Raw genomic sequence first — 142395 nt, 5'->3', positions numbered from 1 at the left:
CAGTGGGTTGAGTATGTGTGACAATAGATGTGAATATTGAGTGTGAGCAGTGTGTAAAAATGGTGTAAGGGTGAGCAGAGTGCATGACAATGGGTGTGAGTATTGTACATGGTTGTGAGTGTTGCACATGACAGTGGGCATGAGTATTGTACATGAAACGGGTATGAATATTGTACATGACATGGGTGTGAGTGTTATACATGACAGTGGATGTGACTATATGTGAGCAATGTGTGGCTCTGGGTATGAAGTGTATGGGAGTGAGTAGTATGTGACAACGAATTGAATGTGTGTGACAATAGGTGTGAATGTTGAGTGTACAATGAATGTGAGGGTGAGTGTGTAAATTTATGAGTGTAAGTGTGTGTTTTGAGAACAAGGTGGAGGCACGGGATCTGTGGGGAGGAACCCTGACTGGCTCCCCAATGTTGGTGACTTGGGGGCCACCACCAACATCCTGGTTCCCCTTCCAGCCCTCCTGTTACCGGCTCAGGGCCATGTCTGCCAGCCAGAGCCAGGCGTAGTGAGGCACCTGAGGAATGAGGAGCCTGGTCTCTTTAGGAGTCACTTTTGAGGGAAGAACACAGTGATGGAAGCTCAGGCATGAGAACCTTGTGCCCACAGGCCTTTTTATGAATGTTTCTACCCCAGCCTTCCAGCAGGTGGCAGCTTGCAGCATGGGTCTGGCTGATGTTACAGTTCTCCTCCCACCTCTCCCCCCACAAATAGGTTTTCCTACCTCCCCACCCCCAGCTTTTCATTCCAAACCAGGATGTTCATTCTTGTAGGTGCCACATGTTCACGGGAACCTGCCTGTGCTGGGGCCTGTGCACAACAGTGAGCAGAGCAGATCAGGGTACCCACTGGAGCTGTTGCCCATGGGAGGGAACGGATACATGCCTGAGGGGAGTGCCTGACCCTGAACATTGCCTCATACCACACCCCGCACATGCGTATCAGCACACAGCGTATCAGACCGCAAACTCTCTGGCCCAACCCCCTCTGGGAGGTACTGTCCTGCACCTGTTGGCCCCCAAATGCCCTGGGAGGGTCCCGCCTCCTCCATCTCCGTGTGTTTCGGAGGCAGGCAGCCCATGCTAGTGGACTTGAGTGGCATGAGATGCCTTGCAAAGACCTGGGGCACCTCCAGCAGGCACCTCACCTGGTTTATTGGAGACTGCAGTGGGTTGAATTGTGTCCCTCCAAAGAGGTGTGTTGAAGTCCTAATCCCCCTGTTACCTGTGGGTGTGGCCTCAATTGGAAATAAGGTCTTCACAAATGCCCAGTTAAGATGAAGTCATGCTGGATTGGATGTGCCCTAAATCCAATGTCCACTGTGACAGCCACACACAGAGGAGAAGACATGACGCACGAGGCAGAGACTGGAGGGATGCAGCCACAGCCCAAGGACACAAGATAGGGGGCCAGCCAAAACCAGTTTGGCTCAGTGGATAGAGCATTGGCCTGTGGACTGAAAGGTCCCAGGTTTTATTCCGGTCAAGGGCATGTACCTTAGTTCTGGGCACATCCCCATTAGGGGGTGTACAGGAGGCAGCTGATCGATGTTTCTCTCTCATCTCCCTTCCTCTCTGTAAAAAAATCAATAAAATATATTAAAAAACAAAAATCAAACAAAAAGAAAATGTTAGGGGGCCAGCACCGGAGGCTGGAGGGATCCTCCCTTAGAACCTTCAGAGCGAGTCAGGCCCCACCCACATCTTTTAAAAAAATATATATTTTATTGATTTTTGTACAGAGAGGAAGGGAGAGAGATAGAGAGTTAGAAACATCGATGAGAGAGAGTCATCGATCAGCTGCCTCCTGCACACCCCCTACTGGGGATGTGCCCGTAAGCAAGGTATTAATACATGCCCTTGACTGGAATCGAACCCGGGACCCTTCAGTCCCCAAGCCTCCTCTATCCATTGAGCCAAACCGGTTTCGGCCCCATCTACATCTTGATCTCAGACTTCTGGCCTGCAGAAAGTGAGAGAACAGATTTCTAAGGGGTTCTTCAATTAATTAATTTTAAGTTTTATTTTTTAACTGAATCTATTGGGATGACATTGTTTAATAAAGTTGTAAGATTTCTGTTGTTTTAAGCCATGAGATTTGTGGTCCTTTGTTAGGTAGCCCCAGGGAGGCAAGAGTTGGAGGGAGGCAGGCCTGGCCTGGCCCCTGGCTGTCTTTTTCTCTAAGATGGTGGGGGAGCATGCCGTTTCTACCCAGCCTCTGGGCCTGCTCAGCTGCTGCACACAGACCTCTCCTTATGCACGTGTCCCCGTGTGTCCCTCCCTGGCTCTTCTGTGCTCTGAGGACATCCCCGAGGTCGTGCTGCCGAGGAGTGGTGAACAATCCTGCCTCTGCCCCTCACAGCATGAAAGTGGATGTTCCCTCTGCACCTCAGTTTTCCCATCTGTGAAAGGGGCCAGTAAGGATGGCACCAGCCATGGCCTGTGCAGCGCACGTGTAGAAGGTGCTCAGTAATTGCACAGAAACGTCCCAAACAATGGCTATTTGCAAAGAGACTACCAACTCCTTGATTTCCTCTTGGAAGCAACTTAGCCGCAGAGCAGGGAGCCAGGGTGGATCCTGTGTGGAGGACCCGAGCCTGGGTGAGCCTTTGGCTCCGGGCTGGGGACTCACTCACATGGGGAGGGTTTACAGGAGCGCTGAGCGGGAGAGTCCACCTACGTGTACATCACGTGCAAGAGGCTCTCAGAGCTCCAGTGCAGTTTGCAAGTTAAAACCGGGTATTTGAGCGCTGGGAACAGATGAACAGATGCTGTGAGGTTCCCAGAGGAACATGAGCACTTCGAAGGCATCGACTCCAACTGGAAGTTTCTGAAGTTGGGTGCAATGCAGGACTCTGTGGTTTTCTGGCAACACATGGCAGCCTCGGCTTCAGAGACTGACGTGTTCAGTGCCCCCCGCGGTGACATTCATTCATGCTGCCCAGCATAAGGACTGATAGTGAACCATTTGCCAACAGTAAGTTTAGGCAGGAGTGAGCAGAGGGCCTGGGGCTCCCACAAGGTGGGGGGGGGGGGGGCACCAACAGGAGGCCCCATGACCCAGATTTTTGGGGGGGCACCTGGGCCTGTCTGGTCCAGCCCCCTGAACCATTGCCTACACCTGGAAGAATTGGCTTTCATTTGTAGGGCTGGGCAGTGGGAACCACAGTCTGACAGAAGGCTGAGGTCAGGTTTTTTGTTTTGTTTTGTTTTGTTTTGTTTTGTTTTGTTTTTAATATCTTTTATTGATTGTAGAAAGAGAGGAAGAGAGAGAAACATTGATGAGAGGGAAACATCAACATTGATTAGCTGCTTCATGCACACCCCCTGCTAGGGATTAAGCCTGCAACTCAAGCATGTGCCCTGACTAGGAATCAAATCGGTAACCTTTTGGTTCATGGTTTGATACTCAATCACTGAGCCACACCTGCTGAGCTTGAAGTCAGATTTTTGTTGTTACTTTTTAGGATAGATATTTCCGTGGGACTCAAATGGGGGTGCTGTAGCCTGGTGTCAGTGGACACACAGACTTTAGAAATAAGGCATTTATTCTTGTTAGGCTCTGCACTCACATAGATTTTCACTTTGGGGGATTGACTGTTTTAAATGAACCATAAAACACGTGCCTGAACATCCCTATACCCGTTTCTGTAGCAATCAATAAAGCGAGGCAGCCCGAGAACATTCTGAGACACAGAAGGTGCTTTGGAAATAAAGATGTTGCTTTTTGTGTCATTTACCATAAAAAATGTTGGAAATAACTGACATGTCCAAGACTAGGGGACAAGGTAAGCAACGCTTTCTCCAGATGGAACAGGGGATCATCAGAAAGTGAGTAGAAACGTGGACTTGTGTCTGACCTATGGTCCAGCCAACTCACATCCGGGACTCATCTCAAAGGCACACACAGGGAGAGTACACTGGGCTGTTACAATCACCGTGGAAAAGCTCGGAAACCGCCTCACATCACCCCACAGAGACTTGGGCTGCTGACCTTGAACAGAATGGAGTTCGCTTTTGCATCAGAAACAGATGGGCAAGTTCAAGGAATTTAGTGACCGGGACAATTTATAAAGATGGGGTGAAGTTAAAGGAGATTAACAAAGGAAGGGGAAGAAGTTCAGGCCTGTAAGGGGAGACCTTAGCACCCGAGGCCTCTGGGTGGGAATGCAACCCCAGCCCACCCATGGGAGCAGTGGTGGGGAAGGGGGAGATGGGGGAGGGGGGGCTGACGTGGAGGAGTCTGTAGGACAGCTGGATGATGTCAGAAGGTGGCCATAGCATTTAGAACCGTGCCCATGTATATCCAAAATCCTGAGTGCAATATATTTTAGTGCCATTGCTCTTCTAATCTCACTGGAGGTATAAGACTATAAAATGGCCCAGCTGGTGTGGCTCAGGAGTTGTGCACCGACCTATGATCCAGGAGGTCACGGTTTGATTCCTAGTGAGGGTTGCTGACTCCATCCTCAGTGTGGGGTGTGCAGGAGGCAGCTGGTCAATGATTCTCTCTCATCATTGGTGTTTCTATCTCTTTCTCTCCCTCTCCCTTCCTCTCTGCAATCAATAAAAATATTGTTTAAAATCATTGTATGAATATATGTATATATGTGAATGTATGTATAATGAAAAAATGTATACAACAGCAAGCACATATGAAGGTATAATAAGTTTGAAAATAAGTAAACAAGTGAATGTGCATAGAGATTTTTTTTTAAAAATCACACTCTGTTTGCAAGAGCATGAGGGGTTAGCAGCGGCCGCTCCAGGGGGTTGGGGTTAAGGGAGATACTCTGGCTCCTCGTTAGACTTTTATTTTCTGAATATTTTGCAATGAATATGTATTGCTCTTAAATGAGAAAAATATCTATTTTGCAACACATGCATAAATAAATGTTGCAAGGAAAAGCAGTGCTTGCCAGGATTATGAAATAGTGTGGATGGACACTTCCTGACACGCTGTGAGGCGCATGAGAAGCCAGGCTGCCCACATGTGCGCTCTGGGGCCTGACACGTGCAGACAGAGCGGCCCTGCCTCGGACAGTGATGGTGATGGGCCCTTGGCATGAGGGCAGCGTGGGAGGGCTGCCTCTGCCCTTCCTCTGGGCAGAATCTCCTTTAAGATCCTTGCACAAAAGTGAAGCCAATGAGCTTTTAGAAGAGGACCCGGACACAGTACCAAGAAGGGGAGCTGGCCTCTATTTCCACAAGAGGAAGGGTCAGGTCAGGTCCAGAGGGTTCTGTGAGGCAGGACAGAGTCCAGTCTCCCAGTTCGAAGACTGGGGACACGAGACCCAGGGTGGGGCTGACACGCCTTCCGCACTCAATGCACTCAGTTGTCACATTTGCACCCTGCAAGAGCTCTTAAGACTAAATACTCCTATAACCCACATCCTATCCAAACAGAGAGGTTGTGCAGTTCACCAAAGGCCACACAGCCTGGAGCAGGCTTTGAATCCCAGAGCCTGACTCCTGAGGCCACATGCAGGGCTGTTTGCTGTCTCCCTCCCTGGTCACTTAACCTCCTCCCGGCCCAGGGTACAGTCCTCGTAGCTGAGCGCCACTGCTCTGCCTTGTCCGGGCTGTTCCCTAGCCTGGAGCACCCTCACTTTCTGCTCTGCCGGGGAGAAGTGGCTGGGCTCCAGCGGGCGGCATCCCTTCCCACGCACCGAGACTTGCCACAGCTTTAGGCCATGCCTCCCCGCCCCCTTCCACCTCCCGGCCGCAGCAGGGTATCATTTCCGCTTCCTGGCTGGTCAGCGTTTTCTCATGCTGCCAAGACTTTTAGGAACACAGCTGGGATGGCTGGTGACCAGAGGGGCCTGGCCCTGAGTGGCCTTCCTGGCTGCTGGACCCCAGGGAGATGGAGAGCACAGGAAAGCCTCTCTTGTCTCCAGCTGCTGAGAGAGAGCCCAGCTGCCGGTTCAAGGTCTGAGTGACCCTGACAGGCCTGTCCCTGGCTCAGGGCTGGCCTGGTTTCCCTTCCAGGAGGAGCAGAAAGCAGAACCTTAATCTGTGGGCACAGGCCGAGTCTGGGGGTGGGGGTGGGGGGTGCGGAGGCCATTGCCAGGACACTGGCACCATCAACTGGGCTCAAGAGGTTAAAAAGTTCCCACTGCCTGAGGAGGACAGGATGGACCATGATCCCTGCCAGCCCCTCAGCCAAGTTGGATGCCTGTGGGAGCATGGTGAGTCCGCGTGGGGTTTATGGAGGTACGTCAGGGGTCGGTGAAGTTAGATGGGGAAAAGATTACAGCCTTGTTTTTACCAACTTTTTAAAAAAATTCATCACCCAAGGATATGCCTATTGATATTCTCTCTCTCTCCCCCTCGCTCCCTCTTTCTCCCTCTCTCTCTTTTTAAATATTCTTATTGGTTTCAGAAAGGAAGGGAGAGAGAGATAGAAACATTAATATTGAGAGAGAATCATTGATTGGCTGCCTCCTACACAGCCCCCCACTGGGGATCGAATCTGCAATCCAGGCATCAAACCATGACCTCCTACTTCATAGGCTGACGCTCAACCACTGAACCACACTGGCTGGGCATGCCTATTGATTTTAGAGAGAGGGAAAGGAAGAGAGAGAGAGAGAGAGAGAGAGAGAGAGAGAGAGAGAGAGAGAGAGAGAGAGAGAGGTGAGACAGAACATCGATTGATTACTTTCTGTAGCTGCCCTGACCGTGGATTGAACCTGCAGCCTTTTGATGCAACCAACTGAGCCACACTGGCCAGAACTTCACCAGCTTTTAATTGATGCATTCAGGCCCCAGATTCAGTGGGATTAATGTTGCCAGACATAGAAACCTTAGAAGGGTCATGCCAGATTCAGAGTAAGTAACACTATGCGAACCTCCAGCCTTCCAGGCAGGTGCTGTGATCATCCCCTTTACTGATGAGGAAACCAAGGGTGGGCAGGACAGCATCATTGCTCAGGGTGCCACAGCTCATGAATAGCAGGTCTGGGATTTGAACCCGGGTCCACCTGACCCCAGCGCACACACACTGGTCCAGTGCACTAGAACGCATCAACCCACCAGTGCCCGCGGCCTCCTGCCCGTCATCGCCAACGGGAGAGACCGCAGTATTAGAGCTTGTTATTTAAGGAGCTTGTGAAGCAACATCACTAGATCTTTATCTACAAGGGTATTTAAAAAAAAATTTTATGTAACTTCTTTGTTATACCCTGAACACCTTATTGGTGCATTGAAAACATTATTCTGAGAAGGGATCCATAAGCTTCACAAGAAGGCCAAAAGGGTTCGTCCGTTACATAAAAAGGCCTGGGAACCCTCGCTTTAGCGCATGCCCAGAATAATAGCAATGAGGAGGAGGAAAATAAAGTGTGGCTCTCTAGTTCACTGCTCTATGTCAGTATCTAAATGAGCTCCCAATCAGGGGCAGTGCCAACAGGTGCCATAGGGAAGGGCACCTACTCACCAGCCCCTGCTCTGTAGGTATAATCAAGGCAACCTACAGACAAACGCCCCTGGGTCCCTCCTCCTGCTGAGATGGGTTCCAGGCCGCCTCTCCTATAGAGCCCTGAGCAGCCAGGGGCCTCCATGCTGTCCCAAGGAAGGGATGAGCTCTACAGGGTGTGCAGAACACGACTCTGGATCAGACCAACCCAAGTTCAAATCCTGGTCCTCACAATTTACTAGCTGGGTGACATTCAGCATTTCCACAACCTTTTGAAAGATTGCTTCACCTGTAAATGGGTTTAATCACAGAATTTTAATAAAAATGTTCTATATGGACTTGCTTAATCACATATTTGGGCATCCATTCAGCCACCTATCCATACATCTGCATCCATTCATCTATCCACCCATTCATCAGCCATCCATCTGTCTATCCATCCATCCATCCATCCATCCATCCACTTACCTACCTGGACACCCCTCTTATTCTTTGATATATTTCAGAGTATCTACATCTTTGCCTAATACTTCAACATGCATATTGTTAAGATTTTAATATTCCAGAATTTTATTTTTACTTCTGGAAATGCAGATGGCTGAGTCCTGCTCCCTCCTTGCCTCTCCCCACTCTCACCCTGCAGACTGAGAGATCCCTGGCCAAAAGCCAACAGGGCCCTCTGAATTCCCTGCAGACCCCTGGAGGACCCTCCTCTGGGGAGAACCTGAGGACAGGAGCTGGTGTCTTACTGTAGCTCACCAGTGCTCCTTTCTCTCAAAGCCCCTACTATGCTCTGAGTATCGCTTGTTGCTTTGTTGGCATATGCATACCTTCTTCCCCTGGATGCCCTGCTCGTTCCGGCTGGTGCTGAGCTGGGACCAGCTGCTCTCAGAGGTGATGAGCTTCTGTCATGGGATACAGTGAAGAGGAGACCGAAGAAGCTCTGAAGGGGGCCGGAGGATGTCATAAAGAGGGTTCAAACCCAGAACAGGGGTTGAGCTACATCAGCGTTTCTCAGCAGCAGCAGCACTATTGATGTTCTGGGCTAGACAACTCTGCTGGGGGCCACCCCGGACACTCTGCACTGCGGATGCAGTATCCCTGGTCTCTGTCCACTGGATGCCGATAGCACCCACTCTCAACCAAAACGGCAACCAAAACTGACTCCATCACTGCAGATGCCCCCCCCCCCCCAACCCCCGGGAACGGGAGTGGGGGTGGAGTTGGAGTGGGGGGGAAGGACTCTCCCCCAGTAGAGAACTCCTGAACTAAAGGAAGTGAAAGGTCAGGTTTTTTTATTTTATTTTTTAATCCTCACCCAAGGAGTAAGGATATTTTTCCCATTGGTTTTTAGAAAGAGTGGAAGGGAGGGGGGAAGAGGAGAAAGAGAGAGAAAGAGAGGAGAGAGAAACATCGATATGACAGACACATCGATTCGCTGTTTCCAACACTCACCCGAAGAGGGGAGGGGGAAGGTGTGGGGATCGAACCTGAGACCCTCCAGTGCACAGGCCCGATGCTCTAACCACAGAGAAACACTGACCAGGGCGTCCCTTCTACCTTGAAATTCCATGATTTAGCCTGCTCTCGGGATTTCCCCAGCCCCATTCTCTTTGCTCATAGTGCTGCATCCTTCCTGTTGCTATGGAAACTGGGAATTTTCTTGCCTCTTCTGTCTCCTTGCTCACCTCATTTATGCCTCTTTTAAGCCAGCAGAGCTCATATGGCCAGCCCAGGGGACACCACTCAGACAGCCTCAGTTTCCTCTTCTGTCAGAGGAGAGCGACAGCAGTCTGACCTCGGAGACGGAGGAGGATGGAGTGAGAAGGTGCAGGGAAAAGCGCCAGCACACTGAGGCAGGCAAGACGCACAGCTGCTCTTACAACTGGGGTTTAAGTCTGCGGGAAGAGGGGCAACAAAGGAGAGTAGCCAGGCCTGGCTGGTCCGGCAGGTGGGCAGAGGGGCGGTTACAACAGTCCAGGTGGGGCCTGGACCCAGTGGTGGAGGCCAGAGCGGAGGCTAAGCAGGAGGAAGGCAAACAGGGAGAGCAGGTTGTACTGAAGCAGGCAAGAGCCAGGAATGAGGTCAGGGGAAGAGCCAGGCTTCCCTGAAGGAGGAGCCAGGCCTCCTCTCAGCAGGGCCCAGTGTGGAGAGGGTTAAGTACAGGGCAGGCTGGGCCTGGGGATGGGGCCAGGCTATTGACTCAAGGAAGGAAAGCAGAAAAGCTGACCTTCTTACTGTCTCACAGCCTGGTTTTCACGGGGCTATCTCTGTGCTCTCATCATAGTCTGAACCATCTGGCCATGCAGCACCATTAGACATTGCCAAAGCGCGTGCCTGGAAGGATTGCAACAGCCTGGTGTCCCTCGGTGGGGGACGCATCACATGCCTTCAGGTATAAACACACACAATGAAGGATGCACAGCCCCTGTAACCACGTGTTCTCCCGGGAGGAAGCTACGCTCTATTGCAGAGTGAATACGTGCAGGACTGTATGTTCTGTGCTATCATTTGGCTGGAAAAGAAAACAACCTATGATCCAATGTGCTTATATGTGCACCCAGCTTTTCTGAAAGACCCCATGAAACCGGTCACGTGGCCTGCCTCTAGGGAAGCTGGGAGCTGGAACAGGGCTGAGAGGAAGATCCTCCCTGAATCCCGGAGCCAGTTGGAAACTGCGCATGGCTGCAGGGAACGAGCCTGACTGGCACAGTGGAATAGGAGCGGTTCCCGTGGCGCCAGGGGCAGGCCATCCGGGCTGGGCAGCAGCTCCACTCTGGCTACAGTGACCGCATCCAGCTGCCATCCTCAGGGCCACATGATGGCAGCTGTCCCACCAACATCTGTGTCCTCCAGGTGGGGAGGAGGTCTGTAAAACAGATACCAGCGTTTCAAAAGCCCCATCTCCAATGTGCACACACCATTGGTTGCAGAGAAAGCTGGGGCGTGTGGGTTTTCAGCCGGGACCTTGGCTCCCTGGTAAGAAAGAAGACGAGAGACATGGAGACAGGTCTGGTACTCTGTGTGCTTCTGAATGTCACACTAGGTAACTCAGTTACCTCTCAGGAACCAGCTGACCTCGCCAACATTTGTCCCATCCACCACTCTGCGGCTGGAGCCTGTTACACGGCCGGTCTGAGCTCCGAGCCCCCTGTGGGGCAGCATGTGGAAGGGAGAAGGCTCAGGGCAGCATGGACTCCTCGCTTCCTATTGGGGGAGGATGGGGACATGCCAGGTGACAGGTGAGATGACAGACGGTGTCTGGGGCGGGGGCAGTCTGTAAGGTAATGAGGTAGCTCATTATCAGAAAATGTTTTGTAGTGGCCAAGAGTCCAGCCCCAGCCCAGCTCCCTCGGCCCAGGGACATGAGTTTGGGGCATGCTGCTGCCTGTTAGAGAAGGCACAGCCCTGTCTTCATGCAAAGGTTTCTTTGACGGCCCTCTGTGATGAGCCAGGGCTCTCAAACCTGCCACCTGGAGATGAATGTGATTCAAATGCAGATCCTAGGCTCCTCTGCCCAGAGAGGAAGCTTCGGTGGATAAGAGGGGCCCAGCGACCTGGCTCCCAGGTGATTCTGACACAGTCAAGTTCTTGGCTAGACTACAGAGCCTTTTCCAGATGTGATTTGTTGAGCATCTGTGATTTGAGGGGCACAATTTTCTTTCTAGACATTAGGTTTTGTGTAATCCTCACGGGGGTCACCACTGATGACATAAAACTGTCGTTAGCCCATTTCAAAGACAAAGAAATGGAAGCTGAGGATGTGAAGTCCTTGGTCAAGATCACACAGCTGTCTGGGAAGAGCCTCCATCCTGGCAGACAGCCTTGCTCTTGAGAGCAAAGTCTCGCACCCACATTGTCCTGTGTAGTCACACAGTGCATTGCCACTTTAACCGATGGGGAAACTGAGGCTTAGGGCCTGTATCATCACTCTGAGTTCCAGCTCTACTAGGCAGTAGGTACCTGTATTTGTCAGAGAAACAGAACCAATGGGATGTTTATTTACAAGTGTATAGATGCCTGTCTATCTATCTATTATCTATCTATCTATCTATCTATCTATCTATCATCTATCAATCCATTGAGCCAGAGAGAAAAAGAGCAAGGTTAATTCTAAGGGGTTGGCTCAGAAAATAATGGAAGCTGGCATTTCAAAATCTGCAAGGTGGGCCCGCAGAGGCTGGAGACCCAGGAAGGGCCAATGCTGCAGCTCCAATCGGAAGGCCATCCACTAGCAGAACTCCCTCTGGCTTGGAGGAGGTCAGTCACTTATTCTATTTAGGCTTCAACTGATGAATGAGGTCCACCCAGATTATGGCAGGCAATCTACTTTATTCAAAGGCTATGGTTTACGTGTTATTTTCATTCCCAAACATCCTCACAGCAACATCCAGAATAATGTTTAATTAGATATCTGGGTATCAGGGCTCAGCCAAGTTGACATCTAAAATCAATCATCATGTCGGTTGGCCAGTTAGCTCAGTTGGTTAGAGCGTGGTGCTAATAAAATCAACCATCACAGTGCCCAGTCATTGTTTGTTGAATGAATAAATGAACTCTCTTTGGGCTAGGCATTTCCCCTTGGCAATCATGACTGTATTAGGAAAGATTTCTTATCAATGGGCATTAACCTGGACATAAAAAAAATCTACTGTGGCTCAGGCTGCATGCCCTGATGACTGTTTCTGTCTATGGACTCAGCCCTGGCCCCATATGTCTTTTGCCAGAGGGAGGTGAGTCTAGACTGGGGCCTGTTCGTCACCTGTCTGCTGCTTCCCCCAATTAGACATGTACAGCCCTGCAGGGCGAACTGGCTAGGATAATGGTGGCATCTCCAAGAGGCTGCCAGCTTTGTCCATAATTGGAAACATTAACCACCTTCCTGGAGGTTATAGAGCTTTGTGTTTCCAGACCTTGACCTTGAGGTGCCCGCCGTCTTCCTTCTTTGGTTATGTAACCTGCCACCTGGGAGAGGCTTCCAAATGTTTGTGGTACTCAACTGACTTTGCCATTTCAGGAGGATATTCAGAATCTAGGCTGCCTGTTAGCGGGAGGTGTTACGAAGGTGGCTCTGGAGTCCTGCTTTCTGGGTTCACATCCCCCCTCTGCTGTTGGAAACGTGATAACTTAGCCTCCCTGAATCTCGGTGTCCTTGGCTGTCAAATGGAGAAAACAGTAGGACCTTTTTCTTGGGTTGTTGTGAGAATCAAATGGGATGATGCATGAAGTGTCTGATAAAGCCTGGCATGTAGAAGGATGTCCCTGAACCGAAGTTCTGTCTTTGTCATCATCGCTGTGGCATCATCTATAGACACCCAGCTAATCCGAGGGCAGCATGCTGTGGCAGAAGGCCCAGACTCCCTTCTCATTCTTGCCTTGGGATTCACTAAAAAGGCTCAGGGAGGGGAAGTGGGGGTCTGCCCCAGTCACACATTGCCCATCTTCTCACACGCTTGCTCTCCAGTGTGAGAACTCAGAGACCTCAGAGGCAGGTCTCCTGCATAGAGCGGGAGAGGCAGCTGGCCACTTGCCTGTGAGTGTGGCCTGTGCCAGCACTGCTCAGGCCCCATTCTGTCCTCTCTGACTAGCCAGGAAGCTGAGCCTCCTGGGCATCTGATTCCTCATCTGTGAAATGGGGGTGCTGGGAGTAATGCCTCCCAAGGATAGTTTTCAAAAAGAAATGAGGTACTGTTTTAAAAAAGGCTCATCCTAGACATAGTAAGTACTCAAAAATATACTCTTAGGTGTGATTTACAGGGATCATTTTTATTAGAGATCTCAGTTCTTTGTATATTGAGCCATCACCTTGATAATTTTATTAACTATTTAAAAATACAAGACTCACCATTTAACTATGTTAAAGTGTACAATTCAGTGGTATTTGCTACATTGGAGAGTTTCAGTCATAATCACTATCTAATTGTAGAGCTTTTAATCACCCCAAAAAGAAGCAACATACCCATTATCAGTCACCACCATTTCCCCTCCTTCAGCCCCCAGTAGTCATGAACCTGCTTTCCTTCCCTGTGGATTTGCCTGTTCTGGATATCTCTCTATATAAAAGCCTAAGCGACTGAATGACCTGTCCATCAGTTGACTGGTCGATCAGTTGACGGTTGCTATGACGCACACTAACCACCACTGGGCAGATGCTCAATGCAGGAGCTGCCCCCTGGTGGTCAGTGTGTTTCCACAGTGGGAGTGCCGCTCAGCTGACAGACTCGTCCTGGCGGCCCATCAGCCCAGAGGCAGCCACTCACTCCCTTAGTAGTCCTCAGGTCCAATCTCCAGAGAATGGGCCAGGCACCAATAAACCAGTGTTACCGGCATGATCCCAACAGCATCTCTGGCCTCCTGGAAGTTGGCCTTAGGCACCGCTTCCCCTTTCTAGATGCTCTGCAAGGAAGAAAGGATATAAAAGCACTGCCATGTGGCTCCTGACAACCAGTGCAAACATCAGTGGAACAGATCCAGAACCTGGGCTGGCAAGGGCATCCCACCACCTGCCCAGAGGGTCGATTGCATCTTGCAATCCCCCCTATCCCGGCCTTGGGACCCCACCTGTGCATGAATTCATGCACCGGGCTTCTAGTTTCATATAAGCATAATCAGACAATATGTGGCCTCTGTATCTGGCTTCTTTCATTGAATATAATGTTTGCAAGGTTCATCAACATTGCAGCATAAATTAGTACTTTATGGCCAAGTAATATTCCATTGTGTGGACATACCACATTTTTTTATCCAGTCATCTATCAGCAGTTGGGTTGTTTTCATTCATTCCCTTTTTTTAATTTTTTAATTTTTTAATTTTTTTAATTGATTTTTTACAGAAAAGAAGAGAGAGGGATAGAGAGCCAGAAGCATCGATGAGAGAGAATCATCGATCAGCTGCCTCCTGCACACCCCCCACTGGGGATGTGCCTGCAACCAAGGTACGTGCCCTTGACAGGAGTTGAACCTGGGACCCTTCAATCCGCAGGCCGACGCTCTATCCACTGAGCCAAACCGGTTTTGGCCATTCCCTTTTTAAACCTATTTTTATTAGTAGACTTTCATTGAAACATAAATACAAGCAAAAAGCATGCAAATCCTAAGTTTACTGTTGGTTGAATTCTCAGAGTGAACTCACTCACATAACAGGACCAAGATAAAGAAACAGAACATCAACAGCCCAGTCCCCTTTCCTGTCTCTCATCCATAAACCCCCCAAGCATGACCATGGATATGATCTTCAACATGGAAGATTGGTTTCTGAGATTTGTACAGATGAAATTAGATAGCATGTGCTTCCTTAGTTCATAGCTTTGTTTATGTGATTCATCCATGTTATTGTAGTTTAGCTCCTTCGTGTTCATGGCATTCCATTGTGTGAAGAGAACACATTTATTTACTGTTGCTGGCCACATGCGTTGCTCCCAGGTTAGGGCTATCACCATTTGTGCAGCTATGAACATTCTGGCACGTGTCTTTTGGTGAGCAAATGCACTCATTCTGCTGAGCACATGCCTGAGAAAGAAACTGGAATCATTGGGTATATGAGTTCAGCTTTAGTAAATGTTGCCAGTTCTACAAAGTTCTAAAATTAAAGGTTCTCAAAATGTCTGAAAATACCAGTTGCACCATATCCTTGACTTCTATTAACTTTTGTTTCCTTTAAAGTTTTATTGAGATACTACAGGCCTGGTGCATGAAAATTCTTGCACTGAAGGTGGGGTCCCTCAGCCCAGCCTGCCTCCTCTCGCAGTCCAGGAGCAGTCAGGGGCGGAGATCAGGGGAAGGCGATGCCCCATCATGCCTCTGCTGCTGACACTGCTGGCAGCACAAGTCTCAGCCTGTTCTGGTTACATGAGCCTTGGGTGGCCCTGGGTGGCTGGGCAGCCACCATCCAAGGCTTGCCTGTGCCTTGGGCCAGCCCTGGATGGCTGGGGGGGTGAGGGGACTGGGGAACTCTAGAGGCAGGTGCCCAATCTTGCTATGTGCCCGCTCCGCTGCCCCAGCAGGGCTGAGAAAACTGTGTACCGCCATCTTGTGGCTGTGGGTGCTGCCATCTTTGAAGGTGGGGAAGTCAATTAGCATATTCCCTCTTTATTAAATAGGTTAATTCACAGACCATACAATGCAGCCACTGAAAGTATATAGTTCAATGGTGCTTACTATATCTGCAGAGCTGTGCAACCATCACCACAGTCAGTTTTAGAACATTTCCATCACCCTAACAAGAAACCCTGCACTCCCTAGGTGTCACCCCACCCCCATATTCTCTAGGCAACCACTAATATACTTTCTTTCTCCATGAATTTGGACATTTCATATCAATGGGATCATATACTATTTGGTCTTTTGTAACTGGCTTTTTCACTCAGAATAAAATTTTCAGGATTCCCCCATGTTGTAGCAGGTATCAGTCCTTCTCTCCTATTTATGGCTGGTGACTATTCCGTTGTATGATAGATCACATTTTGTTTATCCATTCATCAGTGGATGGTCACTTGGGTTGTTTCCACCTTTTGGCTATCAGGAATGAACTATTATGTACATTCTTGTGCAAATGTTTGCATGTTTTCATTTTTCTTGGGTATACATCTGGGAGTGGACTGCTAGGTCATATGGTAATTCCATGTTTAACTGTTTGGGAAACTGCCATAGTTGTTTCTCACCATTTTACATCCCCAGCAGCAGTCATCTCTGACCAAAACACATGCCGCTGCACTAAATGGTACTGGCCAGGGGCAAGCCGCATAGAACTCTGCATCTTCTCCCAGGGGAGGAAGCTGGAGGGATAAGGTAGGCACCTTGGCCCTTCACCCTGAGCTGCCATGCTTCTCCGGTGGCAGGACTCTCCTAGGAAGGATAATGGGTGCAATGATGAGGGGCCGGAACTTGGTTAAATTTCATCATTTCTAGGGAATTTCACAGAGGCCTGGCCAGAAATCCTGTCCAGCTTCTGGATCATGACCTGCTTAAGCCCAGCCTCTGTTGGATGGGGAGGTGCCCTTCCAAGTGGAGAAACTCCCCGGACCGAGGGAGGGGCTCCTGGCCGCAGAGAAAGGCAGAGGCTCCTGGGCTGATGCCGCTTGAACCAATGCAGAGAGGGATGCAGACAGGTACTGGCCAGCAGGATGCCAGAGCTTCTGTGCAACACACTGGGCGTCCAGGGCAGTCCCCACGGACATGTCAATGGGTGCCATCCTCTGCCTGTGCTTGTTTCTTACTGTAATGAGGCCTGGGGTCCATCAGAACCCAGGGTCTTGGACTCCACCCCTGACTCCCAAGCGAACTTGGGCAAGTCCCCACCCATCCCTGGTCTCAGTTTACCTATCCCCAGGACATGGAGTCAACTGGAAGCTGCATGGTGGACAACAATCCTCTGAGTCTGCGAGCGAGGGGGGCTGTGGCTCCCCCAGAGGAGGACACAGGGAATGTGTTTATAGTCCTGAGCTCAGGAATGCCTGGGAGGCACAGCCCTGGCCTAGGTGCCTGTCCACAGGGGACTGCCCAGCATCCACGGAGCTGGTGGGCCCCCCAGTGGCAGGGGGGAGGAGGGACAGCTTCCCCAGACAGTTCCATTGCCATAGCACAGGGATCCGCTCGGAGGGATGTGGCTCTCTTCTTTCTTCATTCGCTCAACTTTTAGCTCAGCAACCTACACTCGGTGGACAGCTAACAGACAGTAGTTGAAGGAATAAATGTATTCAGTCCATGAAGAATATTGAAGCCTTGTGGCTGGTGACCTGGGCGAGTGGGGCAAGGGTGGAAGCCCTCTTGGTCTTGCTTGGCCTCCAGAGTCCCCTGGAGAGGTGAGAATTGCGTCTCTCCTTGAGGAGGAGGGAATGCCAGGGTAGAGGGGCAGAGGCCTGGACCCAGGACTGGCTGCTTTCAGTGCCCTCTCGGTGCTCCACACTGCCCTGTCCCTTAGTCCTTACCTGCACAAGTCAGAGGGGGGGGGGGGTTGGCAACACCGGTGTGTTGTGGGAAACCTGGGGGAGGGTCTGTTCCACCCCGAGGAATGTGGGGAAAGGTGCCGCGGAGCAGGTCACCTCTGGGCCAGACTCCACAGATGGCCATGGGGCCCCAGGAGCAGGAAGGGGAACTGTGGGTGAGTAATTAAGTGAAGGTCTCCATCTTGTGGGACCCTGTGAGGATGCCGGGCACATAGCAAGAGCTCAGTTTTAAAAAGCCAGTTGCCCTGTGCCCATTGCGGGCCCACTAACTTCGCAGATGGAATGCGAATGAGGGGTCAGGTCTGTGGTAATATGATGGTGAGGACGATGATGCCACCCACCGCTGGAGCCCACACACGTCCTCCCAGCTCAGGTGCTAATCTGTGTAGCTTCTGACACAGGGGGTTGAGAATAATCATTTGAAACCCAAACCCACTGACCTCTTCTACCTTCTGAGGGTGGTGGGCGGCTGCATGGGTGTCCTCTGGCTGCTGTAACAAGTGACCACAGACTCAGCGGCTTCTACAGCACATTTATTCTCTGACAGCTCTGGAGGTCAGAAGTCCAACACAGGCCTCAAGAGGCTAAAATCAGGTGTCATGGGCTGATGACTCCTGGAAGCTCCAGACAGGACCTGTTTCCTCCTCTTTTCTGGCTTCTCAAGGTGCCACAGTCCTTGTTCGTGGCCTCACATCACATCATCTCGCCCTGCTTCCTGTGCCTTCCTCTCTTGTGGTCAATCTCCCTCTGCCTCCCTTTTATAAGGCTCACCCAGATGACCTAGGATCCACTCCCATCTCAAGATCCTTACTCACGCCTGCACCTCCATTGCTGAGTCAGGTCACAGGCCTGCAGAGTCCAGGGATCAGGTTGGACGCCTTGCAGGGCTGCCGGGGTGTTTCTGCATCTACTAGGGTCCAGGAATCTGGAGAAGGGCTGAGACGCAGATTAATAAAGAGGCTAGAGAAGAAATATGAATTTGGAAGGCATTTTGGGGGAGCCAGAGGAGGCTTAGTTCTAGTAATTAAGTTCTCTGAATCTCTGGATTCCTAGCTAGAGGCCAGTGCATGAAATTCAGGCCAGCCTGCACCCTCTTCAATCTGGGACCCCTTGGGGGATATCTTATTGCCAGTTTGGGCCTGAACCTGTGAATCAGGCCTGAACTGGCAGTTGGACATCCCTCTCATAATCCAGGACAACTGGCTCCTAACTGCTCACCTGCCTGCCAGCCTGATCACCCCTAACTGCCCCCCCTGCCAGCCTAGTCACACCCAACTTCCCCCCCTTGCCAGTGTGTTTGCCCCCAACTGCCCTGCCTGCCAGCCTGATCACCCCTCACTGCCCCCCCTGCCAGCCTACTTGCTCCCAACTGCCCCCTGCTGGCCTTGTCACCCCCAACTGCCAGCCTGGTCACCCCTAACTTCCCCCCCTTGCCAGCGTGTTTGCCCCCAATTGCCCTGCCTGCCAGCCTGGTCACCCTTCACTCCCCCCCTCCCCCCCGCCAGCCTAGTTGCTCCCAACTGCCCTCCTGCTGGCTTGGTTGCCTCCAACTGCCCCCACACTCCCAGCCTGATCACCCCCAACCACCCTCCCTTCCTGGCTTGATTGCCCCTTACTGGCTCTGCCTCTACCCCACCACCATGGCTTTGTCTGGAAGGACTTCCAAAAGGTCTCCCGGTCTAATTAGCATATTACCCTTTTATTAGTATAGATTTTTCCCTAGAGCACATGTGTCAAACACAAGGCCCGCCGGCCAAATCCGTCCCGCCAGGCCTTGCAATGTGGCCCGCAATGCGCTGTCATCACTGCACTCCGCTGCGTTTCCATCACAATGACAGTTTATGACTGTTCAGTAAACCATTCGGCCCGTGATTTAGGCTGGATTTTAGATTTTGGCCCCTTCTCTGATTGAGTTCGACACCCCTACCCTAGAGCAAAGAAGATACACATATTAAAGGTAAGGTTGGGTAAACAGTAAGATTATCAGGTTGGGGGAACTGCCTTCAGCTGTCTGGCAGCAGGTAAATAACATGCAGATTCTCAGCCCTGGTGAAGCCCCAAGTTCCATCAACCTTTTGATGAACTTTTTGCATTTATGACGTGCTGGAATTAGCCTCCAGCACAGCCATTACTCAGCCCACCACAGTGACATAATGAGCCCAGGTGGAAACACGTCTCTATACTACTCCCTGCCGCTTACAAAGACTGGAGGTGGCCAGAGAAGGATCTAGAAACACAGATCACGGCCTTTTCTTCCTGCCATGCAGGGTGGGACCCAGCTCAGGGGACCTGTCCCTGTGATGTTCAGTGAGCCAGACATGACTCTACGGTAAGAACCGGAGAGCAGGAGCCCTCCCTGGCACCCAGTTTACTACCCCTCTTCCTCTAACTCAGTGTTTCCCAAACTTTTGACATATGTGTACCCCTTCTATAATTTTCGTAACGCTGAGTACCCTTCATGCTCATGAGAACGTAGAATTAGGCGCAGCTAAGCACAGTGCAGTGCATATCCCCACCAAACTCTGGTGCAATGTGTACCCCCACCAAACTCTTCCCGTACCCCTGGGGGTACGTGTACCACACTTTGGGAAACACTGCTCTAACTCATTTGACCCCTAAGGAGCCTCCTGTGCAGAAGGAGCCACCTGACAGTGGGACAATAATTCGCCTTTCAGCACCAACCCAGGTCGTTCAGAATGATTTCATAGCCATGGATGTCCACACACCGCTAGCCCTTCAGACTGTGTGTGCATCCTCACGTCAAGGGGCAGCACCCATCATGCTGTGAGGCCTTTACGTGAGGACACCCACGTGACAAGTGAGCACCCAATGGTGGCCGTGCCCCTGGCAGCGTGGAGCCTGGGTGGTGGGTCAGGCTTCCTGGCCTCTGAGATAAAGGCAGTTTCCGGAGCAATAGCTATTCTTTTATGTTTACAAAAGGACCACAAGCTACTCGCTGAGAGTCCTGTTCAGCCAAGGGGACAGGACTGCTGACACCAGCAGTGGTGGTGGGCAGAGCAGCCTCCACAGAAGGAAGATGGATGAGGCCGGGTGAGGACAGCCGGAGAAGCCTGGATCCAGGCCACTTCTCAGGCTGAGACCCACCGTGTGGGCCATGATGGGACAGAAACAACACTGCCTTCTTACTGCCACATTAATTGCTCAGTTCAACCTTCACACGATTTAAACTCTGAAATCTCTCTCTCTGGAGTTTTGCTTCCTGATCCATGGAACCATGGGAGTCCTCACAGTGGCCTCCAAAGCCTCCGACCTCTGTCCTTCCTGCCTCCCATTGCTAATAGTAACCACCACACGGAGCCCTGGGGACAGCTGTCCAGGTCCACCACCGTTTGGCTCCAGAGCCCTGCCTTGTTTCTGGTTAGAGTCAGCCCTAGTGTGTGGCCTGGCCCCCCTCCTGGTTGCCACCTGCTGTCTCCCCACCACCACCCCCACCCAGGAAAAAGCCTCACAGAAGCCAGGCCTGCCTGGTTCTCTGCAGCTCCTCGGCACCTATAGCTGGAAGGTCCCAGCTGGGTCATTGCTGTTGTCTCCATCCACTCCCACTTCCAGGCTGCCGCCATGACCAGGAAAAGGAAAAGGAAAAAAAAAAAAAAAAAAAAAAAAAAAAGAGCCCCTTGGTTGATGACCTAGTCAGCATTCCTAAACCCTGGTGGATTGCCCAAGGTTATGGGCACTTTCTCCCTAGAGACAAAGTTGGAAGTGTCTGAAAGGAGGTAGTGTATCTCAGTGGTCTGGGGTGCTGCCCCCTCTTGGAGGGTGCCAAGCACAGATTCTGATTATGACACTCAACCAGCATCCTATATACACGTGTTTTAGGACATCCTGTGGTATATTCAAGCAGGCAGAAACCCTTTTATAAGTGTGCGTGTCTAGGACCAAACTCCATTTTACAGACAGGAAGTATGGTTTTGTATGTATTTACTCTGCACTGTTGCTATGCATGCAACTATTTTTTAAAATAAATATTTATTCAAAATGTCTTAGGGTTTGCAAACTGGAAACGCAACTAGGCAATACCCAGGGTGTTCTGAAGAAGAAAGCAAAGCTGAGGGTTCTTACAGCTCAAAGTACATCCGTGAGCAGAATCAGACCTGCATTCTTAGCCTCTGGATTGGTCTAGATGCAGGTGGTCTGGATAATAGATGGAAGTGGTCTGGATAATAGATGCAGGTGGTCTGGATAATAGATGGAGGTGGTCTGGATACATGAACATTCTTCCCTAAGTCCTTCAGGGGGTAATCAGAAGTTTATCTGAAGTTTGATGTATGTGTATGCCATGCAGGCATTGAGGCAGAAATTCATGTAAATCAATATTTTCTGCCGAAACCGGTTTGGCTCAGTGGATAGAGCGTTGGCCTGCAGACTCAAGGGTCTTGGGTTTGATTCCTATCAAGGGCATGTACCTTGGTTGCAGGTACATCCCCAGTTGGGGGTGTGCAGGAGGCAGCTGGTCGATGATTCTCTCTCATCGATGTTTCTGACTCTCTATCCCTCTCTCTTCCTCTCTGTAGAAAATCAATAAAATATATTAAATTAAAAAAAAAGATTTTCTGCCAATGGGCCTTTCAGTCCCCAGGTAGGGTGTGAGCCTATTGGCTAAGACTCCTAACTGTTCTGTAGTGTGAGCAAAATTCAGAGACTACCCACCAACCAAGACCAGGCATGCAACTATTTTGTGAATGGTGGGGACATTGTGTTTGTTCAGAACTTTGTCAAGAGGTTTCCACCACTTGAAAAGTTACGTGACCGGTAGGTGGGTCCCACACTCCACACCTGGGTCAGGTGCCATCTTTGTTGTCGTGTTCATGTGAACCTGTGCACGCACACAAGCAGCTGATAGGTCCCTTCTCTCTTCCCGGGGAAGGGGGGACACAGATGAGCATCACCACATTGAAAAACGTGTTATTTTATGTTCCTACTAGAGGCGCGGTGCACGAATTTGTGCATGGGTGGGGTCCCTCAGCCTGGCCTGTGCCTTCTCACAATCCAGGACCCCTAGGTGAGGGATGTTGCACTGCTGAAGCTGTAGGTGGCCAGGGAGGAGCCCCAGCCAGGGCCGGGCACAGCTCTGCTGCTGCTCATCCCAGCCCCACTGCATCTGCTGCTGCCACCACCCAGTAGCACTACCACGGAGACAGGAGAGGATCCTGCCCCCCGCAGCTGCACTCGCCACTCACCAGCTGTGAGCTGGGCTTCTGGCTGAATGGTGCTCCCGCTGTGGGAGCACATGACCACCAGGGGGCAGCTCCTGCATGGAGCGTCTGCCCCCTGGTGGTCAGTGTGAGTCATAGTAACTGTTGACTGGTTGTTTGGGCATTCCCATCATTCTGGTTGTTCAATCATAATGGTTGCTTAGGATTTTATATCTATAGATTAATTCCGTACCTTTTAGATCTGCTGCAAACTGCAGCTGGACATTAAATGGCGTTGAGGAAATTGTTGGGTTTCTATGCATTTCATTTCAGGATGACAATGGGGGTGTGAAGTTATTTGCTAGGAAGGGGACACTAGTCTGTGGGATTATGCGCTATGGCCTGAGTGGACACACCTAGTAGTAGTTTCTGGGAACCCTAATTAGAGTATGCCGGATGATCAAGGCCAATTTTTCATATGCATGTGTGCAGGCGAGAACATAGCGGAATTAGCAGGTGAAAGGCCCCTTTTGCTCTTTGCAATTGCGAGGGCAATGACTCGGTAGTAGCAATATATGCACAGCACAAGCACACCTTTATGTAACCTGATTATGTTAATGTGGCGTGAACGTCACTAATTGGCATAGGCCTCTTCTGTGTGAGCAGATATATAAATTTCCACTGGCCAGCCGGTTGTGGGTTGCTCTGTGTGGCTGCTTTGGGCAACTGCTTTTGTGGGGCTACTTCGTGTGATGGCTCCTATAGTAGCAATGGCTACTTGATCTACAATAAAATCTCTCCTGTATGTACCTACGATTTCTCATGTCTTCATCTAATGCCTGGCATCCGAGGAGCTGTGCACCCAACACAGTCCCAGTGCTCTTTCCCCTCTAGCTCTGCCCCTTGCTCTTTTTGAAAAGAAGAAGAAAACTTTATTGAGGTGTAATTGACATACAAAAACCTGCACATATTTAATGTACATAATTTGAGTTTGGATGTATGCACACACCCGTGAAACCATCAGCCCCATCTACATATGCATACTAGTATAAAACTCTAATATGCAAATAGACTGAATGGCGTAACAACCAAACAACAGGTTGCTATGACGTGTGCTGGCCAACAGGGGGCACGCACGGAACATGGCAGGCATCGGCAGCAGGTGGCTGAGTGTGGGACATGGCAGGCACTGGCCACGAAGGAATGGTGGAGCAGGTGAGTGGGGGTGCCAGACCAAGGTGGGGTGCCAGTCGCTGTCATCAGAGCGAGTCTCTAGTAGATACTGAAAATTCTTTGCTCCCATGCACTGTGGTCCTGCCTGGCACTTTCACCTACTGCCAGTGCCAGCCCTGCTCAAACCTGCTGCCGGCACCCGGTGCCAACCCTGATCACTCAGCACCATCAGTGGGTGCGAGCACAGCCGGCACCATCAGTATGTGGGAGCGGTGGTGGTGGGAGCAGGGCTACCAGTAGACTGGGGACCAAGGGCCACGGTGGAAGGGGCCGGGCAGGATGGGCCAAGTCCTGCCCCTGTGCCCACCACAGCCTCAGCCAGAGTTTCTTTCCAGGTGCATGAATTCATGCACTGGGCCCCTTGTTAAATAATAAAAAGTAGCCATCACATCCAAACATTTCTTCTTGCACATTTCTTGTTGCTTTTTGGTGTTTTTTTGTTTGTTTGTTTGTTTGTTTTGGTGGTAAAAACACTTAACATGAGACCCTACCCTCTAAACAAAATTTAAAGTGCACAATACAGTACTGTTAACTATAGGCACTAAACCATATAGCAGATTTCTAAACTTATGATCCAAGGCTTTTTAAGAAAAACTGTTGTTAACCTTTTATTACTATTTCAAACACACGGAAAGTAGAGAAAAGAGCATAAGTAACCCTATGTAGCTGTCACTGCCTTCAACTCAACATTTTGCCATTTTGCCAATCTTGTTTCAACTGCTTTCCACTCTTCTTTTTACCCCCAAATTTTAAAGCAAATTCCAGATGTTGTGTCATTTGCATGTGCGTATTTTAGTATGCTCTCTGACTGATAAAGAGCAAAAGAAAGTGCCCATCACGCCAGAGAGATACCTAACACAAATATTCCCTTAATATCGTCACTACCTGAGCCATATTCAAATTTATCCAGTGACATTTTTGTGTAATTTCTTAAAATCAGGATCCAAATATGGTTCACACAGTGCATTTGTTGTCTGTAAGTTCTGTCTGGATGCTCTCCCTTCCCCCAACCTCCCTGCACCCCATCCCAGATGAAGTGACATTTTTTCTTGGTTTCCTAAGAGAAGTCTTTCTTTTCTTTTTCTTTTTCTTTCCCTTTTTTTTCTGTAATTTTTAAATGGGTGATATTGACTAATAAAATTATATAGGATCCAAGTGTACAATAAGCCTTTTCTTTTTCTCCCTATCTCCCACCTATCCCTTCATGGCCACCTGCTGCATGTGTGCTAAGACCTGGGGACATAGTGGTCAAAAATCCCTTGTCCCTGCCAGCATGACAGCATAATCGAGAGGGAGAGACAAGCCTTAAAAAAAAGAAAAGAGCCACTGGAAGTTACCAGCAAAGGAGGGAGCTTTCCTTCTTTCCTGTCTGCCTCCTCCTACCTGCTCTCAATTCAACTCCCTCCTGCCCCAGCGGGCCCTGGTTTGTTAATTACCTCTTTGTCTCCCGCGCCTTCTTCTCCAAGCTCAGAGGGACATCAGTCTCCCAGCTAAAGAAGAAACCAGCCTTCTTCCTGGCGGGGCTGCCTGCTTTCATAACTGAAGGTCCTCATCCATTCCTGTGACAGCCGCTGGGCTGAGCCCCTCACACACATCAGCCCAGTTATTTTCACAGTGTTCCCCCAAAACAGGGACTACTAAGTCCCTTTCACTAACAAGGACTGGCTCAGAGAAGTCTGTAACTTGTTCTAAAGTCGCCCTAGAGTCACAGCTGTTGACCTCCAGGGCAGAACCTGTACCCAAGTACTGTCTCGTGCACAAGCTCTTGGCCAAGGGATCTTTTTATACCTATGGCTGAGGTGGCTGAATCCAGGTGGACACTTCTGTCTCTCTTGAGTTTAGATGAATTGAACCAGCAGTTGGCAAATTACAGCCTGCAGACCAAATGCAGCCACTGCCCGTTTTTGTAATTAAAGCTTTATTGGAATGCAGCCATGCCCACATTTACATATTGCTCTGGCTGCTTTGGCTGTACAATCACAGAGTCCAGTAGTTTTAACAGAGTCCACATATCCGGCAAGACCAAAAATATTTACTATCTGGTCCTTTACAGAAAAAGTTGGCCAAACTCTGAGACTTATGTTTGACAGGAAGAAGGAAGGAAGGAAGGAAGGGAGGGAGGGAGGGAGGGAGGGAGGGAGGGAGGGAGGGAGGGAGGGAGGAAGTCCAAGCAGTAGGATGTCCCCTCTCCCAGGGTGGCCGCCACCCTGGCTTCTCACACCGCAGGTTAGCGTGGCCTGTTTGAGCTCCACAGAATAATGACACGCCCGGGAGGGTCTGGCTTCTTGCCTGTGAGGGTCATCTTTGCTGTGTGTGGATCAAGTTGGTTTATTTCCTCGTAGTGGAATTGGGAGGTTTTTAACTCTTTTTTTAATGCTTATTTATAGTTTCTTGAATTCTACAATAAGTATATATTACATAATGCAATGCAGTTTTAAAAATCAAAGGCGGAGGGGAAAGTGCAAGCTGATTTCAAGAATTCAAACAACAACCACAAAATCGGCGTTGTCCTGGGGCTTCTGGCTCAGGAAAAGCTTCAAAACATATAATTTCTGGCCAAGGCCAGCCTGTCTGTCGGCCAAAGGGGAGGAGCAGGGGCAGCTGTCGCCGCAGGCTATGTCCTCCTCCTCCGCTCCCAGATCCGACCCCGCAGGCAGGCAGGCAGGCGGTTGAGGCCTGAGGCTGGAAGGCACAGCCTCGCTCCTCTGCTCAGGCTAAATGTATGCACTGGAGGCACTGCCTCTGCTTTTTGGTCTCTCCCGGCCTTTTTCTTTTCCACTAAAGCTTGCAGGGAGGAGAAAAAAGAAACCCGCCCTCTGGGAGGATGAAAGTTCAAAAGGGAGGTGCCCTGGGTGCTGTGGGCAGAGGCTGCTTCAGAGCAACGAAGCTGGCCCTGGGGGCTGCCCCAGGAAGGACACAGCTGTGCGGACTGGATTGCAAACAGCCAGCTCTTCAATCTGAAGGCATGGAGGGTCCCCCAGGCTCCAGGCAGGTCTGGACGCCTGCCTGTCGGGGTCATGTGAGTTTGGGGGAGTCGCTCTCTCCTTGGAGTCCTCACCCGTGACTGTAAGTGAGCCTATGGACTGATCCACGCAGGGACTTCTTGTTCTCCTGAACTGCAAAGGGGCTGAAACAAAAGCAAAGATGGTGGGCGAGAGCGTCACTCTGCTGTGTGCTCAGGATAAGCAGGTTTGTTTACATCTTCAAATACATGACTTTGAGGTTCGGAGTGTGAGCTCCGAGGTTGGGCTGTTTGGCTTTGCACCCTGGTCCCAGGTCTACCAGCCATGTGACTTTAGGAAAACCATCCTGCCTCTCTGAGCCCCAGTTCCCTCATCTGCAAAATGCAGATAATGGTAGGACTACATTCCAGGACTAAATGGGTTAATAAATGTAAAGTACTTATAATGATGTGAGCCCATAAGTGCTCAGTAGCTACTGCTAGGTGTGCGACATGCGCACACACACACACACACACACACATACATGCACAACACATTCATGTGCACACACACGTACATGTATACACGTAACGCCTACCAACATACACATACCCACACAGGTACACATTTACATACTTGCTTATATATACATATGCATACATACACATACACACATTGATACACATATACACTTACAAACATGCAAATATACATGTGTACACACGTGCTCTTACATATACATAAATACATATACAAGTATTCACACGCAGAGAGGAGCATTCATAAACATATACACATTCACCCTCACACACGTGTGTACACACATGGGTACACATGAGCCTTATCTAAAGTTGAAACCAGGACCACCAGGACAGGGGGTGCTCCCTCTCGGGTACAAGCAGGACCCTGAGTGTGCGAGCCTCACTTGCCCTACCCCCTCACCACCAACAACCGGTGAGGGGAGGAGGGTTGGAAATCCAGGCCCATCAGACTCCAAAACTTCATAACATGGAGGAAAATTCCAAAACTCTTCATGTGCCAGATCCTGTGTCAATAATTTATATTCGGGAAGAAAGTTCAACTGGGAACTAGCTCCCTGCAAACTGGAGCTGGGTCTGAGTTTACTTCATAGTATTACCATTGCTGGAGGGCAGCCAGTCAGGGTTTTGAGGGAATTGGCAGGGTTGGAGGAGTGCTGGGAGGGGGGGCATTTACCATTGGTGCTTACACAGACATGCCACCCACGCACTCAGCTCGTGTGAGGGGGCCACAGCTCAGCAAGCTGTGACGGGATCCATGCTGGTGGCTTCTGGTTCATCACATGCCCTCTGAGCCAGGGCACTATGAGGAAGAGATCCTGTGAGGCTGTTGGTGGTGAAGCCAGCTGGATGCCCAAGTCCTCCTGCATTCTACCTCCTGGCCTCTGGTCGATGCTAAATGAATGTATTAGTTATCTGCTGCTGTATGACAAATATCCCCAAACTCAGAAGCTTAAAGCAACAAACATGTATTATCCGATATTCTCGCAGGTCAGGAATCTGGGAGCTGCCTGAGTGGTTCTGGCTGCTGTGGTTGCAGTCGAGACTGTCATGCGAGGCATCAGCTGAGTTGTGGTTGTTGGCAGGTCTCAGGTCCCCACGGGCTCTGGGTGGGAGACCTCCATTCCTTGCTGTGTCTCTCCGTAGGGCAGTTTCCTGGCATGGAACCTGGCTTCTCACAGAGTGAGTGATGAGAAAGAGGGAGCCTAAGACAGAAGCCAGGCTTCCTAAAACCTAATCTCAGAAGTGACATGGCACCACTCCTGCCCTGTCCTAGCTGTTAGATGTGAATGACGCAGTCCAGCCCGGGCTCACGGGCAGGAAAATCAAGCTCCACCTCTCAAGAATGTGTGGACATATCTTTAAAACCACCAGCACAGGTGACCTCACTGCAGGTATGTGAGGTTTTGCCGAGGCTCTCAGCAGCATGTGATGCTCTGCTGATGAAGCAGAAAGGATTGAAGATTTGGAGTCTGATCTGTGCTCATCTCCTGGCCTGTCACTTCCTGAGTGGTCTTCCCTCTTCATCTAAAAACAATGAATATACCCTGTTTCCCCGAAAATAAGACAGTGTCTTATATTAATTTTTGCTCCCAAAGATGCGCTAGATCTTATTTTCAGAGGATGTCTTATTTTTCCATGAAGAAGAATACGGTACACATTTATTGTTAAATGAAAATAAAGGAATTTATTACCTGTTTATGGTATGGTAGTACAGTAGTTGTCAACACAAACCAGACAAACTGTGAATCCTACAGTATCAAGAATTTGCTCATTTATTCAATGACAATCATGTCATCATCTTCTGGAACATCAACATAACAATCCAATTCCTGAATTTCCTGGTGAATTTCTTGTGATTTCATTTCTTTCAGAATCAGTGGACCAAATCTCTCATGTTTAGCCGGGGGGGCCTTATTTTTAGGGGATGCCTTATATTTCACCCAGAAGGAAACCTGTAAGTAGGTCTTATTTTTGGAGGATGTCTTATTTTCAGGGAAACGCGGTAAGCATCAGTTAGAAACCACCAAAAGCTTATCAGGATGCAAACCAGTTAGGAAGGCAGGGTTTAATTACACAGTGGAATAATGTACTAATAATTATGTCAATCATTTAAAAATAACTGAGAACTGCATGGATCGCCATGAATAAACCTAAAACGTTTTACTGAGTGAAGAAAGATGAGATGCTAACGGATTTGAACAGTGTGGTCCTTTTTATGCAAACTCTGTGGCACAGAGTTGAAGACATGGGGTTTCTGGATGCTGGCACAGGTGGGAAACAGGGGCGGGACCAGCGCGCAGTAATTCAGTAGGTAGGAGGTCGCTGCTGGTCCGGGTGGGAGGGAAAAGATGGGGTGGAGCTTCAACTCTCTAACTTTGATCCCATTAAAATGCACTCCTAAGCAAATCTGCAAAAGATGAACATTTGTGCAAGCTGGGTGGTACACATGGGTGGCTGGTACATGCTGAACTGTTCATAGCTTAGAATCAGATGTGCACTTTGACAGTGGAACTGCTGTGAGGTTGCTCTGGGGACAGGTGGGTTGAGTATACCCCACAGGGGTCGTCATGCTCCCTGCATGATGCATGTGCACGTGTGCACTCATATGTAGCTTGTGATGCATGTCATGAGAGTCATGCCAGACACATGATGGCCAATGTTTTATTTTTTATTTACTTTTAAATATATATATATTTCATTGATTTTTTTACAGAGAGGAAGGGAGAGGGATAGAAAGTTAGAAACATTGTTCAGCTGCCTCCTGCACAACCCCTACTGGGGATGTGCCTGAAACCAAGGTGCATGCCCTTGACCGGAATCGAACCTGGGAGCCCTACAGTCCACAGGCAGACGCTCTATCCACTGAGCCAAACCGGCAAGGGCTGGATGGACAGTATTTTAATCTGGAACCAGGAAGTGGGCCCGTGGATGGGAAGCAGACTGACTCCATTTCAGATCCTGGGTGCTGGGAGCCTCTAAGCCTCACTCTGCTTTCTCTTTGCCCCACATCCGGGCAGGCTGACAGGAAATCCCAGGTGCTCCCCTCCTCATGGCAGGGGAATTCAAACCACACAGCTCCAGTCAGCTCCTTTCTTAACCCCACTCCAGCCACAGACCCCAGGCCAGGCTCCTTTCTCTGCTCCCTCAAGTCATTTTGGAAAAACTTGGGAGGCTGCCCTGCGCTCCTAGAAGCCTCATCACAGGAATAACACGCGGGTCCTGCCCTCCCGCTGCTTGCCAGCCCATCACGTGGGAGAGCATCCGCCCTGTTCCTCTGGCGTGGCCACAGCACGATGACACCTGGGAAGCGCTTACCTCCTTACTCTGGAAGGTCGGGGCCAGGGGAGTCAGTAAGCTACCTACTTTTTGGCATCTTTGTCAGTTTCCGGGATCAGGCAGAGCTCAGACCCCTCCCCAACACCCACCCCAGCTTCTCACTTTGGCCCCTGCTGCTCCGCCCACTGCTCTCCAGGGATGGACCAGCGGGGTCTTGATGGAGAGGAGAGAAGGAGGCCAGTTCCCACGGACACAAAACAGACGCCGGGCCGCGTGGGGCTCTTTGTCCCGCGCTGGCTCATCGGTTCTCACAGGCGGGTGGCTGTTGGAAGCTCGCCATGGAACACAGCCGCTCTGAAATGCTGGCAAGAGAAAATGGGGCCCTGTGTCTTAAAGATCCCCAGAGGAATTCCCCCAGCTGGCAGTGGGACTGAGGGGCCCAGAGATACCTCACGCTTGGTGGCACCTTAAATTTCATGACATACTGCAAATGTTGGGAGCAATATGTGATGGTGTACAATATGCTGGCATTGCGTGTCCTGAGGATGGGGTACTTATAAAAACGACTCTAAGGCTTTGCACCGAGGGTGAGTATTGAACTATATGAAATTGCCCTTTCTTCAGAAGGCAAAACTGGTCTCAGATAAGCAATTTTATCTGGCTCATGTGAAAAGCAAAACACTAAGTATTTTGTGCTTTCCCCCAGCTTCCTCCTGGATTAAAGTTGTTGGGTGTTTGTGCAAACTCCCCTTCTCCACTTCCTTCCTCCTCCCCCTCCCACCCCCGCCCGCCCTGCTTCCGCCCAAGGGACGCAGAGGTATCTGCAGCCTCTCAGGGGGAGTGGAAGCCCAGCAAACACCGTCTCCCAGGGCGGCGGAGAGAGCCGCGGGCGCTGCACTGACGCTCCCGGCCAGAAGGGGTCGCCCTCGGCCCGCCGTGCTCTCGCCGCTCTCAGCGCCGCAGGCTGGGAGGCTGCAGCGAAGGCCCGCCTCGCACAAGGCCAGACCCCCGCTGCCTGGCTTCAGTGCAGAGAACCAGCCTCACCGATCCTCTCCGGGCGGGCAGAATAGATTCGCAGTAATTGGCGCATAAACAGCCCATCTGGGCTGGCGGCTAATGGCAGGGATTCAGGCTCCTCAGGGAAGGCAGGAGCTGTGCGGACGCGGGCAGGGTGCCAGGGCCGGCTCCTCCAGCCCCCGCGGCTCCGTACCAGCCAGCCAGGAGCACACTCTCTGGGTCCCTGGTCTGTCCCGCCCCACTGAGCACTGGGCTTCCAGCAAGAAGGGGATGGATGGCCAGAACTGGGAGCGTCTGGGGCACCTCAGCGTGTGGTCCTAGACCAGCGGCATCAGCACCGGTTTGGAAACTGAGTTTCTGCCCCGCCCAGTACTGCCAAACCAGGACCAGAGCCTGGTGATGCTGACCCGCCGCCGAGCAGTTGTAACAAGGAGGACGTCCAGGTGGCGCGCAGGTTTGCAAAAATACCCTTTGACCTGGCTGTTCTGCATTTGGAAGTTTATCCAAAGGAATCCATCAGCAATGCCCACATGGAGATGTTTGAAATGGCAGTGCTGTGCTTACCACAGATGTCCTGCCCCAGGCACAGTGGATGTCCCAGCTCCTGTCCCTGGAGGTGGCACGTGATAAAGAACTCACAGAATCTGATCGCTGCTTCTCTTTCTCTGGGTCTGTTTATGTTCATCAGTTTATGTTGTTCATTATTTCCTCTAGATGTGTGAGATCATATGATCCAAGAAATACCCTTGTAAGAACCTAAACTGCAACACGCCATAATGGTTTTGCTGAGAGGCAGCCTGTAGTGAGTTCCTTTCTGGGCCAACAGTTCTTTTGAGTCCCAATTTCAATGTCAAATAGTTCCTTGTGTGTACATGTCAGCAATGATATTTCAGATCTGGTTGGTGGGACAAATGATGGTAATGCTGGTCTGACCGTCTCTGGTTTGATGGGAATGGGGGGATAAGGACAATTATGTGATACCACAATCAATAAAAAAAATTAAAAATTAAAAAAAAAGAACTCACGGAAGTTGTGGAGCCCAAGGTTATCTAGCCACGACCCAGTGGAGTTAGGAGTTGAGTTCGGACAGTTGGCTGTGGGCCACTGGCCCCCATCAGCAGTGCCCTCTGCCTGCCTGTGTGAGGCATCCATCATGGTGTCACTTATGCGTCAGGGAGCAGAATGCCGCATCTCCAGCGCTGAGGGCTGGTGCAGTCCGTCTGTATGACTGGGTGTCCTGCTCTCCAGTTGGGAGCATGGATGGCAACCAGGCCTCTAGTAGGAGCCTATGGACACTTGCACAACACCCCCCTGGCCTGGCCTGATGTCCACATGCCCCTCCTTTCTTCCTGCCCCTGTAAAAAGTCCAGGGGAGGGTGTGCCTCTTCTGTGAGCCCAGCTCTGTATTCCGCACTTGCTGCCGAGGCTGCCATCGGCCAGGGAAGCCCAGCTGTAGAGGGTCAGGCCCGTATCGCCACGGCAGCTTGGGTCAGTCCCCATTCTAGAGCTTGGTGCTTGTGACCAAGGGGGCTGGGAATTGGGGCAGAAGAGGACCACACCCCTCGTGTACCTGCAGCCATGGAGTTCCAAGTTAAATGGATCCCCAGCGCTCCTTGCAGGTGCACGCAGGTGCACATGGCCACACAGGCAGGCATGGCCACCTTCTCCACCACAGGCTTCGGCGAATGATGTGTCAGAGGCCCCGATGGCCCAGTAACACTTACCCGCTGGGTTCAGTGTCAGCTGGCCTTCATGCCACCTCTTGGTCTGCCTTCCAGGATCACCCCTGTCCCTTTTCTGCCCATAAGAGGGTACTTCGGAGACAGGGTGGACTCAGGAGCCAGACTGCCTGGGCGTGACTTCTGACCCTACCACTTAGCATCTGTGTGACTTGGGCAAATGGCTTCACTTCGCTGTGCCTCAATTTCTCCCTCCGTATGGGGTCTCAGTAGTAGCCTTAGTTCACACGGTTGTTGTGAAGATTAAATGAGTTACTATATGGAAAGCATTAAGCACATCTGAGCACAATGCAAACATTATAAAGTTCTAAAGCATGATATAAACTATACATATACATAAATGTTTGCTATTATGAACAGCTGTAGATGGATACCATGAAGCAACCATGAAGTTGGGCTGTAGAAGGTAATTTAATGATGGGAAATTGTTCAAGGCTAAGTGTGGGGGGAGGGAGTAAAATACAAAACAGCCTTTTCAGTATGATGCTAATTTTGTAAAATACATACAAGCATCCCTATGAATTTTCGACTTTATGATGATGTGCAAGAGATTGGCATGCAGTAGAAACCCTACTGCAAATTTTGAATTCTGGTTTTCCCTGGGCTAATGGTAAGTGGTACATACTTACCCTCTTGTGATGCTGGGCAGCGGCCAGTCAACCATGTGATCATGAGGGTAAATAACCAGTACTCTACTATGCAGTGTTGCCAGCAGTTTCTGGATATTTTTGCATCCCATCATATCTACAAAATACCCACTTGTGTCTCCTGCTTCTGGTGTGAACAGGAAGGCAATTACTCCTAAAATGGAACAAGACAGTTGCAGGCTAATGTATGTGCTCTGAGTACATTAAAGGTAGGCTAGGCTAAGCTATGATGTTTGGTATGTTAGCTGTATTAAGTGAATTTTAGACTTATGATGGGGTTACAGCCCCAATACCTTATCCCAGTGGTTGGCAAACCGTGGCTCTCAAGCCACATGCAGCTCTTTGGCCCCTTGAGTGTGGCTCTTCCACAAAATACCATGGCCTGGGTGAGTCTATTTTGAGGAAGTGGCCTTAGAAGAAGTATAAGTTTTTTAGAAAATTGGCTCTCAAAAGAAATTTCAATCGTTGTACTGTGATATTTGGCTCTGTTGACTAATGAGTTTGCCAACCACTGACCCCATCCTAAGTTAAAAATATCATAAGTCAAAGAGTATGTATATATTTGGTTTGATTATGCAAAGAAGAAAACAACAGGAGGAAGTATATCAATTGTTAACCATAACTACTGGGTGATGGGATGATGAAAATTTTAATTTCTTGTATGTGCTTTTCTGTATTTTCCAAAGTATTATAGTAAGTGTAATGGTTATACTATGCACCAAGAACAATTTTTGAAAATGTTTTTTATTGATTTCAGAGAGGAAAGGAGAGAGAGAGAAACATCAATGTGAGAGCCAAACATTGATTGGCTGCCTCCTGTATGCACCCTGACTGGGGATTGAACCTGAAGCATTGGGCATGTGCCCTGACTGGGAATTGAATTGGCTACCTTGTGTTGCACAGGACGACACTCAACCAACTAAGCCACACCGGCCAGGGCCCAAGCACATTTTAAAAACTGCTCTGTAAAGAAAGCTATGGTTCAAGGGGCTGCTGGCCCTTTTCATGAAGAGGAGCTACCTTTCATTTCAATGGGTTGCAGGGTAAGGTATGTGAGAATAAACAAATCATCTTTTCTGTCAAAGAATACTTTAGACAGCTGTCATGTTGGCCTCATGGCTTGCAGCTCCTCTGGGAGCCGCCATTTTGAAACAGCAAAGGCCAATCCCTCCCTTTGAATTAGCCAATCACGAAAGACTGTGTGCCTGAGATCCAATCAAAAGCAAAGGACAGGCCATGTGCGGCAGGGATTATCAAGCCAAGCAGACCATCTGCTCTGTGTGCACACGCTTCCAGACCATGTGGGTGCACCCTTCTATGTAGAAGAAAAGATGTTTGCCTTGCTGCCTGGCTCCTGAGTGTTTTATATCCTACCAGAATCCCTGACTTGGGGGGCTCGCCTTATTTCTAACAATTTTGTAGGGGAGATGGGACTGTGGAAGTAACAAGAACCACTATTCTCTTTCCCCAACTCTCCAGGGAACTACAGACACCCTGGGCCAGCAGGCTCTACCTCCTGGGGCTTCTGTTTCCTTTTCCAGGAGGTGCCTTCCATGTGGGTTTGTTGTGCTGATTCAACAGGTAATGCCTAGGCCTTCTCTTGGCACACAGCTCCTCATAAACGGAGGGATTGTCACCACATCCTGCCAGGTCAACACTGACCATGACTTACATTCGTAGTGTGTGCAGGGCCTAATTCTGTGTAGGGAGTGGAGTCTTCTTCCCATCTGACAGGTGATGACTCTGAGGCTTGGAATGGCTGAGTGACTTGCTCAAGACCACAGTTAGCAAAGGGGAGAGGTAGGACTGAGCACACATCTTCTGAGTCTACCCCAGGCTTCCAGAAATTCTTTATCATGCAGTTCTTGCTCAGTTAGAGGAGTCCTTAAGTGACTATTTACCAGCCAAGCCTTTTCTCCACATCATCAGTAACTGTAATTTCCATTGTCAGAGTTTTACAGTGTGATAGTTTTCTGGCCACTGGGCAAAGACCACACCCATTTTATTCTCTGCCACATCCCTAGCCCTAGCCTCAGGTTTCTTGAATGAACATTGAGTGAGCTGTTGAATATTCAGGGTTAAGGGTCTATGTTTTGGAAGCAGGAGAGGTTGGGTAGGAAGTGCAGAACAGAAAGGAGCTAATCCACTCAGCTCTTCACTTGGCTGCCAGCTCAAGGCCAGCTTTGTTCTCTGATAAGGCAGAGCTCACAGAAGCTGTAATGGGCCTGGAGAGTCATATGATTCAGGCAAGCTCCAGGCTCTTCAGCCCCTGATGGGAGAGTGGAGCTTGACTTATGCCCACGCTCTCTGATTGCGCCCCTCTCTGTGTTTTCCACATTCTGCAGGTCCTTCCTCCAGGAAGTCCTCGTGTGTCCAATCAGCCCTGGCCACAGTGGGGGACAGGAATAGGTGTCTTGGAACTTGGTCCATCCAGGTGCCTGGAGTGCTTTCCCCAAAAACCCATCGTGGGACACTGGACAACACTGACATCATTGGTTCAACCTCCCTCCCCCATCTTCAGGACTCTCATTTGGAAGGCAAGGCCACCACGATATAAAGACATAGAAGAGGCCAAAATGATGAGGGTGAACAGTCCTCTCAAAGAAGGTGTGTGTGTTCGTTAGGGTCCTTCAGCAATGACACTAAAAGGCACCACCAACAAAAGAAAAATTAGGTATGTAGGACTTCATCAGAATAAAAGTCTGTACTGCAAATCATAGATGCCATGAAGACAGTGAAAAGACCATCCTTGGAAGAAAATATTTGCAAAGCAGATGGATCTGATAAGAGATTTGTATACAGAATATAGAAAGAACTGTAACTCAATAATGGAAGTATAAATTTAGAAAAGGGCAAAGGACATGAATACCCATTTCCCCCAAAGAGGATATACAAATGGCCAATAAGCACATGAAAAGATGCTCAGCATCATTAATCACCAGGGAAATAGTGCAGCTGGTCTGAAAACAGTCTGGCAGTGCCTCAAAAGGTGAAATGGAACTACAATATAACCCAGAAATTCCACTCCTAATTTTATGCCTGACAAAAATGAAAATATGTGGCCTCAGAAAAACCTGTATATGAGTGCTCATAGCAGCACTATTCTCAATAGCCAAAGTGTTGATGGATAAACAAAATGTGGTCCATCCACACAACGGAATATTACTTGGTATTAAAAAGGAATGAAGAGGAGATCCAAGATGGCTGCGCCCAGGTGAACACCTAGCCGCAGCCGCACACAACAATTTCAATAAAATACAACTAAAATATAAAACGGACATTGCCCAGAACTACAGGAAGGTTGACTGACTGGAAATTCTACAGTGAGAAGCAAGGAGAAAACCAGAAGGAGGCGCGGAGGAGCTGGAAAAGCCCAAGGTACGGAGACGCGGCGCGCGGAGAGGACGGAGCCAGAGAGGAGGGAGGCCGAGTGCCTGGCGGGCGTTCCCGAGCGGAAAGGAGATAAAACTCCGACTGTGCTGGGCCCCCGACTGCTCTGATCCCCAGTTTTAAGCCAGACCCCGGGGACTCAGGCTCAGCCATAGGGAGCCGGGCTGTAAGGCGGAACCCCGGGGAGAGGCGAAAGGAAGTCCCGGCGGTGAGCACACTGCGCGCAGAGAAGGGACGGTCGGCTGTGCCGTGAGATTGCCCTGACGGGAAGGAGACTGGGGCTCCAGACTGCTCTGAACGCCACCTCCAACTCCACTTCCAACTGAACTGAACCCCAATACCGGGCTCATTGTGGGAGAGCATAGACTGTTTGGCAGCAGGCGAAAATCGAGGGCACCTTTCTCTCAGAGGCGCCAGGAGCGAGCACTGAAGGACCCGCATAGGGCGGGGCTGACGGAAGCCAAAGCTGCAGGCTCCACCCTGAAACCCCGTCCCATCTGTAACTGCGAAATGCGACAACAAAATAGATCACAAACGAAAGAAATGGAGGACAAAAAGCGTCTGGATATAGAGTTCAAATCTACGCTTATAAGGTTTTTCAAGAATTTCCTAGAAAAGATGGATAAGGCCTATGAGGATATGAAAAGAGATCAACTAGAATTAATAAGGAGTCATCGAGAAATGATAAGGGATAAACAAGAAATAATGAATACATTGTCTGAAATAAAAAATATTTTACAGAGTCCTAAAAACAGAAGGGAAGATCACAAGAATCAAGTCAAAGATTTGGAACATAAAGAGCCAGAAGACACTCCTCCACAGAAGCTAGAAGGCAAGAGAATCCAGAAAATTGAAGATAATGTAAGAAACCTCTGGGACAACTTCAAGCGAACCAACATCAGAATTATTGGGGTCCCAGAAGATGAGAGAGAGCAAGATATCGAAAACATACTGAAAGAAATAGTGACAGAAAACTTCCCCCACCTGGTGAAAGAATTAGACTTACAAGTCCAGGAAGCACACAGAACTCCAAACAAAAGGAATCCAAAGAGGACCACACCGAGACACATCATTATTAAAATTCCAAGAGCAAAAGACAAAGAGAGAATATTAAAAGAAGCAAGAGCAAAGAAGGTAGTAATCTATAAAGGAGCACCTATACGATTGTCAGCTGACTTCTCAACAGAAACCATGCAGGCCAGAAGGGAATGGCAAGAAATATTCAAGGTGATGAATAGCAAGAACCTACAGCCAAAAATAATCTACCCAGCAAAGCTATCACTCAGAATCGAAGGCCAGATAAAGGGCTTCACTAATAAAAAAAAGCTAAAGGAGTTCATCAACACCAAACCAGAATTATATGAATTGCTGAAGGGGGTTCTTTCAGAAGAGAAAGTAAACAAAGATAAAAATTATGAACAACAAATACGTAACTATCAACAAGTGAATCTAAAAACCAAGGAAATTAAAAAAATCTGATGAACAATAGTAACTGTTGAATATAATAGAATCAGAGGTATGGAAGGGGAGTGAACTGACGATTCTTGGGGAAAAGGGGAGAGGGGGGCGTGGGAAGAGACTGAACATAAACTGTGCACCTATGGATGAGGACAATGGGGAGAGGGGAAAGGGCAGAGGGTGGGGTGGGAACCTGGTGGAGGAGAGTAATGGTGGGGGCGGGGGGGAAGGAACATTTGTAATAATATGAACAATAAAAACTTATAAAAAAATAAATAAATAAAAAGGAATGAAGTCCTGGTTCATGCTATAACATGGATGAGCTTTCAAAACATGCTGAGAGAGAGAAGTCAGTTATAAAATGCATATAGTGTATGGTTCCATTTATAGAAAAGGTCCAAAAGAAGCAAATCCATAGAAACAGGAAGTAAAGTACTTTCCAGGGGTGTGGGGAGGGGGAAATAGGAGACAACTGCTAACAGGTACAGATTTCCTTTTGGGGTGATGAAAAGGTAAAATTACATTGTGGTGATAGTTTATAACTTTTATTGATTATACTAAAAACATTGAATTATAAACTTTAAATATATGTATTATATGATACTAGAGGCCCGGAGCATGAGATTTGGGCATTTGGGGGGCTGGTGGCTCCCTCATCTTGTCCTGCACCCTCTCACAGTCCAGGAGCCCTTGGAGGATGTCCAGTTGATGGCCAGGAGCAGGATAAAGCTGGCAGTCCGACATCCTTAGTGCTCCTGCCACCACCGCCTCTGTGCTCTTCAGCCATGAGCCCAGCTTCGGGCTTCTGGCTGAGGGCCACGCCCTCTGTGGGCAGCTCCTGCATTGAGCATCTGTCCCCTGGTGGTCAGTGAGCATCATAGCAACTGGTGGTTCCTCTGTTAGGTCAATTTGCATATTAGCTTTTTATTATATCATATAAGATGTGAATTATATCTCAATAAAGCTATTAAAAACATTTGTTTACAATTATTAGAAAACCCAACTCAGAGTGATATAAGCAACAAGGGAATTTGTTAGCTTCTGTACTTCAGTAAGTGGGTAAGTTCACACATAGGTCTGCCTTCAGGTAACACTCTATTCAGGGCTAAACAGGTCAGCATCACTTGGAGGAAGATTACCCAATGTATGGGCTGAGGATCATGGAGAAATCTGAATGTTTTGCCCAAGTAAAGTAGGACAGATGCTGACCAACTATGTTCATTGCAAGCTTGACTAAGCACGTGAGGGAGCTCTTTCTAGCTTTGTCTATGCAGAAGGCAAGGTTGGGGGACAGGGATGGGAGAGAGAAAGAGCTGTCCTCAGTCCCAATTACCTCTGAGTCACTCCATGATCCTGAGCAAATACTTGACCATCTTGTTTATTTAGTCACCCCAAACCATATTTATTGAGCTCCTACTATGTTGAGATAGAATGTGAATACAGTGGTCATGATTCTTGTCCTTAATCATGTAGCAGAGAATGTTGATGATAAAACAAACCTGGACCACATAGTGTGTCAAATGCTATGAGTCAGAAGGTCCAAGGAGCTCTGGGAGCGCAGGACAGGAGCATCCATCCTGGCCCTGGGGTAGGGGGTCAGGTAGGCTTCTAAGCTGGGACATGAAAGCATGCAGCAGGCAGGCGGAACAGAATATGTGACGGCAGAGGCCAGCCTAGGCAGGGTGGGACATAGAAGCAGGAAGTAAGGAAGAGAGAGGGGAGAGGGAGGAGGGGTAGGCAGGCACTGGTCAGGGAGGTCTTGTCAACCATGTTAAGGAGGCTGGATGCTAACCTGAGGCCGGTGAGCTCTGATGAAACACATCACTGATAGGATAGAAGTGAACTCACCTAGCCTGGCCTGCATACCAGTTGGTCTACTCTGGCCAGGTCTCCAATTCACTACTGCGGATTCACCTCCTCAACCTCTGAGCCTTCACATGCTGACTTGACCCTCAGAGACACCCATCAAACAATGGCAGCTCAGCCCCTGCTCACAGCCCTCACCCAGACTCCATGACTTTCATCTTCCTCTCTGATGGACCAGCAGATCCACAGGCCTCTTCCTGCCACTGCCTGCTCACTAATCTTCCCTGGGGATGGACAAATCGGATACACAGTAGATAAGGAAAAGGCACGAGAAAACCACTAGCTGCCTGGCTCTAATGAGGTCTAATCACACTTATTAGCCCTGGGAGGCAGAGAAAGAGGAAATATTGTAGAAAAAGGCAATGCAGCCAGAAATGTTTTTCTGGATGTCTTTATGCATCCAATATACCACCTACTGAGCAGGAAGGGTGAGTGGGCCCTCCATATCCTCCCCACTCCTCTGCCTGTGACTGTGTCCCCAGGTGCCATGTCTGTGAGATCAGCCGGTGTCAAACAAGGTCAAAACGCATATCAGAAGCAGCCACAGCTGAGTGAACATCCTAACAGCACCTCTGGGCTCCACCATTCACTTATGTGACAAGCTTCGGTTCAACAAATGCTTAGGGAATGCTGACTGTTCATTCCTTTATTCATCTGTCCATTAGTCATTTACTCCAAATGCAATCATCTCATTCCTAGTGTGAGCCAGACATCATGCTAGGTGTCAAGGGAGAGGAGAGGACTCTGACAGGGTCTCACCTTGCAGCACCCCCTCCCCCATGTGAGTGGATGAGACCATGCATTAGAAGGAGACTACATAGCAGAGTGACATATTCTGTCATGGGAGGAGCACAGGTGCCTGGAGAAGAGGCACCTGGCCCAAGGGGTCCCTGGAGACGGCAGTTTATGGTGAGTCCCGAGAGCGAACAAGGGTTCCTGGGCAGAGAGATGGGTGCACACGTTTCAGACTACATATAGACCAACAAGTGGAAGCAGGCATTTGTAATAGCCCTAAACTGGAAATAAGCCAAATGTCCAGTGCCAGGAGAATGGATATTCATGCAAGGGATTATTACACAGCAAAGAGAACACACGGACCCCAGAGATGCGCAAGCATGTGAATGAACCTCAAACACAATGTTGGTGTATAGTATAATTCTAGTCACATAAAGTTCAACAACAGGCAACACTAAACTGCAGTGCTTAGGAATACATACCACCTGGTAAGCACAGGTGGCACAACTATAAGGACAAAAGGATGACTATAAATTCAGATGAGTGGTTCTGTCTTAGGGGAGGAGAAGGCTATGATTGGGGAGGGATGCATCTTGGGACTTAGAGGTACTGATTATGTTCAGTTCCTTGGCCTGGGTGGTTGTTCATGGGCATTTGCTATTAGCCATTCATCAAATGGTGCAAATATATGGCTTGACCTCAGACAACAACTCTTCTCCTCAGTGAAGAGACGTTTACACACCTGAGACAGAAGACTGTGGTGGTTCCAAGCTCTCTCTGCTGTCAGCTGCTTGGGCTTATTTCTACCTTGTGCAAGTGACTTGACCTGTCAAAGCCTTAGGTTTCCTCATCTTTAAAATGGGGATAATAATAGTATTGGTCTCACTCAGTTGTTTTAGGCTTAAATGTGAAAGTCAATGTAAAATAATGAGCACAGAGCCAGGAACATCAAGGTAAACATTATCATCACCATCATCCCTTCATCCACATCACCATGGCTATCACAACCATCATCACCATCACTATCATCATGACATCACCACCACCACCTCAGCTTCTCTTTCCTTCTTGCTAACCCATTCAAATCACTCTGCATTATCCTACTCTTCCTCCTTTTCTCCACTTTCTCTCTTCTTCAAAACTGTCTTCATCTAGAAACTCAATGACCAGTGACACTTCTCCTTTGGGGTCGTAGATAATTGTAGTTCTTGGTAAGTAAGGAAGTAAAATTATGCCTGCCATTTTTCATAGCTCTTCCATTCTCAATGTCAAAGCAGCTATCCCATCGACAGAACACATATCCCAATTCTTGATTCAAAATGTGCCTCCTCTACTTGCACTGAAAATGTTAATTATGTTTTCTTCCTGCTGTCACAAGGCAGGACTCTATTTGCTGACCACAACCGAGTGGACATTTGACCTGCACTGGTCCAAATGGAATCTCTCTCCCAGGAATCAGATGCGTAGAGCCCAGGTTATTGCCTGTCAGGGTGCTGGACTGAGAGATGCTGGAAAGAACAACCATGGCAGAGGAAACTGGTGTATGGAGAGAAACGTGAATCATGAAGGCCAAGAGGAGAGACAGTGGGGCCCAGGAAAAGGGAGAGATGTGGGTTCTGACTTCAGTTCTTGGTTTCTGTCCAGAGCCTGCTTTTACCTTCAGCCTTGAGGTCAGAGAGGTCCACCTCTCTTCCAATAAATTGACACATTGTCATCCCTGCTGGCCTATTCATTGTATAAGATTATTCTTTAAGTGTGTCGCCCATACCCCTTTTTTATTTTTAAATATATTTTATTGATTTTTTTACAGAGAGTAAGGAAGAGATATAGAGTTAGAAACATTGATGAGGGAGAAACATCGATCAGCTGTCTCCTGCACATCTTCCACTGGGGATGTGCTAGCAACCAAGGTACATGCCCTTGACCAGAATCGAACCTGGGACCCTTCAGTCCGCAGGCTGATGCTCTATCCACTGAGCCAAATTAGTTAGGGCCTACCTCTTAAAAAAAAAACAAAACAAAAAAACAAAACAAAACTTGGGTAGATTTATTTTCAAAGAAAACTTTACATTAGCTTTCTAAATAGAAAACCTGTAGCAGAAGGAAACTAAAAATAAATACAAAGGAAACTAAAAATAAATAAATAAATAAATAAATAAAGAATAGATATCAACATCAAGAATTAAAAAAGTAAAATATAAGCTTAAAAAAAAGCCTCATTAATTTACAGAGTGTTTAAGAAATGCAAATTAAAATCACAATAACATACCATTACACACCCACTAGATTGGCTAACATGAAAAAGACTGACATTACCAAGTGTTGGTTAGGATGTGGAGCAACTGGAACTCTCACCCTCTTCTGGGGGAGTGCAAATTTCACCAACCATTTAAAAAAACTAAATACTAAAATTAAATATACAGCTACCCCAGTACATCCCAGTAAATTCATTCCTAGAAGTGACATATAAGAGTGTTCTAGGTAGCTTTATTCAAAATAATCCCAGATTGCCCTGGCTGGTGTGGCTCAGTTGACTGGAGCATTGTCCCATACAGCAAGAGGGAACAACCATCCCTACAGTGGGAAGGGATAATAATAACAACGATGAGTTTCTGTGGACCAACAAGATGCTAAGGACCACTCAACGCCTTTCCTCCCTGTCTCAGTTACTCTTCACCCCACCCCTACAAAGTGGGAATGGATGCTGGTGCCACTTTAAGGATGAGGAGAGAGGCATGGAGATTGCCCATCATTGGCTCCCAACAAGAAAGCAGCGAGTTGGTCTTCACACCCAGGCAGCTAGGGGACTGACTGCAGGGTGAGACAGGGGACATCTTTCTAACAACTGTTCCTGGTGCTGCAGCCATGTCAGCTGTTGTGGGGTCGAACCCTGGGTTCAAAATAAGACCACCGGAGGCTGATTAATTAATTAAAAAAAGCAGGCAAGGATTTATTGACTGGCCAGGACAGCCACAAGAGCACCACACGCAGGTGGACTCCAAATGACTGCACCGTTTCAGGGGTAGGCAGTCCCTTTTAAAGGTTCAAACCACAGGAATTTTCCTTTGTTCTAAATTCTAAATCCTAAAGACTAAATTCTAAAGACTGGGGACAGCCCACAGGGTTGGTTCCAGTCACATCCTGCTGGACATTGGAATGTGGCCCTATCTTGCAATAGCAATAACACAGAAGCAGAGCTCAGCGGTTAGACTCTAAAGGTTATCTACAGTTTCTATCCCTGAAGCTACTGAGTCAGTGGGAATCAATCTCCTGTGGTCCTGGTCCCAGGCAAGGGAAAATTGCCTTAGCCTCCAGGTCTCCACCTGGAAGCTGAGGTAAGTACCCAGTGTTTTAATCAGATTCAAGAGCCAGACTTAGCAGGGTTAAAATTCAAACAGCAGTCTTTACCAAAGTATGGTTGCCACTATATTTCAAGCCTCCCACATTTGCATGAGCTTGTGTAAGGGGATCAGTCTTGGGGGGCCACAGGGCTGGAACTGGCCTAAGGATACATCAGAAAAACAGCCCCTCAGAAGGCCCCTCAGCAGCTCCATGCCTGCCACACCCACGGCCCTGATGACTAATCTGTGGCACAGAGACCGTAAGTAAACTCACCCCCCACACAGCAGTGCAGGGTCACACTGGACTGCAGGAAGAGGGGCTGTGAGTGCTGAGGAAAATTCTAGAACTATAGAAATAATGGACCAGGAAAACCATCTAGTTTCCCATTTTATAGGTGAAGACACTGGGAAGCTGGTAGACTTGCCCCATGTCACACAATAAGTTAGTGTCAGAACCAAGACTAAAACCCAGGTCCCCCGATACCCAAAGGGTATTATCCCTATCCCCAAGCTTTCTGCCACCACCTCTTGGGTTGGTAATTTGTGCAACAGAAGTGTATCATACACCCGTGGTGTGCCTGCTGCTAGGGGAGAAAGTAAACCACACAAATGTGTTTCCTTCTGCTTGAAGCTTACAGCCTGTTCTGGTTACTGCTGCTGCATCACAAAGCAGGGTTCTGCAGGTTGAATGTTTCACCCCAAATTAACATATGAAAGCCCAAATCCCCAGTGTGGCTGGATTTGGTGTAGGGACATAATTAATGTTAGGTGAGGACTTCAGCGTGGGGCCTGAACCTGTAGGATTAATATATTAGAAAAAAACACCTGAGCACTCTTGCTCACCTATGCTCACTGGTCTCTCTCTCTCTCCTCTTCCCTCTCTTGCCTTCCCCAACTGTGAGTACACAGTGAGAGGTGATATCTGCAAGGAAGAGGGTACTCACCAGAACCCAACCATGTTGCACCCCGTTCTCAGACTTCCAGCCTCCAGAATTGTGAGAAAATAAAGTTTCTGTGTTTAGCACTTCCTCCCCTGCAGCTGCTCCCCCCTCCCCCCTGGCTTATGTTTTTTTTGTTTTGTTTTGTTTTTGTTATGGCAGCCTGAGCAGCCTAATACACAAGGTTTGGCAAACTCCTGTAAAGAACAAGATGGTAAATATTTTAGACTTTATGGGCATATGGTCTCCATTGTAAGGATTCAACTCTGTTACTGTGGTGTGAAAGCAGCCATGGACATATGTAAATGAACGGGGTGGTTGTATTCCATTAAAACTTTACTTATAAACACAGGTAGTGGGCCATTGAGCTGGAGTCTGTAGGACCCCTAGCTTAACATAACAACAATCACTAATTTTGCTCAGAAACTGAAATTAGGACAAGACATGGTGGGGAACGCTCCATAGGTGGTGGGGTCTCTGCTCCAGATGGTCTCCCTGAGCTGCAGGATCTAGTTCAAGATGGTGCGCTCACGTGCCTGCAAATATGTGCTGGGCTGGAGGCCCTGTTTCTCTCCTTGTGCACCTCTCCTCGGACTGCTTGGGCTTCCTTACAGCATGGAGCTCTGTTCCAAGCTCCAGCATCCTGAGAGCATGAGGCTGAAGCTGTGTCACTGTTGATGCCCTGACTTTCGCAGTCACACTGTGTCACTTCTGCTACATTCACCAGCTAGCCCACCTCTCAGCAGGAGGAGTGTCCAGGACACCTTATAGGAGAGCCCCCGGAATGGGGCATCTTGATGCCCTGTGGGGGTAAATACCACACAGGCCAGAAGACAGGTAGCTAGACTGTAGCTCAGTTCTCTAGAGGAAACAACAGGCTTCTGTGGAGATAAAGGGAGGGTGTTTTGCCGAAACCGGTTTGGCTCAGTGGATAGAGCGTCGACCTGGAGATTGAAAGGTCCCAGGTTTGATTCCGGTCAGGGGCATGTGCCTTGGTTGTGGGCACATCCCCAGTAGGGGGTGTGCAGGAGGCAGCTGATGGATGGTTCTTCCTCATCGATGTTTCTAGCTCTCTATTCCTCTCTCTTCCTCTCTGTAAAAAAATCAATAAAATATATAAAAAATAAAAATTTTTTAAAAAGGGGGAGGGTGTTTTCTCTGCAGGGAAATGGAAGCCAGAACACTTCCCAGTCCTGGTCTCGGGAACTGGGAGAAGGGAATGGCAGTACAATGCCCAGAGCCCAGAAAGGTTATAGGCTGGGAAGCCAGACCGCCTGGGCTGTAATCCTGCAGGGTCATTATTTCCCTTTGGCCAGGCACTTCACTCAGGTAGGCTGCGCGTTGGTCTTTACGAAAGGAGTGTGTATAAGCCTAGTCACCCGAGGAGTGCCCATGAGATCACTAATGTGAGATGCTCATCCCAGAGCCCGGTGCACACAGCTATGAACTGTACTGCATGATGGTATGGTTCCTTGTTTTTCTCCCTGGTCTTTGTTTTGAAATGGCTATGTTTGTAGTCTTGGAGAGTTTCCTCCAAAATGAAATCAATGCCTCCAGCCCCACCTGATGGGAGAATGATTCCCAAATTGCACAAAATGAATGCCTCTAATATCTGCATTCTCGACAGTAGAGAGTCTGTCACTGCTGGAGTGAATCTGACCATGCACAGGAGAGGAGGGAAGATCAGTGGTGGGGGAGAGGGGTGCATTGGAATTGCCAGGGGAAGGATATGCATTACCCAGAGGTAGAGGGTGCTGACCAGCAATTGCTTGCAGCCAGTAAGATCTCAGTTGCAATCTACTGCTTCTGTGAGGCAGGGCTGCTGAATCAGCAAAAATCAGGCTGGAACTGAAATGGAAGAAAGTGCACAAGAGAAGCAGCAATTTTATGTCAACGGTGTTTGGGATGGAGCAGGTGGAAAGCTGGCGGGCTCCACATTGGAACCCATGATCTTTGCTGGGGTGGGGCTTGTCTCCTAATAACACCACTTCCTGTTTCTTCAGTGCTTACCATGCCCTGGGCACCCAGCTACTTGAATTCTCACAGCAAACTTATGGTAACTGCCATTATGCCCATCTTATGGATGAGAACACTGAGCTCAGAGATTAAATCACTGCCCAAAGCCACACAACTGGCCAGCCCTGGAAGCAGGATTTGAACCTGAATCTTGTGAGGAAAATCTGCAGCCCTTTGGCCTACGGATTTTTCTGTGAGTAATTTTTCATTTTTACCAAACAGCCCTGAGATGCTAGTTCACATCCATTTAGATGGACAAAATGAAACAAATGGAAACCTAATAGGAAGTCTGATAATACCAAGTGCTGGCCAGGAGGCCGCGAACCGGAAGCGCAGGTGCACTGCAGGGTGAGAAGGCAAACCGCCAGGTGTTCTGGAGAGCAACTTCTACTGTATCTAAGATGTGCCCCACTCCACACATCCACCCCAGCCATTCAGAGGAGCGCTGCGGACAGGGCTAGAGGGTGCTTTGAATCTTTGCCAATGCAAATCACAGAGCTAAACTGAAAACTCCCTAAGCGACCTGGGGGGGGGGGGGGGTGGCTAAGGAGGTGCCTGCCCTCCAGGCTGGTGGCACTTTAGGGAGGGGGTTTGGGTGCCCAGGGCAAGACGAGAAGTCAGAGCTTGAACTTTGGGGGTCAGAGGAGGGGCTAGTTTTCCACTGAGGGTCTGTTTACCCAAAAGTGGAGAAGGCTGAGCAGAGCCCCTGGCTAATTGGAGGTTTCAATTTGCGCCCCTTCTAAATCTCAGCCTCCACTGCCTCGTTTGCAATTCCTGGCTCCACGCCATCAGAGACACCTGCCCGCACTCCCATTAGCCCGGACCCCCGCGCAGTCGTCGTCGTCCTCCTCCTCCCAGCGCTGGCTGCAGCGTTTGCCACACGCGCTCCCTCCCGGGAACGCGGGCTCTGCCTGTGGATTTATGGTCCAGGAAATGCACTTTAAATTGGTCCCAGGATACTCAGATCCAGGAATCAGCTACCGTCTCTTGGGGGTGAGGGTGGGGTGGGAGCATGTGTGGAGAGAGACCTAGTAAAGCAGGAGATTGCACTTGACTCCCAAAGCGCGACCACTCCGGAGTTGGGGGGCTACCTGTTGTCTAGGGCGTTGGGGATGGGGGTACCTTACTCCAAGTGTGTGCGTGTGGCAGGACTTTCTTTTCATTTATGGGGAGGGGACATGCTTTCTGAGGCGAGGCCCCCGTACCCCCCATTCTCCCTGCTTCCCACATTTGGAACTAAACTGCTTGTAAGGAAAAGGACTGCTTATTTATCATGGGGAAAACCACCTGTGGTTTGCCAAGAGCTTCTCTAGTCAAGCCAGGGGCAGGCGTTGCAGATAGGAGCCAGGAGGGATAGGCGAGGGACCGAGTTGGGGAGCGGAAACATTCGGGGGGGTCCCCCAGACCGCCCCGGGCCGGCTCGGCTGGGCTTTCCTCGCTGCTCCGGGGAGGGGCAGAAAGCGCTCTGGGTGCTGGGCGCCTTCCCATTACGCAGTTCCTGTCCCTTTAAATCCAAGTGCCGGGAAAGGTGGGTGGGGGCTGGGGTGCCCTGGCTGGACCCCTATTTCCAGGCGGCCCCAGGCAAAGGGGGAGGAAGCCTAGCGGGCCGGAGCGCCGGGTGGGGGATGAGGGCGGGGCTCCAGGGGTCCCCGCCAGCGCCCCTCGCCCTCTGCCACGCCCGGCAGCGCCCCTCCAAGGCCGCGGGCGCGCCGGGGACTGGGGGCCGGGGCGCGGGCGCGCGGGCGGGCGGGGCGCGGGGCGGGGGCGCGCGGGCGGGGTGCGGGCGCGCGCCGCGCCGGCCAGAGCGCGCAGGCCGGGCTCCCAGCGCACGCCGCCGCCGCCGCTGTCCGACCCGCCGCATTGCTGCTGCCGCCGCCGCCGCCGCCGCCGCCGCCCCGGCCCGGCCCGGCCCGGCCCGCGGCACCCAATATGGTGCAGCCGCCCGCGCCGCCGCCCGTGCCGCCGCCCGCGGGCCCCGCCGCCGCCGCCCTCGGGCGCCCGCAGAGCGGCAGCCGCAGGTGGAAGCCTGAGCCCCGAGCCTGAGCCTCCATCCCCGCGCCGGCCTGCGCGGCCAGCCCCGCGGGCTCGCCTCGGAGGGGCCCTGGGAGCTGAGGTGGAGCCGTTTGCACCAGCGCTGCCGCTCCTGCCCCCTCCTTCTCCTCCCCTCCCCTCCCCTCCCCCTCCCTCCTCCCCTCCGGTCCTGTCTCCAGCGGGAGCGCGAGACGCTGGTCAGGCTCCGCGGCGCAGCTCGAAAATGAATAATCGCCCCCGATTGACTTAAAATTCCACCGAAGCTGGCGCCGCGGCCGCCCGCCCGCCGCTCGGGATCTGCTTGCTGTGTGTTTTTTGCTTTCTCCATTCTTCCTTTAAAAAAAAGAAAATAGCAAAACAAAACCAGCCAGCCAACCAAGAACCCGGTTTGTTGATCGCCTTATTTTTTTTTTTTTTTACCCCCCTCCACCGTTTGCGGGATTTGCAAACCGAATTACATGCATGTCCAGTGGGGGTAGGTTTAATTTTGACGATGGAGGGTCCTACTGTGGAGGCTGGGAGGACGGCAAGGCGCACGGCCATGGCGTCTGCACCGGCCCCAAGGGCCAGGGCGAATACACGGGCTCGTGGAGCCACGGCTTCGAGGTGCTGGGCGTCTACACCTGGCCCAGCGGCAACACGTACCAGGGCACCTGGGCGCAGGGCAAGCGCCACGGCATCGGCCTGGAGAGCAAGGGGAAGTGGGTGTACAAGGGCGAGTGGACGCACGGATTTAAGGGGCGCTACGGGGTGCGGGAGTGCACGGGCAACGGGGCCAAGTACGAAGGGACCTGGAGCAACGGGCTGCAGGACGGCTACGGCACTGAGACCTACTCGGATGGAGGTAGGTGCGCCGGGGCGGGCGGGCGGGCGGGCGGGCGGGCTGGGGTTGGGCGGAGGAGGAACCTTCCCTTGCCTCTTGTGTTTATCTCCGGGGAAGTTGAGCTTCTCCCTCCAGTGGGGCCGTGGGCACCTGGGCATTTCTTGGGGTTCTCTGGAGGCCCAGTTGCCCTGGCTACAGGTTGCCCCACTGCTTGGTAAGGGGATAGCACGCCTGTGCCGGCAGAAGGGTGTTGGGGGGCTTTCCAGGAGCAGAGCCAGGCCCTGGAGTTGCGGAGTTGAGCAGAGTGTCTGTGCATCACCCAAGAGCAGGCCAGAAACCTGCGGAAAGGCCAGACTGGGCCTGTGGCCTCCTCTGGGACCCGCGGAGGCTGGCGGAGAGGGGCTGGGAGAGGGCCCCCTCCCCTGGTTGGCAGAGCCCCCTTGGTGAGGGCCTCCCGGAGTCAGGCCCCAGCTTTGCTTCTCGTTTTCCTGCGGTGCCCAAGGGCCTTCCTCAGACCCGATCAACTCAAGCCAATGGAAACGGCGCTATTGGGAGAGCCATAGGCGGGGGACACGAACCCAAACCAGCACAACAAGGCAATAAACTTCTAGGTGGTTGGACCTGGGCTAGCACTGTCGGAGCAGGCTGCTGAAAGGAGGGAGGGAGGAAGGCAGGCCCATCTGTTTAGCGAGAGCCCAGGAATCTCACCGATCGTTGGCTGAATCATTTTCCCAGTGAGTCCAGGGACTGCTCTGTGCCTTCATCCTAAGATGCCACCACATTCAGGGCTGAGGCTGAGCTGGTGCAGGAAGCCAGGGAGCTGCCCACCCGCTGCCCACCTCTGCTGTAAGATGATTTCTGTGCAGGGAGCCTTGGTGGCCTTGCAGCTACCTCCCTCCCCTTGCCCCCAGACACTCCTGTGTCCACTCCTTGGTGCATCTGAAAGGCAGGGAGCATTTACTGTTCCTGGAAGCCAGACCCCAAACCAGCCTGCTCTCCACAGGCAGCCCCTGCCCCCCACCTCCTCCCCACTCTGGAAGCTCGTCTTCAGAAGTGGCAGGCAATTTTTCAGGCTCGGGCAAGGAGTGGGGCACAGCAGTGACTTGTGTGCTTCTGTGGGCATGGAAATCGTGAGTGTATGTGTGGTCTTCTCCCTGCCTCTCGCTGCCTCCCAGTCTCATGAAGCAAGCGCTCAACACCTGCTCCCCGGCCACATCCAGGGGTGACAGAGGGCTGGAGAGTAATTATTATTTTGGCTTATGCAACGGAGAGGCAGGGTTCATTATTCCTCCAAGGGGAGGAGGCGTGGGGGGCAGTTAATTATATAATGCTCCTGCCTGTCACAGCCGTGCCCAGCCCTGGTCCCAGGCGGCCTCTTCGGTGCTGCTGTTGTTGTTTTCACTGATCAGGTTGGAGAGTTCTCTGACCCTGAGGTGTGGGGGCCTGGCCAGCTGACAGACCTGCTGGGTTCCAGGTCCTGTGTGTGTGTGTGTGTGTGTGTGTGTGTGTTGTGTGTACTCACAGTGAGGCCCCGTAGCAGATGTGGGTGGTACAGCAGCCTAGCGCATCCAGCTGGGTACTGTGGGAGCCCAGGGGCAGTTGTCACCTGGAGCCAGGGCTACCAGGCTGCTCTGCAGATCCATCCCTCCAGAGGTGCTCTCAGATGTGCCTGAGCCAGGAGAGTGGCTTCACGGTCCTCTGCAGGGGGCCTCAGGGGGAGGCATGTGGGGGAGAGGAATTAGGAACTCCCCAGGATATCTGGGGGTGAGGTCTAGCACCCAGTGTGCACACCTTCCCTGGATGTCTTTAGTGGCCTGTGAAATTCTGTCCTTCATTCAACAAATACCTACTGAGTGCCTACATGGAGCAGGTGTGCTCTGAACTCTGGGAAAACATCAGTGAACAAAGCAAACAGCGATGTTGCCCTCAGAGAGCTTCCACTTTAGAAGGAAGAGTGGTAATTCCATTGTGATTGCTGGGGGAAGAGAGGGTCTGATTCTGTGGCTGGCCACCAGTTTAGGGTCTGACATGTGGATTTGAGAAACACTTCTTTTATTGAGTTTATGCCCTTGGTCTCTATCCCCCATCCAACCCGCTAAGCAGCGTTCAGCTAAGCAGGGTTCAGCTCCTCGAAGCCCTTCTCCGCTGCATCTTCTTGCTTGAGTATCACGTGATGGAGGGGTTCATGACCATTTTACAGAGGAGGGTAGTAAGGCCCAGGAGCCAGGCCCTCAGCCTTCGGCGGCAGAGTTGAGGGTTTGAACCCTCATCTGTCCTCATCCTACCACCTGTGTGCCAACAGAGGCAGCGTCCCAATGCAGGGCGCCAGGGCCAGCTGCTCCCGTGTGGTTTGTGATGTGGCGCGGCAGAAAATGGAATTGACCCTTCTGGTCTGGGATAACCAAGCCCAGAATCTGGGGCCATTTTGCTGGAACCTGGCCCCACTTCTCATTAGAAAGGAGGTGTGGAGACTGTGTACCTTTGAGCAGTCCATCAAGCGAGCAGAGCCAAAGTGGGGCGTCTTAACCCCACCATTTCAACAGTGGGTTTCTGTGCCTTCCCCCGTGGGTCCGCTGGTGGGCTGTGATGGGTCTCCCTTCTGACCCGGCAGAGCCTTTCATGAATTAATGCTCCCGTCCAACTTTCCCTGTGCCCAGAGGATGGGAATGTTGGGCAGGCATCAGCAGAGCTCCCAAACTCCAGCCCAGCTCCCAGTGCTGACTTGGGAGAACAGTGAACCTCATGAATAATGCACAGACGGCAAACGTATTCTACATTTAGCTGGAATTGGTATGGAATCCGTTTTAACTGGAAACACTTCTGCCAACTCCTCCTCCTCCAGGTTCATCCTCCCCTGAGCGCACGGCAGGTGTTGCTCATTGAAGTGAGCTGAATGCTGGGTGGCTCCACGTAGATGGCGAGGCTGGGGGTGTGGGGTGGCAGGAGAACACGCTGTGGAGCTTACAGCTGTGAGTCCCCAGCTGTCCTTTTGCTCTGTGACCTTGGGCAAGTCATTTCACTTCCCATGTCATGTTGTTTCCATGTCTTCCCATGTTCAAAGGACTGATGACAATACCTGTAAATTAGGTGGGGATTAATTGAAGCGGTATACGCAGGTATACGAGCAAGTATTCATTATTATTTACCACTGTCTTATTATTATAGTTCCCATGCCATGAATGCCACATGTAATGGTTATTTTTAAGAACCAATAGCCAAACATGACAACGATGATATCGAAAAGGACAATACATAGCAATAGTTCACACTCACTGTTGTGTGCAGGGAACACGCGAGTGTTTGGGTGAATGATAGCCCTTGATGTCTGTACCTCTCCGGGACCGTGGGAGGGTTTATTTGCAGGGGTTACCCCTCCAGGATTGTTCCTCCCAGGCCCCACATTGGGACGTGGAGGCTCAGAGAGGGCAGATGAACACGGGGCCACACCCGGATTCACACTCAGGATGGCGCTACAAGAGCCTGGCTTTTTTGTGGAGCACCTCTCTCTAGACTACCTCCTTGTTCTCTCTTCCTCCACACCCATTCTTCTCCTCTGGGCGCAGCAGCCCAGAGCTGTAGGCAAGTGCACTTTCGCAGACGCGTACACCTGGACCCCCACCTCCAGTCCCACCAGGCCCATGGCCTCTTCTCCACTCGCTGGACCCCCGGCGCTAAGCTGCACAGGTAAATATGTCCTCCTGGGTGCCCCGTACCTAGGGTCCCCGGGACCAAAAGTTACCCCCCTGCAAATAAGCCCTCCCACAGCCTGAAAGATATGAGTCATCTCACACACCCGGCCTCTCCTCCTCATACACAGATTCCGTTCACCGGCCCAGATCCCTCCGCCCACACCAATCACACACGCCCACAGTCAAAAATTCGGATCTCCCGGCGCCTGCGCACGCAGGCGCACCACGCACCTGTCACCCAGAGACGTTTTCCATCCTGTCCCCCAAAACACGGCCACGTGCACCCGCCCAGCTTTGTTCTCTGGCCAAGTACTCCACCCCCTGCGATTCCTGCTCCTGAGAAGCAGCCGTCCCAGAGGGAGAGCGCTGGCCTAGAGGAGGGCTCAGATTACAGATGGAGCAGAATATGTCCTTTCCACTTTAAACATACCTTTATGCAGCTCATGCCCATAGGAAGGGAGAAACCCCTCATCCGAACAAAATAAGCAATCTTTGGGCATATTTTTGGTACTTAGCCATAAATATGTGAAAGTAAATTTTTTTTTTATTATTAGTCTTCACCCAAGGATATTTTCCCATTGGTTTTTAGAGAAAGTGGAAAGAAGAGGGAGAGACAGAAACATTGATGTGAGAGAAACACATTGATTGGTTGCCTCCTGCAGGCACCCCAAACAGGGCCAGAAAACCTGCAACCAAAGTATATGCCCCTGACCAGAATCCAGCCTGGGACCCTTCAGTCCTGGGACTGATGCTCTATCCAGTGGGCCACACTGGCCAGGGCAAAAGTAATTTTTTTTTTTAAATCCAAATGCCCAGGTTAGGAGGAAGTGGGCCATCAGAACTCCTTTTGGAAAAAAAAGAAAGAAAGAAAGAAAGAAAGAAATCCAGCACTCACTCAGCTATGGGAGATAAAAGCATCTCCTCAGAAATTCTCTTCCAGCCACTTTGGAGAGGGAGAAGGTGAAACGAAAAGGGAAAAAGCAAATAACTAGTTCTTTGTTGCCAATAATAGCTGAGAAAGAAGTGTTACTGAAGACTCCCTCACCCAGCACAGCCCTGGAGCGATGTGATGGGCTTTATATTAGGAAGCCAAGCGGGCTGGTGAGGAAGTGAGGATCAGCACCCTCCGAAAATAGCCGCTCCACCAAAGTCAGTGAGTAGCCTCCGGCTGCTGCTAACAGTTAACGCAGCTAACCCGACAGAAGGGGGCTGTGGGCCCCTGGCCGGAGAGGGAGACCCCGGGCAAACAAAGGGCGATAGTGGCTATGGAGGGAGAGCCAAGAACCTTGCTGTTTTTCTACAGGACTCCTTTGCTTCCTCCATTTCCCTCAGGCCTCCACTACTCTAAGCATACTAACTACCAACTCTGAGATGGTAATTTTATATCTAAAACTCTATGTCCTTATATGACAAGGCGTTTAGAGTTGTGAGCACCAGAAAAAAGGGTAATGTTTTCATTTTCGACAGTGGTCCTTCCCCTCTTGGATCAGCCACGCCCTGAATTTGTAGTTTTCTGGTTTGTGAGAGAAGCCACATGGTAGATGAAGGTGAACTCTGTGGGGTTCTGGCGTTGCCACAAGCAGGCTCTGTGGTTTAGACCAAGGGGCTGGCTCTCTTGAGTCCACCTGTCTTCATTTAGGAGAGGGATGCTCTTCAGCACCTCGGAGAGCTCCCCCCACACACTGCCTGGGCGGCTGGCTTTGCTCTAATTCTCCAGGCCTCCTCTCCCTGCCAAACCTCCTCCCCCTGCCAGGGACCGCCCGGCTCGGACCCCTCCTGCACACGTGGCTACCAGAAGTCAGCGTGCTCGCGTTCTGTCATGGAGTGGGTTCCTTACTCCAAGAAACACCACCAGTGGGGGTGTTCGCCTATTTTTCACCCCAATCCTGTCAGTCTTTTCTAAAAAAGTTGGGTACCTTTCTGGTGTTTCCTGCTGCACTGCACTCTCCCAGCTGATGAAGGCGGGTTTGGGGCAGGTTCTTTAGTAAGACTTGTAGGAGTCACTCCAAAGTCTGAGGTTGACTTCTGCCTCAGGTTGTATGTGCTGTTTCCATAGAGCGTGCAGGGCTTATAAATGTATAATCAAAAGCAGGCAAAGGAGTGGTCTTGTCAGTAGCAACCAGGGAAAGCTCTTTTACCACTGTTCTCTTTAAATCGACACCAATGGAGCAGGCACATAGACCAACCCTACCCAATCCAGTGGCCACTGGCCACATGTGACTATTTGAATTTAAATTTTAATGAGTTAAAATGAAATGTATACATTTCAGTGCCTCAGTCACAGTGGTCACGTTTTAAGTGCTCAATAGCCACATGTGTATAGTGATGGTACGTATTGGACTATGCGGAGGTAGAGCTTTTCCGTCATCATGGGAAGTCCTCTCGGACAGTGCTGGTGGGGCGCAAGTAAGCTTCCAGGGGCTAAAACAGTGCCAGCATCCAATGGTCACTCAGTAAATGTTTGTGAAATGCATGAACTGGGAAAGGCAGTAGTATTTGATAATTTCATTCACTGTCATCATTTCATATGTCCATCTCATTGCAAGAACTTAGAACTGGATATAGACCAGTAAAGGGGAAATTTAAAACTCTCTTTCAAGTATCACTGTTATAAGTCCTGATCAACTTAGCTTTGTTATTGGCTCTGCCATTGCTCATAAGTCTTTGCTAGTGTTTTACCTGAATACGTTGGATGGTGTTGAATACAGTGAACCATAGAGTGATAATGTTCTAATGCTGCAAAGCAGTCACCACCAGAAGTCGTTCTGGAACACTATTTAACGAGGAGCATTCATTTCAAAGGGCTAGCAAAGGTGAGCAGAGGAGCGGACCCCTGAGTTGAATCTGGAAAGGTGGGTAGGGCAGCTATTGCTCCAATACTGAAGTTGCTGACTTTGAAGAAAGCTTGTCCTCTCTCAGCCTCAGTGTTCTCATCTCTATGATAGAACCATAACACTTTTCCCCTCTCAACATGTGCTACCTCTCACCTTCCCAGGAATGTCACAGGTTTTCATTGGGACCCGGGGAGGGTCCCCTGGCGCTTCTGGAGGTGCTCAAAAGTCAGCGGTCTGTTTGTGCTGCTGTAGGGACACAGGAGTTGGGCAGGGTGTTGTTGGCTTGCCTCTGTCTGTCACCAGGCCAGTACTTTCCAAACCTGCGTGTGTATCAGGATCGCCTAGAGGGCAGGTTCAACAGATTGCCGACCCCACCCCTGAATTTTTGGGCCTGAAGTCTCTTGCCCAGGAATTTACATTCCTTTACAAATTTCAAATTAATGCTGAACATGCTGGTCCAGGCCTCCACCAAGATGGTCCCCTGGGAGACAGTTACAAATGCAGAATCTCAGGCCCTAATGCAGATCTTCAGGGTTAGAATCTGAGTGTTTGGGAGATATCCAGGAGGTTCAAGTGTGGGAAGCACTGCCCTAGCACACGAGCGCCAACCTTGGCTGGGCATGAAGTCATCTGGGCGCTCTGGGAGGGGCTGAAGCCAGGGCTGACTGAGGTGGCCTGCATGCAGCCTGGCATTGGGGTTCTGTAAACTGTCCAGGCTGCTCTGCTGTGCAGCTCAGGCCGAGGGCCTCTCTTCCAAAGCATCCTCAGCTGCATATGGGAATCCCTGGGATGCATCTGGGGTTCCGTCCAACCCCACTCAGCCAGGATCTTGGAGGGTGGCACCAGCCTCCGTATGTGATAAGGACAGGCAGGGCCAAGAGTCGCTGCTCTAGACAGGTTCTCAAACTCTGGGTCATGTGGCTCATGAAACGAATGTGCTTCATTAAGCTGAAAGAGACTAGGAAGCTTCTAAGCACAACACCTCAAATGCAGTAGGAAGAGTACTCTTATGTCTCTGCCTCTGTCGCCATGTGGTCTTCTCCCCTGTGTCTGTGTCTTCTCTTCTTCCTTTCTTATCAGGACACCTGCCATTGGACTTAGGGCCCAGCCAAAACCTAGGTGATCTCAAGTTCTTTAACTTCACTGCATCTGTAAAGACCCTTTTCACAAATAAAGGTCCATCCAGGTATCTGAAGTTGGGATGTACATGTAGCTTGGGGCGGGGTGAGGGGGGGCAGGTCACTCTTCTGCTCGCTGCAGTGTCTCACAGACGTCACTTGACAGTGCTCCAAAGCACATAAGTAAAACCTAGAGTCACAGGGAAGCCAGGGAGAGTCCTTTGAAAGAAAGATGCAGTTTTTAAATGTCTACTTTGTTCTGAGTACTGGGCTGTGCGCTTTACTGTAAATGTTTTCTCTTTTGTTCCTTAAAGCAGTGCTTTGAGATAAGCTGTGTCCTCCCATTTAAGAGACGGGAAGAGTGAGGCTAACCGGGTTATGTGGCTTGATGAGGTCATATGTGAACATTGGGGCTCGACTGGCTCCAGAACTATCTCTAGCACCCAGTGATGGAGCCGTTATTTCAGCCACAGCCTTGCTTTACTGATGGGGAACCTGAGAGGCCCAGAGAGGAGCCCAGTGTCTGAAGTGCAGGAGAGGCCGGGAAAGGTGACGCCATGGTCTTCTTAAACCTGGCCTTCAGTGGGCCTCCACCCAGCAGTTCATAAACGTGTGTGTTCTTCCAGGCCCTTCTGAGAGTGTGACGAAACTGTGGGTCCCTTCCCAGGACACACGCATGTCCTTGCACACAAGCCATGTTTGTGGACACTTATGGGTTTTACAGACTCCCTAGGACTTACCCAATGACCCCAGGATAAGAGCCCTCCAGTCTCCACAGATGCCTATATGTGCAGAGATGGGTCTCATTGAGCACAGGGTGTGGCAGACAGGAGGAAGGCGGAGCCAGCAGAACCCTCCATGTCTGTGGAATCAAAGCAAAGGCCAGGAGGGGGCAGCGGGAGATGCAGGAACTCAGCAATATGTGGTGGCCAGTTTGAATCACCAGCCCCGGCCCCAGGACAGGCTCCCCAGAAGAGAGCTTGAGAGTCTATTGCAGGATCACACACCTGGGCCGTCTGATGCAGGGGCTGCTAAGTACAGGCCTTGAGACACACCTGTGCCCCTCCCAGACTGTCTGTGCCCCAGGGGCAGAATCCCTAGGAAGGATGTGAGGCATTTCTGGGTATAGTGGGTGGTGGTCTGACCACAGGGAGGCCCAGGAGGGCTTTTCAATGGGGAGAGTTTCAGGAACTAAGGGAGGCAGGAGCCCCTCCCAGGAAGATGGCACCCTCATCTTATTTGGAGGCTGGTTGTAAAAGCAAAACCAAGGGGCCATGAGCTGGTACCCCACTGCCAGCTGAAGGACTGTCCAGCTAACTTTTGTACATAACCTTTCTGTGGGCCCGCCCCCGGCCATTTGCTTGTTCACTGTTCAGTTCAGAGGCCTAGCTGCTTGTGGGTAGTTTGGGGTGGTGGAGCAATAGTGGAGTTGCACTTCAGTGAGGATGGCGTGGGGTAATGGGTGGGTTTGCCAGGTGTAGGGCACCCCTCCTCTGGCCTCTGCAATGCTTCTGGGCCCTCCATTATTGCACGTGCTCCTGTGTATTGTAACTAGCGGCTTCTGTGACTAGAAGCTCCTAGAGGGCAGGGACTCAGACTGCAGGGCTGCTCCCTGCAGGGTGGCTCACGGTGCCCTGGCATGGCCACAGAGCCTTCAGAAGGGGAGGAGGGGAGCTCTGGAAGTCACAGTTGGACAATGAATGCTGCATGACATGTCGGTGTAGAGCTGGAGGGTATGTGGGGCATGGGAGAAAGAGCATGAGGGAAGGAGAACAGCATGTGCAAAGGCTCAGAGGCCATACAAGCTTGGCTTGTTTCAGGACCAAAGGAAGAGGCTTGCGGCTGCAGCAGACTGAGGTTGGGGGAGGAGGGTCTGAGCTCAGAGATCTTCCCTGCCTCGGGAGGGACTGTGGATTTTGTCCAGATGTCAGAGAAAGGGCAGCAACACTATCTGGTGTTTGTGGATATGTAATTAACCTTTTTTTATTTTGAGATGATTGTAGATCTGCGTGCCTTGTGAGAAATAATACAGAGAGATCCCCTGTATCTTCCACCAAGCTCCCCCTATTGTAGTCACCTCCTTGACAACCACTAATTTACTGTCTCTCTGGGTTTGCCTCTTCCGGATACTTTGTACAAATGGAATCATATTACATGTGATTTATTTCATTTAACGTAATGTTTTCAATGTTTATCCACGTCACACTTATCAGAACACCATTCCTTTTTAAGACTGAATAATGCTCCATTGTGTGGATGGACCACATTTTATTGATGGACGTTCAGTTTGGGCCCACCTTTGGGCTCTTGTGACTAGTCTGTTAGAAACATTCTTGTGCAAGTTTTCGTGTGGATGTATGTTTTCCGCTCTCTTGGGTAGATAGCTACAAATGGAACTGCTGGGTCACATGTTTCACTTTTTGAGGAGCTGTTTTCCAGGGCGGCAGCACCATTTTACATTCCTGTCAACGGCGTGTTCGAGGATTCCGGTTACTCCACATCCTTCCCAACACCTATCATTGTGTCTTTTTGGTTATGGCCATCGTGGTGGGTGTGGAATGGTATCTCATGATGGTTTTCATTTGCATTTCCCTAATAGCTAATGATGTTAAGCATCTTTTCATCTGATTATTGGCCATTTGTATGTCTTTGGAGAAATGTTTGTTCGGATCCATGCCCACTTTAAAATTGGTTATTTGTATTTTTATTGTTGAGTTGTAAGGTTTTAAATATATACATATATATGTATATATATGTGTGTGTGTGTGTGTGTGTGTTTGTGTGTGTGTATATTTACTTATTAGATCCCACAGTGACTTAGACTCCAGCCTCTACTCCTGACTCTGCGCCCTCCCCCCCCCCCACACACAATGCCTATTTGCATGTGGTCTCCCCTAATGGATGGTGGATTCCCTGAAGTAAACTGTGTGGATGCCTTTCTCTTGCCCATAGAGTACCTCACATGATGCCAGGCACACAATAGGTGCTCAGGAAGTGTCAACTTAATAGAACCTGGACCACTGCCCACTGGAAGGGAGGTCAGGTGACCCTGTCCTCGCTGCAGAGGCTTTGATGGGGGGCATGTATGGTCTCCTTTACCAGCTGGGAGAGAATAGCTGTGGTGTCTGCAGGGAAGTTGGGACCCACAGGGATATTCAATGAGCATCAACTGTGTGCCAGGCAATGAGCTGGCTCCAGGAATAGCAGTGAATAGATAGCCCCAGGGCACTGTGGGGGACATAGCTCCTGAGTTTTGATGCTGATGGGAAGGAGGGCTGAGCTAGGCTAACAGAGACCGGGCTGGCATCTAGGGTGTCTGAGAGAAGCCTCTGGAAGTGACTTTTCCATGGGGACCTGAGGCTGGGGCACCACAGATGCTCCAGGAGAAGCATGAGTAAGTGTCTGGGGGCAGAGGGAGCAAGGCCACCTGGGAGCCAGTGTGATTTTGGCTGCGCCAGAACAGAAGGGGCCACATCTGGGGCCAGACCCTCCTGGGCAGTGGAGGCCGTGGCCTGACCCTTTGGGTCTACACAGAACCAACCTGACTGTTAGGAGAAACAAGACAGGAGATAAACACTGCGGATGAAGGCCCCGGCTCACAGCCTGGCTGGGTATCTCCCTCAGTCCGGCATCCCACAGACAGAGTGGGGACTCGAGCTCCCTGCGTGGAGGCTGAGAGGCAGCATCCACAGTGCGGGGCCCAATTTGGAGGAAGTGTGTGTGTGTGTGTGTGTGTGTGTGTGTGTGTGTATGTGTGTCCTCAAGAGAATGTGGCAGAACTATAGCAGAGGTCAGGGTTTTCTCAGGTGGAGACAGTGACCATGAAGTGTGCACAGGCACCGTGTCCTATCCGCTGGAGACCTGAGCCGGAGGAGGAAAAGCGGCCATGTGCAAGCCAGAGAGGATGTTAGTAAAGAGGCAGCGGGAGGGGGTGAGGGGAGAGACACAGACAGAGACAGATGGAGGGAGAGAGCCAGATGGGAGGGAGGGAGGGACAGAGAGAGACAGGAGAGAGGGAGGAGAAAAGAGGAAGGGAAGGAGAGGTAAGGGGAGGGAAGAAGGGGATGCAGAGACAGGAAGATGGGTGCATGGTGAAGAGAGGGGGGCCGGTAGGGGAGAGGGAGGAGGGAAATGGAGAGGGAGAATGAATTGCTCCTGCTGCAGGGACAGGGCACAGATCATTATCCCTCGCAGCAGCCTCTGCAGCAGGGCGCCCTGTTGCACAGGAGGAGGCATTACCCTCGTGGCCACAGAGTCTCCAATACAGAGCAGGGGCCAGTGGGGGCAGAGTGCCCAGGCCCTTCCTGTGCCCCGCCCTGCCTCCGTTTCCAGTCCTGGGCCTTCCTCTCAGGGCAGTGAAGAGCATTAACTAGAAACTGGGTCCCTGGCATGTGGGAGGTTTCTGGGCAAGCTGGGCAGGGGGTTGCCTGAGTGACTGTGAGCTTGTAGGAATCAGAGGGGTGGGCTGAGCACTGGCGTCAGACCCTTAGTGGTCTCCAGCTGACCATGGGCACCATGACCACCCAGGTGCTGGGGCCCTTGGAGGGCAGCAGAGCACAGATACAGGCCCTCCCTCCAGGGCCTGTCAGCCTGGGAGACCCAGCCTGCTGCCTGTGCAACCAGCACTGACAGGTGCCTGGAAGGAGTGCTCTGCCCCAGCAGTGTGACTGGGATGGGGCCTGGCCAGATTCCCTGAAGGACTGGGGGCTGGGACCTGACAGAGGAACTAGGTGGGATCAGAGGTAGGGGGACCCCAGAAAGGGTCAGGATCTCCAGTCTGTTTACCAGAACCCACCTGTAGAGCCCTCAGTGTTCTCTCTGCTCTGGCCAGCAGCATCCTGGGGCTTGAAGGCACAGTACTGGATGTCCCTTCCCTAAGCTTGGAGTGGCATTATCGGGGCCACAGAGGCGGGTGTGGGCTGTGGGCGCTGTGTGTCCTTGGCCCTCTCCACCCTTGGCTGGCCGCTCTGGTGTCCGGAAGCGTGGGCGTGAGATTCATCCCGAGCTCTCCGGCCCTGCTCGGGCCTAGACAGGCCTGGACGTAACGTTATCCTGGGCTGTTTGCAGTCACCCTCACAGGAGGTGCCATTTCTGTGGGTGGCACCACGGTGGTTTGCTGCCCAGCCACATATCAGGGAGAGGTCAGGAAAAGCTTAATTTCTCTCCACATGGCCCCCCACTGTAACCACCCCAGGCTGGGGGCCCCTGTACCAGCCCTGCTCTTGGGAGCATGCCCTGTGTGAAACTGATGCTACAGCTCTGTGTCCTGTGGGGAGCCCCGAGCCCAGCCTTCTCCTCTGCAGAGGCCACTGGGGTCCGCTGGGAACATTCTAGGGGTTCTCTGTAGAGGTTTGGGGCACAGCTTGGAAATACACCCCAGCTCTGGGGCCCATCGTCCGCTGAGCAACCTTTCTGAGAAACGCTCATCTGTGAGGGCCCCCCAAGGGGCCTGGGCAAGGAGGGGGTTGTGATTAAACAGAGGCTTTTGGCATTTACAGAAAGTTGAGGGTGGACAGGGCAGCTGTGATATCTGTTGTGGGGGGTGGGGGAGGCAGTACCCTCTCCGAGGCGGAGGAAGGCTTGGGGTTGCTTCCTGGCTAGTCTGCCCTAGATCCTGTGGCCTCACCCAGGCACGTTCCTGCCTCCAGTCTGCGTGAGTCTGAGGGCGTCTGAGGGAGCCTTCTCCCCGGAGTCCTCTGCCCTGCCACGTCTCCCCTCTTTCTGTTTCCCCCACCAGCCATTTCAGTGTATGAGCTGGGCATTCATTCACCAGGCCATTGTCCTCCGGGGCTTCGTGTGGGAGTTCAGGTCCCCGCCCCCAGGAGGCACAGATCCTCTCCGAGCCTGGGTGTCTGAGGCTGGGAAAACGAGGATAGTATCTCCATTGTGAGAACCTCCTCATAAAGGGATCTTTCCTCCTGTTCCCCCTTGAAAATGTTTAATCTTTAAAAGATACGGTGAGCCCATAGTTCACGACGTCAGTTAGTGCCAAAGCCAAGACAGTGCCTAGAACAAAACTCAGCAGGACGCTGGCCCCCACCCATCTGCTGTGGCCCTGAGCTACAGCTTCCAACTCTTTCGACTTATCTCCACGTTGCCGCATTTGTGCTCTTCATTCTCACTTTTAGCCATCATCTATTGGCTTCCTACTATGGTAGATGAAGATTTTTTTTAGTCTTTTAGAATACTCTTCCTCTTACCTTCCCTAACCATTCCAGTATTTTGTCACAATTTTTGGTTAACCGTAGTCAATTTTTTCATTATTAAAAGACTAATGTAAGTATTTCTTATTATTGAGCCAAGGAATACACTCTGATTCTGTACACGTTTCATGTGCAACTTTAATTAGTAATTGCCTCATTTTTGCAATCGCAGAGCTTTCTTGAAATTACTGGTTGTTCCTTTCCAAATGCTCAGGAAGATACAATGCAGCTTGACACATGAACCAGATTCTCTACAAATAATATATACATGCATGTATACCTACTTTTTATATGTTTGTACATTTTCATTTATTGCTTTCTAGAAGTCATATCTTTACATATAAAAGTCAAGCAACCAGAATGACCAGAACAACTACACACTGCAGCCTCCAACTGGCCTGATGGGGGTGGGCCTGGCCAGCTAACCTCCCATGGCTCCTCCCCCTGGCCAGGCAGCCCCGATTGCCCCAATTGGACAAGCCGAACCCCACCCATGCATGAATTTGTGCACTGGGCTCTAATACATACATAAGGGGATATGTACATATATGTAGCTCCATTTGCACTAACCCCTCTTCTTCCTGGAAATTTTCTGTGTTGGACCTTCCCTGTGTCTTCCTCCTTCTTGGTTTACTCCGTCATTTTCGGTGGAGTACATCCTGTAGTAACTTTCTGAGAAAGGATGCATGGAAGATACAGTTTTGTGGCTTGATAACTTGATTGGTAAATTGATTGTGTGTAGAATTCTAGATTAATAATTATTTTTGTTCAGAATTTGGTGGTGGGGATGGGGCAATTCCACCCACTTCTTTCTAGGTTTTGGTGTTGCTGTTGAGAAGTCTCTTGCCGTTCTGATGCTTGGTCCTTCACGTGCAGTCTGTTTTTCTTTTTCTCCGGAAGCATTTGGGATCTTTGCTCATTGGAGTTCTGAAATTTCATAATGCCATGTCTCAGGATGAGTCATTTTCTTGCTCATGCCAGGTGACTGAGCCCCTTCAGCCTGGACACTCATATCCTGCAATTCTGGAGCACTTTCCTGTTTTGTACCTTTGGTGGTTTTCCTTCCTTGATCTCTGGAACTCCTATTACAGTCAAACCTCGGTTCTTGAACATCTTGCACTTGAACAATTTGGTTTTCAACCCTTTCACGCTGATACCTGTCTCTCAGGCAACAAAGGGGAGAAAGTGCAAGTAGGAGTCAGTTTACCACTAAACCTCATGTTAACATCTTGGGTAATTGTGCTGTGAATAGTTTCTTTTTTTTTCTTCTTTTTTTACTTTTATTGCTGTTATTGAGTTTTCATTTTTACTATACATTTCATGTCCTTTTTGTTTTTAAAGTGTTTATAGATTAAGTAGTACATTAGACATGCATTGTATACAAGCAAAGTTAAAACAGGGAATCATTTGTGGGTCTGGAACAGATAAATTCAATTTACATTGTTTCTAATGGCAAAAAAATGATTTGGTTTTCAAGCAGCCTTCCGGAACGAATTAAGATCAAGAACCAAGGTTCCACTAGATTTGGGGCCTCTGGGTGACTCTGATCTCACTATTTCTTACTCCTTTGCTCACTTCTTTGTTCCAGTTTATTGAAAGATTTTTGTTGAACTTAGCTTCCAACTCATTGACCAAAATTGTTATTTTAGCCATCATGGTTTTAATTTCCAGGAGCTCTTTCTCTTTCTCCCGTGTTTCCTTTCTTACTTCATTTGATTCTCATTTTGTGGATGCAGTATTTGATTTGAAGGTATAATTGCTGGCTTCTCTGATGTCTTCTTCCACACTTTGCATTTTCCATGATTCACACAAACTCTTTTCCCATTTATTTGTATGTTTTGGGTTTGTCTTCTCTGTTGGAGGCTTTCTCCAAATGTCTGATGACCCTTGGCTGTTCATTTACCAAAGAGCTGGAAGTTCTGTATGTGGATGCCTTCACTGCTGGCCTGGTTCAGTCTTCAGAGGACCCTCCTCTCGTGCCAGGTGTAGTAATGTCAGCCGAATTGGCCGGGGAAGTAGGCAGGGTCTCAGTTCAGAATGACTTCCCTTTAATAGTCCTGTGTCTGGTCCATGCCTCCCCCCCCCCCTCCCCCCTCCTCTCTGCTGGTGTCCCCCCCCGGGCATGCTCTTCAGATTCTATTTCTCCAGAAACTTTTCTCCTGTGTCCTAGAGGTGGGGAGAAGGCTCTCTTTTAAAATATATATGTTCTTGGCAACATGACTTTTCATTCTTTCTCTTAGTTCGTCCTCCTAACTTTTACTTTGTGCTTACATAGGCGGAGAGTTCTGTAAGAGTTTCCAGGGCTGTCACAGCAGAAAATCACTCTGGGGTCTTAACTAACACCTGCTGTCTCACAGTTCTGGAGCGGGGGAGGCCAAAGCGAGGTGCCGGCAGAGTTGGGCTCTGCTGCGGCCTCTCTCCTTGTCTCCTTGGCTTGCAGGTGGCTCTCCTCTCACTGCCTCTTCACGGGGTTGTCCCTCTGTGCACGTGCCCCTGTGTCACTTCCTCTTAGAGGGACATCAGTCCTCTTGAAGCATGGCCCACCCTAATGGTCTCTCTCTTTCTCTCTTTTTCTTTTCTAAAAATCCTCATCCAAGGATATTTTTTTTCCATGGTTTTTCAGAGAGAGTGGAAGGGAAGGAGGGGGAGAGATAAAGAGAATGATTGATGTGAGAGAGGCACATTGATTGGTTGCCTCTTGCATGTGCCCCAACCAGGTCCAGGGACCAAACCTGCAACCCAGGTACATGCCCTTGACAGGGAATCCAACCTGCAACCCCTCCGTGCATGGGCCGGCAATCTAACCACTTGGCAACACCGGCCAGAGCCCTGGTGGTCGCTCTTTAAAATTGTGATAAAATACACATAACATAAAATTTATTATCTTAACTGATTTATTTGTTTATGTAAATCCTCACCCAAGGATATTTTTTCCATTGGTTTTTAAAGAAAACGGAAATGACTAAGGCAGGGGAAGTGGAGTGGGGGGGGGGAAGAGAAGAGAGAGAAACATTGATGTGAGAGAGACACATTGATTGGTTGCCTCCCATAGGAGCCGCAACCACTACTGATCACACCAGCCAGGGCTTACCTGTTTTAAATACATTCAGAGTGTTGTGCAGCCATCACCCAACCACTTCCAGAAAGCTTTTCATCTGGTAAAAATGAAACTCTGAACCCATTAAATAATAATTCCCCGTCGCCCTTCCCCCAGCCCCTGGCACCATCTTCCTACTCGCTGTACTGATCTAAGTACCTCATGTAAGTGGAATCATACGGTAATTGTCTTTTTGTATCTGGCTTATTTTCTTAGTATAACGTTCTCACGATTGATTTGTGTTGCAGTGTGTGACAGGATTTCTTCCACTTGAAGGCTGAGAAATAGTCCATTGTGTGGATGGACACATTTGCTTTATCCATTTGTCCTTCCATGGACACTTGGGTTGCTTGCACTTCTTGGCTGTTGTGAATAGTGAGTGTGCAAATGTCTCTTTGAGACCCAGCTTTCATTTTTTTTTTTTGCGGGAGGGTGGTGGTGGTATATGTCCAGAAGTGGAATTGCTGGATCATATGGCAATTCTGTGTTTAATTTCTTGAGGAACTGCCAGACGTTTCCACGGTGGGTGAGCTATGTTATGTGCCCACCAGCAGTGCACATGGGTTCCTGCTTCCCCACATCCGGTTTTTGTTTGGTGATAGCAGCCATTACAGCGGGTGTAAGGTGGTACTCGGTGTGATTTTGATTTGCATTTCCCTCATGATCAGTGATGGTGAGCATCTTTTCATGTGCTCACTGCCTAACAACCTAATTTTATCTTAATCATTTCTTTAAAGACTACATCTCTAAAGGTGGGTACAGTCTACTTGGGGGGACATATTTCATCCCATAACAAATTCCACTAGCTATAACTCTTCAGAGCCCGCTAAAACAGATTTTTAAAAGTGATACTTTCCGGTGTTGGTGATGATGTGGGGAAAATAATCACTCTTATGTGGTCTTTTCTAAGGGCAATTTATAAAAAAAACAAAAACCTTCTTTAAAATCTTCCTTTTGGCCGAAACCGGTTTGGCTCAGTGGTAGAGCCTCAGTCTACAGACTGAAAGTTTGGGTTCGATTCCAGTCAAGGGCATGTACATTGGTTGTAGGCACATCCCTGGTGGGAGGTGTGTAGGAGGCAGCTGGTCGATGTTTCTCTCTCATCGACGTTTCTAGCTCTCTATCTCCCTTCCTCTCTGTAAGAAAAAAAAAAAATCTTCCTTTTGATCAAGCAGTTTCATTCTAGGAATTTATCCAAGGATATAACTTAACATTATGTACAAAGATTCACTATAAAAAATGAGAACTACTTAAGTATTCGCAGGACAGGGTTGGCTTGTAATGTGTAGGACTGTAGCACGTTCACATGTTGTACTAGTTGCAACCATTATTAATGATGTAGAAAAGGCAGCGGTAAGTCCAGGATACAGTGTAAACTAAGGAAGGTTCCAGAACAGTGGACACCACCTGTGCCGTGATGCTGCTCCCCTGAGTGGGGTGGCCTTGAACTAGTTGCTTCACCTCCTGATATTCCTTTTCCACATCCCTAACGCCCAGGATGCCCTGCTGAGAAGTCACTGGGAGCTGTGACAGTGACAGGCCCCCTGGTCATCCCTGCCATCCCCCTTCATTAGGTCAGAGTCGGGGCCTGGGGACATGTATGCCTCTCCCGCTCTCTTTTTAAAAGCATATAAACACAACAGGTGGCTTTCATCTTATCTTCAGGGACCTTTGGGAAGCAGTAGCTTCCCCCTGGTCACTTCAGAGTCCTGCTGGCCTGGTGATTTGGGGGTGGCCCTTGCCCGGGGAAGTTGCTGTGGAGGTCTTTCTCACTGAGGACAAAGTTTACTCTGACATTTGTGCTCACAGACAGGGGGGTGTGGGGGGAGAGTGGAAAACCACTTCCTGGTTGAACTGTGAAGCAAAAGGAGGACTGAAGTACTACTTGGTACATCTTCATCCTGGTCAAACGGCCCTCTGCCCACCGTTGGGATGGATGAGACAGGAAGGCAGGACAAAGGGCATTGGCTCAGCTGTGACAAAGGGGGCCTGGAGCTTTGTAAATGCCGCCTGTTGCCCGCAGGGGGATGCCCTTATACATGGGGTTCTCCTGGCCAAGTCTCACATGCACCAAGGGCTGGGGCTGCAAGGGTCAGAGCCCATTTCATCTGGCCGGGCATCTTCAGGCCACTCTGGAGGCCAGCACATAGTGGGACTGCATTTTCCATGAGGCTGGTTCTCTGGGCCTGTGGTGAAGGCTCCAGAACTTCAGCTGATGGGTAGGGCTGCAGAGGAGGAAAATAATGTGTGAGACGGCACAGGCCCGAGGCAGGTGCGGGTACCTTGGCTACTGCTGACTCCCACACTACCCAGTATGCCGGGGCTGGGGTTGAGGCCAGATCTCAGCTAGCCAGGCCGTGGTCTGGCCCAGGGCTCTGGTTTTCAGATTTAGAACCAAACAACACTGGTGCCCACACAAGCCACGCGCTGCTGTGCCAGGTGCTGGAGCGGAACTCAGAGTGGGGTCCCCGGAGCACAGCATCGCCTTGCCCGGATGCTCATTAGGAATGCAGATGCTTGAGTGCACCATCCCGTGGGGTCGGAAACTCGGGTTTAATGTGCCTGGTGGGGGTGGGGGTTGGGGGATGCTGGTGCTTTTCCAGTGTGGGATCCACTGGTGGTCTTGCCTTGTCTCTCTTCCCCGCCGTCTAGATCATTCCAGTTGGCATTTGACAGGCGAGGTTTAGGGAGGTTTATTTCCTTATCCAAGTCCACTCAGATCTTCTGTCCAGGTCTTGCTGGTGTTCTGGGCGGTAGGGAGCTCCCTCCTACCCTCCTCAATGAGAGAGAGAAGACAGCATGAGAGGAGGCCCCCAGAGGGCCGACCTAGATGCCCCAGGAGCCTTCCTCAGGCGGGATCGACTGCTGCAGCTGTCTCCTTGCTGAGCTGGCCTGCACTCTCCCTCTTGCTCTTTGCCTCCCTTGCTGTGGAGCCATGAGGCTGGCTGCCCAGGCCAATCCCAGCAGAGCTCATCTGGAGAGTGTTTTGTATAACTAAATCTATTTTCTTATTGACGTCAGTTATGAAATCAGAGATATGTTCCCACGGGGGGCAGAAATGCAAAGACAACAAGGCTGCAGACTGGGCAGGCAGGCCTGGCCGCCCCTCACGCCCAGCACCTTTGTGTGCGTGCTACATAAGGATTTGGACCTGCGTGTGGCACAGGGGTCACCTCCATCATGCAGGAGGATAAGCCTAAGTCCCCAGAGCTCCAGCACCTCTGGGTGGACCGCCCGGCAGGACCCTTTGGCCACAGGAGCTTGTTTTAAAGCCCAAGGCCCTGGCTCTGCCCTCAAGAGCCCCTAGAACTTGATCAGCTCCTCTTTGTCTCATTTTGAGAATTTTAAATTATGTATACACTGGAGGCCCGATGCATAAAATTCGTGCAGGAGTAGGCCTGCCAGCACCGGCTTCCCTCTGGCACCCAGGACCCCGGCTCCTCTCACAGCAGCCCCAGCTTTGTCTGGAAGGCTGTCCATTCTGCTTTTGCTCTTTAACTTTCACTCCATCCTTATCGGTAAGTCCCGCCTCCTTTGCAGGGAAGCAGCGGTGTGGGGGCAGGGTGGTTGGTCTCCTTCCTTTGCAGGAGATCCTCGGTGTGGGAGGGGCTGCCTCCTTAGCACCCGAGTCTCAGCAAAACCCAGGTGTCGCCTTGGGAGGTTCCCGTGGGGTGGCCATATTCAGCAAAATAACCTATGGGGTGCTAGCTAAATTTGCTTTCAGATCATCTGCCCGATCTTCCCTCGTATAGCTATGTCCCATGCAGTGTCCCCTAGCAAAGTGTTTGTTGTTCACGTGAAATGCAGATTTAACTGGCAGCGCCACCCCCAGCTCACAAGCAGAAGGGGCAGTAAGGCAGGAATGAGCCTTGGAGGTGAGAGTCCTTGCAATGGCAGCCCGTTGCCAGCTCCAGGGGCTGCAGAAAGGCCACTGTCCAGGCAGCCGTCTGGCCTTGTGAAGGGCCAGCTTCCCGCAGGCCACCTCCCACCCAGGCAGGGGAGAGGCCACCGGCCGCAGAGCCTGCCTTGTAACCGTGGACCGAGGCAAGCCTTGGAGTCTCCGCCCAGCATGAGCCATGCTGGGATGCTGAGTGACACAGCCAGCCACTACCTTGGTCTGGCCCTCCATGACTGTCCTCTGCTGCCAGCCAGCCGGCTGATCCTGGGGTGGTGGTGCAGAGAGTGCTGTGGGCATGGAGGCGCACTGCCTCCTTGGGGAGAAGGTGTGCTCTGCCCAGCACGGGCCATGCCGCCTGAGGAGGAGGAGGGCAGAGAGTGCCCCGAGTCGGGGGTAGCTTCCAGTGTTGATGGCCATCGGTCTATTCCCTACCTTAGCTGCCTCCCTGTGCCCCAACCCCACCATTGGGGGTTCAGAAGTCTAACCCCCTCACCTCAGGGTGGGATGGATTCCATTCAGTCCCTTACGTCATCAGGCTGAGGCGGGTGTCCAGCTGAGACCACCCCCTCTTGGCTGCCCCCTGCCCTCCCTCCCTCCTGTGACCCCTCCGCTTACGAATCAGGCTCACAAGGATGTGGCCTCAGACTCTGCCCCCAGGAGACACCTGGGGCGGGGCCGCTTTGAATGGACGGGCTGCTTCTGCTGGAGCAGAGGGCTCTCGGGTCCCTGGGGCCCTGGCCCATTCTGGGCTGTTTGCGCATCCTCCTCCGAGGGCTGGGTTTGTGTCAGGTGAGGGAGGAGGTGTCTAGAGTGCAAGGCCCATTCCCCCTGGGGAGCTTGTCATCTGGTTGAGCAGGGAAGATGCATTCAGCAAACGTGGACAAACCCAGGCAACTCTCCTGCGTCCCCCCCTGGATGTGGCTGCAGGCCCAACGCTGCTGCCGCTTGGTGGGGAGCCCTGTGGGCTGGAGTGTCCGCCCAGTGTTATTGAGGAGGGGGTGACAGTGGGGCGGGGTTGGGTGTGATTGCAATGGTGGGGGTGGGGATTTTGAGGAAGCACAGGCCGTGTGGATGAGGCCCCAGAGACGGAGAAGCCCATGCGTGGTCAGGACCCGTTCTGACTCGGGGGCGATGGCCGTGTGGAGTGGGGGCTGGTCAGTGACAAATCATTGGGGACCAGGTGTTTGGATTCCACACTTAGTTGGGTTTTGCCTCCCATGCAGGGCAGGTAAATAAAGGAGGTGGCCTCGGTGGGGAGCGGGGCAGACCAGATGGGGTGTGCCTGTCTAGATGGGGCAGCTACTGCTGCACTCCAGTCCATTTTACTGTCTTAAAAAAGAAAGACCCAGGGCAGCTAGGTCTTGTACTTTTTAGGAGAAACAAGAGATTTGAACTTTTATGTGAAATCTCTTGAATTTGAAATGTCAGTTGATTCCAGTTTTTTATAAAAATGCTGTATGGGGCAAATAAAACCTGTATATCAGCCAATTTTAGCCTCAGAGCCTCTGATTTGTAGTCTCTAAGCCTCTGCTATAGTGAGTTAGAAGGGTAATGAGACAGAAACCCTCTCCCTCCAACCTCCACCCATTCCCCCCCAAAGCCCTCACCAGGTAGGTAGAATGTCCCCCTCATTAGTGCTTTGCTAAGGCCTGGCAATAATTCTAATAACACACAGGACAGATGCGCATCGAGGTTGACTGACACATAATATGGGGAATTTTAACCTCCTATTATAGATAAGGAAACGGAGGGTCAGAGAGGTCCAGAAACTTGCCTGAAGTCACAGGGCCACAGGTTCAAGAATCTGAGCTCAGTTTTTCTGACTTTTTTTCTTTTACTTTTGTTATGGTAAGATACAAATAACAAAAACCATGCCCTTTTAATCACAGCTCAGTGGCCTTAATTACATTCCCAGTGTTATACAACCATCTCCTCTAGCTTCAAAACTTATACATCACCTCAAACAGCAACTCTGTTCCATTAAACAACCCCATTTCTCTCTCCCACCAGCCCTGGCAATGACCATTCTGTTTTCTGTTTTTATGAATCTAACTATTCTAAATACTTGATGTAAATAGAATAATATAGTTCTTGGCCTTTTGTAACTGGCTTATTTCACTCAGTGTAATATCCTCAAGGTTCATCCACGTCATAGCCTGGGCCTGAATTTTTCCCTTTTTGAGCTGAATGGCATTCCCCGTGTGGCTAGATCCCCCTTTGTTAGCTCATGCATGCTTCCTGGGTTGCTTCCACCTGTTGGCCATTGTGAATAGGGCTGCTAGGAATGTGACAGGTCTCTTCAAGTCCCTCCTGTTGGTTCTTTCGGGGACATCAGGTTCGGCCAATTCCAAGCCTTAAGGCCTTGAAGCACTGAGGTCCCCGTGCAGTTAGAGGTGCCCCTCCGAGTGCTCTTCCCAATTCCTGGTTGCTGCTGGCCGTGGGGAAGGTAGTTCCTCTGCTGTTTGCAGCCCAGATCTGTGTCCCTGAAGCTGCCGCTCACCGGGATGCGCTTCCGCTTTCTTCTTCACCGCGTCCCTCCAGTTTTTCCTGGGGGAGGGGGGCCTGGGGAGGCTTCGGCCCGTGTGTAGGTGCTCCTTGATTCTGTGCTCCTGAAGGTGCACCACAGACTCCTGGCCTCCCATTACCCGCTTCCCCCCAACTTCTAAGGGAGAGAACAAAATGCAACTGCGAGAAGCAGGATAGAAGTGTCTTTAAAAATAACCACGAGTGGCCGAAACCGGTTTGGCTCAGTGGTAGAGAGTCGGTCTGCGGACTGAAAGGTCCCAGGTTTGATTCCGGTCAGGGGCATGTATGTTGGTTGCGGGCACATCCTCGGTAGGGGCTGTACAAGGGCAGCTGGTCGATGTTTCTCTGTCATCGACGTTTCTAGCTCTCTATCTCTCTCCCTCTCTGTGAAAAATCAATAAAATATATATATTTTTTAAATTAAAAAAAAATAAAATAACCACGAGTGATGTACATTGTAAAAACGCACCACCGTGAGTCTGTTGACCTCACTGCGTTGTCCCACGATAGGAGGACCATCGGGTCTCTGTCCACCATGTAAGATGCCCGTTCGCCATCACTCCGTCATCCCTTCTCCTCTGTCTCCACAGGGACCTACCAGGGCCAGTGGGCCGGCGGCATGCGCCAAGGCTACGGTGTGCGGCAGAGTGTCCCCTACGGCATGGCGGCGGTCATCCGCTCGCCCCTGAGGACGTCCATCAACTCTCTGCGCAGCGAGCACACCAACGGCGCCGCGCTGCACCCGGACGCCTCCCCCGCGGTGGCCGGCTCCCCGGCCGTGTCCCGGGGGGGCTTCGTGCTCGTGGCCCACAGCGACTCTGAGATCCTCAAGAGCAAGAAGAAGGGGCTGTTCCGGCGCTCGCTGCTGAGCGGCCTGAAGCTGCGCAAGTCCGAGTCCAAGAGCAGCCTGGCCAGCCAGCGCAGCAAGCAGAGCTCGTTCCGCAGCGAGGCGGGCATGAGCACCGTCAGCTCCACGGCCAGCGACATCCACTCCACCATCAGCCTGGGCGAGGGCGAGGCCGAGCTGTCGGTCATCGAGGACGACATCGACGCCACCACCACCGAGACCTACGTGGGCGAGTGGAAGAACGACAAGCGGGCCGGCTTCGGCGTGAGCCAGCGCTCCGACGGGCTCAAGTACGAGGGCGAGTGGGCCAGCAACCGGCGGCACGGCTACGGCTGCATGACCTTCCCCGACGGCACCAAAGAGGAGGGCAAGTACAAGCAGAACATCCTCGTGAGCGGCAAGCGCAAGAACCTCATCCCGCTGCGTGCCAGCAAGATCCGGGAGAAGGTGGACCGGGCCGTGGAAGCGGCTGAGCGGGCTGCCACCATTGCCAAGCAGAAGGCGGAGATTGCAGCCTCCAGGTAGGAGGGGCAGGGGGTGGCATGGGCAGCAGGGTGGTTCTGAGTTGCCAGCCAGGCCTGGTCTGACCAATCATGCTGCCCGGTTAGAAGCCTACACTGGCATTTCTCAAAGTATGCCCCTCGGAACCCTGGGGTTCCACAGAGGTTCTCAGAGGTGAGGCAAGGCAGTGGTTGATCTGAGAGGTTCTTGGCCATATTGCCCCTCCTTACATAGAGCAGTATCTCTTTTGTCTGTTTTATATGCTGGCGTTTAATGTAAAATGTGGACGGATAAAGAAGGTGGGCCGTTCTGCTGGTAAGATGCATAAGATGGTGCCGGCTGAGAGAAAGGTGCAGTGCCGCCGTGGCCACATTCCCAGTTGGGCATGAAGTGCCCAGCCTTGCTGGGACGTGGGAGGAGGGTGAATGCTGCCCTGGCCATCTGGCCTCCAGCCCAGACTGTCCCTGGGCCCTGGGAGACAGCACCAACTGGACAGGTCGGCTAGCGGTAGGCGCCAGGCGAGACTTGGTGCTGCGGGCCAGCAGCTGTTCTGAATGAGGTTCAGGACTTGGAGTTTGGGGTTGGCAGGACTGATGGACCCCAAGCAGTGGGTCTGGCATTGGTGTGGGTGGGCACCATGTTGGATTTCGAGGTGTCTTTTGGTATTGGCTCAGGGGTGGGGGCTTCAGAGCTGGAGTGTGGGTGCCATGGGAAGGTCTCCCTGGGAACTGCAGAGGTAAGCGGGTAAGCCCAGATGTGGTCCTGGTGAGGCTGTGGGAGGCGGTGGGCAGCAGGAGGCGGTGGGCAGGTGCATGCCACAGGTTGAAGGAAACTGCCCTGTTGAAACCCAGGGCCCCAGGCTGCCTCACTCCTGGCTTCTAAAGGAACAGACTCTGACGGAGTTAGCCAGCAGCTTTCACCCTCTGTTTGCTTTCCTGGGTCAGGGCAGGGCCCTCGGGTGCCCTGAGTGTCCTGGGCATTGGGACAGGGGTCTGGGACCGCTTCTGGTCCCTCAGGGTGCCCAGAGAGGAGGCTTCTAGGAGCGGCATCTTTCTGGATGATTCTGTGTTCCCAGCCAAGGGCAGCCTAGACTTACTCCAGGAACGCTGCTGGCTCAGGAGGCTCCGACCTTCCCAACCTCGTCACTTAATTAAAATGTTAGCTCATTTGGTTCTGGTTTTCAGTGACCTTTGATCCACAGTGGAAGAACAAAAATGTGGTTGGCAGAGTACCTGCCACTCACAGCATCTGAGGCTTCAGAGGCAGACGGAATCCATTCCAAGAGGCTGAAAGAAAAAGGGCATTGCTCCCTGGACACCGAGGTCAGAACTGCCCTGTGCACCCCTCTGACCCCCAAGACATGGTCGGGCAGCAGAAATGAATAGGAGCCTCATTTATGACTGCTCACCTGGTATTTTAGGATCCGTTCAGGTTCAATCGTTATTTTTTCCCATTAGAAGGATAGCCCGTGCCCCATCGGGGAGAAATGGAAAAGGAGAAAAAACGACATCAGGTCTGGTCTGCTATGTCACTAGAGACTCTTGCTGGCATTTTGCCCGATTTCTTTCCTTTCAGCGTTTATGCTTTTATCATTCGTATTGTGTTTGTTTTGTTGACCTCAGTGGACAAGAAGCAGTTGCAGGGCAGGCCCCAGGATCGTCAAAGGTTTGGGGCGCTCGTGACCGCTCCCAGCTGGCGGCAGGTTAGTTCTCGGCCTAGGGCCTGGGAGGCAGAAGTGCAGCATTCGGTGGACACGGAACTGGTTTAATTCTAGAGTCTGATGACCCGGCAAACTTCTTAGGGCTGAGGAGTTTTCAGAAAAAATCCTCCAGAAATGGGGGGAAGGGAAGATGCTGGTTCTATTAAGGAAACGAGATGGTGGTATGGGCAGAGCTCAGAGTCAGCACACCCAGGGAACTCTGCCCATGCAGGTTTCGGTGTTTCTGAGCCTTAGTTTCCTCATCTGTGAAATAGGAGTAACAGTGCCTGCCTGCCACGAAGGCCTGGGAACTGAGGTGAGGACAGCTTTGCCAGGGCTGGGTCCTCCCCGCTTCCCCAGGGCGGGCAGAGTGTGGGCTTTGTGAGGGCTGATCGATGAGCAGCAGGGTACAGGAGAGGGCCGGGGGCTGGGCCAGGAGGGTGAGAGGGGTTCAGAGAAATTGGGGCGGCACAGGACCATGGGGCATTGGCCAGCCAGCCTTGGTGCTCCCACATTGGCTGGGGAGGCCTCTGCCTGTGTGTTACTTGATGCGGGGGGAGGAATGGGTGAGGGAGGGGAGAGGATTAAGTCTGGGCAGGTGGTCGGGGAAGAATAGAGTGGGTTCCTGGTTGCACGTACCTGCTACATCTGGGGCTTTGGAGCGCTACCCCGTTCTGAGAACCAGCCTGGCTGACTGGAGTGTCCCGCTCTGTACACACAGATTTACACACTCCACACAAACACACACACACTCATAGTACAGTCACACCGCTCACATTCATAGCCACATACACACACAACTCAGACACGCACATACACATTCAGACACACACAGGCCTGGGCACTGAGGGAGGGCTGATGCAGAGCCTGGACCTGTGCAGTGCTGGGGACCAGCCCCCTTGTCCCCTCCACGCTCACAGCTGTGCCTGCGACAGAGGCAGAAGGTGGAGGGTGCCCTGACAGGATCTTCAGTGTGAGGAGAGTGAGGGGCGGTTGTGCCAGGCATGTTGATCTGGATGAGTTGAGATCAGAGCAGAAGGTGCTGCCATCCTTCACCTGTGACTTCCTCCTCTAGGGTCCTCTCCTCCAAATTGTGAACCCCCATCAGAGACGGGCTGTGTGTACTCAGCCAAGTTAGTCCCAGCCAAGTGGGAAGCTCAGGGGCACACTCAACTAACTGCTGTAAGCTGCCTGTATTTGGATGGACCACAGGTGAAGACCTCTCTAGCCTTCATGCACTCGGGACACTTTTATGAGGTATCTTCTACTTAGATAGCAAATACTAGGCACCTTTGCACCTACCACTTCTCACCCCTTGCCTCACCAATGGCAGACGTAACTAATCAATCACAGTGCTCCTAGCTGCTGGCCTGGAAGATGAAACCTAATGGCCATCACCTGTTGCTCAGTGGCGGTCCTGGTCCAGCCTGTGGTCTGGTTGGGAATCAAAGTATAAACTAGAGATGAAAGAGGCATAGAGAACACCTGGTGCAGAGGTTGTCACACGTTACCTTTCAGTCGTAGAGCCCTTTGTCCTGCAAACCTTTATAGCTTCCCAAGGTATAAAATAGATGGAGGTACTGTTCAGAGTCAAGCTGGGGGCCAGTCTGGGCACACTGTGGCCTGTTTGCCTCTCCCTTTCCTACCTCTGTGTGGTGGCCACAGGACGATCAGCAGTGTCCTGGGTTGATGGTTCATGCGTGAGCAGGTGTCTGACACTGTACCAAGTGCCAAGGGAGAGAGTGCTGGGATCGGCTAGCTATGTCTGCCCAGAGCTGGGCAGGGAGGGTTCTGGCTGCTGGGAAGCCTATGATTTCTTAGACCAGTATTTCCCAAACTTTTAACATATGTGTACCCCTTCTATAATTTTTGTAACACTGAGTACCCCTCATACTCATGAGAACGTAGAATTAGGCGCAGCTAAGCACAGTGCAGTGCATATCCCCACCAAACTCTTCCCGTACCCCTGGGGGTACGCGTTCCACACTTTGGGAAACACTGTCCTAGACCCTACAGACCCTGGGAGAGTTACAAGGGAATCTGGTGGTGTTCTTTTAGCTTGGACCCCCTCTCTCTGCCTCCTCTGTGATTTATCTAAAACATTACTGTGAAGAGATGTCAGAGGGCTTTGCAGAGTGGTAGAGCTGAGAGGAGGAGGTGATTATTATCACGTACTGACTCCATTCCATTAGAATAGGGGTGTCGAACTCAATCAGAGAAGGGGCCAAAATCTAAAATCCAGCCTAAATCGCGGGCCGAATGGTTTACTGAACAGTCATAAACTGTCATTGTGATGGAAACGCAGCGGAGTGCAGTGATGACAGCGCGGTGTGGGCCACATTGCAAAGCCTGGCGGGACGGATTTGGCCCGCGGGCCTTGTGTTTGACACATGTGCATTAGAACATGAACAGTGACCAGGGGGTCACTGTTGAGTCACTGGAGCCTGGGACGTGTGTGGCTTAACAGCACAGCGTCTGTGTAATAGTTTGGAATGAATGAGTGTATAACTGCTTCGGCCCCACTTTCATTGTCAAGGACAAAGGCTACTTCCTTTGGTTCTGGGGACCTGGAGGTATGGCAGTGGCCATGGCCACCTTGGGGCACGGGATGACTGGGTCAGGCTCATAGGGAGCAGGGTTGTCACAGTTGAGTGATCACTCCTTTCCAAGGGGACCCTGGGATCCCGCTTGCTCCTTGGTGCCCACAGATTCTTGAGGTGCGAGGTGAACCCTCCTGGGCCCAGCAAGGCAGCACCTTCTGGCAAGTTCATGGGAGAGAGAACTGTGTGCTCCTGAGGGTTCGGTCAGTGTTGCAGTGCCCAGGCCCCGCCATCCCACAGAGGTGCTCTGTGACTGTGGGCGGATCACCAACTCTGCAGAGAGTGGTGCAGGTAAATTGTCCCTGGGTTCCGTGTTGTGGGGATCACACCAGATGGTGTGTGTGTGTGTGTGTGTGTGTGTGTGTGTTGTGTGTAGCACAGCACCCAGGCATGGGGGTGTTTATGAGGTGAGGATGAGAGCTCACTGTGTGCAACACTCCTACTTCCCGCCCTGCAGGCAACCATGTTGGCTCCTGAACTTGCTCTTTGGGTTGATTGTGTGGCTGGAGTGGTGGGGGGCAGATCTCCAGAACACACGGGGCAGGATGATGCTCCAAACCCTCTGCCTCTCTGCCCCCCACTTCTTGGCCTGGCTTCCCTCTGGCGCTCAACCCGCAGCCTAGAGCTTGGATCCAGCTCTGCTTCCTGGGAGTGACCGTTCGCGGTGCTCGGGGTGAGGAGGAGGCAGACACGGACGGCTGTGCTTTTCGAGGAGCTCTTGTTCCTGTGGGAGCAGCGCCGATGGACATGGGTGTGTGGGCAGGAGGTAGGGCTGGGCTGAGAGGCCTCGGTGCAGAGGGCATCTGTCTGTCCTGGTGGAGGCGGGAGCCTTCCCGGAGATGGTTGGCCGGAGGAGGACACCTGCTCCTGGGCATTGAGGTCGCCATGGCAGTTGACAGGGCTGTAGCAACAGGCCCTTGTGCCTGCTGTCAGCTGATGCCTTGTCTTGTGATGCTTTGCTGAGTGAGCAGAATCACAGGCAGGTGGAGCCAGGAGGGACCTTGATAGGCATTTAGATGGGGAATGACAACTTCTTGGCACATTGGCAGCCATTCCTCCCTCCTGCATCCATGGCAGACATGGCTAATTGATAGTATCACTCAGAACCCTCATGCTAGGCAGGCAGGCCGGCCCTCTGAAGGATGGAGACCACTTCTGCAGGCAAGGCAGGAAAGTGGGCCCGGTGGGTGTTACAACCTAGAGCTAGGCCCCTGTATTAGAGGGCAGTGCTGAGTCTCAGAGCCAGGACTAGACCTGGAGACTGCCTTCTGCCCTACTCCATCTCTCAGCCCCTTCAGACCTGGGCTACATTCAGAGACCGCCCCCCACTCCCCCAGTCATAAATATGGGGGTGTTGGCTGACTTTCTTGGAATATTCTCCAATTACAGCGTTGCCACTAGAATGGGAAAGATTTGGTGTACACGCCTCAGGTGTGCCCTGCTCAGGGAAGGTCTTCCTGTAAAATCTCAAAACAACAAAACGGATTGGAATGAAGTAACTGTGTCCCACCAGGACCTGCTCATCTCCTTACAGAGTGGATGAAAAGGGGCCACATGCTCACCTGACAAGCTCAGAGGAGGCCAGTATGGAGGCCTTACAAACTCAGAGACCTAAAGTCACCACAAAGGATGGTCTGAGATTAAAACTTCTTAACTAAAAGCAGCCATGGCAGATAGTCATGTCCCAGGCGGTATCTTCCCTGACAAAGGCCAACCTTTGCCTTAACGGAGTCTATCTAGCGCCTTTTTGTGTCTAGATAATATCATTGGAATGTCAAAGTAATTTTCCTTTTCCAGACCCCTCAAAGTACTGACTCTGCTCTGCGGAGACCACAAATCCCCACCCTTGTTATTGAGCTAGTTGTTGACTGTTAACTATCCTGCATCAACTATATAAAAGAAATATGTCTGTCATTTTACTTACTAACAATCCCAAAGGTTTCCCCACATTGCTTTCTCCTGCCTCCCCAATCTGTCACCAGTGGATTTTATGTAACCAACTTACACCTTCTCCTTTGATTGTAATGTATAAAATAAGATGCAAAACTGTCATTCTCCAGAGCATTATTTCAGTCCATTAATACTTTGCTTCCCGGCAATTGTTGACAATTTGGCTCAAATAAACTTACAAAATTTCTCTATAGGTTTGAATGTTTCGTATGTTGACACAGGAGATTACAGTCTTTTCAACATATGTGCAGATAGGTATGTCATTCATACATGATCCCTTGTATGTAATGGAATTGCACTGTCTGTGTTGTTTTATAATCTGTTTCGCTTTTCTCCTTACTCGCATCAAGGACATCTTTCCATATCAGCATATCTAGACTGGTATGTTTCTCTAATGGCTACAGAATGTCCCATGTTGGTCCAACCCTTACTCTATTTATCGATGTTTTGGCTGCATTTGATCTTTCAGTCTTTCAAATAAGGCAGCAGAGACTATCCTTGCCCACCCACCTTGCTGCTGGCGTGGGTATGTTTGCATCATGATGTCCCAGAACAGGCACTGCTGGCTGAGAGGTGGGTGGATTTCAGGTCTGTGCGAGATGCTGCCACCTTGCTTGGGGGAAAGGCCATACCTTGGCTGGGAGAGAGGTCTGCAGGAGGAGGAGGTGGGTAGCCTTGACAATGGCTGTGGCACCGAGGGGTTTCTCCCTGACGTGGGCTGATAATGGCCCCCAAAGAGGTCCACGTCCTACATCTGTGGCCATCCCCGTCCATGGCAAAAGGGGCTTGGCAGAGTGATTAAATTTAGATTTTGAGGTGAAGGGATTTTGCAGGATTATCTGGGTGTGGGGGGAGGAGGGTCATTGTCATCACAAAGTCCTTATTAGAGGAAGACAGGAGGGCCGGCGGAGGAAGGAGCTGGAATGATGGAAGTAGAGGTTGGAGTGATGTGGCCACAAGCTAAGAATGCAGACGGCCCCTAGCAGCTGAGAAACGTAAGAAACAGATTCTCCCCTGGAGCTTCCAGAAGGAAACAACCCAGCCTACACCTTGATCTCAGCCCCAGTAAGTTCAGTTGGCCCTCTGACCTCCAAAACTAGAAGATGAGCAGAGCATATTATGTGAAGCCACTGAGCATGCGGAGACTTGCCGCGGCTCCATAGGAATCCCGTTCTGGCTGAAGACAGGGCATGCCAGCGCCGCATTCCCCTGCCGTCCGCCTAGAATGGGCATGCCCACCCCTTTCCTGCCCCACCAGGTAGCCTGCTTTGCAGCCCTGCTTCCAGATCCTGTGGAATTGGGCCCTCTGTGCAGGGTACATGCAGCTTCCTGCCTCGGGGAGGGCCAGCCACATGTCACACGGGTGACAGCCATCTGTTCCAACTCTGCCCTCTGGACATAAAAACCAAACAAACAGGCAAAAAACGGAGAAGCAAAGACTAGGTGGTGCAAGATCCTGGGAAATGACCAGATGCAAGGCCAGCTGAGGGCTCTGCTGGGGGTGAGAAGCTGCTGCCTCGGGGCTGGGTGTGCCCACAAACCTTGGATTCCTTCCCAGAGATCCAGGAACTCTTGACCTTGGGTCTGTGTCTGGCATCTCTGTGGTGCTTCCCAGGGGTTGGCAGGACGGGGGCTTTGGACTTGAGGAGCCGGCTCCTGCCTCCACCTCCACCATCTCTGGTCCTCACCCCACTGTGTCTCACCCTGGAGCACGGGGTCGCGGGATGCGGGCTGTCAGATGCAATGAGGATCTGGCCCACTTCGCTCTGCCACTTGTTAGACAGAATGCACGAAGCCTCTGACTCACCCACAGGCAGCTTTCCCACTTGGCACTTGGAAGCACCTTGGGTGACGTGAGGCAACAGGGAGCCAGCCCGGTGCTGGCTGTGTCCAGGACAATCCCGGGCCAGGGGTCCTGGGGCCCAGACCAGGCCCAGGGGCTGCGGAGCCTTTAATCTGTCCTCCACTGAGCTCCCTTCTTCCTGAGAGAAGCCACTGTCTTTTACAAGGCCCTGGAGGAAGGCCCTAGATGTGTCCTCAGACTTTGTGATGGTGGGGATTTTTCCTGTAAGTCTTAACTCCAAACCATCCTGTTGCAGCCATTTCTTCTCCTTCCTTGAGAGAAATGCTAAGTGGCTCTGCCGTTCTTGCCTCTCTGGCCTTAGACAAGGTGCATAAACTCTCTGGGGCTTTGTTTTCGACTCTGTAAAGTGGGTTGAAGATAGTGCGTGTCCAGTGGGGGGGGGGGTTGTGAAGAGTAACCATATCTCAAGGAAAGACAGGACAGCTGGTAGACTTTCCCGTGACATCTTAGACAGGCAGGGAGACGGGCATGGAAAGGACTTTCCTGCCTTCAACTCCTTGGCAGTCACCGGGCCTCCGTTTACCCACCTGAGTGAGACAGCACCCTCAGTGCCTGGGACAGCCATATCCACGCTGGTCAGATCTGAGAAGTTTGCTTCATTCCATGTAGGGTTCATTTCAGACCAGCTGGGTGCCTCTGGTATCCAGCCTGCCCTCCAGAGAACTTCCTGCTCACTGGACAGCCCAGATTTAGCTCAAGCCCCAGCCCACTACCCCCAAATTTATTTGGTTCTCAGATTCTCGAGTGCTCATGCATGGTGCCTCCAATCTTGTGGGCATTGCACCAGCGTTCCCAGGCTTTTTGCTGAGCATGAATTGCCCATGAAAAAGGACCTACACTGGCAGGGATGTATGTGATGGACTTTACAGGTGGTTTGGTGTGATGGAAGGGGTATTATCTCAGTTACTGAAAGAACCCACCACTGCTGACAGATGTCACTCCTCTCAAAGTGCCCAGCCACTCCTCCAAGGTGAGGTCCAGGCTTTGTTTGTCATCAGTTCCCCTCCACCAGCACCCCACACTTTGCCCTAGGTGGTCCTTTGCCTCTAAGACCCATGAATGGGCTCTGCCAGGCATTGGGTCATTCATCCCAGCTCACCCTCTGCCAGCTGCCTCGTGCCCACAGAAGTCACACCATTGGAGCATCAGAGTTATGGTTCAACCCTACCAGCTTGGAGGCAGGAGGGAGAAACAGAGGCAGGTCTGACAGGAACAAGATGGGAAATGGGAACTTCTCACTGAGCTTAGTTTCCATTGTGTGAAAGATCTGTACCTTTTGTGAAGCAGAACCCCTACATGCATAACCAGAGGTGATTTTGACCACTTGAGGTTTTCTCCAAACCTGTGTCTGTGTAAAATGTGATTTGTCTCTGTTAACCAGGACTCAGTTGCAAGCAACAGAATCACAGCTCAAACCAGGTCAAATAGAAAGGCATCATATTGGCTCTCATTCTCGCTGGGTTGGGGTTCAGATCCTGCTAGGGCCCTGTCTTCCTCTTCCTCTCTCGGATCTGCTTTCCTCCCTGTGTTAATTCCATCCTCCAGCCGGTGGTCTGTGTAAGGGGCAGGAAAGACCAGCAGGTTTGTTCTCACAGAACACTTACAGCTCTCGATCCTGGAGGCAAGGAGAGTCCAATTCCTCCCAGCACCTGGACAGCACTGACCTGGAAAGGCTGTTGGTTCCCCTGGAGTCTCCTGCCCACTCACTGCCCACGAGGGCTGGGATTTTCTGATTGACCAGGCTGAGTCATGTACCCACCACAAATGTGAGGGGGTGATCAGAGGACAGACACCCTGAATGACACCCAATTGGGACACGGAGTCGGGGAGAGTTAGTCCCTAATGGGGGATGCTGGGCAAACAGACTTCAGAAGGGAGACGTGTAGGGATTCATTTATGCATGTCTGTGAGAAAAAATACAAGTGACTCTGTTGCTTTGTTTTTATTGAGATGAATTCACATACCATAAAAATCACCCTTTTAAAGTGTACTGCTTATTATTTTGTTTTTTCTAATTTGTTTTTTCCATCACCATTCATCTCCTCTATGTCCTCTTCTACCGCCCCCCACCCCCTCCCCTTCCCAGTGTCTACAGTCCACATGTGTCAAGCACAAGGCCCGCGGGCCAAATCCATCCCGCCAGGCCTTGCAATGTGGCCCGCACCGTGCTGTCATCACTGCACTCCACTGCGTTTCCATCACAATGACAGTTTATGACTGTTCAGTAAACCATTTGGCCCGCGATTTAGGCTGGATTTTAGATTTTGGCCCCTTCTCTGATTGAGTTCGACACCCCTAGTCTACACTGTTGTTCATGTCCATGAGTTCTCTATTTTTTCCTTTTTGGTCACTTCTCCCCACTCTCTCCTAACACCCCCTCCTTACCCACAACCCACCAGAGCTGTCTGCCTGCTCTCAGTCTATGAGTCTGTCTCTATTATGCTTGGTAGTTCAATTCAGTGGCTTTTAGTATATTCACAGAGTTGTGCAACCATCACCACTATCTACTTTCGGGACATTTTATCTCCTTAAAGAAGCCCATTAGCAGTCACTCCTCATCACTTTCCTGCCAGGCCCCTGCAACTACAAACCTACATCCTCTGTGAATTGCCTATGCTAGACATCCTATATAATAAAAGGCTAATATGCAAATAGACCGAACAGAACAAGCGAACAACTGGTAGCTATGACGTGTGCTGACCACCAGGGGGTGTGCACAGATCATGGTGGGCGTCTGCAGTGGCGGAATGGTGAAGCAGGTGAGCAGGGGTTGCCAGACCAAGGTGAGGTGCCAGTCGCTGTCATTGGGATGAGACGCTGGTGTTACTGAAAATTCTTTGCTCCCATGCACCATGGTCCCGACTGGTGCTCGCACTCCCAGCACTGGAGCTACTGCTCGCTTTAGTGCCACAAGTGGGTGCAAGCAGCAGCTGCCAGCACTGATCACCCAAGGGCTTCTCCACTTCCCTCTGCTCCTGAGGGGCGATTGGGGCAGCAGCTGCAGTTCGCACCTGCTGCTGGTGATAACCCCAATCACTCTGTGAGTGGGGCGGGGCCATCAGCACATGGGAGTGGCAGCAGTGGGAATGGGGCTACTGGTAGACTGGGGACCAGGGGAGCAGTGTGAGGGTCAGGTGGAGGTGCGGAGGATGGGCCAAGACCCGCCCCTGTGCCTACCACAGCCTCGTGTCCCACAGTCATGTAAGTGAGATCACACAATATGTGCTCATTTGATGCTGACTTTGTTAAGTTTTCAAGGTTGTGGCATGTGTCAGAGCTTTATCTCTTTTTATGGCTGAGTTATATTCGTGGAATGGATAGAACACCTTTTCTTTATCCACTCGCCCACTGATGGGCATTCAGGTTGTTTCCACTTTTGTCTATTATAAATAATCCTTCTAGGGACATTTGTATACACATTTTTGTGTGGATATGTTTTCATTCTCTTGGCTATAAACCTGGGAGTGGAATTGTTACTTTTTGAGGTACTGCCACACTGTTTTCCACATTGGCTGTCCCATTGTGTGTTCCTATCAGCAGTGAGGGTGGGTTCCAGTCTTTTCACATTCTCACCAATACTTGTTGTCTTTTTTAAAAAATCCTTACCTGAGGATATGTTTTATTAATTGATTTTATAGCCCAGCTGGTGTGGCTCAGTGGTTGAGCATTGACTTATGAACCAGAAGGTCGATGCTCAATTCCCAGTCAGGACACATGCCTGGGTTGCAGTCTCCATCCCCAGTAGAAGGTGTGCAATAGGTAGCTGATCAGTGGTTATCTCTCATCATTTATGTTTCTATCTCTCCTTTTTCCTTCTTCTCTGAAATTAGTAAAGATTTTTAAAAATTGATTTTAGAGAGAGAGGAAAGGAGAGAGAAACATTAATGTGAGAAAGAAGCATCGATCAGTTGCCTCCCATACATACCCACACCAGGATTGAACTCGCAACCTGAGTATGTGCCCTGACCGGGAATTGAACCCACAACCTTTATGGCATACAGTACAACGCTCCAACCAACTGAGCCACCCAACCAGTTGTCTGACTTTTGATTCTAGCCATCCTAGTGGGTGTGCAGTGGCATCTCCTTGTGGTTTTGATTTTCATTTCCCCAATAGCAAGGGATGTTGAGCATCTTGTGTGTGTGTGTGTGTGTGTGTGTGTGTGTATGCACACATGTGCTTATTGCCCATGTGTACCTTTGGAGAACTGTTCATGACTTGGGGTTTTGTGTGTGTGTGTTTTAATATATTTATTTATTTATTTATTTATTTATTTATTTATTTTATTTCAGAGAGGAAGGGAGAGGGATACAGAGATAAAAACATCAATGATGAGCCGAGACCGGTTTGGCTCAATGGATAGAGCGTCGGCTTGGGGACTGAAAGGTCCCAGGTTCGATTCCGGCCAAGGGCATGTACCTTGGTTGCAGGCATATCCCCAGTAGGGGGTGTGCAAGAGGCAGCTGATCGATGACTCTCTTTCTCATCGATGTTTCTAACTCTCTATCTCTCTCCCTTCCTCTCTGTACAAAATCAATAAAATATGTTAAAAAAAAACAAAAAAAAAAACCAAAAAACATCAATGATGAGATATTTTCCCATTGATTTTTAGAGAAAGTGGGAAGAGAGAGGGAAAGACAGGGAGTAAAATCACTGTGACAGAAACACATCGATTGGTTGCCTCCTGCACTCACCCTGACTAGGGCCCAGGCCAGGAAGGAACCTGCAACTGATGTACATGCTTTTGACCAGCACCGAACCCGGGACCTTTCAGTCCACAGGCCGAAACTCTATCCATGGAGTCAAACCAGCTACGGCTACACTTGGGTTTTTTGTTTTTTGAGTTTTTTTTAAATATATTTTATTGATTTTGTACAGAGAGAAAGGGAGCGAGATAGAGAGTTAGAAACATCGATGAGAGATAGACATTGATCAGCTGCCTCTTGCACACCCCCTACTGGGTATATTCCCGCAACCAAGGTACATGCCCTTGACACCGGAATCGAACCCAGGACCTTTCAGTCCCCAAGCCAACGCTCTATCCATTGAGCCAAACCAGTCTTGGCTGGGTAGAGTATTTTTGGCTGTAGGTTCTTGCTATTCATCACCTTGAACATTTCTTGCCATTCCCATCTGGCCTGCATGGTTTCTGTTGAGAAATCAGCTGACAGTCGTATGGGTGCTCCTTTATAGGTAACTACCTGCTTTTCTCTTGCTGCTTTTAATATTCTCTCTGTGTCTTTTGCTCTTGGAATTTTAATTATGATGTGTCTTGGTGTGGTCCTCTTTGGATTCCTTTTGTTTGGGATTCTGTGCGATTCCTAGACTTGTAAGTCTAATTCTTTCCCCAGGTGGGGGAAGTTTTCTGACACTATTTCTTTCAGTATGTTTTTGGTATTTTGCTCTCTCTCTTCTTCAGGGACCCCAGTAATTCTGATGTTAGTTTGTTTGAGGTTGTCCCAGAGGTTTCTTACATTATCTTCAACTTTCTGGATTCTCTTGTCTTCTTGCTTCTGTGGAGGAGTGTCCTCTGGCTCTTTATGTTCCAAATCTTTGACTTGATTCTTGTGATCTTCCATTCTGTTTTTATAACTCTGTATAATATCTTGTATTTCAGACAATGTATTCTTTATTTCTAGTTGATCCCTTTTCATATCCTCATAGGTCTCGTTTATTTTATCCACCTTTTCTAGGAAATTCTTGAAAAACCTTATAAGAGTGGTTTTGAACTCTATTTCCAGTCACTTCTTGTCCTCCATTTCTTTCGTTTGTGATCTGTTTCCTTGTCTCTGCATTTTCGCAGCTTCCCTGAGTTAGTAGGGTGGCTTTGTGTGCTAAGGTGTCCTATATGGTTCAGTGGGTCAGCCTCCTACTTACCTGAGGTGGACACTCTTGGTGTACCCCTTTGTGGAGTGTGTGTACAGCCTTATTGTCGTTAAATCTTGATTGTTGTTGGTATCTCTGGGAGGAACTGACCTCCAGGGCAATTGGCTGTGAGGATCAGCTGTGTCTATGCCAGGAGACAGCCTTTTTCTACTAGACTTGGAAAATTGCAAAAGCCTCTGTGCTCAGCTTGGATGAAGTAGAGTTTCAGGGTGGAGCCTACAGCCTTGGCTTCTGTCAGCCCCACCCTATGAGGTTCCTGAGTCTCAGTGTTCCTCAGTGTCCTTTGGTACTCACTGCAAGCACCTCTGAGAGAAAGGTGCCCTCGAGTTTTGCCTGCTACCAAACAGTCTAGGCTTTCCCCCAATGAGCCCGGAACTGGGGTTCAGTGCAGTTGGAAGTGGGGTTCAGAGCAGTCTGGAGCTTTTGTCTCCTTCCCGCTAGGGCAATCTAGCAGCAGAGTCAACAGTCCGCCTTCTGGGCGTAATGTGCATGCCTCTGGGGGCTCTACCTTTCGCCGCTCCCCCGGGGTTCCACCTCACAGCCCAGGCTCCCTCTGTATGAGCCTGGGTCCCCAGGGTCTCGCCCAGAACTGGGGTTCAGTGATGTTGGAATTGGGGTTCAGCACAGTCTGGAGCTTTTATATCCTTCCCGCTAGGGAACGCCAGCCAGGCACTCAGCCTCCCCTCCTCTCCGGCTCCGTCCTCTCCCCACGTGTGTGCCGTGTCTCTGTACCTTAGGCTTTTACAGATCCTCTGATTTTCCTTCTGGTTTTCTCTTTCCTTCTAGTTGTAGAATCTCCCGTCAGTCAACTTTCCTGTAGTTCTGGATAATGTCCATTTTGTATTTTAGTTGTATTTTTTGAAATTGTTGTGTGAGGCTGCAGTTAGGCCTTTACCTATGCTGCCATCGTGGTGTTTTTTTTTTTTGTTTTGTTTTTTTGTGGGGTTTTTTTTGTTCCTTTTAACATTAGAAAATCATTGTCTGGAGATACAGCAGTTTGTTTATCCATTCATCCAATGACAGACACTTCGTTTACTTACCATATTTTCCGGCGTATAAAACGACTTTTGAAATGGAAAAAAGTCAACCGAAAATCAGGGGTCGTCTTATACGCCAAGTATATCCCGAAAAATGTCTCAATATGCCGCTAAACGAATTTTTAACTGTAAAATTAGGGGGTCGTCTTATACGCCAGAAAATATGGTACACCTTTTGGCTATTGTGAATAATGCTGCTGTGAACATGGGTGTAACATTTACTTTTATTTTATTTTTACTCTGTATTGTGGACATTTTCAAACATGTGCAGAAGTGGGGAGAGGAGTCTAATAATGAACACCATGGGCCACTCACCTGGCTTGAACCATTAGGAGCTCATGACTCATCTTTTTTTTATTTTATCCTCCTAACTTCCCCCGAGGTTACTTTTGAAGCAAATTTCAGGCATACCATTTCATTGATAACAGGTGCAAAATAATTTAGAAATAGCCCAGTCAGCGTGGCTCGGTGGCTGAGAATCAACCTATAAACCAGGTCACAGTTTGATTCTGAGTTGCAGGCTCAATCCCCAGTAAGGGGCATGCAGGAGGCAGCCAATCAGTGATTCTCATAATTGATGTTTCTATCTCTCTCTCCCCTCTCTCCCTTCTCATCTGAAAGCAATAAAAAAAAAAATATTTTTTAAAAATTTAGAAATTAAAACATGACATTGATATCATCTCACCTAAAAAATAACACAATACTTAATATCATTAAAAATCCTGCCAGGCTTCTCATTCTCATTTTGCTGGCTACCTCATGTTTAATTATTTGTTTCATTCAGGGTTAACATAAGATCTACACTGAGTGGCCAGATTATTATGATCTCTGAACGTATAATAATCTGGCCAGTGTATATCCTATATAATAAAAAGCTAATATGCAAATTGTCCCCTCTACCAGGAGTTCGACCAGCAGGCACGAATTCATACACCAGGCCTCTAATACACACACACACACACACACACACACACACACACACATACACACACACTGAGTGGCCAGATTATTATGCATTCAATATTTTTTTAAAATATATTTTATTGATATTTTACAGAAAGGAGGAAGGGAGAGAGATAGATAGAAATGTTGATGAGAGAGAAACATCGACCAGCTGCCTCTTGCACACCCCCTACCGGGGATGTGCCCGCAACCAATGTACATGCCCTTGACCGGAATCGAACCTGGGACCTTTCAGTCTGCAGACCGACGCTCTACCACTTAGCCAAACTGGTTTCAGCCAGGTTATTATGCATTCAGAGATCATAATAATCTGTCCACTCAGTGTATATGTTGTCATTGGTTGATGTGTCTCTTAGATCTCTTTTAAGCTCTAGGTTCCCTCCTTGTCTTTTTTCCTTGCAATTTTTTGTTGAGACAACCAGTTTGTTTGTCCAATAGAATTGTCCAGTCTCTGGGTTTTGCTGAGCGCCTTTGGGGTGTGTAATATGTTCCTCTGTGGATTTCCTGAAAATGGTAGTTAGACCAAGAGGCTTGATCAGATTTGGTGTTTGCTTGCTTGTTTCTACAAGAGCATTTCCTAGATGTCCTGAGTAACTCTGAAGACATTGGGCCCAAGAGGCCTCTTTGTGAGGCCAGCAGTCAGTTGTTGTGCTCGTATGGTTCCTGTTTCAGAAACACCTGGATTTGACTTTACATGAACAAGAAATAAATGTCTGTTACATCTGAGCCATTGTCCATCATTGGGCCTATTTGTTATAGCCGTTAGCCCAGCCTGACTGATACACTGACTACTTAGACTAAGTCTGTCCTGCGGCAGCAGATGTGGGGGCTTCCTGCTCCCAGCCCTTGGGGAGGCTGATGGTCCCCCAGAGCACCAGAGAGTGAGGGCTCTCCCTGTGCTCGCTCATCTCCAGGCGAGCACGGCTCCTGGTCCCTCTGTGCTATTTGGATGGGAGCGAGGCCAACCCAGCCCTGCAGGTCAGCAAAGCAAGATTGAGTGCCATGCAGTATAACCCAGAGAAGCAGCTGGTGGGTAAGAGAGATGTGGCATGCTGGTGGGTGGGGCCCCCGTACCTGAGACTGAAATAAGACTCCCCTTCCCTTCCAGCCCCCCACTAGGGGAAGGGCCTTTCCTCACTAATCCTTCAGGATGGCCTTTGGGGCCTGTTTGTCTGTCCCTCGGCCTGTTTTTAATGTTACTATTTTCTTCCTCTTTTTATTAAAGAGCCTGGTAAAAATGCAGCCTCCAGGCCCCACCACCCAGAGCCACTGTTAGGTTTTCCCTCGCATGTGAAAGTGCATGTGTAAGATGAGAGTATCTTTGAAAAAAAAAAAAAAAAAAAAAAAAAAAAAAAAAAAAAAAAGAGAGAGAGAGAGAGAGAAAAGACTAAAAGTATATATTTATAAATATATTTAGATGTCTGAATGTTGGCCCTGTGGCTTGATACCTGTCACTTTCCCAAGCCCTTTGCTTTCCCTGTGACTGGAACAACACTGGGCTCCAAGGGGGTGCCAAGATGTGCTGGGCTGACAGCTTAGAGCATGGTGGTGCTGCAGGAGGGCGTCCCTGCAGCAGGACTGTGTGTCCTGATCTCCTCCCCTGTCATAGCACAGGTAGGGTCCCCAGAGGTCCCCAGGGCGGGCCCCCTTGAGCTGGCACCCCTGTGACCTCTGGTGCTACCTCTTGATGAAGCTTTGAGATGAAAAGAAGGAGCTGGCTGGTGGTCTTTGGGGATAAGGGAAGTGTCAAAGAGATCTGACAGTCAGGTCCAACCCCATGGAGGCACTTACTATACTCCCAGGCTTGGTTGTTGACTGGCCTCCTGATGCCCCTGGAGGTCCAGAAGGACTGGCCAGGATGCTATTAGGGTGGAACCTACTGTGGTGGCCAGTCTCAGGGGCCTGGGGTCCAGCTCCGTGGAAATCTCCACTGTTGCAGAGAAGGGAGAACAGGAATAGGGCCTGAGGACCTGTGCTCCACAGCGCCCTCCACTGGGAGAGCTCACAGCTGCCCGTCTTCAGTGCTTATGTCCAGTCATCTCTGCAGTGGACAGATGGGCCGGGCCGATCAGCAGCTGTAAGAGCAGGAATCTGATCTCTCTGTTCCAGGGCTTCAAATCTTCTGAGATAAAGGCCGGATTCCCAGCCAGATGGCCAGCTTCCTTGTTTTCTGCCCTTGTATCCCACCACCCTGGCCACAATCTGGCACTGCCACCCCTCTCTGGGCAGCCTTCCTCTTTGCACACGCTGTTCCCTCTTCTTGGAATGGTTCCCTACAGCTTAGTCAGTGAGCTCCTATGCATCCTTCAAGACCTAGTATAAACCCCCCTCTCTGAGCTCACCCCCAAACCCAAGAGGGAGTCAGTTGGTCCTTTTTGTGTTCTCAAAGCACTTTCTTTCCCCTTTATGTTGACAGCTATTTGTGGTGCAGAAGATTTTATTTGTTGGGATGCTATGAGCTCCCTGGAGTCAGGACAGTTTCCTTCTCAGTGTCCTGCAGATATAGGATCGAGGAGGAGCAGAGGGCATCTTTCTGATACAGATGATCATGTCTGAGTAGTAAGCGGTGTGGGCTGTAGGGTCAGACCAGCCTTCACTGCTCTGGGCCTCAGTTTCCTCATCTGTACATCAGGTATGATGACAGACCTCACTCCTGGGACAGTTGGAAATGGAATGGGAGGTTACCTGTGGAATGCTCAGTATGTCCCTGCCACCAGGAAGCCCTCAGGGATTGTAACAATCAGCATTGGCATTTTCACCTTGAGATTCTGGGTACCAGCAACAAACTCATTAACCTATAATTTAACCACAGGGTGGGGAGGGGGGCTCTACAGCTGGGGTCTGAATCTCATCACACACACATAGATCCAGGTCCGAGAGTTCACCGAATTGTGACACCCATGTCAGGGGTGACCACACACACTTGCACTGGTCACCAGGCGGGTCACCTTGCTGACCTTGACTCCTGATAAAGCCCCTCCTTCCCTAACCCCATCCCCTCCCCCATTTGGTTCTTGGAAAATATTGCCCCACAGATGGGCCTCCCTTTGTTGCCAAATACCCAAAAGGTGTGACACAGCTTACCTTAGCTGTGGGGCTGGTAGGGCCTCCTTGAGGCTGTGTTCTGGTTCTCCTTGGTTCTCCTTCGATTCCATACCCTTAGGGGGCGGAGTCGCTGAGACCTGGGTGCTCACATTTGGCGAAGTCCCAGAACTGGATCTGCGTGTATGGGACAGGACTCAGAGCCCAGCTGGAGAGCCCCCTCCGGGCGGTTAAATTATTGGCTAATGAGTTTGTTGCTGGTTCCCAGAATCTCAAGGTGAAAATACCAGTGCTGATGGTTACAATCCCTGAGGACTTCCTCAGCCTCTCCCACCCCCACCTCTGGCCAGAGCAGTGAGCTTCCTAGGAGTGTGGCCACATGCTGGTCATGAGGAGACTGCCACACGGGGACCTCCCTGACCCCCCACTCCCAGCTCAGCCACCTGACGGAGCTGTGTCTCCTGAGCCTCAGTTTCCCTGTCCATAGATCAGGAATCCTTTCTCAGTTTTACCGTCCATGTCCTGTTTTCCCTAAGAATCACAACTGTCTCCAGGGGTGATGTTCAGAGTATTTAATGGCCGATACGCACAGCACCAGCCAGTGTCCTGGCCCTGCCCAGAGAACAGTGTAGCTGTCCCTGGTCCACACTTCCCGCCTCAAAGGGGGCCTGGGTTAAGTGAGGCGAGGGGCATGCATGCACATACACACACACACACACACACACACACACACACACACACACACACCTGCCACCAAGTGCACATGCAGGGATGCCCACTGCCGCTCCGCCGCCATGCACGCCCTGCCACGTCAGCTCTGCCTCCATGATGGGCCCCCTGACCACCTCCCCTCCAGCTTCTGCAGAGCTGTCCCGAGTGGGGCTGCTGAGGGTGGGGTCACTGCTCGATAGCCCACCCCCAACAGAAACCTGTACCCACCAGGAGGGAGTCCCACCCCACCCCTGGGAACCGCTGCTTTTCATCTTCTGGGCCTTTCCCAGGAGTGCAGTCACTTAGTGATGTTCTGTCCTTCCGTGTCGCTGCTTCCCCAGCATCCTGTCCTCGGGGTTCTTCTGCGTGGCAGCCGGTGTTAGGCCTTGAGCAGCTGTGATTTGGGATCTTGTCAGTCTGACCTCCTTCCTCATGCACCACTTGCTGTGGGCTGAATGGTGATCCCCCATTCAAAGGTGAAGCCCTGATCCTCAGAGTCACTCTTGGGAGCTGGGGCATTGAGGAGGTAATTGAGTGAGGCCATGAGGTGGGCCCTGACTCTGGAGCTGGTGTTCTTGTAAGAAGAGGAAAGAGACCTAGACGTGAACGTTACTTCCGGGGCCACAGCCACGCCTCGGCCAGGCAGGGTTTGACGCCCAGATGCAGCGCATCCAGGAGGAGAACCCTGTGCTCTACCTTCTGGGGAGACTCGGAGCTTTGGGACCAGATGCCCCCTCGGTGTCTGTCTGTCTCTACTCCAGCTCTCTTTGTCTCTGCCTGCCTGTGTCTCTCTGTCCCCTCTCTCCCCCATCCTTCTCTCTCTACCTGTGCCCCTGACACAGACCTAGGGACAACTGGCAAGGGAGGACAGTGAAGGAAAGGGGGGCTTCCAGATGTGTGGGCATGGGCAGGCCGGGAGGTGGGGCGCATGGCCATGCTCCCACCGTGGAGGCAGCTGGACAAGCCAGCTTCACTTCCTGACCATCTCCCTTCTCCAGGCGGCCTGCGTGGGGCCTGGTGCAGGGTTATTTGAGGGTGTGAGCCTCACCACAGTCATGCTGCTGGAGCACTGCTGTCGGCTCCCATCCCCTTCCTTCCTGCCTGAGGCTCCCCTCTTAGTTATTTACCCAGCAGGGGTGTGTCTGGCTGGCGCCTGCAGGTGATTACATACTGTGTCTGAACGGGGCGTGATGACCCAGCGCTCCACAGCCTGTTACTGGTGATTGGTTATCGCTGGCGCTGACCAAGGTGCTGGGCAGGGACACCCAGCCCAGGCCTGGTTCTGGGTTAGACTGGACGTGGAGCAGTTTGGGGGAATGGCTGCTGCGTCTCTGATTGGTCGTCTCCCCAGGGCTCTGTGTTGAGAAGGGTTCTGAGGCCAGGTCTGGGCCGGTGCCTGTCGTGGGCACGCAGAAAAGGGCCACCGAGAGCAGCTCGGGGCTCGGCGCCCCGCTGTCCCCGAGGAGGGGCCTGGGCTGAGCTTCTCTAGAGCACGCTGCTCACCCTCCTTGGCCCTGGGTGGCCATGGCACTTTGGGTTGCAGTTTTTAACATTATGGTAAAAGGCATGTAGTACAAATTGTATCACCTAACGATGTCTAAGTGTATAGTGGTACTAAATGCATTCATAACGTCGTACAACCATCACCACCGTCCATCCACCTTCAAAACTTTTTCGTCTAGCCCTAACCAGATTAGCTCAGTGGATAGAGCATTGGCCTGTGGACTCAAGGGCCCCAGGTTCGATTCTGGCCAAAGGCATGTACCTTGGTTGCAGGCACATCCCCAGGAGACAGCTCATGGATGTTTCTCTCCCATCGATGTTTCTAACTCTCTATCCCTCTCCCTTCCTCTCTGTAAAAAAAAAAAAAAAAAAATCAATAAAATGTATATTCTTAAAAATACCAAAAAAACTTTTTCATCTTCCCAAACAGAAACTCAGTCCCCATCGAACAAATCCTCTCCCAGCCCCTCACAACTCTGTCCTGCGTTCTGCCTATGCACGTGACTCCTCCGGCCTCAGTGGGCGCCATCCCTCAGCATTTGTCTTCTGCGCCTGGCTCCTCTCAGTGTCATGTCCTCGGCCCCTCCACGTGTGGCCTGAGCCACAACCCTTCCTTGTTCAGGCTGAGTGTTATCCCGTGCTGTGTATGAACACAGCTGTCTGTTCACCTGGTGATGGACACTTGGGTCGCTCCCAGGTCTCATTACTGTGAATAACGCTGCTCCAAACACGGTTGGACACTCATCTCTGGGAGGCTCAGTTCTTGTGGGTGGGCACCCAGAGGTGGGTGGCTCGGTCATGTGGTTCCATGTTCCATTTCTTGGCCTGTTTTCCACAGTGACTGTGTTACTTTACATTCCCCCGGCAGTGCACCAGGTTCTATTTCCCCACCTTTTTGCCACACTTGCTATTCCCCACTTTTGGGGTTTTGTTTTGTTTTGTTTTGTTTTTATAGTGGCCAAGAGTGGGGATAGCATTTTGTACCGGCTTCTATCAAATCTAGGTTTCCGATCCCAGGAGAAGGCACCACCATCCACCTAATGGGGCAGCAGAGAGCCGGACTTCTGCACCCCTGCCTCCTGCAGCCCCAGCTAATCCCTGACCACGCCCTGCTGGGTCCCTGGGACTCCGCCTCCAGAGCGGCCCTCAGGTCCTGTCCTGGGTCCCATCCTCGTCCTGCCTGCAGTAGGCAGCAGCCCTCCTGCTCCTCTTCCCTCTGTCCCCACCCCCTCTCCTCCTGCAGCCAGAACCAGGCTCCCCAGGGCAGCTCTCCCGGCTCCAGCTTAGAGCCTCCAGTGCTCCCCACGGCCAGGAGAAGGGTCCCAGGGCGCTGGCGGTGACTGAGCTGTGGGAGCATTACTTCCGGCTGCCCAGCCTCACCTTGGCCCTCCTCACCCCGGCACCCAGCCCTGCAGCCTGCTCTCGGGCTCCATGACTCCGCCCGCAATGGCCCCACTGCTGTCATTTACCTTTTTGGGGGACCTTCTGGACCCTTCCCCAGGCCTGGGGCTGTCCTCCCCCTTACATGGTTGCCTCTGCCTGTGCACTAGGAGTTGCCCCTCCTTCTCCGAAGAGCCTAAGGAGTGGGGAGCAGTCCTGGGGAGGCACCAGCCGGGCCTGCCTCTCCGCTCCGGGCCACCCCTCTCTGCTTGGAGGAGAGGCCCAGGACAAGGCCCATCCACCACGTGTTGCTCGGAAACCTGTGCGGAGGGCCCCACAGGCTCAGGCGGGGAAAGATCCCGTCTGCCCTGCACTCACCTCCAGGGGAAAGCTGGCCTTCCCTGCAGCTGCGAAGCAGGAACAGGACCGAGACTACCCACGCCTCTGGCATGCCCCTTCGGGAGGCGGGTCGCCCAGCTCTGCTCCTCGGTGTCCCAGCGGCGTGTGTCCTGCGTCCTCCGGCAGCACAGCGGAGTGTGTGACTCACAAGCCCGACGTGTAGAGAACATTTCAAAATCAGCGGCTTCCCGCAGTGTCACGCGTTTTGTTTTGTGTCCTGACTGGTGTGCCTGCCCTGGCTGCTGGCCAGGCTACGTCTGTGGCTGCTCCTGCCATCCTGGCTCCTCCTCTGGGTGCTCGCTTTGGGAGCGAGGTCCTATGGGGTCAGTAGAGCAGGGGACCGGGGTGAGGGAGCCTGGCCCCTCCACGGTCAGCCTGGGTCAGAGCCTCGTGTCGGCCAAGTCCTCCTGGCAATTTGGAACGAGGGCCCCGTCTCTGGGGTTGGCTTTTCCGTTTACCCTTTAAGTAAAGCCGTTAGTCACTCCCTCACCACCTTCCATCCGAGGATCTCACACCTCCTTTTGTCTCCCTCTCTCCACGGAGCAGCCCCCTGACCTGAGAAGGACCTTCTCTGCTTAAAACCCTTCAGCATCCCCCATCTTGCCCCCGCTCCCCCTTCATTGCCTGCAGGAAAGAGCACAGGACTTTCCCAGCAACTTTCAGGGTCCCCGGGGTCTGGCACCACCAACCTCACAGGCCCATACTCACCGGCACCGCCAGGCACCGGCTGCTCCGGTCCCTCTCAGGCCGGGCAGCTGCCTGGGCTGGCAGGCAGGCGGAGTGCTGGCCCCCTATATTAGGCATAGGGCCAGTTCGAGCTTAGCTTCCCCGTGACCGTCAATGTAGAGTCAGGCTGCAGTGCTTGTTTTGAAAATGCAAATTGGCTCCAACATGATGGATACAGGCGGGAACTATTTGAACATCACATGATTTTGCGTGGTATTTTGTGGAAGAGCCACACTGAAGGGGCCAAAAAGCCGCATGTGGCTCTAAAGCCAGTTTGCCGACCACGATTACCATGACTGACAATGACTTCAATGAAGGCCAGTGGCAGGGCGGGGAGGAGCACCGGCGTCAGTCACCCTTAAGGGAGGCCACATGCCCTTACAAGGCCTGGGAGAGATAGGGAAACTGAGGCCCCAGGAGCCATGTGACTTGTCCTGGGTCCCAGCTAGTAGGTCACACCCAGCACTCAGGTCACTGTTGCAACTCCAGGGGCAGCCTTGCCCGGCCCAGCTGTCACATCTGCCCCCCCCAAACCTCCAGAGCACAAAATTTCTAGCATTTTGCGGCAGGAGCTGTCCATGGATAAACCTGAGAGTCAGCCCCCTTGCTCCCAACCCCAAGCTCCTCCCATTGGTGTGGAGAAGGACGGGCTGGTGGCAGCCTCTCTGGTGGCTCTGCAGTGAGCTCACAGCACAGCGGCAGGACCTTCCCAGGCGGGCCCTCGGGGCGCAAGCCCGGACACTGAGCTGAGGGTTACCCAGACCTGCTGTTGTACTGCATCGCGGCTGACCTCTCAAACTGTCTGTCGCCTTCCTCCCTGCCTGCCTGCCTCACACCCCCACCCAGCCCAGCTTGCACTGGCAGACCAGGTCCCCGCCCCCACTCTTGATGAGGCCATTTGACAAAGCACCTTTGTCTGCTCTCCAGAATGTTCTGTCCCCTGTTGGAACGTTGATCATCACGACTCTCTTCTCAGTTTTGGTATCAGATTTCATCACTGAGCCCTGAGGCAGGTAGCCCCGCTGTCCTGCGGCCTGACTGTGTGCTTCCTGGTGCTTCACGTTGGTGTGCAGTGTCACGTTAGTCCACAGAGTTAGCACCTACAGACCAGGATGCTTAGAGATATTTGAATTTCAAGTAAATAAGGAATAATCTTTAATATAAATGTGCCTGCCCCATGGTAACCCTAATTTAACAGTCACAGTGACCCCTGGAGGTGGGCATATTGCTATTCCTGTTCTGAGGTTGACTGGGATTAAACCCAGGTGCCCGTGTGTTCCCTGGACAGCTGTGTGGGTGTGCTTCCCGGACAGCAGTGTGGGTGTGCTTCCCGGACAGCTGTGGGGGTGTGCTCCCGGACAGCTGTGGGGGTGTGCTCCCCGGACAGCAGTGTGGGTGTGCTCCCCGGACAGCTGTGGGGGTGTGCTCCCGGACAGCTGTGGGGGTGTGCTCCCGGACAGCAGTGTGGGTGTGCTTCCCGGACAGCTGTGTGGGTGTGCTCCCGGACAGCTGTGTGGGTGTGCTTCCCGGACAGCAGTGTGGGTGTGCTCCCGGACAGCTGTGTGGGTGTGCTCCCGGACAGCAGTGTGGGTGTGCTCCCAGACAGCTGTGTGGGTGTGCTCCCGGACAGCAGTGTGGGTGTGCTCCCAGACAGCTGTGTGGGTGTGCTCCCGGACAGCTGTGGGGGTGTGCTCCCGGACAGCTGTGTGGGTGTGCTACTGGACAGCTGTGTGGGTGTGCTCCCGGACAGCAGTGTGGGTGTGCTCCCAGACAGCTGTGTGGGTGTGCTCCCGGACAGCTGTGGGGGTGTGCTCCCGGACAGCTGTGTGGGTGTGCTACTGGACAGCTGTGTGGGTGTGCTCCCGGACAGCTGTGTGGGTGTGCTCCCGGACAGCAGTGTGGGTGTGCTCCCGGACAGCTGTGTGGGTGTGCTCCCGGACAGCTGTGGGGGTGTGCTCCCGGACAGCTGTGGGGGTGTGCTCTTGGACAGCAGTGTGGGTGTGCTCCCGGACAGCTGTATGGGTGTGCTCCCGGACAGCTGTGGGGGTGTGCTCCTGGACAGCAGTGTGGGTGTGCTCCCCGGACAGCTGTGTGGGTGTGCTCCCGGACAGCTGTGTGGGTGTGCTCCCGGACAGCTGTGTGGGTGTGCTCCCGGACAGCAGTGTGGGTGTGCTCCCCGGACAGCTGTGTGGGTGTGCTTCTGGACAGCTGTGTGTGTGTGCTCCCCGGACAGTTGTGTGTGTGTGCTCCCCGGACAGCTGTGGGGGTGTGCTCCCGGACAGCTGTGGGGGTGTGCTCCCGGACAGCTGTGGGGGTGTGCTCCCGGACAGCTGTGTGGGTGTGCTCCCGGACAGCTGTGGGGGTGTGCTCCCGGACAGCAGTGTGGGTGTGCTCCGAGGACAGCTGTGTGGGTGTGCTCCCCGGACAGCTGTGTGGGTGTGCTCCCGGACAGCAGTGTGGGTGTGCTCCTGGACAGCAGTGTGGGTGTGCTCCAAGGACAGCTGTGTGGGTGTGCTCCCTGGACAGCTGTGTGGGTGTGCTCCCGGACAGCAGTGTGGGTGTGCTCCTGGACAGCAGTGTGGGTGTGCTCCAAGGTCAGCTGTGTGGGTGTGCTCCCCGGACAGCTGTGTGGGTGTGCTCCCGGACAGCTGTGTGGGTGTGCTCCCGGACAGCTGTATGGGTGTGCTCCCGGACAGCAGTGTGGGTGTGCTCCTGGACAGCAGTGTGGGTGTGCTCCAAGGACAGCTGTGTGGGTGTGCTCCCCGGACAGCTGTGTGGGTGTGCTCCCGGACAGCAGTGTGGGTGTGCTCCTGGACAGCAGTGTGGGTGTGCTCCAAGGACAGCTGTGTGGGTGTGCTCCCCGGACAGCTGTGTGGGTGTGCTCCCGGACAGCAGTGTGGGTGTGCTCCTGGACAGCAGTGTGGGTGTGCTCCCCGGACAGCTGTGTGGGTGTGCTCCCGGACAGCTGTGTGGGTGTGCTCCCGGACAGCTGTGTGGGTGTGCTTATCTGCTCAAGCCACGACAGCCAAACACCATGGCCTGGGCTTAGCAACAGGCACTCATCCTCATGGCTCTGGAGGCCAGGAGTTGGAAACACAGGTGTGGGCGGGCCGTGCTCCCTACGGAGACTCTAGGGGAGGACCCCTCCTGCCTCTTCTGGTTCCTGGGGCTCCAGGTGTCCGTGGCTTGTGGCCGCATCACTCCCTCTGTGCCTCTGTGGTCACATGGTCTCTTCCTCCTCTATCTGAAATTTCTGCTCACCCCATAAAAGGGCACTGTGAGGGCAGTCAGGCCCATGTGGCTAGACCAGGATGGTCCAGTATCCTTAATGCCACCATGCTGGCACTTAGCCGGTTGCCATCTCTTTTAGGTGACTGTCCTGGATTTGGGGTTCCACACAGGCCTGTCCCTGGCTGCAGACTAAACCTCTCGGGAGACGCTCTCTCTGGGTCCTTGTCAACTCCCACCTGCTGGTGGGACTTGGGTGGGTAAGGCAGTGAGCACAGCTGTGCCTTAGTTCCTCTCTGCCAGAGACAATAACAGCTCGAGGACTATCATACCCGGTCAGGGGAGAGAGCACACCCAGCAGAGCATGGCTGGTCCCACTGTGTGTCCATCACAGCAAACTGCTGTTTCCTCTCCTGTGGATGGGAGGATTGCCTATCCCTGCTGTTCCCTCGGGCAGTTAGAGGAGCTGGTTTAGGCCTGGGCAGTGCTCACAACACGTGGGTTCTGTCCCCTCCCTCCCTGATGGAGTAGGGCCCACATGTTGGTGGTTGAATGGATGGTTCGTCTCTAAATGGATCCTTCCATGGCTGCTGCTGAGCCCCGGGTGCTCTTGACATTACAGACCAAAGAGCTGGACTCAAGGGCCACCTCCCCACGCCTCCCACTGGGGAACCTGAGCCACTGCCCTCCTCGCTGACATGCCGGGCAGGGTTCCTCCAGCTGGCACCTCGCACCCTCCTGATTCTGCTCCCCAGGGAGCTCCAGATACTCTACAAACATCTCATTAAGCCTCTCCAGGTCCTGTGAGGGTAAGCTCAGGCAGCTCTGCCTTCGGAGAACTGAACATTAGGGAGGCATCTCCCCCAGCTTCTCCGGACGGACACGGAAGGCTTGAGGGGCTGCTGACGTCCCCGTCTCACGCCACGTGGGACCAGGGACGTCTGTCGTCTTCAGGGTCTGCCCTGGGCCCTCACAGGCATGGTGGTGTGCACAGCAGTGAGTGCAGGAAGCAGGTACCTGAGCAGCAGGGTGGGCTGAACGCCCTGGTCCCCCTCCCGCCTGCAGGAAACCTGGTCATGCCCGTCAGTGGGCTGGTCTCATCTCCTCCAATCTGACATCCATATTGGAGAGATGTGGCCGCCTTTAGGTTAAAGATTGTGCCCAGAATGGTGCTGTAGGTCCCGTCGCCCCTCGGCCCCTAGCCTGTCACCTTGGGCAGGTTCATTGCCTCGGTGTCCTCTTCTGGAAGGTGGGGTGGTCCTAGCACCAGGTGCTCCAACAGATGCTGCGTGGCAAGGGAAGGGCATTGGGGTCCTCGGTCTGCAGCAGAAGCTCCGTCCTTTCTCCCTGGTCCCGCTCCAGGCCTGGCTCCCAGCGATTGCCCATTTGAGTGGAATGAGGGGCATGATATGTGCGAGCTGCCGGCCTCAAGGGGAGGGGGAAGGAAGGAAGAACATTGGTTGCAGCAAGAATAGTAGCAGCAGCAGCAGCTAACATTCACAGAGCACATCCCTGGTGCCCGGCACACTCACAGGGCGCATCCCTGGTGTCTGGCACACTCACAGGGCACATTCCTGGTGCCTGGCCCTGTGGGAAGCCTGCATGTGCTGACTCTCTGGGCCCCATCCCCATTTTACATTAAAGGGCTGAGAGAGGCTGGATGAAGGTGCCAGCATCACACAGTAGGTGTCCAGCTGCACCTGCAGCCCAGGCTGGTTGCCCACAGGTGTGCCACGCCTCTGCCTGCCTGAGGACTGCACCTGGTTGCCTCGAGCTGGCGGAGGGGGAGGGGGAGGGGGTGGGGGACTCTGGCCAGCCTGCGTGAGGCTGTGTCCAGGAGGCTGTAGGAGTTGCTCCTTTCACTGGCCCAGAGCCTCTCGACCCCTCCATGGACAGAGAGGTGGGGACTCAGCAGTGGGTCAGCAGAAGCTAGGCTTGCACTGGCTCGCACTCCACGGGAGCGCAGAGGATGACGGTTGTGAGAGAGCTGAAGTGACTGTGCCACCCATGTGTACCCAGCAGCAGGGATGGTGGCCTGGGGCAGTGGTTGGCAAAAGCTCGAGAGCCACATGCGGCTCTTTGGCCCCTTGAGTGTGGCTCTTCCACAAAATACCACGGCCTGGGCGAATCTATTTTGAAGAAGTACCGTTAGAAGAAGTTTAAGTGGCTCTCAAAAGAAATTTCAATCGTTGTACTGTTGATATTTGACTCTGTGGACTAATGAGTTTGCTGACCACTGGCCTGGGGGATCTGCTGTAAAGATTGCTCCTCTGGTTAACGGCCTTTCCTCCGTTTATCCTGTGGCTGCCATCCTGGGAGAAGCGGCGGTAATCTTAGCTGAGTCAGGGGGCTCTCCAGGCCAGGAACACTCTAGAGCACATGTGTCAAACACAAGGCCCGTGGGCCAAATCCGTCCCGCCAGGCCTTGCAATGTGGCCCGCACCGCGCTGTCATCACTGCACTCCGCTGCATTTCCATCACAATGACAGTTTATGACTGTTCAGTAAACCATTCGGCCTGCGATTTAGGCTGGATTTTAGATTTTGGCCCCTTCTCTGATTGAGTTCGACACCCCTACTCTAGAGCGTGGCCCCTGACTCACCTCCTCCGGCCTGGCCTTATTTCGGTATCCTATCCACAAAAGTGTGTTGGTTTTGCTGTGTGAACAGCCCTGTGCCAGGTTCCAGGTGCCTGTGGCTAGACCGCAGGTGAGGGTCTGCCCACCCCGAGGCCCGGCCTCTATCAGCCTCCTGTCTCCTCCTTCCGTGCCTCTGCCCCTGCTGCTCTGGCCTCCTTTCCGTCCCGTCACTCCGCAGACACCTCCTGAGCACCCACGTGCACAGACTCGGACGGTGGGACCGTCAGTCCCGCCTCGGGAGGTGGTGGGAAGGAAACAGATGATTCTGGAGAATCACACACTAGTATATGGGTTCCTCAGCTCAGCAAATGCCTTCTGGGGCCCGCCCGCACCGGCCACTGGTCGTGTGCATGGGGCTGCCATGCTAACGCAGGGGCACACACTGGGTCTCAGCCCCAGGCTCTCGGAGGGCGGGGAGAGGTGGAGACAGAGGAAGCGGAATCAGGTCAGGGTCGGAGGGCTCTCCCTGAGTCAGGAAGCAGAGGGTGGCAGCAGTGGGGAGCAGGTTGTGTGGCAGTGCTGTCTCCCAGGCTCTACCCCCAGAAGGGCCTGACTTGGGGTTTAATGCCCGGTGCTGGCATCTTGGCATTCCGAGTCACTGCAGCTATGACACTGCTGTGTACGTGATGTCCCTGGGACAGGAGCTGGAGCCGGAGCCTCTGCACCCACAGACAGTCCGTCCACGCTCCCCCGGGGGCAGGCCGCCCCTGCGTCATCCCGAGATGCTGGCCGATCCACGTTCCACTGGCCCTCTGCCCTGGTGGGGACGTGGGAGCCTGGAGAGTCGGGGCCCGGAGCGCGGCCCACCCCAGGCTGACAGAGGCACACAGCACATGTGGTGGGCCCCTCGCCCCGCCCCATCCAGACCCCAGCACGCCCTGGTGGCCTGCCTGCTGGGCCTGGGGGTGGCAGGCGCCTGGAGGGCAGTCCAGCGGCCCTGGCCCAGTCCAGACTTCGAGGACAGACTGGTTCCTTTTTAAACTGATTGTAATTAAGTTACTCCCAGGATCATGTTTCAGGAGGAGCATTAAGTGGGCAGACGAAGGAGGACGTGGATGTGAGCATCCCTGATTGCTTTTAAGTAAACATGTCCCCAGCCCAGCCTTTGGCGCCCGAGAAAGATGTACCCAGATTTGATTTGGCTCGTCCTGCGTTCAGGATCTGTCCTTGCCCTGGCACCATGACCATCCTGTCCTGGTCCCCTCCCCCAACCCTCGACCCAGGCCCAGGACAGTCGCGGGCCGGCGGGCCCAGGGCACCAGCCTGAGCGGGGTGGACACACAGCACCTAGTGAGTCGTCTTTCCGCTTGTTCAGTGGGCATGCGGGCTAATTGTGGGGGGCTGCTTGCCTGCTGTTTCTGGTGTGCGGGGGCTTGGGGTGTGGGGTGAGGGAGGAGAAGAGGGGGTGCTTGGTCTAAACATAGACTGCATCCCGGAGGGGAGAGGAGGCAGGCGGAGGGAGACAGGGTGTTGGGAAGTCAGCTCTTTAGGAGACTCCCATTTCTAATGAGCAGGACTTCTGGGTTGCCACGGCAACCAGGATGAGCCCCTCTCCACCCCACTACCACCCCGACCCCGACCCCCAAAACAAGCTGGCCCAAAGCTGGCCCAGGGCTGGCCGGGCTCAGATCGCAGCTGGGCTTCTGGCTAGAGACGGTGCGCACGCCCGCCACAGGGCTTTGTCTCCCGAGGCCTCAGTTTGCTCACCTGTGAAGTGGGGGTGCGGCAGCGGCAGCCTCAGAGAGCTTTCTGATTCTTACAAATCAGCAAGGGAGCAAAGCCACCCCCATTCCTGGTAACCAAAGTGCAAAAGAAAGCCACAAAGAGATAATGCCACGTTTTGCCTGTAAGCTCGGGAAAAATAAAGTATTGGAGAGGGTGTGGAGAAATGGCCCTCCGTGCACTGCTCCTGTGAATGGATATAACCTCTCTGGATAGCAAATCGTTCATCTTTGTCAATGCTTAGGGCCAGGGGTCCTCAAACTTTTTAAAGTGGGGGCCAGATCACGGTCCCTCAGAGAGCTGGAGGGCCGGACTATATGAACTACTAATTCCTACTGTAACACCTCGGCTGCGCTCACTGCCCAAAAAACCTGGCGGGCCGGATCAGACTCCTCTGCGGGCCGCATGTGGCCCGCGGGCCGTAGTTTGAAGACGCCTGGTAGGCTATAGGAACATTTGACCTGCGTCATTGGTTCAGCAGCTGCACTTCTGGAAACACCCTGCAGACAGGTTTGTGTGTGAAATGTCGAAGGCACCAGGGGTTTGTAAAAGCAGGAAGTGGAAAACAGCCTGCAGGTCCCTCAGGAGGGGCAGACCCATGCATTTCAGCACGAAACCCATTGACAAGAACAAGAGAGCTGCGTGTGTGCTGATGTGGAACGCCCTCCAAGCACAGCGTTAGGTTGGAAAAAAACAGAGAAAAAGCAGGACCCAGAACAGGATGGTGAGCTGACACTTGTGTGGAGTTTTCAATGCGATATTATATAGGCATTAAGAACAATAAGAAATACCTTGGCGAACTCATAAGCAAGAGATGTCCATGACATATTAACGGCAAAAACAAGTCATAGGAAAAAATATGTAGAGTATGACCTTTTTTTTTTTCTTTTTTTTAAATAAGATGTGTATGCCCTGGACAGAGTAGCTCAGTGGATAGAGCTTTGGCCTGAGGACGGAAGGATCCCGGGTTCGATCCCAGGGCATATGCCTGGGTTGTGGGTTTGTATGGGGCATGTGTGGGAGACAACCAATTAATGTTTCTCTCTCTCCCCTCTACTCCCTCTCTAAAATCAGAAAATAAAAAAAATAATAAGATGTTTATGCTTATAAGTATATGGAAAAATAGCTGAAAGAGAATCCACTAGAATTAAGGGTTGTTACCTGTGGGGTCTTGAATAGATGAGGAAAGTGTTGAAAGGGGAAATCTACATTCATTCTCCACACTTTTCATTTTTTTAAAAATTTAAAGAACTCATATTGTTTTTATTACTTAAAAGAAAATATCCAGCCACAAAAGGCAGACGGTGGAAGGCTTTTTAAAAACTGACTTTTAGGGAGAGAGGAAAGGAGGGAAAGAAAGAGAAGAGAGAAACTGATGTGAAAGAATCACCGATCTGTTGCCTCCTATATGAGCGAGCCCTCACCCGGGATCAAGCCCGGGACCGTTTGGTGCAATGGACTCAAACCCACTGACACACCTGTCGGGGCAGCAGGGAGAGTTTCAAACCCAGTATCTTTCCTACCACCCCCGTCCCTCCCCACGAGGCAGTCGCCTTGCCTGCCCCTGGGCCTCTGCACCTGCCGTCCCTCATCCTCTTTTCTCCTAGCCAGGCCTTCCTTGCCTCTCAGGCCTCGGGCCCATGTCCCTCCCAGAGCATTGCTGATGCTCACTGTTACCTGGCTGTGTCCAGACCAATGTTCCCATCAGACCTCCCACTCCCTCTGGGCGGGACCTGCCCCTGTGCTTTGAGCTCCTGGTGCCTGCGTGTGTCCGGCCTGCCCTCCCTGTCCCCCGTCAGTGAGCCCAGACCTGCTCTCCCAGGTCCTGGCTGTTGGCCTGCAGCATTTGGGCAGTGCTGTGGTGTTGGTGTCTGGGGGCGAATTTTCCACATTTCCCTTCTGCCTTCTGTTTTATTCCAAGAACATGGTTCCTCGAGTTTTCTCAGATTTTACAGCAAAGAGTGTCTTTTAACTCAAAGAAGAATTCCATAATCAAAGGAGTTCAAAGGCGACCCAGGCTCGGTGGGAGGGGGGGAGGAGCTGCGGCGCTGGCCCTGCCCCATGGTGTCACCTGGCCTCACCTTTCCCTGCACACCCATCCCCCCCCCAGCTGACACATTCAGACACTGCCAGCCCTCCGCTTCTTAATTCCTCCCTGAGAGAAATACTCCACAAAACGACGACACAGCAGACTGGCGGTTGACAGGGGCTGGGAGGAATGGAGAGCGGCTGCCAGTGGGCATGAGCTTTCTTTTAAGGGGGATGAAAATGTTATAGAACGATGGCTGCACAACTCTAAACACACTAAACCCACTCTCCCTTTAAATGGGAGAGTGGTATGCTATATAAATTATACATCAGTGAAGCTGCTAAAAATCAACAGCCATAACAAAACTCACAAAATATCCGCTAAGAACCACAGGGCTGGCTGCTGTCTCATGCGTCTCTACAGAGGTTCTGCACGGATCCTTATTACTGCACCCATTCTACAGCTGAGGAGACCGAGGCTCAGAGGCATCACCACCCCCTGGTAAAGTAGCTGGTGAATGGGGCGTCTGGATGCCAACACACTCAGCCCTCTCACACCTTCCTGGGTCATGGCACTAGTCCGAGAAGCCCAGAATGCGTGTGGGGGTGGAGAGTGAGGTCAGGGCTGCTTCCTGAAAGACCTGGACGGCTGTGACGGCTGGCCTGGGATTGAAGGTCACAGAACAGTGGAGCAGTAATGCCACATAGTGGGTTAATGGTGGGTCCCAACAAAGATGTCCAAGCAGAGCGTCAGGCTGTGGCCTTTTTTGGAAATAGGGACCATGCAGATGTATTTAGGTAAGGATCAAGAGAAGGTCTCCTGGATTCGGGTGGGTCCTAAGTCCAGAGCGCGTGTCTCTTAAGGGAAGAGAAGGGGAAACAAAGAGGGACACACAATCAAGGCGAGAGAGAGGCCTTGTGCAGATGGAGACAGACTGGAGTGATGGCCAGTGGCCAAGGCGTGTCAACGATGGCCAACAGCAGGGTTGGGAGAGAGGCCTGGGGCAGGTCCTCCCGAGGCCTCCAGACCTGAGGGAGAATAAGTGTCTGTTGTTCTAAGCCCCTGCTCTATGGTGGCTGTTACTGCAGCCCCAGGACAATGGTCTTTCAGGCAGAGACAACTGCCTGACCTCAGTTCACCCCGCCCTCACCCCACCCCTGCCCCTGCCCCCAGGCCCAAACCTCAGACATCTGGGGCCCTTGCTCATCCCAGGCCTGGGGACGGAGTGTCCCTCTGGGGTGGCATTTCCTTGACCCCCGTCTGTTTCTAGCTGCCTTTGTGAGTCAGCCTGGCTGGAGCCTGCTCATGTACCAGACACCATTTCTTTAATGATCTTGGCCTTTTTTTTTTTTTTTTTTTTCTTTGAAGACCTTTTTCCTAGGAGAAAAAACGCGCGTAGGGGATGATGTGGCAGGAGAGAGGCCAGCTGTTGCGATCTGATCCGGAATGTTTTCCAGCATTCCAGGCAGCTCCACTGTGTGACCTGCTTGTGTTTGACGTGGAAACTGGGTCTGAAAGGATGAACCATGCTTTCCAGGGACCTGGCTGGGGTTCGGGCCCCTCCCCCCAAGTCCTGGCTTTGGCAGAAAGTCCCATTTAGATTTAGAACAATCTCAACAGGAGACTTGACTCTCATCTTATGCTGTTTGGCTCTGTTTGAATTCTTTTTTGACTTTAATAATTGTTTAAGGCCCCCCCCCCCCCCCATCTTACTCACGTGATGAGCTCAGGCTGTGGGTGCAAAGATGTCACAGACACCGTAGAGGGCAGTAATGGCCGGTCGGTCTTGTGCCTGGTCAGTGTTCGGATGTTTTCCTGAGGGCCCCTCTCCGCATGCTCCTCAGAGCTGGTCCTGTTCTGCCCACGCCCTTTGTTGTGGGGTCAAACCTGGGCTCAAAATAAGACCACCGGAGGCTGATAATTGATTTAAAAAAGCAGGCAAGGATTTATTGAACTGGCCAGGACGGCCGCGAGAGCACCACATGCAGGTGGCCACACTCACGACGCACCATTCCAGGTGTAGGCAGTCCTTTTAAAGGTCTCAACCACAAAAATGTTCCTTTGTTCTGAATTCTAAATTCTAAAGGCTGGGAACAGCCCATAGGGTCATTCCCAGCCACATCCTGCTGGACGTTGGAATGTGGCCCTATCTTGCGATAGCAGATAGTACAGAAGCAGAGCTCAGAGGTTAATCTCTAAAGGTTATCTACAGTTTCTATTCCTGAAGCTACTGAGTCAGTGGGAGTCAATCTCCTGTGGTCCTGGCCCACAGGCACAGGGAAATTGCCTTAGCCTCCAGGTCTCAATCTGGAAGCTGAGGCAGCTACCAGAATAGCAGGGTTAAAATTCAAACAGCGGTTTTTACCCAAGTATGGTTGCTACCATATTTCACCGTCAGAGAGCCTTCACATGGGATGGACGAGGCCTCTGTGGTGCAGCTCCTGCCCCAGCTCCTTTCTCTTGGGTGCATCATGCCCTCTGTTCCCATCTAGGACCTCCACAGCCCATCCAGCCCTCTCACTCACCTTTACCGCTCTCCTGCCAGCCTTTCACTGTCACCTCCTTCAGGAAGCCCTCCCTGACCAGGCATGAGCGCCTGGAAATGCAGGCTCAGTGCTCGCATTCTCTCTGCAGCATTCGTTATAACTGGTTACAGTATAACTAGTGGCCACTGTGCCTGTTTTGCCCTCTAAACCTCCTGGGCAGGACATGAGCCTTTCCTCCTGTGTCCCTGGCACCGCACGGGGTCTGGCAAGGGGGAGCGCAAAGAGGTTGCTGTGAGTGGTGTAGAGCCAAGGCCTTTCCCATCTCTGGTCTCGGCGTCCCCTCCTGCCACCTGGAGCGGGAGCACAGAGGACTGACCCTATGCAGACATTGGGGTCGGCCTTCTAGTGCCATCAGTGTAGTCGGAGGGTGCACACTTGGCCTTCCATGGCGACCGGCTGTTGGCAGAGGGAGAGGTGGGAGTGTGAGATCCCTGACCATCACACTCAGATAACAGCTGCTGTGAACTGAGGACACACCTCAGCACCTCTGCCTCTGTCTGGTGGGCTTCCCTCCCAGCTTGCTTGCTGCCCATCACAACGTAGCAGCACCTTGTGAATGGCAAACGGTGGGAGATGTCCCTCACAATTCCCACACGCCGGAGCTGGTGGCGAGTGTGCAAGGAGGCAGGACGCCCAGAGGAAGCACGCTCCCTGCGGGTGCACAAGCCGGGCCCTGCCACAGTGGCCCCCGAGGCGTTCGGAAATGTCTCAGCAGCAATCTGATGTATTGTCAGCCTCGGCCTGGCGGGGCGCCCGTGCCTACCTGGGAGGGACAGTGGGACCAGCTGGGCCCTGGGAAGGCCGCTCCTGCCTGTCTGTGCGTGTGTCACCATCTCTCCCATCCCTGGGAAGGAGGGCCCTCTGAGGAGGATTTCATTTTGGATGATGGGACTCGGGCTGCTACAGGACTGAATTAACCCGATGGCTCATCATCACCCCCAGGGCTTTCCAGCATTGCCGACCCCCATGTGCCTGAGCCTGGCCTCCCTCCTTCACACACCTCTCCCTGCCCCGGCCCATCCCTCCTTGCCCTGCTCGGCCTGCCCCCCACCCTCCCACCCCCCCAGGTCCCAGGAACCAGTGAAGCTCAATCATCTGGGCTTTAACAACACGCCCATGTAGGCATTCTGTGTTCTTTCTCTCAAAGAAGGCCCCGGCCTCACAACCTTCAGGGCCCACAGCCCAGCTCCTCCAGGGCCCCAGCTTCAGCCTGAACAGGCCTGCATGCGGGACCTTCCTGGGGCACCAGTCTGTGTGAGAGTCCTCAGGGCTAGTTCCGGCAGACGCTTGGCCTCCAGATTCAGCAGGGCTGGAGGGCCTGAGGATCTGCATTCCGAACACCCCAGTGATGCAGATGCTGCCGGTTTGGGCAGCACAGTTGAGCCCTTGACCACCTCTGGCAGGTGCGTTAAGTGTGGTTGGGGTCAGGCACAGGTAGAGTGAGCGGTCCCTTTGGATGGCATCTACACTTGTTCACAGTGTTTTTATCATAATCAGATCGGCTCAGGCTTCCCCACCAGCTTACGCTGATACAGAAATAAGGAGCAGTCTGCCCAGGGAGGGCACCTGGCTCGCAGCTTGTTAGCTGATTCTGATTGGCTCGTTAGAGCCGCTGAAAGAGAAGGTTCCCGGGCTGTGGCCAGAGCCTGGGAAAGAATGCAGTGATTGATTAGTGATGTCTATCCGGGAGGGGCCATGAGAGCTGCCCCTGGCCTGAATGTGAATCTCATTTCCAAGGCATTCTTTAAATAATAATAATAATAATAATAATAATAATAATAATAAATCTTTGTTGTTTAAAGTATTACATATGTTCCTCATTTTCCCCCATAGATTCCCTCCAGCCCACCTTCCATCCTTCACACTAGGCCTTTACCACCCTATTGTTTGTGTCCATGGGCTATATGCACACAAGGTCTTTGGTTGGTTAAGTTCCACCAAGCCACCCCCTGAGATTCCGCACTTTGTTCCATGCTTCCATGTCTCTGGATCCACTTGGTTCATCTGTTTATTTTGTTAATTAAAGTATCATATGAGTGAGACCATGTGGTACTTGTCCTTCTCTGAGTGACTTATTTCCCTTAGCATGATACTCTGCAGGTCCCTCCATGCTGTCTCAGGGTAAGAGATTCTTCTTTTTTACTGCTGTATATTACTCCATGGTGTAAATGTACCACAGCATTTTTATCCACTCATCTGCTGATGGGCCCTTGGGCTGTTTCCAGATCTCAGTTATTGTAAATTATACTGCTATGAACATAGGGGTGCATACATTCTTTCTGATTGGTGTTTTGGGTTTTTTTAGGATATATTCTTAGAAGTGGGATCACTGGGTCAAATGGCAGTTCCATATTGAATTTTTTGAGGAAACTCCATATGGTTTTACATAATGGCTGCACCAGTCTGCATTCCCACCAGTCTGCATTCTCCACATCTTTGCCAGCATTTGTCAAGTTTATTGATTTGTTGATGGTAGCCATTCTGACAGGTGTGATGTGATACCTCATTGTCGATTTAATTTGCAGTTCTCAATGTGCACTTTGCAGAAGTGTCTATTTAGGTCCTTTGCACATTTTTTAATTGGATTGTTTGTCTTCTTTTTTTTCTTTCAGTTATATGAGTTCCTTATATATTTTGGATATTAACCCTTTATCAGATGTATCATTGCCAATATGTTCTCCCATGCAGTGGGCTCACTTTTCGTTTTGTTGATGGTTTCTTTGGCTGTGCAGAAGCTTTTTATTTTGATGTAGCCCCACTTGCTTATTTTCTCCTTGGTTTCCTTTGCTCTAGGAGATGTATCCATAAACACATTGCTACAAGAGATGTGTGAGCTTTTTTCTTCCTGCCTATTGTTTCTTCTAGGATTTTTATGGTTTCCTGACTTATATTTTATCCATTTTGAGTTTATTCTTTTGTATGGCATAAATTGGTGGCCTATTTCAATTTTCCTAACACCATTTATTGAAGAGACTGTCTTGACTCCTTTGTATGCTCTTGCCTCCTTTTGTCAAATATTAATTGAGCATAAAGGCTTAGGTCAATTTCTGGGGTCTCTCTGTTCGGTTCCATTGATCTATATGGCTGTACTTGTGCCAGTACCAGGCTGTTTTGATTACGGTGGGTTTGTAGTATAACATGATATCTGGTATTGTGATTCCTCCAACTTTGGTTCTCTTTGGTCAAGATGGCTGTAGCTATTTGGGGTCTTTCTGGTTACATATCAATTTTTGGAGTACTTGTTCTAGATCTGTGAAATATGCTGTAGGTATTTTAATGGGGCTTGCATTGAATCTGTATATTGCCTTGAGTAGTATGGACATTTTAATGATGTTGATTCTACCAATTCATGAAATGGTATATTCTTTCACTTGTTTATACCTTATTCTATCTGTTTTTTCAACATCCTGAGAACAAGTTTATTCCTAAGTATCATAATTTTTTTGTTGCAATGGTACATGGGATTGTTTGTTTAGTTTCTCTTTCTGAGAATTCAGTATTGGTGTATAAAAAAGCCATGGATTTTTGGGTATTGGTTTTGTACTCTGTTACATTGCCAAATTCATTTATTAAATCTAGTAGTTTTTTGGTGGAGTCTTCAGGGTTTTCCATGTACAATATCATGTCATCTGCAAATAATGAGAGTTTTGCTTCCTTCTTTCTAATTCAGATACCTTTTATTTCTCCTTCTTGTCTGATCACTGTGGCTAGGACTTCCAGTACTATGTTGAATAAGAGTGGTGAAAACGGACATCCAGGTCTTGTTCCTGTTCTTAGGGGAAATGGTTTTAGTTTTTACCCAGTGAATATTGTGTTTGCTGTATGTTTGTCATATATGGCCTTTATCATGTTGGGATGTGCTCCCTCTATTCCCACTTTGCTGAGAATTTTTATAAAAGATGGGTGTTGGATTTTGTTGAATGCTTTTTCTGCGTCTATTGATATGATTATGTGATTTTTGTCCTTCAATTTGTTTAGTGATGTATCCCGTTTATTAATTTGTGAATATTGCACCAGCCTTGCATCCCAGGAATAAGTCCCACTTGGTCATGGGGTATGATATTTTTAATATATTGCTGGATTCGATTTGCTAATATTTTGTTGAGGATTTTAGCATCCAGGTTCATCAGGGATATTCGCCTATAATTCTCTTTTTTTGTAGTGTCTTTAGCTGGACACTCTCAGGAATTAGGATAATGCTGGCCTCAAAAAGAGCTTGGAAAGTGTTCCTTCCTCTTGGATTTTTTGGAATAGTTTGAGGAGTATAGGTGTGAGCTCTTCTTTGAGTGTTTGGTAAAACTCCCCTGTGAAGCTGTCCGGACTGGGCTTTTTTTTGCTGGAAGGTTTTTGGTTTTTTTATTATTATTATTATTACTGCTTCTATTTCCTCAGTTGTTATTGGCCTATTCCGGTTTTTTTATTCTTCCTGATTCAGTTTGGGGAGATTATACATTGTAGGAATTTGTCCATTTCATCCACATTGTCCAGCTTGTTGGCATATAGTTGTTCATAGAATTTTCTTATAATCCTTTATATTTCTGTGATATTGATGGTTACTTCTCTGCTTTCATTTCTGATTTTTTTGGGGGGGGGGGTTTCTCTCTGTTTCTTTTCTCTCTCTCTCTCTCTCTCTCTCTCTCTCTCTCTCTCTCTCTCTCTTTTTAATTAATCTTCACCTGAGGATATTTTCCCATGGATTTGTAGAGAGAACATTGATGTGAGAGAAACACATCGATTGGTTACCTCCTGCATGCACTCTAACTAGGGCCTGGGCTGGTAGGAGTCCGCAACCAAGGTACATGCTCTTGACAGGAATCGAACTTGGGACCCTTTAGTCCTCAGGCCAACACTGTAGCCATTGAGCCAAACTGGCTAGGGCTCTCTTTGTTTCTTGATGAGGCTGCCTAATGCTTATTAATCTTGTTTATCCCTTCAAAGAACCAGCTCTTGGTTTCATTGATTTTTCTTTCTTTCTTTTCTTTTTTTTTTTTTTTTTTTTTTTTTTTTTTTTTTTTGGTCTCTATGTCATTTATTTCTGTTTTAATCTTTATTATTTCCTTCCTTCTACTTCATTGGGGCTTTTCTTGTTGTTCTCTTTCTAGTTCTTTAAGTTGTAGGGTTAGAAAGTTTATTGCTGATTTTTCTTATGTTTTGAGGTAGGCCTGTAGTGCTATGAACTTCCCTCTCAGGACTGCTTTTGCTGTATCCCAGAGATTTGGGATTGTTGCTGTGTGTACATTTTCATTTGTTTCCAGGAAGTTTTTTCTTTCTTGATCTCATTGGTAACCCATTCATTGTTTAATAACATGCTGTTTAGCCTTCATGTGTTTGAATGTTTTGGGGAGTTTTTACTATAGTTAATTTCTAATTTCGTTCCACTGTGATTTGAGAAGATGCTTGATATTATTTCAATCTTCTTGAACTTGTAGAGACTTGTTTTGTGTCCCAACATGTGGTTTATCTTTGTGAATGACCTATGTGCACTTGAAAAGAGTGTACATTCTTCATCTTGAGGGTGAAATGCTCTATAAATATAAATTAAATCCATCTGATCCAATGTGTGCTTTAGAGTCACTGTTTCCATGTTAATTTTTTTTTTTTTTTTTTTTTTTTTTTTTTTTTTTTTTTTTTTTTTTTGTCTGGAAGATCTATCCAGTGAAGTTAGTGGGTTGTTAAAGTCCTCTACTATGACTGTATTGTTGTCAATCTCTCCCTTAATGTCCTCTAGAAGTGTGTGTGTGTGTGTGTGTGTACATATATATTTAGGTGCTCCTATATTTGGTGCATATACTGTATGTTTGCCAGGGTTATGTCCTCTTGTTGAATCAGTCCCTTTAGTATTACGTAGTGATCTTTGTTGTAGATTGTGATGGCCTTCATTTTGAAGTCTCTCTTGTTGGATATGAGTATTGCTACCCCAGCTTTTCTTTCTTTTTCATTTGTATGGGGGAAATTTTTTTTTTTCTATACCTTCACTTTCATTCTGTGTGAGTCTTGTTTTCAGGTGGGTCTCCTGTAGACAGTATATAGTTTGGTCATGTTTTCATATCCATTCAGCTACCCTATGTCTTTTGATTGGAGATTTAATCCATTTACATTGCAGGTTATTATTGATAGGTACTTATTTACTGCCATTTTAATTCTGTATTCCTAGGTTTCTCTCTCTCTTTCTTCTCATTACTACAGTCACTTTAGCATTTTTTGTAATGCTGGCTTGGTGGTGATGTACTCCTTTAGCCTCATTTTTTGTCTGGGAAGTTATTTATTTCACCATCTATTTTGAATGATAGCCTTGCTGGGTATAGTAACCATGATTTCAGATCCTTGCTTTCCATTATCTTGAGTATTTCATGCCATTCCCTTCTGGCCTATAGAGTTCCTGATGAGAAATTAGGTGTCAGCCTTATGGGAACACCTTTGTAGGTAACAGTTTGCTTTTCTCTTGCTGCCTTTAAGGTTATCTCTTTGTCTTTAATTTTTGGCATTTTAATTATGATGTGTCTGGGCATGGGCCTCTTTGGGTTATTCTTGCTTGGGGTTCTCTGTGCCTTCTGATGACAAATTAGATGACAGCCTTATGGGACAAGACTGGCTGGTGGGATGGGCAGAGGGGGGAAGACGAAGCACTGGTAGGCTGTCCCAGCTTCCTTGCTTAAGGGCCCAGGAGGTGGGGTTTTGGACCCAAAGAGATGGGGGCTCCAGGACATCTCACAGTACTTCACAGGCAGACATTCAGAGCAGGGAGATTGTGATCGGAAGCTGGTTTCCAGCCTCTCTGCCTCAGTTTCCTCACCTATAAAATAGGAATAACACAAATTCTATGAATGGACTGAGCCTTCTGCTGGCTGACACGGCTGCAGTCCTGGGGATCCCAAATCAAGAAGAGATGGGCTCCAGTCCTCAGGGACTGACCCATGGGCCTGGCCTCCAGGGCTGGGTCATGTTCTGGGCACTGACTCAGAGGGTGGGAGGCCTGCTGCACACCCAGCCCTGATCCTGGGTCCCTCCCTCTGGGAGGCAGGGTTGCCTTGGCAACTGCAGCCAAGAAGGAACAATTTGCTCTAGCCTGGACTATCTCTGTCCTTGATATAGTGGTCCGGAAGCTGGGCTTGCTTTGAAGGCAGGACCAGCAGTTTTCTTCCTTTGCCTTGGGATTTGGTTGATGGGAGCGTCCCTGAGCCACCAGGCTAGTGGGGTTGGGTTGAGCCAAAGGCCAGAGTATGACTCCAGGATGAGCAATGGCCAGTGAGAAAGAGATGCCACCAGTGAAAGGTGTCCGTGGAAATAGAACAGATTCCATCTTCGTCTGCTCCGACAGTGGAAGCAGCAGATTTCTCTCTCCTGGGCTGGATGCTGCAGCCCCAAGATCCAGGAGCTGCCCGCCTGGCTCTGTCTGAGGCCTCTCTGCTTGACTGGTGGGTGGTGGCTTCTCCCCTGTCCTTCCCTCTGTGTGTGTCCGTGTCCCAGTCCCCCTTTTCATAAGTGGCTTAGGGGTGAAGTTTGAGGCGCAGGAAACGAGTCGGAGACCACCAAGACATATTAAAGGAAGGTTTATTCCCCAGAAACGAGCGGGACTCATTACGGAGGTAGAGAAATCAGAATTAAAGGAGGGGGGAGAGGAGAAACGAGGGACCCAACCAGGCTGACTCCGCAGATGGAAATGGAGAGCAGCAACACATGGATCAGTGAGGAGCCTTTTGAGGGGAGGAAGAGGAAAGGGTTGGACCCAGGGCGAAACAGGAAGGGGTGGGCCCCAGGGCACTCGGCATGCGCTGATTGCTGGTCCAATGTCTTGGGGGATGTCTTGGTGGCAGATGCCAGTAATGTCATAACTCCGCCCACAAGTTGGGGAGAGGGAGGGTCTCACATTAGGGGCCCACCGTAAAGATCACATTTTAGCTTTATTACATCTGTAAAGACCCTACTGCCAATTAAGGTCACATTCACTCGCAGGTCTCAGAGGTTAGACTTCACGCCTCGTTGGGACACAGCTCCACCGAGGACGTATGCATATGCCCTTTGTAAAGCGTGAGATCTCCCAGGAGTGAGGGGGAAAACAACAAATTTTAAAACAGGAAGAAGAGTACCCCTGCATCCTGGTGGCTGTCAGTACCCCCTGCCCTGTGCGGGCCCAAAGCCCTGGTCTGAGACCCGACCCCGCTTACCCTGGTGCTGTGCTGGAGGGTCCCCTCACCTCCCTGGGCCTTGAATTTCTCTCTGTGAAACGTTGTGTGGAGATTACTGCTCCCGTCAGCAGCCTCGTCCTCTCTGCTGGATCACCCCGGCTGTCAGCATCCCTCCTAGGGCAAAGCCTCGATTGCACAGCCCGCCCATTTCCTGCCCATTTCTCCTTCCCGGCTGAGAAGGTGAGACAGACGCGATAGGGGTGGGATGGGGCGGGCTCCTGAGTCAGGGAACCTGGCAGGCTGATTGGCAGGAGCCACGGGAAGGCACTGGGACTGCTGTTCCTGTCCAACAACGGCACAGCCTTCCTTAAAGCGCTGGCATGAGTGCTGTCCCAACCTGCCCAGTGCATCCTGGACTCTGACACCACCTCCTGGGACCCCAGACAAGACCCTCAACCTACCAGGCCCCAGGTTTCCTCACCTGCAAGAGAGGGCCTCGCTGACCTCGTGGCATCAGGACGAGTGGAGTGAGTGCAAGGGGCCTGAGTACATGGTGGGTGATGGGACCTGGATGGCCGTCTTCTGGCAAGAGAACAGAGGACAGTGCAGGAGCCCCATGTGCGGCGGGGGTGGGGGGGAGGGGGGAGGGCGCCAGAAGTGTTTGCTCTGCTGTTCCCGCCCAGGCTGCAGCTCACTGGCTGGTTCCTAGCCCGTCAATGGGAAGCCTAGTGGGCGGGACTTTCTGTGAAGCCAGCTCTGTGCTCATTTACTTACATAACAGGCCTTACCGCGTTTCAGGATCCCTTATTCCGTGGCTGGAGGGCAGCTCCGTAGCGCTATTCAGTAATGCAGAGACCCAGGGCGCAGGGCCCGGCACGCGGCCGCCAGAGGAGGCCACTGTGCTAAAGTGAAGTCACAATTCCCGCACTTGTGTTTCCCTGAATTCTGGCTCTGAGGCGTCAGCTTTTGTTCAGGGAAACCACAGTTGTCTGTTCTGCCCTGAAAAACACCTGTCCTTCACAGGCCCATGGGGTGGGGGTGGGGGAGGCAGGACGGGGACACGGGCACCTGGCACTGCCCTCCTGCCTTGTACACTGACAGAGGGAAAGGTATTCTGTGTGGAGCAGGCACGGGCCCTGCTTCCTTGTCCCGAGACCCCAGGCAGGCCGCAGCGAGCCGCATCCCCGGAGTGAGCTGACCCGCGGCCCCCGACAGACACGTCCACCAGGACCCTTCCTTGGAAAAGGGCCTGTGCAGATGGGGTTGAGGGATGGACTGGAAATGCAGCCACCCTGGATGAGGGACGTCCCAAATCCGATGACTGGTGCCCTTTCAGAGACAGGAGAGGAGCTACAGACACAGGGAGGGTTCGTGGGAAGACGGGGCCATAAGCACAGGGACGCCTGGAGCCCCAGGAGCTGGAAGAGGCAGGGAGGACCCGCCCACAGAGCCTCCGGAGGGAGCATGGCCCTGCCCACACCAGGAAGTTGGACTTGACAGGGAATGGGCGCTCAGTCCTGGATCCCACAGGAGGCTAGTCCCACCAGCCCTCCCCCCACAGCCAGTCGTGTCTGAATCTGAAAGGGCCTCACCTGGATGCAGATGTTTGTCTTCTGTGGGTACTCTGCCACCCAACTGCTTGCCCCCTGGTCATAATGAGGAAACCAACTCGGCAGGAGAAATCCTAACCCGCCAGCCCCCGCCAGCCATCAGGCATGCAGCTCAGAGGGTGGACACTCCGAGTCCGTTTAACCCAGAACAGAGGGTCTGCCTGCAGTACACTGACGCCCCTGACACCCAAACTTGGAGGCAGCCGGGCCCAAGCCACCCCCTCGTCTCAGACCTGTGTGGCACTTGGGGTCGGGGGTCGGGGGCAGGGGGAATGGAGGGAGAATGGGGCAGCAGGAGGGAGAGAGGAAAAGAAGAGAGAAGGAAGGGAGGAAAGGAGAAGGAGCCCGAAAAGGGAAGGAAGGGAAGGAGAGAGAGAAAGGCGTTGAGAGGGAGCAAAGGCGCATTCACACAGAGCCATGCACACCCTGTTCACAGCAGCACAATCGCCAGAGCCTGGGAGCAGCCAGTGTCCAGCAGTGGCGACTGGATAAGCCTCATGGGCTCCCCGGACAGAGGCGGGACCACGCGGTGGAATATTATCCAGCCCTCAAAAGCGCTGCCACGTGGCCGAACCTCAGAAACATGACACTCCGAGAAACCAGACACAAGGCCCCGTGCTGTCTCCTTCCGTTAGAGGAAATGTCCAGAACGGGGATCCTCAGAGACAGGGGATACGGGGCTGGCTGCCAGGGTTGGTCAGGGGTGGGAGTGGCAGCCAGCGGGCCCAGGGTTTCCTGTAGGGGAGACGGAAATGCTCTGGAATTAAACGTGATGGTGGCACGTCTGTGATTGTGCTAAAGCCACGGGACTGGAAGTGGGTAAATTGTGTGTTATGTGAGCAGACCTCAATAGAGCCATTATAGAAACTCGGGGGGAAGGGGGGGACAGTTACAAGGTCCAGAGGGCACCTCCACTGTGGCCTGTTCTCAGTCACCTGTGAGGCATCATGGGGTGTGCCCCCGAGGCTGCTGCAGGAGGACGGTGTAAGCCCGGGAGGCGGGGCCGGTGTCTCCACAGGCAGTGGGGACAGTGGAGCCCTGGAGCCTGTCACTGGCCTGGTCCAGGAAGGGAAGAGGAAGGAGTGGCCCTGGGCGGTCCCCCTGGCTGTCCAGAGGCCAAGCCTCCCTGTTCCACCTCCCTTGGGGCCTCTGCCAGGCACAGGCAGCATCAGCACCGAGGCCTCAATTCCCACCCCTCAATTCCCACGGGCCTTGGGCTTTGTGGGCTGTCGGGGAGGCGGGTCAGGGTGAGGGGGGACCTCGTAACAGCGGACATCTGTTCGGTGCCTTTTCCTCTAAATTAGGGGTGTCGAACTCAATCAGAGAAGGGGCCAAAATCTAAAATCCAGCCTAAATCGCGGGCCGAATGGTTTACTGAACAGTCATAAACTGTCATTGTGATGGAAACGCAGCGGAGTGCAGTGATGACAGCGCGGTGCGGGCCACATTGCAAGGCCTGGCGGGACGGATTTGGCCCGCGGGCCTTGTGTTTGACACATGTGCTCTAAATGTACCCAAAGCACATCTCCACTTCGAAAGATGACCACTCGTGCGGCCTGGGAAACATGTCTGTCTCCTCCCCACTGCTGGCCACTGCCCTGCCTGCGCCCTCGGAGGTGTGCAAAACCAGCGCTGCTCCCTGCGCAGGGAACGTCCAGTGGGCCCAGGTGGGGTTGGGGTGGGGGAGTTTCCTGCCTCTTCCAGCCCCTGGGGCCTCCAGGCCTTCCTGGGCTTGTGATCACCTCATTCGAGTCTCTGTCCCTGTCCTCGCATGGCCTTCTCCCTGTCATTGGATTTAGGGCCCAGCTCATTCCGTAAGCATGACCTTACCTGAACCTACTACCTATGTACTATTTCCAGATCAGGCCATGTTCACCGGCTCTAGTGAATTTGGGGGGAGACACAATTCACCCAGCCGATGGCTAGGAGGACACCAACCTCTGGATCAGGCCCCTTATCCTAGACTCTGGGCACGATTCTGAGCTGGAAGGGAATTTGGATCATCAACTAGGCCGGACCACCAATGGAATACGGAAGCCCAGAGCCCCGTGCCTGTTTCCTCATTGGTCAGAGAGGAGCCCAGAGCTCCGTGCCTGTTTCCTCATTGGTCGGAGAGGAGCCCAGAGCTCCGTGCCTGTTTCCTCATTGGCCAGAGAGGAGCTCAGAGCTCCGTGCCTGTTTCCTCATTGGTCAGAAAGGAGTGATACTCCCTGTGCCTGTGTTATGTGGTCATGGGTGGGGACAGGAGTGCTTTGGAAAACAGTGCCCGGTGTCCTGATGCAATGTGTGGCAGACCTCTGACCCCAGGACAGGGTTTGAGGGCCAGTGAAGGTGAGCCCCTCCAGGACTGGGCCCAGCACAAGCCTCCCAGCATCCCAAGGCCAATGTGCTGAACCCCATCTTTCCTACTTCCCATGGCTGAGGCAACACAGTAGGTGCTGACAGTCCAGGGATGTCCGTCTGAGTGGGAGACTCTAAATTAGGGGTGTCGAACTCAATCAGAGAAGGGGCCAAAATCTAAAATCCAGCCTAAATCACGGGCCGAATGGTTTACTGAACAGTCATAAACTGTCATTGTGATGGAAACGCAGCGGAGTGCAGTGATGACAGCGCGGTGCGGGCCACATTGCAAGGCATGGCGGGACGGATTTGGCCCGCAGGCCTTGTGTTTGACACATGTGCTCTAAATTCTGTGCCCCCTCATAGTTTGAGGGATGTCAATTCCCGGGTTTGCTTCTGACTTGCCAGTCAGACACTGCAGGGGGGCGGGGGGTGTGTGTCTAGGCCAGGAGGGTTTTATCTCACCTCAAGAGACCCTGTCTCCAAATTAAAGTCACATTCCCAACTTCCAGAGGACAGAGTTTGGGGGACACCATTCAGTTCAGTATAGGTGCTTAGGGAGAACCTGGGGGGGACATGGGAAGGTCACCCCATGCCCCACCTATTTCTATGTTTTGTGCATCTGTGACCTTGGCTTATATGTCGCTCCGAGGTTGCATATCCATCCCGTGAGTCTACAAGGGCTGGCTCCCACGTTGGAGGAGCCGGCCCCGCCCCGCCCACTGGTCAGCAGCTGCACAGGGACCCCGGCTAGATTGCATGGCCTGGGCTCCCAGCTGGTTGGGGGAGTGGGAGAGGGGGTGCAGGCCCGATTAACCTTGGGGTTGGGAGGAAGAACGTGGCTGAGATGCAGCCTGTGGAGTGGCCAGCAAGTGAGGAGGCCCACGGAGCTCATTGGCCTTCCGACCCCCAACCCCCACCCAAAGGTGTCAACGGCGGGAACTCAGCCCCTGAGCCCTCACCCAGCAAGAGCTTGGCTGCCGCGGAGCCCTGAAAGTCTCATTTAGAGTTCACCTTCGGTTTTCTCTATTAAAAGCACTCATCCTGATTGGATTTTATTTTAAGATTGGCCCAGCATTTTCTTTTTATGTATGTGTGAGCGTATATATGTAAATATACACGGGATGTTGGTGAATTAACGTTCCTGGCATATTTACTAAGGGAACTGTGCAAACCAATAGTGGCCCCTTCAAGGGAGTTTCCCACTCGCTCACTTGTGCTGTGCATTAGGGGGCTGAGCAGGGGTGGTCGATGGGCGCTGTGACGACAGGATCTGAGCACTGGGACAACTTGCATGCTCCGCATGCTCGTTTTGAAGTGGGTAAAAGTCTCGGGCTCAAGGTCAGGCCATGCACCGGAGCCTGGGGGTGCCCCGAAGATGCCATGTGCCAGGGGCCTTCCAAGAGGAAGATCTGCCTCCTAGAGTCAGCCAGGTGGGAAGGGGTGGTTTTATTTCCAAGGTCCAGGACAAAGCAGAAGCATGTGTGGTGAAAGCATGATCTTCGCCGAAACAGGTTTGGCTCAGTGGATAGAGCGTCGGCCTGCGGACTGAAGGGTCCCAGGTTCAATTTCGGTCAAGGGCATGTACCTTGGTTGCGGGCACATCCCCAGGAGGGGGTGTGCAGGAGGCAGCTGGTCGATGTTTCTCTCTCATCAATGTTTCTAGCTCTTTATCCCTCTTCCTTCCTCTCAGTAAAAAATTGATTATATATATATAAAAGAAAGCATGATCTTTGCTCAACTTCTGGATGCACCTCCTCCCAGGAAAGGCCGCCATCACTGAGCCGCCTGACCACGTAGGCAGGACCGAAGGATGGCACACGTGTGTTTGCATACGTGCTGCTGGGACGCGTGTGTACAGAAATGCTTTGGAATGATGCCCCTTTTAGCCTGACTTTCAGGGGATTTCAGCTGAGTTATCTGAGGTGGGTGCTTGTATAATAAACAAATTCACATTATTCCTTTCTAAATGAGGAACCATCAAACTTGCTCCTTTAAAAACACAAAATCTCAGATTCAAGTTTTTCTTTTCTTTTTTTTTAATATATTTTATTGATTTTTTTACAGAGAGGAAGAGAGAGGGTTAGGGAGTTAGAAACATCGACAAAAGAAAAACATTGATGAGAGAAAAGCATCGATCAGCTGCCTCTTGCTCACCCCCTAGTGGGGATGTGCCCACAACCAAGATACATGCCCTTGACATAATCGAATCTGGGACCTTTCGGTCCGCAGGCCGATGCTCTATCCACTGAGCCAAACCAGTTTCGGTTCACATTCAACTTTTTCTATGACTTCATCCTGTGAGCAGCCTTGTCCAATCCAGCCTGCTGCCATTGGCTATGGACTTGGACACACTCTCGCTCCAAAACCTCTAACCGCTGCTCCTCAACCATCATCCACAGCACCCATTCCCCCTGCAGCCTGGCAGCCGCTCGTTCCACCCTGGGCTGGCCCGCCTGCCTTTCCCTCCGCCATCGGGCCGTGTTCCTGCTGTCCCCTCTCTCGGGTGGCAGGCCCGCTCTTGGTTCAGAGCCCTTTGGGGCTCCATATTCATCAGCATCCGTGGTGGTCAGCAGCAGTGGCTGCTGGGACGTTAGCAGGCAGCAGGCAGTGTTCGGCCTCACATCTTTCAGGATGAAGCCTGCCCTAAGCCACTCAAGCTCCACCTCAGGGGAGAACCTCCACGGGCTGCGCTGGGTCCTGCCCCAGACCTGCGATGCTGTCTGAAGGGGCCTCGGGCTCCTCCATTGTTTTCCCGGAACTCACTTTGTGCAGCCTGGCAGCCTGCAGTGAGGGTCTTTGCAAGACGTTCCCAGAGAAAGCAGAGGCTGAGACTTCCTTCAGGGGCAGAATCTGGCTTGTCCGTCCTCTCCTGGCACAGCTTTGATGGTGGCTAATGTGCGCCCTATCCTCACCCGTGCTGTTCCCGGCTCTCCTTGGCCTCCAGGGAGCTGGGCCCTCCAGGTGGCCAGGCCCAGGCATGCACCCCGATTTCCTGCCTCTATCCATTCCCCTCATTCCTTCATGATCTTAAGTTACTCGTTAGTGGTTCATTTGTCTGCTTACCCTTGTTAGGAGATGATGGAATACAAGGTAAATGTACTGACCAGTGTGACTGGCTCCCCAGCCTTGTCCACCATCCTTGGCCTTTTAAACCCCCCATCCTTTTTTTTTTTTTTTTAAATATATATTTTATTGATTTTTTACAGAGAGGAAGGGAAAGGGATAGAGAGCTAGAAACATCGATGAGAGAGAGACATCAACCAGCTGCCTCCTGCACATACACACACAGACACACACACACACACACACACACACACACACTGCGGATGTGCCCACAGCCAATGTACATGCCCTTGACCAGAATCGAACCTGGGACCCTTCAGTCCATAGACCGATGCTCTATCCACTGAGCCAAACCGGTTTTAGCTAAACCCCCCCATCCTTGAAGCCACCAGTTTGGGGAGGCCCCACGCCCTCTCCCCGGACTGCCTGGCCACTCATTGTCTCCATGGCTCGGATCACAGCCCCTGAAACATGCTTATTTTTCAGGATCCATCCTCTGGGCCCCGTAATGTGCAAAGGTGACGGGTGGTTCAGGGTGGATATCATCTGCTCGGGTCCCAGCCAGACCCGGGGCTTTGGGGACACTTGTCTGGTCAGCTGTGATGCTCCTTGGCCAGCGGATTTCCCCGGCCCCTGAGCTTAGAGGCCCTCGGCCAGCCAGGGAAGGGCCCGGTGTTCGACAGCGCCACGTGCTGGTGGGGTGCTCAGAGAACACTGAGTTGTCGCTCAGAACCCCCAGGGCTGGGGGCGCAGGCCAGAGTGGGGAGGGTCTCCTTTTACGGTGACAAATGCTCTACAGCACATGTGTCAAACACAAGGCCCGCGGGCCAAATCCGTCCCGCCAGGCCTTGCAATGTGGCCCGCACCGCGCTGTCATCACTGCACTCCGCTGCGTTTCCATCACAATGACAGTTTATGACTGTTCAGTAAACCATTCGGCCCGCGATTTAGGCTGGATTTTAGATTTTGGCCCCTTCTCTGATTGAGTTCGACACCCCTACTCTACAGGTAGAGGTGGTGGCTGCACGGCACTGTGGGTGTGCTAGCTGCCATGAACCGAACTCTTTTAAATGGTTTACTGTATGTCATGTGGGTTATACCTTGATCTTTTTTTTTAGAAAAGGAAAAAGAAAACCTTAAACACACACACACACACACACACACAAGCTAGTTGGGCGTGACGTGTCCAGAGCAGGCCCATTTACTGAGACAAAGTGGCCTGGAGTTGCCGAGGCCGGTGGGCAGGTGTTGGGGAAATGGGAAGAGGGTTACTGCTGGCAAAGGGGACAGGGTTCTTTTGGGGCAAAAATGTTCTAAAGTTGGTTGCGGTGATGGTTGCAGGACTCTGAACGCGCTGAAAACTGCTGGGTTTTAAATGGAAGATTGTGAAGTATGTGCGTTCTATCTCGATGAGAGTTATTGCTGAAAACAGAGAAAACCCCACCTGTGGCATGTCCTAGAGCAGTGGTCAGCAAACTCATTGGTCAACAGAGCCAAATATCAACAGTGCAACGATCGAAGTTTCCTTTGAGAGACAAATTCTTAAAACTTAAATCTCTTCTAATGCCACTTTTTCAAAATAGACTCGCCCAGGCCATGGTATTTTGTGGCAGAGCCACACTCAAGGGGCCAAAGAGCCGCATGTGGCTCAAGAGCCGCAGTTTACCGACCATGGTCCTAGAGAGAAGCCACACCACACACCACACCAGCAGCCATGAGCTCAGAGCCCGCCGGGGGGGGGGGGGGGGAGGGCAGGGGGGGTAGAGAGGAGTAAAAGGAGGAGGCTGTGCAGGGGGCTGTGCCACGGCTCCTGGGCGCCTGGTGGGACCAAACCACGTGCTGCCCTGCTTTTCTCCCTCAGGACCAGCCGCATTCAGACGGCCAGTGTCAGCTCAGGGGCGGCACAGAGCCTCCGGAATCGGATGGAAGGTGTCACCCTCTGCTTTGGGGGGAAGGGTGTGTGTGTGTGTATGTAGAGTATTTTGAGTGTAATTTCAGGGGACATGTGTGCCTCCCAAAGGCCCCCAGTTCAGAGCCCCTCCAGGGGGTCACTGAGGCCTCAGTCAGCCTCCAGGTCTCCTGGCTGGGGTGGCGCTCGCTGGGTCTCAGCCCAGGACAGATGCAGGACAAGCTGGCTCCGCAGGCTCCCCTCACCCTGCCACCCGTCCTTCCCCTCAGCACTGACACTCCCACCTGCGTGGCCCTGGAGGCTCAGCCCGGCCTCACTGGGTCTGACTTCCACCTTGTCTCCCACGTGGCGACGCTGACAGCTCTCGAGATACACACGCACCTCTCGCAGCCCATGGTTTTTCATAAACTCGTCGTGGCTGTGACCTTAGGGAGCGGGGCTGGGGTTCGCCGGCCTCGGGTGGGCCTGGTCCGCAGAGGCCTGTGGGTGGGGAGGGGCCAGAGGCTGTATAGTGATTTACCCAGTTGATTTGCTATTGATGCAAATTCAGTGTTAATAATTGGTGCTTTGTTGATGGCTTTGCCCTGCCCCTCTTCTGTGGTAACTACAACCACAGGGTTCCCCAGGAATCTTCTAGAAGGTGGTGCTTCTCAGCTGGTGCTCCCACGGAACATGGGGTTGCAGCTGACTGCCATCTTTCCCAGCTTCTAGGAGAGAGAACTCTTACAGACACTCCTCGGAGCTACACTTTGCAGGGGGTTCTCTTCAGTTTGGGGCCTGCAGCCAGGCGGTGCAGTGGGTGGCGGGCAGCGGGACCCTGGAGACCAGAGACGGCTGGGCGGGCAGCCCCAGCAGCTCACCTCGTTCCCTGCACACACACACGTCCGTGCTGTGATTTGTGTGTGTCTGTATGTCCTACATTTGTTTCCTACAGCAAAGTTGTTCCTAGTTATTGGTGGGATTTTGAAACAGGAAAGCCTGGTCCCTCACGAGGAGCAAGGGGTCCCCGGGGTGAGCCTGTGGACGAGGAACTTGGGTGTTGGAGGGTCAGGCTGCTCAGAGGAGCCTTGAAAGGCGACGGCTGAGGGGCAGGCTATGCCTTGTCTTGGACTGGTTGTGGTGCCTCGATTTCCCTGGTACTGGGAAGCAGTGCCCTCTGGGCCCCAGGCAAGTGAGAGGCAGGGACTCCTGGCATTGCCCTGTCTCGGGCACCCAGTCCAGCCTCGTTTTGTGAAGGGAGGGAGGCTCCTGTGGGCCTCCGCTGGGGAGCAAAATCCTGGGGCCCCTGGGCTAGAGATGGGGCAGCAGCATCCAGCCAATCTGCTGGCCGCCCTCAGCGCACCCACGATGGCGAAGGCAGCACCGGGTCTGCCACTTGGTGCAATGTGTATTTATGTGAGAGCAAACCCATTCTGATCACGTCCCCCACACCCAGCCGGTGCTTGGGGCCTTCATGTGCCCCCCCCCCCCATACATTCACCAGATCAGTGGTGTCCCTGACTCTTAGTGACCAAGTGAGAAACTGAGGCACGGACATGCGACTTCCACTGAGCCTCTCGGCTCCTACGTGGAGTGCCACGCCTGTGCTCCGAGGGGCGCCGTCACCCACAGTCAGGTGCCGGGGAGTCACCTGGTCTCTGGGCAGAGCCCGTGGGAGACAGACTTGCTTTCTCCCAGCACCTGGAGACCACACTTCACACCCACCCTCTAAGCCTGCCCCTCCGCACACCTGGGCCAGTGAGAGCCGCTGCTGAAGGTGCCGGGTGATGGCTGAGTGGATGCGCCGGCCCCGTGGGGTGGGGCGGGGGTTGGAGTGGAAGGAGGGCCGGGCGGTGAGTGTGCGGGGGACCAGCTGCAGGCCCAGCGCGGCTCCCGGGACGCCTCCCCCAGTGCTCAGCTCACCCGGGCCCCCTCCTCGGGGGGAGCCGGGGGCGGCGGTGCCATCTGCTGGGATGGGCGATGGGCAGCCTGGGCACAGGAGAGTGGGCGTCTGGCCGTGTCTGGAGAACCCTTCTGTGGCGATGCGGCTCCTCCCTGGGCCTGGAGCCAAGCCTGGGCTGGGGGAGCGTTTCGTTCCTCATGCCCTTGGCCCGCTGAGTGCTGACGGGTCCACGGCCGCGCCTGCCTGTTCCTGCTCAGAAGCCTGGCTGCCCACTCGCCCCTTGGGGGCGGCGGGTGCAACTGCCCCCCACACTGCTCACTTGTCAGGTCAACACTGATGAGGCACCTGCTCGCTGCTGGAGCCCGAGATGAGTCAGCCGGTCTCGGCTTCGGTGTGTGGGGCGACCAGGGAGGAGGGCACTCCTGCTGCAGGACCTGAGCTCCGCGGGGACCCAGGCACCGGCACGGGGTGGGGGGGGTGGGGGGGGGAGCCCTGTGCCCGGCGATGCTCGCTGAATGAGTGAAGGAATGAGAGATCCAGAAGTCTGAGGGCACTTGCCCCAGGGCGCCCAGCGTCCTGTCCTGGTCTGACCCACAGCGGGGATGGGCTGCCCAGCCCTCTCTGCCTCCTGTGCCCTCATGGCCCTTCCTGTCTCTCTCCCCCAGGACCTCCCACTCCCGGGCCAAGGCCGAGGCGGCCCTCACTGCGGCGCAGAAGGCCCAGGAGGAAGCACGGATCGCCAGGATCACTGCCAAAGAGTTCTCCCCTTCCTTCCAGCACAGGGAAAACGGTGAGCCGGGCGCCGGGCGGAAGGGGCAGGGTGTCCTCCAAGCCCACATTCCAGCAGGTGCTGCCCGCTGCCATCTCCCCTCACGTTCTCTCCTTCACGATGCTGGGCGTCCCTGCGAGGGGCCTTGGCACACTCCTCCCTCACACACGTCTCCCTGCCTCCAGGGCCGTGTCCCTGTGTGCACGCGTTTCCACGCATCACCCTCCCGCTTTCCATGAGGGCAAATGTCTGTGTGCTCTGCGTGTGCACGTGGCCTCTCCCTGCCCTTCCCCCAAGGCTATGCTAGAACTTTCTGTGACAGACCAACTATTCTATAAGTGCTCCATTCAGAAAGGTAGCTGCTGGCCATGTGGGGACTGCAGCTAGCTGGCTGAGGCCCTGGTCACTAGTTTTATTTGATCAGAACTGATCTACATGTAACTGCAGATAGCCACGCGTGCCTCCTGGCGGCCACACTGGGCAGAGTGCTCATCAACGAGGGGAGCTCCTGCCATGTCTTTTGGTGGGAGCTGGAGGAGCTAGAAGCCACTGCAGGTTGCAGATCTGCGACCCTCGTCCTGCCTGGGGACGGGGCCTGAGGGAGGCAGAGGGCTGGAGAAGGCGGGCATTGATGAGAGAGGGGGACAGCCACCTGTCTCCGCTCTCTTCCCTCTGGCCTCTCTCTGCGGCAGGAAGCCCTGGAGGACAGGTTTCACCACTGCCCACTGGCCCGCTCCCGAGTGGGGACAGAAGCCGCTGGAGGTTTTAGGCTGACGTCCGCCACGCGCAGTCCATCCTGAGAGCACACCCGAGCTGTCCTGGAGCCGGAGCTCCCGGCCTCCCTGGGAGGGTCCCGGCCTTGGGGCGGCTGAGGGAGGCCGCCCGCTTCTGGGAGACAGGAGGACCCAAGATAAGGGACAAAGGTGTTGGAATTCAGCCACACATGTTCTGCTTTGCATTTTCACAAGGATGCTTCCAGGAATGTCACGCGCTCTGCAACTAATTTTAGCTGAGCACAGTCTCCAGGCTGGTGCTGAGAGTCAGGGCTCCGGAGCTGAGCATGAGAGCGCCACTCTGGCGTGGGGTTCACGGGACCCTGCAGGGTCAGTGTCCAGGCTTGTGTGGGACCCTAGAGTGTAAGGCACAGGGGCTTAGGCCCCAGAAAGTCCAGATCACAGTCGGACAGGTCAGGGGAGGGATCATGGGGGTCCTGTGATGGGGCCAGGGCCCCCCACAGGGAGGGCAGTTCTCCACGTGCTCCCTCAGACACCCCCTGGCCTGTGTCCCGTGCTGCAGAGATGTGGTAGTTGAATGGATCTGGACTCCCTGGCTGCCCCCCATGTGACAAATGGGTGCAGATGCAGGGGGGCTGACTGCTTGCCCAAGTCCCAGTACCTGTCGCTAGCACATCCAGGAACACATGGGACTCCCCTTGGGGCCTTCACCCTTTGAAATGCCCCAGGGACTGTTCATGGGCGTTTACGACTCTGCCTTATTCTGGTCACTGACTCAGGCCCCCATGCATGCCACCAACAGCATGGTGGATGCCTCTTCATAATCGGGGGGGCCGGCCCCTGCTGAGAATTCCGGCCACCCTGAGGGGGCCGTGTCCCCTAAGGCCTGCTCCTGCCCCGGTTCAGAGGCTCCAGTATGGAAGCAGGGAGGGGAGCCCAGGCAGGGGGGGGCAGGAAGAACAGGCCACCAGAGGGTCAGTGTCCTGGGCGGACAGGCCCCCTTCCAAGACCTCGAAGGCCACCTAGCAGAAGATGCTTCCTTTCATCCTCAGGAGGGCCCCATGGGGGGCGGGACCTGAGACCCCCAGAGAAGGCAGGGCCCCGGTCCTCGCACACTGAGCCCTGGTCTGCCCTGCCGCGGGGCTGGGGCCAGAGCTGCTGCCCACCGCTGCCTGTCGTGACCTGGTCATCCTCAAAGCACCTGTGGGCGGAGGCTTGGGGTCCATGGAGGGGCTTTGGGAACCACTGTGTCCAGGCTGTCCTGCCATCCTCGGGCGAGGCCAGGCCTCCCTCCGCACATGGCTGAGTAACCAGCCCCTGTGTGCTGCCCGATCCCCCGTACAGGGCTCGAGTACCAGCGGCCGAAGCGTCAGGCTTCCAGCGACGACATCGAGGTGATCTCCATGGGGACGCCCATGCAGCAGGAGAGCCCGGAGCTGTACCGCAAGGGCACCACCCCCTCGGACCTGACGCCCGACGACAGCCCCCTGCAGAGCTTCCCCGCCAGCCCCTCGGCCACCCCCCCGCCGGCCCCCGCCTCCAGGAACAAGGTGGCCCACTTCTCGCGACAGGTGTCGGTGGACGAGGAGCGGGGCGGGGACATCCAGATGCTCCTGGAGGGCCGAGGAGGGGACTACGGCCGCCACAGCTGGGGCGAGGAGAAGGCGGGGGCCTCCAGGGGCATCCGCAGCGGGACCCTCCGCAGTGGCCCGCCCTCGGAGGACTTCCGCACCCGGGGGGGCTCGGGCCACAAGCAGCCCGGTAACCCCAAGTCCCGGGAGCGGCGGACGGAGTCGCCCCCTGCCTTCTGGACTCCCCACCCTCGGGCCAGCAACCCCAGCTCAGGAGGCGCCAAGCTGCTGGAGCTGGACGAGGAGAAGCTGAGCAACTACGAGATGGAAATGAAGCCCCTGCTGAGGGTGGACTCCCACGGGCAGGAGGCGTACCCCCAGAAGAGACGCCACAGCCGGGGGGCTGCCTCCCGGGGCCTGGGCGAGGACCGGGGCTTTGGGGCGCAGAGACTGAGATCCAAGTCCCAGAACAAGGAGAACGTCCGGCCGGCCGCGGGCGCGGAGCCCGCGGTGCAGAGACTGGGGAGCCTGCGGCTGGGCGACAGGGCCGAGCCGCGGCTGCTGCGCTGGGACCTGACCTTCTCCCCGCCCCAGAAGTCCTCGCCCGTGGCCCGGGAATCGGACGAGGAGAACGGGGACGAGCTCAAGTCCAGCTCGGTGAGTGGACGCCCGTGGGGAGGGAGAGCCCAGGTCCGCCCCCCGCCCGGAGCCTTCCATGGAGTCCGCGTCTCGCTGAGAGGGCGGGGTGGGGGTCAGCGCGGCCCCCCGGGGGATGGATGGCCTTTGCTTCCACAGGACTGGGGCCTTCCCTCCCAGGAGAGCCAGTGCAGGGCTGGGCGGCATTTCCTTCAGACAGAGACCCAGGAGGTTGGTCACAGGCTTGATCCTTTCAGGGAAAGCACTCTGGCAGCTTTGGAAGTTCCCACAAAGAAAATGGGCAGCATGGGACCCCAGCCTCGCCCAGACCCTCCCCGATTTCCTCCAACTTCCCTGTGCTGGAAGAGTGTCTGCTGTAAGCCCTCACCACTGTCCACGAGGTACCCCTGTCCAGGAGACACTGAGGGCCAGACGCAGAGCAGGGGGCGTCGGCTGGGTCAGGTCCTTTGTCCAGGCCACACCGCTGACCCGCGGGCCAGGCACTGTGGTCCCATCTGCCGGGACACACGTGCCCTGCTCCAGAGCCCACTTCCTAATGGTGAGCCAGACAGTTCTGCGAGGCTGTCCGCCCCACAGCCCTGACTATAAAGCCGCGGTTCAGAGTATGGCGCTGCAGGGCACTCGGGGAGTTTGTTGGAATGAGGCTCTGGCCTGTGGGGTCAGTGGCTCTGATGGGGCTGTAATCCAGGTTGATCAGGCCCCGTGGGGACTGTGCTGCTCAGGAGTGAGGACCGTGTGTCTCAGTGCGAAACCCACCTAGAAGCACTACTCCCGAGGCGATGGATTAGAGGAAAGAACAGGCAACCTGGGCAGGACCCTCTTGCACCCAGAGGCACCTCCTGGGACCCTTTGTCAGGCGGCTTCCGCCTAAAAGGACACGCTTGGTCCCTTGGCGCAGCGGCAGCAGAAAGGGCCAGGGGAACACACTTCAGACCTACACCCCAGGCTGATGCCTGTGTGGCCCCACACGATCCCGCCTGGACCAGTGTCAGCCTACGGGCCTCCCGCCCTTGCTGATGGGTGCCGCGTGCCACAGCCCCACGTGTCCCAGAGGAACGCTGGGGGCCTGCCTCGTGGGCGTGCAGAGCTGACACCTGCATCCATCCAGATGGCCCCCGGGGACTCAGTGCGGCTGCAGGGCAGGGGCAGGGTCTGCCCGTCCCCAAGGAGTCCCGTTCCTCATCTGGATGTTGTCCCTTTGGGAGAGAAGCTTCCTATCAGCAGACAGGCTGCTGGCCCTCCAGGTCACTTCTGCTTCCCCTTGAAATCACTGTAAGCATGTCTTCTTGCTGGTGGGCTGGTTCCTAAAATGCTTCCGTCTTCCCTGCCCAATCCCCTCCACCCCCCTGGAGAGCAGCCCCCGGGGCCTAAGTGCCAGCTGCCTCAACTCCACTTTCCTCATTCTGGCAGCCGGAAAAGTGTGTGCACGTTCAGCTGCACGTACGTGCGACTGGACGAGGAGCGGGCGGGGACATCAGATGCTCCTGGAGGGCTGAGGAGGGGACCACGGCCGCCACAGCTGGGGCGAGGAGAAGGCAGGGGGCTCTAGGGGTCCGTAGCAGAACCCTGATGTGTGCCCCCCATGTGCACTTGTGTGCAGATGTGGTTATTTTGGGATAGCCGGATGATGGGCAGGGGTGGAGACGCAGGGCGGGTTCCGTGGCTATCCCACTTACCCTGCTGGCCAATCAGGCTGCTTTAAAATGGAGCTCCCTTGGGAAGAGGTGCAGGCTCCCAGCTGGGCTCTGGTACTTCCTGTGCCAGACCAGTGCCTGGTCTTGAGGGGCAGCTGGGGACACCGGGACAGGGGAGTGGAGGGGAGCCCCAGCAGAGGCCCCAGGTGCTGGCCCTAACCCTGTCCAGGGGGCAGGCCCTGCGCCCATCCCTGAGGCTTCACGAGGACAAGCCCAGAGAGCCTGGGTTCCAGGAGCCCAGGTGATGCGGTCTCCGCCGAGGCGCTGGGCGCCAGGAAAGGCGGGAGAGGACAAGCGCTCCTTCCTGCTGGCGAGGGAGGCGGGCTGCCAGGGAAGGTGGTTAGCAGAGCTGGAGCCGCTCCCAGGAAGGTGGGTTCTACCGAGGGAGATGTGTTCAGAGGCCTATTGGAGGTTCTCCCATTGGCGGTTTGGGGATCCCAGGCTGAATATAGGGGCCGCTCTGGGTGGGCTGCAGCTGAAATCCAGTGGCAGTGTCTGAGTCCCAGCTGTGCAGAGCCGGGTGTGGGGTGTGTACTTACGGGGAGACCCGGGGCACCTGGGGGGCGGGCAGCAGCCAGAGTGCTCGAGTTCCCAGGGCGGTGACTGCAGACCAGGGGGCACTGCAGCCTCTTCCTTAGGCCTGACTCCTGAAGGGCTTCCTGCTCTGAAGAGTTGGACGTTTGGTTCCAATCTCCTATTCTGGGCTGGGACTGGGGGGTGGGTATGGCCAGAGAGAGAGCACTGCAGACCAGGCTCATCCCTCCTCTCTCCTTCTGTTCCAGGGCTCAGCTCCCATCCTGGTAGCCATGGTGATCTTGCTAAACATCGGAGTCGCCATTTTGTTTATTAACTTTTTCATCTGATGAAATTGTCACATTAGCAAAAATACCAGTTGGTGTACAAAAGGGGGACGTTAAAAGCAAAAGAACAAAAAGGAAAGGATCGTAACTCGGACAGCCCACAGCCACTTCCGAGTCTCTTCACAGAACAAACACGATTGGGTATTACTCACAGTTTGCCTTTTTTTCTGGGTAATGTTTTTTGGATTTTAGCCAAAACTCTTTGCTTGTATAACACTATGCTGTGTGGCATGGCAGAAGGAGGCCAGCACGCCGATCCTCCAGCTTGAAGTGGAAAGAAAAGGGATCCCAGCAAATCAGCGGCAAAAAAATAAAAAAAATAAAATCGCCACCATTGTCATCACACCCCCTCCTGGGATGTGGGGAAGGAGGCAGCCGAGGAAGACCCCTCCGAGGGGCCAGCTGTGCCCGCGGGGGGAGCAGCGGTTGGCAGGTGTGACGCGGGGCGTCGGCTCACTCTGCTTCTCCTCCCTGTCCTGGAACAGCGGGGACAAGTGTGGTGTGAGTGCAGGGAAGAGGGTGTCCTATCCTGGCTGGCAGCAGCCTGGGCTTTTTCTATTTTAAATCTGTGCTGCAGAGGTCTGTCTTCTCGTCTCTTCCCAAAAAAACAGATCCCTTGTCTCGGCACTGCTCCACGGCTTCCCTTGCAAGGCCAGGTCCCACACCGAGTCTTACAGCGAAGTCTTCGTTTCCCTGCTGTCCCTCTCTACTCCCCACCCTCCCACCAGGCCCAGGGGAGCCTTGCTGCGGACGCCAGGAGCCTGCAGAGGCGCGGGGCTGGTGCCGGAGGGCAGGGAGCAGTGCGGCCCTGGCCATCAGGCCTGGGCTGCAGCTCGGCCTTCCTGCACTCACTGTGCAGGACAGGTACCCAGGTTCCCACGTCCCTTCAGACTCCGCAGCCCTTTCATGACACCCTCTTCTCCCACGTCACTGAGCCCACGAGTTTCATTTTGTCCTGTGCCTGCAACTTCCCCCACAGACATGCCTCTTCTTCCCAGATGCCTCATTCAGTCTCCGGAGCTGCTCTAGTCCCAGGACAGAATGTGGTTGAAACCAAGTGGCTTAAAAATTCCTGAGAAATCGTTGCATATCCATCTCCCCCAATATGTGACACAACTCTCAGCCACGCACACACAGACTCCTGGTGTTTCTGCCTTCTCCAGAATGCTGGAGTGCTCTATGGTCCTAGCCCGAGCCAGCCCGGCCAGCGGGTATGGACGTGTCTGTGGGGCCACGGGCACGTCCATACCCAGGCCCCCTGTGCTCACAACTGGGAAGGTCCTTACAGTGAGTTCCCACAGTCGTCCTGGGTACAGCCCGCCTATGACTCTGCCTTGCTTTGCTTATGTTTAGCTGTTTCTCTGCTACCTTTCAAGCAGATTTCTTTACTACACTGCACTGGATTGCTATATTTTTAACCAGAAATAAACTAAAGATTAGAGCATGTTCCAGTTAAATTCAGTTTTATTTTTTTTCTGTTAGAGATTCAATCCCTGTTCCTTCTCACATTTTGGTTTAGGTTGGGGTCTTTTTTGGGGGAGTGGAGACATGGGAAAGGGAGGGAGGATCCGTAGGAAATACATTTCTGATAATGTTGCTTTCTAAAGGGATATTACATCTTTTTGTACATCTTATTTTCCGTTCCCCTTTTTTAATATCAAGTGGTTGCTGCAGACCTGAAGTGAACCAAATAAAGATGCCTGCTCCTTGCAGCTCTAAGAACCATCATGCTGGGATATGTGGTTTATAATTCTATTTGCAACTCTTTGTCAAGATTACAGATTTTTTTTGTACATTCCAGTAACTGCATGACAAAAATGGTACCTACAAACGCAGGTTTATATATTTACATGCAAACACCACGAGGTTGTTAGATGCATAAAAGCAGCAGCATAGAAGTGCATGTCATTCAACAGAAGCAGTAGTGGCTTCATGACTAGATATATCCATCACTAGTCCAGCTGCCAATCACAAACTTGTGAAAACCCAATGAACACCTCTCCCCACTGCACCCCACCCCCACCACGCCCCCACACCTGCAGAGGGCAGAGCCATTTCCCTGCATGCAGAGTGAATTCCAAGTAGATTCCACCAAGACCAAAACACTGGGTTGGAGAGACCAGAAAGCTTTTTTTTTAATTGTTCCAGTGTGATTAAAGACCAGGCTGCCTTGCAGCATGCCTGCAGATAGGCCGAATGCTCTGCCTACCTGCCCAGAACCTCAAGTTTGCCCGATGGTGCACCAGTCACCTAACTCGAGGCCAAGTCAGTTGACCTGCTTCTCTCATGCAGATCCTTGTGGATGTGTGTGCTGAATTCAACAAGGAACCATGGGGCTGTGGGGAAAACAGACATGGGTCATGGCTGTCCCCACTGGTGCAGAGCACTGACAAGTTTTAATTATTTCCAGAGCAACCTTGTGAGCCAGTTCTCCTGACAAGCTCTGGATGTGAAAACCTGGAGCAGAGAAATTGAGATACCTGAGATGCTAGGCTGGGTCATGGGAGAAGGAGTCACCACCCCGTTCCCACCTCTCCTCACCCGTCCAAGGCTGGGAGCCAGAACTCACACCTTACTCTAAAGTCACCAGGCAACATGTCTGTGCCGATGGCTCACCGGTTCATTTGTGCTTTTAAGTCTGCTTCGTGTCTGTACAATACCTGGATGATTTCAGGCCCCTGAAAAACCCCTTCGTCCATCCTTTTGAATTCTAAGGTTTGTAATCATTAGCACACAGATTCCCCAAAGACAGAGATGAGGTTGCAGTACATAAGCCAAAATAACAAGAAAGATGAGGCTGATACAGAAAAAAATCAGTGCAGCCACAGAAATGCAAAGCCCACTGCCTAAGTCATTCGAGAGGGAGGAGAGTCATGAAAATGCAAAGACTCTCTGACTCGATTTCCTAGGAAGTGCACATCCAACGATCAATGTTCTCCCGTCTTTGTTGAGATGCCATGGCGCATGGCATGAACCAATACTCTGGTGGTGGGATGACGGGCTCTTTACAACATGCACTAAACCCAAGAGAAGAGTGAGTCTCACCAGTGCAGACTCCCCTTGGGGCCTGTTGGGCACTCAGATGGAGCAGCCCATGTCCTGGCTAACAACTGGCACCCCAGCCTTGACATCAGGGTGCTCTTATTCCCTTTCAGTAAGTCATGCGCCGCCGTCCCCCTCCCCCCCCCCCAACAAAAGGGCGCTCCCAAGAGCTGGTGGAGGTGTTCAGAGCCACAAGACAGAGGACTTGTTCAAGAGGAGTATTTGGGGGAGTGAATCAAACAGTGGTCTCATTTTTTGCTATTTTTGTTAGTTTGGGTTTCTGATTTTTTTTTTCTTTAATAAAGCAAAGCATTATTATTTTTTATATATTTTTTTTATTGATTTGTCACAGAGAGGAAGAGAAAGCAATAGAGAGTTAGAAACATCAATGAGAATCATTGATCAGCTGCCTCTTGCACACCCCCTACTGGGGATGTGCCCGCAACCAAGGTACATGCCCTTGACCGGAATCGAACCCGGGACCTTTCAATCCGCAAGCCAACGCTCTATCCACTGAGCCAAACCGGTTTCAGCAGGTTTCTGATTCTTTAAAAACACCCAAGTGTCTACAATCACCACCAGTATTTTCTCTCTGGGCAGGGTTTTCCTGTAAGGCAGTTCTCACCTGTACCCAAGCAGCCCAGTGGGTGCTCCCAGGGATGCCCCCAGTGGCCTCCTCCAGGGGCACTTGCTTATTTCATCTTCACATGCACAATAAGACACTTTCCAACACGAAGGGTGGAAGATGCAAACCTTTTCTACAGGAAGCTCAGTTTAACTTTTATAGGTCTTGTCTTCCCGTTTTTTTCTTGCCTTTGATCTCAGAAAGTTACCACGAAGGTGCCTACTAGGTTTTAAGACATCGATTTCCACAGCTGAATGTACTGCCTGACCCTCACAATCAACCGACAGTATTGAGTATCGCTGACAAACACCTCAATGTCATGATAATGGGAACACCAGTCATCTTTAATCTTGCCTCGGACAAGCCTTGGCTCCCAGTTAAGCATAAAAGTGAAGTAACAGGATCAAGAGAAAGAAGGTATGAGGGTGAAGCTCTGTCTGTAAACATAAGGTGTCTGGCTAGTTTTGTTCTCTGGCCAGGGTTGGCCAGTCAGGCAAGACCATCAGTAAGGAAACACTAGAGAAACGGCCTGTCCTGAGTGTCCAGAAGTGTCCCTAACTCAGCCTTAAAAGAAAAAGTGCAGTTGCCTTTGATTGAAAATAAAAAAGCTGTATTTGTACAGTGTATCCATGTGCCTGGACCATGTGAACTACCGACTCTATGAGATATCTGACAACTATGGAAGCACAAAGGTTCAGTCACTGAAACACGTGATGGTTGGCACTGGCTCAGGGAGGCAGGGGAGGAGGTGCTGGCACGGAGCGCCCAGTGCAGAAGGGAGCCAGCAGGGCGTGGTGCCTGAACGGGGGACCACCCCTGTGGGAGACGGAAGCAATGCTCTGGAAGATGGCTAACTGTTCCCCACAACTCACAGAACAAACGCTGTTTGTGGAGTTTGCTTCCACATGAAATCCCAACGTGGAAGTGCCTGAGATAAATGTGTAAATGTGCTCCTGAACCTCAGAGAAGCAGGCAGCAACCAGAGGCAGAGCAAGGTGTGGACGTGAGCTTGCCACAGGAAGTCGGGTGCAGTGAGCCCAGGTCTGAGGTTTGGGGGGATGGCGAGCTGGGCTGGGGGAGAGCGGCAGACCTCACATACCTACCTCACTTGGCTGCCCCACCACACCTCTGCCTGATACACACAGCTCACTGTGCGCCGACGCCACGGGGCCAGGCCCCAGGCTTCCCAGGCCTGCCACCACATCAGTGCACACCCTCTCCTGCTGCCCTTCCATTACGTCTGTGCCATGGACGCAGGGCTCCAGCTGTGCTGCCACTGCTTGGTGATGTGGTGACAGCAGCAACTCAAACCCAAGAAGGCAGAAGGCCCCAAGGAACGGTGGACTGGTCTTGGCTGGACCCCTGGGCCCTTGGTCAGGAGCCAGGGCTACTTCCCAAGAGGTCGGCACCTGATACACCCAATGCAGGCGTGGTTAAGTTCTAGTCCCTTAAGATTAGAGCACTTACACAGCTCAAGAATTTCTCTTTCTCTCTAAATGTTATCAGTTCCAACAGGGCAGACATACCATGAATGACGCCTACACCACGCTATGAGAGCCTGGAAGGCGGGTCAGGAGAAATCTGCCCCGTGCGGGCTTCGCAAACATTGGGCCGGGCCAGGCCAGGTAGACAGTGGGAGGATCGGGAGGAAGGAATCGGCGCTGAGGGCCAGCACTGCGCATGCGCCCTGCAGGCTACTCGGGCACCCACGGCCCTGGGTCCGGGTTCTCCCCCTGGGCCTCTGAGTGAGCCTGTCCTTTAGCGTGGTCACGAACACCATCAGAGCAGCAGGGCCTGCACTCTCACCTGTCTGCACTTGGCCCTAACACACTCGGTGGCTTATACAGGAGCGAGCGTGTCCTGACCACTGATCTGCCCATGCCTCCGAACTCTGGGCTAACCCTGACACTCTCCAGCAGGACCCTGCTTATCTGCACCATCACCATTTCTAGCCTCAATGAGAAACCCACACACCTGCCCCCATTCAGGTGAGCAGTGCGTGAAACTCATCCTCACACTAGACATGAAACCACTGACCCTGATGTGGTTGCCTTTTAGTGAATGAACTCTAACATAAATCTGTCTCCATCTGCATTTCCTTTTTTCCACCTTTTTCCCATGTGCATGTGAACTGTTTGCAAATACTCTGCAATCATTTTGTGCATTGACAAAAGGGAATGTTGACTGTCCTGATTTTTCTTATTAATGAAGCAGCTAAAAACATTACCTCGGCCTTTTTCTTTTAGTTGGAAAAATAGCTTGGTTATTTACAAAATGAAAATAATTTCCTTTAATGAATGTTTAAATCAGACCATTACTATATATTTCACTATCTGAAAGCAAGGGACACTG

General features: G+C 52.2%; 1 protein-coding gene and 1 long non-coding RNA gene across 2 annotated transcripts; both read left to right on the top strand.

The window, feature by feature from the left end:
- The first annotated feature begins 49586 nt into the window (after window positions 1-49586).
- JPH3 (junctophilin 3) lies at window positions 49587-138098 on the top strand. Its single transcript, XM_036440500.2, has 5 exons — window positions 49587-50543; window positions 74478-75255; window positions 130757-130881; window positions 132939-133822; window positions 136299-138098. Exons 1-5 carry the CDS (start codon window positions 50162-50164, stop codon window positions 136377-136379), a joined length of 2250 nt encoding a protein of 749 aa, XP_036296393.1. The 5' UTR covers window positions 49587-50161; the 3' UTR covers window positions 136380-138098.
- Window positions 138099-139410: 1312 nt separating this feature from the next.
- Window positions 139411-140438, top strand: LOC123652474. The gene is made up of 2 exons (XR_006741837.1): window positions 139411-139694; window positions 139955-140438. It is a non-coding gene; the product is annotated as an uncharacterized LOC123652474 (long non-coding RNA).
- The last annotated feature ends 1957 nt before the right edge of the window (window positions 140439-142395 follow it).

The sequence above is a fragment of the Pipistrellus kuhlii genome, unplaced genomic scaffold, assembly GCF_014108245.1.
Source record: "Pipistrellus kuhlii isolate mPipKuh1 unplaced genomic scaffold, mPipKuh1.p scaffold_m20_p_17, whole genome shotgun sequence".
NCBI lineage: Eukaryota > Metazoa > Chordata > Mammalia > Chiroptera > Vespertilionidae > Pipistrellus > Pipistrellus kuhlii.
Note: the sequence above shows the minus strand (reverse complement) of the source record. Positions and strands in the feature narration are given on the sequence as shown.

Excerpts from the sequence above, each read along its gene's own strand:
- JPH3 (XM_036440500.2), top strand. The coding sequence starts at position 50,162 with ATGTCCAGTGGGGGTAGGTTTAATTTTGACGATGGAGGGTCCTACTGT. Across the intron at positions 50,544-74,477 it reads TGAGACCTACTCGGATGGAG|GGACCTACCAGGGCCAGTGG; the intron begins GTAGGTGCGCCG and ends CTGTCTCCACAG. Across the intron at positions 133,823-136,298 it reads ACGAGCTCAAGTCCAGCTCG|GGCTCAGCTCCCATCCTGGT; the intron begins GTGAGTGGACGC and ends CTTCTGTTCCAG.